Source organism: Aedes aegypti, chromosome 2 (assembly GCF_002204515.2).
Source record: "Aedes aegypti strain LVP_AGWG chromosome 2, AaegL5.0 Primary Assembly, whole genome shotgun sequence".
Taxonomy (NCBI): Eukaryota; Metazoa; Arthropoda; class Insecta; order Diptera; family Culicidae; genus Aedes; species Aedes aegypti.
This window is the reverse complement of record NC_035108.1, coordinates 317,797,812-317,941,990: the sequence shown is the minus strand read 5'-3', so window position 1 is coordinate 317,941,990 and position 144,179 is coordinate 317,797,812.

Here is a 144,179-nt window from a genome sequence, read left to right as displayed (position 1 = left end):
TGATTTCGCCGCCTCCAAGAATATGGCCATTCGTAGCACCTACTTTCAGTACAGCCTTCCATACCGATGCACCTGGAGATCACCACAGCAGACAGAATCACAAATCGACGTTCTGATTGATGGAAGCACTTCTCCGATATTATCGACGTCAGGACCTATCGAGGCGTCAAAATCGACTCTGGCCGCCCCAATATGACCTAGAGCGGCTTAAGCAATCGGATGTCGCAACTGCGTACGCGCAGCATCTCGAGGCTGCATTACCGGAAGAGGGTGAGCTGGATGAAGCCCCTCTTGAGGGCTGCTGGAGAACAGTGAAAGCAGCCTTCAACAATGCAGCTGCGAACAACGTCGGGTACGTGGGATGGAGTCGATGGAACGATTGGTTCGACGAGGAATGTAGACAGATTCTGGAGGAGAAGAATGCAGCACTGGCAGTCATGCTGCAGTAAAGGACCCGACAGAACGTGGAACGTTATAGACGGATGAGACAACAGCAAACCCGCCTCTATCGGGCGAAAAACGCCGCCTGGAGGAGACGGAGTGCGAGGAGATGGAACAGTTGTGCCAGTCTCAAGAAACACGTAAGTTCCATCAGAAGCTCAGCGCATCCCGATACGGCTTCGTGCCGCAAGCCGAAATGTGCAGTGATAATGATAGGAGCATCTTGACGGACGAGTTTGAGGTGATCGAAAAGTGGAAGCAGCACTTCGACTAACACCTGAATGCCGCTGAGAGCACAGGCAATGAAGGTCGAAGCAACGAAGGAAATGCCTTCGTCAGTAATGCTGGAATGATGGAAATTAAGCAGCATCCACTTTGAGGGAGGTGAAGGATGCTATTCACCAGCTCAAGAACAGTTTAGCTGCTGGTAAGGATGCACTGTGTTTTATTTTATCGATTACATGCACTTTTTGAAACCGTTGATTTTAGCGAAATAGTTTGTTCAGAGAAGTTTCTTGGTATAATAAAGCGCATCGTGGAATTGGCAATTGGAAACAACTTTGTCGGAGACATGAATTATTCTATCTCTTATACTTTTTGAGATACATGACGTTGTATGTAAATGGCCCCTAAAAATCATATATTTCATCATAACTTTTTTTCCAAGACTTTTGACATTTTTTGTGTTTTCTACAAAGTTGTTCGTCATAAAAAAAAAACGTGTTTTTGCTGAACATATCATAACGCTATCGTTTGAAGTAACAAAATTATTGATGAATTACTCTTAAGAAAATTAAATGAATGAAATTTCAATGTATTATGTGTGATTTTAAATGATTATGGCATTCAGATATGTACTAGAAAATTATTAATAAATGCATGAGAAACTTTGGGCGTCATTTTCTAAGTGCCCACTTTTCCATATGGGACAGTTATACTTCTATGAGCCTTGCATCACTGTGCACTACGAATATAAGACCGTGAATCCAAAGTCACATATTCGTTTGTCAAAAAATAGAATTGCACAATATACCAAACTAATCGAAATAAATGTCAAGACAACTTGTATATAATTCCCAGCTACGAAACAAAACATGTCGTTAATAGTGTTGTATTAACTGTCATGTTGTATGAGCTGATAGATCGCAGATCAAGCCAGAATTACATTAAATCAAACTTTATATCCCCTGACGATGGGTCTTGGAGAATAACAAAGCAAGTTCCATTCATATTGGCAAATAAACGTCATCATATATAACACTTGATGGTGCAGTGGTAAAATGTAAGATTTTGAATTCTTCTATCCCGAGTTCGAGGCTGGATGAAAATTTGTTTTATTTTTATTCTCAGCAAAATGTTGTGGCATCATATTTTTGATCACAGAAAGTCTGAAAAAGTCGTGCCAAGTATGTAAAAATACTAATTGAGATTACACTGCAGGGTACACTACAACTCAATTACATTGCCCACATTAACCAAATTGCTCCAATTCAAAGTAAGCAACTCGGCGCGTTTTGCCTTCTATTACAATTGAAATAATAAGCTACATCTCTTCTAACACGATCTTCTAATGAGGAGGCACGGTTGGTAACAATGGGGAGCACCAAGTAGTACAAGTGTAACTAAATTTCTTTCACGCCTGGCAGCAATACTTTTCGTGATGCCACCTCGATCGTCTGACATGCTACGGAGGGACCTATCAAAACCTTCCAAATTGAGGGCCCAAAGATCGAAATATCCCTAACATAACGAACGGGGATGACGACGGAATGCCATCGAAAAGCAGAGCATGATGATGATGAGCAGTAAATCGTAGCACCTGCTGATGTGGCTGATATGTGTGTCACGATATGTGGTTATGCGAAGAAATTAAAACAACATCAGAAAAATTTAGATCGAAAGCAAATGATTACGGTGGGCTTCGCCGCACGCACGCACAATTCGAAAACGGGAGAAATAATAACATGCCCTAGGAAAAGGGTAACTATCACTAGTTTATCTAAAAACAAAAAAATACATAAAAAGACGAAAAACCGAATTTAGAACTAAACAATTTAATTCCGCTAGAGTTTGTATCCTCTGACAGTTACGCGTATTTCGACCTCTACTGTCAGGCCGTTTTCAGTGTCGTGTACTAGACTCAACTTAAGTCAACTAAAAAGTCGAGCCTTATACACGACACTGAAGACGGCCTTACAGTTGAGGTCGAAATTCGCGTAACTGTCAATGAATACAAACTCTAGCGGAATTAAATGGTATAGTTCTAAATTCGGTTTTTCGTAAACAACTCGAAGACTTCTGATGAAGATACGGGGGACGGACCTGGTGTAGTGGTTAGAACACTCGCCTCTCACGCCGAGGACCTGGGATCGAATCCCATCCCCGACATAGTCACTTATGACGTAAAAAGTTATAGTGACGACTTCCTTCGGAAGGGAAGTAAAGCCGTTGGTCCCGAGATGAACTAGCCTAGGGCTAAAAATCTCGTTAATAAAGTCAAACCAACCAACCAATCTGATGAAGATTCCCGAATTCAAAACGAGTGGTGTGCTAATGATCAAAAAAGGGGTTTTCTGACGAAATTCAACATGGCTGGCTTTTTTGCTTCAATTGGAAGATACATCCCTCCTCTGTTTGATGGACATTAAGTTTGTACAGGGGGCCCACCAATTTGAGAAAACGAAAGGACCACTCTCTAGTTTTAGCATATAGTAGCGATCAGTAAAATAAAATTGGAGTTTTAACGATGTGTGCCGATGGCGACCTGGTTTCAATAATAATTGTTCATTGTTATAGTAGTTCTAAACTATCGCCAATTTATTATTATTTTATTGGCTACTTTTTGACAAACCACAGGGTGTTTCCCTTCTCTAAATGCTTGTAACTTTGGCTGCCATTCTTAAACACTATCGCTGAGAGAGAACCTGCTTTACGGGATATTTTCTCCTGCTTCTGCTTGGCAATGCGTGTTGTGCTGCTACTGATAGGAAGCCACAAGAGCAGACAACGATCGTCACACAGAGGCACACAAAACATGCGTCAAATCGTTTGTCCTATCGCGCGGAGATTGACATGAGCGGGCGTGTGTTCGAATGGGTTGCTTGCCAGATAAGGAAGCTGATCTTGTTGCGTGAAACCGTCGAAACGGGTGCTGTTTGACGTGTTGGGAAATGTTTTCGTAAATTTCGGTTTCTAATGGCGGGGGTATATTGTCTAATAGGCTTAGGCGGAAAAAGTTGATTCTACCATTAGAATTGCTAAATTATTGGAAATCTGGATTCTCAAATTACATTCGCTATACAACTACACATGAGATTTGCACATCAAGAAACAGGAGAACACATTTCCCAAATTCCTGAAACCATCTCCTTATCGCAACAACAATCAATAACACTAATCTCTTGAAAAAGTTACACTAAATCAGGCTATTCTAAACCAATATAGGGAAAGTGTACCAGTTATGGCCATAGTGGTTCCCTATTTGGCCATATGTAAAATTTCGATAACTTTTACATTTTTTATACTTTTGAATGTTTTAACACCTAGATACATCCTTTATCTTACTGCTAAAACACACAAAACTTTTCAAAATTTGAAGAAATTTAAGTTAACACATATGGCGAAACAGGGAACCACTATGGCCATAACTGGTACACTTACCCTACCTGTGTATAAATTTTACTACTCAGTGCCGTCAGTGCCAAAGTGGGGTCTTGGTAGCAAACATTGCCGCATGGATGCCAAATGTATGATTTGTGGAGGGTTTTCTCACGCTAAGGACGTCTGTCTTGCGAATAAAGATACCTAAATGTTAGTATGCGCAAATAGCGGAGGCAACCAAAAGGCTTACTTTTGGGATTGCCATTCACGTAAACGAATCGTTGAAGCTCGCATCAGGCTGATGAACAGCAACGTTTTTCGTAGCCGTAATTCCCCATACAGAATCTACATCAAATCTAATTTTTCAATTAACGATTGCTTGCTTTAAAATCATACCCATCTGTTAAATTATAATCATGCTCATTTACAAGCAAATTTTATTCCGTCGGGTAACCGTTCGAATCTTTTAAATTCGAATGGATATTCCCAAGGAAATTTTTATGCCAATGCTGTAGCAGGTAATTTCAGCTCGCCCCTTCAAAATTTCTTCTAACGGGTAACCGTTCAGATTTTTTAAATCATTTCGAAACACACATGCTTATGCCGCCGTAGATAACTTCTATCTCATCTCTTCATCAACGAAAAATCCCAGCAGAAAACGTACCTACCGTAATTTCGGGTAAAATTGATCATTTTTCGCGGTTCTTCTAGTCTCTTTTCTATAATGTTCACAATGCCAAACAACTAAATGCAGGAAAACAAGTACGAAGGTGAGCCTCATCGACTTATTTACCAAAATTTTCTAACAAACGTCATTTTATTGTTAACAAATACCTCTAAAATAAAAAATCAGAGGATCTCATTTCGGGGTGAAATTGATCACTTGTCAATGCCATTATTGTTAGTTTTCAAAACAACTCTATATGATAAATTTGAGCTCCCCGAATCCGAGTATGCTTGTAAAATTCTTAACAATGCAATATTTATATTTATTTATTTATTTATTTATTTATTGATCTCTTTAAACTTAAGACTGTTGTCTTTTATGTTTAAGTGCTGAGGATAAGAATAACATGATTACAAAAAAAACGCTGAGAAACACATTAAAAATTAACACAACTTCCAACTTACTAATTAAAATGCTCAAGACACGCCCTTTTGAAACCCCATGTGGAATTAATGGTTTGAATACCAGAAGGTAGTTCATTCCAGAAATGTATGCCTCTTACAAAAAATGAGCTCCCGTATTGTGATGTTCTATGACGGGGGATTTGAAACTTCCTGCCACGCTGACTTCTTAATGGTACTATTTTTGAAAATAAATATGGTGGTGTTTTGGATTGTACAATGTTTTGAAACAAAACAACACTTCTAAGTTTCGTAAACTTATCAAACCTGCAACCAATTAAAAAATGCTGTAAATGAGTCACGCTTGCATATCTGTTAAGATTGAATACAAATCTAACACAACAATTTAAAGCTACTCTAAGTCGATTTATAGTATTTGCAGAAGCTTGCGACAAAATAAAATCACAAAATAAAAAGTGTGGGTAGATTAGGGATTTGAAAAGCATCAATTTAGTCTTTGCTTCAAGACATTCACCTTTAATTCTAAGGGTTCGCAAAGTTGCATATATTTTGCCGCATTGTTTTAGAATAAATGTATCCCATTCAAAATTGCTTTGAATGGTAATTCCTAAACTAAGAACTTCGTTCGAAAACTCTATTTTATCGCCATTTAGAAAAATAATAGGTTCGTTTACAATATTTCTGTTACGTGTAATAAGCATAGCCTGAGTTTTTCGCGTATTTAGAAGGAGAGAGTTTGCCATGGCCCACCTAGAAACATCAGAAAGACATTCGTTTATTAGATTTTCGACTGCTGCTGTTTCTAAACTGGTACAATCAAATAAGATCTGTACATCATCAGCGAAAAGGTGCACCAAACAGTTTCTTAAAGTTGAAGGCAAATCGTTTATATACAGTGAGAAGAGCAGTGGACCTAACACTGATCCCTGTGGAACTCCAGAACTGATGGGCAGCAGTGAAGAAAAACTATCATTATGAAAAACAGTTTGGTAACGATTTCTTAAATATGATCTAATCAAACACACAGCTCTTGAGCAGAATCCAAATTGTCGTTCTAATTTACGACAAAGATTAGTGTGACAGATTGTATCGAACGCCTTAGAGAAGTCCAGAAGAATCATGATAACATGTCCATTTCTATCTAAGACAGTTCCTATGTCGTCAGAAATACTGAGCATGACTGTTTTTATGCTGTGTCCTCGACGATAACCAGACTGGCAAGGTGACAGCAAGTTATGTCTTTCAATGAAGCTACTTATTTGTTTTTTTACAACCCGCTCAAATGCTTTCGATAATGCACTTAGTATGCTGATTGGCCTTAGGTTTTCAAGAGAAGGATTTGTCTTTTTCTTTTCAATCGGAATTATTTTTGAAATTTTCCACATTTCAGGGTAGATACTAGTTTTAATAATTTGATTAAAAATGTATTTTAGAGGTGTGATTAACAATGGAAGAATTAATTTAATAAACTTTACAGGAATGTTATCTAACCCTACAGCATTCGATTTAATATCATGTATGGCGTTGATGATTTCGAATTCCTCTATTTCATTGAACTCAAAAGATTGAGACAAATTCTCATTTTCGCTGGAACTGCTAATCATATTATTCAAGGAAAAATTGTTTCTGAACTGTGCGTTGATTTGATCAGGAGTGTAATCCAGTGGTAAATTTGTTGTTTTCTTTTTGAGACCTATTCTATCAAACTGTTTCCACAAATCTTTAGAAGACATTTCATTCACGAACAAACTTCTAATGTGATTTTCCTTAGCCGTTGTAATTATTTTAGTTACTCTGTTACGAAGCCTCTTATAACAAACATGATCCAATTCATCTTGGCTACATTTCCATTTTTGAAAAGCGAGATCACGGTTTATGATTTCTTTTGATAATTCAGAATTGAACCATGGTTTGTATCTTTTACGCCTTTGAAAAGTTTTCAGCGGAACACACGAATCATATAAGTTAAGGACATGCATTGTGAAGAACTCAACTCAATATTTATATAAATAACGAATAGTTAAATTTCAAGAATTACGCGGAAAACGCCTAAATGTATGCAATTTCGTAAGGAATTCATGTAACAGAAATGCAATTATTTCAACCATATAAGCAAATTGGTACGAGTTTTGGTGATGAAATCTGGTTTGGGGATATATCTCATGCGTCAAACTTTCAGGTTTATACCATGTTCAAATCCTTGCTTTTAAATAGAAGTTCATAGGTGTTTGTCAATACTGCACCGTGCATGATTTTGAAATTTTACGTTATTTTCATAGTAACAAACATTCTTAAACGCAAAAAACTTCGCAACACACAATTCGACAATAGTTACGACAAGCAACGTTCATTGACTGCAACTTACATTGATATTTGTGCTCCATTACCAATAAATAAAATCGTGTGATACGATGATCAATTTCACCCTTCTGATCAATTATACCCGATTTTACGATACTTCAGCAACGTGCTTCTCTCTATTTTTTTACCTGAATAATTCAATAAAATGATAGATGCAATGTTCAAAACCACCACTATGGCTGAAGCAGTCCAAGTTGGTGTAAAATTTACTCATAAAATTGTTACTAGATTACGTTCCTCTAATGCAGTGCTTCCCAAACTTTTTCAACTTGTATTCTATACATTCTCAATTAGGAGAACTTTTTTGAAACTTTCTGGGAGTCTGATTTGGAATAAGTGAGAACTTTTATTTAAAAAATCAAAAATAAGAGAGCCCCTGGCGATGATGGATATTTTTACATCCTCATCAAGAAACTTCCAGGAAGTAGCTTATCATTTTTAGTTGATGTATTTAACAAATGTTTTCAGTTAGCATATTTTCCTGACCAATGGAAAAATGCTAAGGTTGTACCAATTTTAAAACCAGACAAAAATCCTGCAGAAGCTTCTAGCTATCGTCCAATCAGTTTGCTTCCCTCCATCAGAAAACTATATGAAAAGGTCATTTTGAACAGAATGATGGTCCACATCAATGAAAATTCAATTTTTGCCAATGAACAGTTCGGATTCCGCCATGGACATTCGACCACTCATCAACTTTTACAATATTATACAATATTTTCACATCTGACTTACCTGAGTTACCTCAGGGATGTCAAAAATCTTTGTTTGCGGATGACACAGGCCTCTCCGCCAAAGGACGAAGCCTGTGTGTCACCTGTAGTCAATTGCAAAAAAGTTCGGATATTTTTTCTTCATACTTGCAAAAATGGAAGATTTCTGTTAATGCTTCCAAAACTCAACTAATAATATTCCCACATAAACCAAAAGCTCTTCATTTGAAACCTTCAAGTAAACATTTTGTTACGATGAGAGGTGTTCCAATAAATTGGTCAGATGAAGTTAAATATCTAGGGCTCATGCCAGATAAGAATTTAACTTTCAAAAATCACATTGAGGGCATTCAAGCCAAATGTAATAAATATGTAAAATGTCTCTATCCCCTTATTAATAGAAAATCAATACTTTGTCTTAAGAACAAGCTTTTGATATTCGAACAAATTTTCAGGCCAGTCATGTTGTATGTTGTACCAATATGTACTAGCTGTTGTAATACTAGGAAGAAAGCTCTGCAAAGGATTAAAAAAAAAACACTTTTGTAAATGATTCTGGAGCTTCCTCTCTGGTATAGCAGGTAACGAAACGCTCTATAACTGAACAAAATTCAATATGTTACGCTCGCTCAAAAAAGAGTTCTGAAAAACGTGAACTGTCAAAAATACACCATGAACAACCATCATGTTTACATGAACGTTCTCAGAACTAGGCAACGCGTTCACATAAACATGATCTAGTTCACGGTGTATTTTTGCTTGTTGACGAGTTCACGACTGCTGTTCACAGATACGAGAACGGATTTTTTTTCTGTGCGATGGCTTATTATTTCAAAATTATTAGTGCAGGTTGATTTTTTGAATTTTTCCACCTTTACATCAATGTGGTTCCACCAAGAATCCATGGTTAATAAGCTCGATGACATGAAGGATGAGTTCTATGAGAGCCTGGATAAGGCCTACGGAGATTGCCCAAAACAAGACGTCAAGATAGTCATCGGCGACGCAAATGCGCAGATTGGGAAAGAAGATTTCTTCCGACCCGTCATTGGAACGGGCCTTCATTCCGTTACCAATGATAATGGCCTGTGGCTAGTAACCTTCGCTGCTGCTAGAGGGATGGCAATCAGCAGTACCTACTTCGCACGAAAGAATATCCACAAACACACCTTGCGACACCCGAGTGGCGATGCCTGCTCCCAAATAGACCGCGTGCTAGTTGATGGGCGACATTTCTCAGGACCTTCCGAGGCCCTAATATTGACTCGGATCATTATCTCGTTGTAGCTAAAATTCGGGGGCGGTTATCCAGCGTTACGAGTTCCACAACAAACAGAACGATGCGCTTCAATGTAAAACGCTGCACAGTACCGTCAGCAACTAGATGAGCAGTTGGCAAAAATCAACGTTGCTGGAGAGTACATGTTGTCACGATGAGAGGGGTTCCAATAAATTGGTCAGATGAAGTTAAGTATCTAGGGCTCATGCTAGATAAGAATTTAACTTTCAAAAATCACATTGAGGGCATTCAAGCCAAATGTAATAAATATGTAAAATGTCTCTATCCCCTTATTAATAGAAAATCAAAACTTTGTCTTAAGAACAAGCTTTTGATATTCAAACAAATATTCAGGCCAGCCATGTTGTATGCTGTACCAATATGGACTAGCTGTTGTAATACCAGGAAGAAAGCTCTGCAGAGAATTCAAAATAAAATTTTGAAAATGATTCTGAGACTTCCTCCCTGGTATAGTACCAATGAGTTACATAGAATATCCAATGTTGAAACATTGGAACAAATGTCAAATACAATCATTAATAATTTCAGGCAAAAATCGTTGCAATCTTCTGTTGCCACGATTAATGAGTTATATGTTTAGGTTAAGTTAGGTTAAATATATTAAAAACGTTTTTTTTTCTCTTATAAGCAGGTGAAATCAACTCACCTGTAAAAAAACTGAACTGCTACGGCAAATGAAATGTAATATGTTGTTAACAAAATGTTAATTAAATCTTAAATTTGTTTTACCAAATTAGGATGATAGTGTTGTCTAATAACACAGAACACCTAGATATAAGAAATGAATGTAATGTTTGGAATGATACTAATATAGAAATTGAAAAAAAAAAAAACGTTGCTGGAGACGTCGACAACCTGTGTGACCCTATCCACGATGCTGTGACAACAACGGCGCAGGAAGTGATCGGCACTGGTCAACGGCGAAGACGAAACGGCTGGTTCGATGAAGAGTGCCAGAGAGTGGCAGACATGAAGAATGTCGCCAGAAGCCGTATGCTTGTGGCCGGTACCCGACAGAACAGAGAGCGGTACAGGGCAGCGAGAGCCGAAGAAAAGCGAATCCACCGCAGAAAGAAAAGGCAGCACGAAGAAAGTGTGGTAGATGACGCTCAAGAAAGCATGAACCGGAATGATATGCGGAGATTCTATGCAACAGTCAATGGTGCGCGGCACAATACCGTACCAGTGCCTGCCATGTGCAATGATCGAGAAGGGAATTTGCTGACCGATAAAACGGCGGTGGCTGGCAGGTGGAAGGAGCACTTTCAGCAATTGTTGAACGGTGAAAATGGAAATTTAGCGAGGAACAAGATGAACATAGATGATGACGATCAAGCTGTGGACCCACCGACCATAAGAGAGGTGAAAAAGGCTATCAGCGAGCTGAATAACTGTAAGGCTGCTGGGAAGGACGATATCCCGGTCGAGCTTCTCAAGCACGGAAGCGAGCAGCTTTACCAGTCGATCCACCGAGTAATTCTGAAGGTATGGGAGGACAAAGAATTGCCCACCGGCTGGTTGGATGGCCTCATCCGCCCTATCTACAAGAAAGGGCACAGACTGGAGTGTGCCAATTACGGAGGAATTACCTTGCTGAATTCAGCAACAAATTAAGGCTCCCCCAAATCTACGCGACTTTTTACGGTGACAGCGTCAAATAATCGTCGCGATTTAATTGTTGTGTCGCTGCAAGCACTCTTCGATGGAACCATCTTGACTGACACGACACGAATCGGAGCAAAATCGCGTCGCTGTGGCTGAGACGCGCTCGTCAAACAGTGCATGCAGCGAAACATCAGCGATGTCGCTACGATTGTTTGTCGCCGTAAAAAGTCGTTTAGATCTGGGGGAGCCTTTACACAAAATTCTGTCGCGCATCCTGTTTAACAGACTGAGACCGCTCGGGGAGTCCTTCGTCGGCGAATACCATGCTGGTTTTCGTGAGGGCCGTTCGACAATGGACCAGATGTTTAGCTTGCGAATAATCCTAGACAAATTCCGGGAGGATAACTTGCAGACTCACCATCTGTTTATTGATTTCAAGGGGGCGTACGACTCAGTGAAAAGAAATGAGCTTTGGCAGATTATTTCTGAAAATGGTTTTCCGGCGAAACTAATTAGGCTGATACGAACTACCCTGGATGGTTCGAAATCAAGTGTTTGGATCGCAGACGAGGTGTCAACCTCGTTCGTAACGTAAGACGGATTGAAGCAGGGAGACGCACCTTCGAATTTAATGTTCAACATTGCACTCTAGGGTGCTATTAGGAGATCTGGCGTGCAGAGAAATGGCACTATTATCACAAGGTCGCACATGCTCATTGGCTTTGCGGACGATATAGACCTAATTGGAATCGATCGCAGGTCAGTGGAAGAGGCCTTCGTGCCGCTGAAGAGGGAGACAGCGAGGATAGGCCTGACCATTAATTCTACTAAAACGAAGTACATGATTGCAGGTAGAGACAGAGTCAGACATGGTGGTGTAGGTGCTGAGGTAGTGTTTGAAGTTGTTGAAGAATTTATTTACCTTGGGACACTTGTGACATGTGACAACTACGTTTCCCACGAAGTGAAAAGACGTGTTGCGGCTGCGAATAGGGCCTTTTACGGACTACGTAACCAGCTTAGGTCCCACAGCTTGCAAACGGAAACAAAATTCGCCCTGTATAAAGCATTGATTCTTCCGGTGGCTCTCTACGGGCACGAAGGGTGGACGTTGAAAGAGTCAGACCGGAAAGCTCTTGGTGTTTTCGAGCGTAAAGTGCTGCGGACAATACTCGGTGGGAAATTTGAAAATGGTGTGTGGCGCAGACGCTTGAATCACGAGTTGTATCAATTGTACAAAGATGCGAATGTTATCAATCGTGTAAAATACGGCAGACTTCAGTGGGTGGTCACTTAGTGCGAATGTCGGAAGAATTGTGAAAATAATATTCAGCAGGGAACCAGGTAGAGGTCAGTGGCTTCGGGGATGATCACGAATACGCTGGCTGTACGCAGTGAAAGAGGACCTAGCGATCCTAAACGTTCGGAGCAACTGAAGAAGTTTCGCCCAAGACCGACGAAGGTGGAGCTCTATAATACGCCCGGCAATTGCGTGAGGCTACGCTGTAGCCATCAAGGTATCAAGATAGGTAACTTGAAAGTTTTGTACTTTTATGATTATGGGTAATTCTAAATTTTTTGCAAATTAACACAACCAGAGGTTATTCTTTCAAACTTTGGTATATAAGGTTGATGTGTATGGATCTGAATTTCCAATGCACATTTACCGTACTTTAGGCATGCACAGGTTCAACCCATTCATATGTTCCCCGAAATGCCCAAAGCAACTTCTTATCAAACAAGATCCCCAATACAATACCAATCAATCAGCCTAACCCGACTGACTTTCTTTCCCGTGTGAAAATCTTCCACCCTCGGCAATCGCTCACAATGGTCTTCTTATCAAATCTGTCACTCCCCCTCATTGATCCCGAGCATCGAGCAACGAAGGAATTGGTAAACTGATAACGAATCGAATCGATGATGCATCGAAATTCGTTGGACTGGAGCCTCTTCTTGTAACCCTTCTCCGGCGCGCACCCATCGCTTTTTCTAACTAATCAAACAAGCTGGAACTGGTGGCCCTTCGATCACCGAATGCTTCATCACGTGGGAAAATGTTGAACGGTAAACAGTGGAGTTATGATACCCGGCTTTTATTGTTGTTTATTGCATGCCTACACACAACATATTGGAAGGAATTCGTTCATTCGTTCATAGTTGTCCAGTAGGGTGCGGCGAAAGTTATCAAAACTAAAAGTTCGTGTGTTCTACTGAGTTCTAATCATATGCAAGGAAATGTTCAAAGTTCAAACTAAATATATAAAGATGTAAAAGTAGCGCAAGCAATTAGAAGGTGAATTTCAAATTGATAAATAAAACCTTCAGTGAAGTGTTTTCCAACCAATTTCAAATATTTTGTATCATTTTCTTCAAAATCAAACTACAAAAAGTTTGTAGATCGAAAAATTCCTGTAAAACCATTTGCGTAAGTAATATATACGTAATTTTTCGTAAACAAAAGAAAATCCTAATGGTAAATATATCTTTTGTGATGATCCAAGATAGGTCTTTTTTCACTCAGGAACTCTTTGGACTATCCCGATAAGATGAAAATATCAAGTCTATCAATCGAATACCAAATTGAGGTATTATGCCTTTGTTTATGTTTGATAAGCTTTTATAAAAGCATGAATAAATATAAGGGCCTGATGAAGACCAAATTAGGCTACTATAACATAATTAGCTGTTCATTTTGATTATCTTCGATAAGATATGATCGAAAGTGATGATTCTGCGAAACTTCACAAATCTTGGTTTGATATTAAATACCATAGCAATAATATGGTTTACTATTAATTTGTTGTAAAATACATACTAAATAACATATTGATGCCTTGAGAACGTTTTACAAAGCTTTGTTGTGCATTTAGTATTGAAATATTTTAGTTAGTTATTTTGCAGATGTTATACATAGATTTTTTTTTTATTATCGGTCACCTTTCCGACGTTGGTGATTGAGGTGTATACCTAAACAGGCCAAATAAAACATGTCCCTACCAAGTTTAGAGTTCAACGATTGTTTACGATTATCAAATAACATTTTTTACTCACGAAAGTTTAAGTATGAGGTTCACATTCATTCAGCTTATAATGGTATAAATGCTGTGTTGGGGCCAACAACAAGCCATCGGGGTGCATCATGCCGCACCACACCGCACACTGGAGCAGAATTGGAAAAACGCGGAAAAAACCTGTAGTTCTTCGGAATGAAGAGATAGACGTTTGGTTTCTTCAGCGAAAATGCTCCTTTCAATGAGGCCGATATTTTGAGATATAGTCATATTTTTTAGTGTTATTCGCATATATGACTGAAATACCATTTCGGTCAAAGGGCATTTTATGTGTATGGTTTCTTCGGCAAAGTTTATCATTATTTTATGCAGAAAATAATTGCTGAAGACGTCAAATTTCCAAGGCCTATTATATTTGAAATAAGGACAATTATTTAAAAATGTGCTAAAAACCGAAATATTTGAGTTTTGCTTGCAATTTTTTAATCAAAATACCATACATAGCCTATGACTATGTCATTAATTAACATAAAGCAGGTCTAGTGAAAATTTGATGGTTAAATTAAAATTTTGTTGGATTTTTTAAGTAAAATTTTCAAAAAACAGGGATATTGCGAATAGGCCATTCTTGCGATCGGGCAAGTTTGGGCAGGTGTTTTCATCGTCATCCACTTACGAAAGGTCAAAGCATTCATGTCTATTTTTTCCAAGGATATGATATTTAATATATATTTTCTATGTGATCTGAAAGTATGCCAAGAAATAACGATCGACTTTGCCGAATCAATCATATACCTACATTTCCATTCGACCGAAATGGTTTGATATAATGAGTCTGGCGCTTGGGGCGTTTTTGCGAATAGCAAATATACAAGCAAATAGTTAAGTGCATTTGGGTATTAGTAAACGGCAAGAATGTTTATGATTATGCTGAACTTTTGTTTATATTGTAAAACTATTACATTGTCATGCAACATAATTTTGAACCTTTTTATAAGCTTGGCATACTTTCAGATCACATAGAAAATATATATTAAATATCATATCTTTGACAAAATTAGACATGAATGCTCTGACCTTTCGTAAGTGGATGACGATGAAAACACCTGCCCGAACTTGCCCGATCGCAAGAATGGCCTATACGCAATATCCCTGTTTTTTGAAAATTTAACTTAAAAAATCCAACAAAATTTTAATTTAACCATCAAATTTTCACAAGACCTGCTTTATGTTAATTAATGACATAGTCATAGGCGATGTATGGTATTTTGATTGGAAAATTGCAAGCAAAACTCAAATATTTCGGTTTTTAGCACATTTTTTAAAATAAATGTCTATATTTCTAAAATAGTAGGCCTTGGCAATTTGACGTCTTCAGCAATTATTTTCAGCATAAAATAATGATCAACTTTGCCGAAGAAACCATACACCTAAATTGCCATTTGACCGAAATGGCATTTCAGTCATTTATGCGAATAACACTAAAAAATATGACTTTATCTCAAAACATCGGCCTCATTGAAAGGATCATTTTCGCTGAAGACACCAAACGTCTATTTCTTCATTCCGAAGAACTACAGGTTGTTTCCGCGTTTTTTCAATTCTGCCCCAGTGTGCACTGGTGGACGATCATGCCTCATGTTGAGGCCACAAACACACCACAAATTCACTATACTGGCAACACTCTACTCACCTATAATACACCACAGACCATTCATAATATAGCTCACTTAAAAACAGAAAACAATTACTATCAAATCATGAAATTGAATTACGTTCAACATACCTTTCGATCATTCCAGATCGAAAACTCCAATTGTTTATTTACATTTTCAATCTCTCTATTGTCTGACAGTTCCAGAAAATTCAATCCATCAATTTTATAACAGTTTAGACGCAACAATGCACATCGAGAATATTCTATGCAAGTACAATAGGGTAGACGACTATAAGTACAACACCATGTGATATACCAAATCATTCTGAAATAAACCGTGAATTCGAACGTATTTCTCTTTGTGTAATATTCCCTACCGGATCGTACCCGCGGGAACATGCTGTTTATGATGCTTTGCTGGATCACTGATTATGCTTATAGATCTGTAGATAAGTATTCTACGGAGTTTTTGGAGGTATTAGTAATTGAACTCAAAACTTGGTAGAATTAACTTATATGAGCCAGTACGGATATTGTCCTTGTTTGCAATATTTTAGAAAGTTTTTCCTCACGCGATCTGATGACCTGTATTTCAAGTAGTACTTGGAGTCGTTGTGCTATAATTTTGGTAGAGTATAATTTTCTATCTGAATCTATATCTGAAGGCCTATACTTAAAGGAGTTCCTTTATAATTTCAAACAACTGGTGAAATCAAAACATGATAGAATTTACTTTCGTGAGCCTATGAATGTTGTTCAGAAACCTTCATAAAATCACTAATTACGCTTGTAGACCCAATAGGCAGCTTCTTGCGGAGCTCGTGGCTCATCTAAACCACCAAGATAAATCAACATACTAGTTTTGATATCAATCTACAGCTTGATACAAATAGAATTTCAAGAGCGAGAATTCTGATATCATATTTATTCGGAAATGGGCATTACCTCATAATTATTTGAGCACGCGAGCTTCAGGTTTAGCGAACCTTCGAAAAATAAGCCACACCCTATTGTCCAGGTGGGGGAGAGAACTCCGAGGGGGGCTTTTCACCTTCCACATTGTAGACACCAGTTGGTTCGGTTTCTCCTGTTCAATAATGATTTGTAGGTCGTCTAGACGATGATGATCGATCTTTTGATCGAACAAATCATCACCATATTATCGAGCGGAAAGGCTTACCAGCAAATATTTGACGTGAATTAGCCTCATAGTGCCTCGAGTGGGTGATTTCTGGCGTGATGAAAGAGTTTGGTATTTCAATTTTGTACGATCGTTCAATAATAGGCCACGATCGCTATATGCGCAAGCTCGCGGTGTCACCGAATGTCAAACCAGATTAGCTGCGGATGCTTGAGGGGAGAAGATGATGAGAGTTACAAAACGGCATGTTGTTGTCGTACGCCGAAATATTTCAGACGGCGGTGAAGACGATTGGTGATAACGGATGGCACTGGTGGATGACCTCTGCCGAGAGTATAAATTACTTCAGCTTGCAGGCCTCAATAGCTCTTGGTGTGGTCGGTGGCGGTGGTGTAGTTCAAGGCGAACTGCTAACTCATTCCCGGGAAGAACGTCAATGGCGGGTGTTCGACGATAAGAACGGAGAATGTTGATAGGGTGTAGTTGCAAACAGGCTTGTCATTTAGAGGTTTTATGTTTATAATAATAATATTGCATATGTTAACATCTATCTATCTACCTATCTATCTTTCTTCTTGTTGTTGACGCTACTTCTCTACTGTAATAGAGTATTGTTCTCAGTTTCTTGTTCTATTAGCACTTTTACAATTGGTAGCAGATAGTTTTCTGTGCCTTAATGACTACATAGCAAAACCATGCTGAAGGTGTCTGGGTTCGATTCCCGGTCGGTCCAGGATCTTTTCGTAATGAAAATTTCCTTGATTTCCCTGGGCATAGAGTATCATCGCTCTTGCAACACGATATACGAATGCGAAAATGGCAACTCTGGCAAAGAAAGCTCTCAGATAATAACTGTGGAAGTGCACTGCTCATTGAACACTAAGCTGAGAAGCAGGCTCTGTCCCATACCACAGTGAGATGGATTGGAGTTTTAGGAGGAAAGATGGGACTCACGCCTTCAATTGTGATTTTACGTAATAATTATATTCCACAAAGTTGTTCCTATTATGAAAACAGTTTTTTTGGTCGGAACGGGTGGCCTTTTGTAGAAAAAGAAAACCATCAAAACTTTTTTGTTTTAAGAAATATTGAAATAGTTTGTTGGACAAACTTGAAGATCGGAAAATTTTAGAGTTGTGTTTGATCCTTCGACCTTGACGCTTGCTCCTGCGGGGGCCGGCGATGAGGGCAGGATCAAACATGTCGCGCATCAGTCGAGTAAAGTGAAAAAGTGCCGCGTTCGATTAATTCTTTTTGATTTTTCGACGTTGACGCTTGCTCCTGGGCAGTGCGTCAAGAAAGCCCGAGCAGTCGTCAGTTGTTTTCCCTCTCTGGTCGCGCGCCTATTTTCTCTGAGTGCTTTTATATAGCCGAGCAAACGAGTGAGGGTGAAAGTGGATTGTTGCTGCTCAAGGATTACGGAGCTCGTTTCATGCTACTATTCTAATCTATAAAATATGTATGGCTGCACCTTTAATCGTTACAACGGTGAGACGTATATATGATTTTTCAACAAACTATGAAAAGTTCGTCACTGTGAGTGTCGACATAAACTCTGATTTATAAATTATTTATGTCTAATTTTTTGTTTGTTTTCAAAACGCCTTGTTCCTTTTACCTTTGTTTTTGTAATTAATAATACTTTGAATGGTTTGACACTACGAGGGTAGAGTTGCGAAAGGTTCACTTTATTCAACAAACTTTGAAAGGTTCGCACGTCAAGTGTCGGCATAATTTTTTCTCTACATAGATATTGTTCATATCAAATGAAAATATTATATTTACATATAAGCATGTTTATATCTCACCAATAATTATTTATCATGGTCTAATCGCTTATCAAAGTGAATCACAGGACGACGAACCCAACGATCCTCCCCATTAACAAACATCCCCCCCAGTAACGTTTGTGGAGATGCAGAGGCAAACACGGTCTCCAAATAGCAAAGGTTACACACTTACATTCCTTCCCCCAATCCCATCTGACTGCAAGGACGTGGCCGGCGCCGTTATTGACCCTGTATAAATAGAGGCACTGAATTATGCACACTGTATAAGATTATGGCCAATCCCAGCCGACCTTCTAGTTGATTCTTTGTGCATTTTCACTGACTTCGGTCAATCACGGAATAGCAACCATTGATATGTGTAGTCAGTCTAAGCTAAGCTAAGCAAAGTTGAAGATTGGACCGTTTCAGAGCATTTTTTGCTATTCATGTAGGGTGGCCCTTTAAAAATAGCTTTTTGTATTTTTTTTTTTTTGTAGATTTCTCAGCAAAGTTGTCTCCCCTTTATCTTTAGAGCCGATTGATACGCATATTTTGAGGCCTGTAAATTTTGCCGGTGAATTGTTATAAACATTTTACATGAAAAACACATTTAGATGTAGTTGGGGTAAATAAAAAGATGTTTTTTCATGATAATAGTTATCTTTCTACTTTAAATCTGAATAAAAAACTATTTTGTTTCATATTCTTATAAAGGTACTTCTGGATACAGTCAAAAGAGTTCAGCAATAAAAATAAGGAGAAAAGTTTTTTGAAAATATCTTCTAAATTTACCTCACGGTTGAATTTCCTGGCATGGCTCCTCTTAAACTTCCGAACACTTCTGTATTGGGATTTGCCAGGCTGTTTGGGAAAAAATCTGATTGGAAGTAACGAATGCTTAATTACCGTAAATTCATTTACAAGTAATTTGCTCATCGTAGGAGATATATCGTATCTGAAAGGGTATATTGTTAGAGTACGATATCTGATTATGACGCTGACTTTCCATCCTAGATTAAGGAGAATAACTGTATCCGCCGAAGAATAATACGTATTTTATTCACATTTTTAAGTTTTCGAACACTATCGTCATGTCAACACAATTCATTTTGTTTTCCCAACTATACAAACATATAAAAAAATGAAATTTTTGTGATTAAAAAGTCTTTAATTTTCCATCAGAAAAAAAATGTATAATAATCTTTTTTTTTTGCATTGCGTCTCCACTGGCACAGATCATACATCTCAGGTTATTGATGTTAAGAGCACTTCCACAGTTATTAAATGAGAGCTTTCTTTGCCCTATTTGTCATTTTACATTCGTATATCATAAAAAATAAAAATAAAAACCAAAAACCAATTTTTGTTGGACCACCCTACATAAATAGCAAAAAATGCTCTAAAACAATCCATTTTTGAGCTAGCAAAAAACTTTTTTTGTCGAATCAGCTCAAAATTTTTCGATCTTCAACTTTGTAGAACAAGCTATTTCAATACTTCTTAAGATAAAAAAAAGTTTTGATGATTATCTTTTTCTACAAAGGGCCACCCTAAATTTTGTTCCGACCAAAAAAGATGTTTTTATAATAGGAACAACTTTGTAGAGCATCATTTTTACGTTAAATCGCAGTTGGAGGCGTGAGTTCTATCTTTTCTCCTAAAATCCCAAATCGGCCCACTGCACAATGGAGCGAATCGACAAAGTACAATTATATTTCTACGACTTGAATAATTTTGTATTAACTAATAGTAAAATGTATCATAAGTTCTAGGTTTTTTGTTTCTTATTTCTCCATAATGATGGATACGAAATAGTTGTAGATCTATTTAAATTCTACAACTTTGCTGAAGACAGCACGCCATTAACTTTAAAATCTTGTGAGTTACAAGCGAATTTCGAGTTTTTGAAGTGAATTTTCTCAATTTACAAAAATTACGTTCTAACAGTTTTTGCAGCAAAAGTTGCCTATTGTATGGCCTTTCGAATGCCACAAAAAGAAAAATTTTATCGAACCAACTCCATGAGTTATGGACATCTAAAAATTTCATAGTTTTTCTCTTAAATTTGCTTATAACTTCAAAATTACAAAAATTACAATCTTGCAGTGTTTAGTAAAAATGAGTATCTTTACTTTCTCTGCAACTCTTCTGAAGACCACATTCACTTAAAACTGAAAATAAAAAAGTTCGACTAAAAAACTGATTGTTAAATTTACATGGCACGTAAACTTCTATGATAATCATGTTAAACGAGTTATAACTGAATGTTCAACGATAAATAATGTAAACTGTCGAATTGCAATCGAAAATGCTTGCAATCTCGAGTGAGACTGAATCATTTCATGATCTTACATGCAACAATCGATTCTATGACACTACCCCGAACGCCACTACCCCGAAAGCCATTACCCCAAATGGGTCATTACCCCGAACGCCACTACCCCGAATGGGTCACTACCCCAAACGCCATTACCCCGAATGGATAACATTTTGAGACATATTCTAGTTAGAGAGTGGGGAGATAATTGTACGATTCCTTTTGAGTATTTCACGAGTTTCACTCAAAAATGTATTTTTCAAATATTAGAAGATAAAAAAGCAGCAAATAATTTTTACACACTAAGTTTTGTCCTCTAATTTTGGGAAGATTCACACAGCCACATTGCAATGCTCTGAAGAACAGCCTATTTCGAAAAGAAGGGTGAATTTATTATGAGAAGGATAGCTATAATATGTACAAAATTTGGATGTAGTAAAGTCTCTTATTGGACGTCGGTAGCCACTTCCTTTACTTATTTTATAGGTGTTGGGCATTAAGATTAAGATCTTCTTAAAGATTTTGTTTCGTAAACGATGGTAATGGAAGTTCACCCTGAGATAGTCGCTGCAAAAGTTGTTCTATGGAACCCGACTAAAAAACAACCTAAAAGGCGACCGTTCCGCTATCGCACTTGTAAAATTGTAAATGTTAGAAAAATCGGCGGCCTCTAATTGACACTACAGTAAGAACTTTTGTTGATTTGTGGGATCATTAATTTGAATTTCTGTGAGATAACCACAACAAACAATATTTTTTTGATTCAAGATAATGAAGTGGTGGTAAATCTATAAGAGACCTGTCTGTTTTAATACAAGAAGATAAAAGAAAGGGAAAATTTCCGATTAGAATTATAGCAGGAATCACTTTAGTGAATGCCTTCAAGATATATTCCTTTATAAAAAGCTTTTCTATATGGAAATATTAGTGACTAGCTTATCCAACAAAAAACATATAAAAAAGAAGGGCAAATTTCTGGTGAAATGTTTGCAGCTATGACGTGAATGATCACTGTAACAACGTGATGATATGACACAACCTATATTCATAAGAAAGAAAAATATTTGTTCAAAAACAAAATTGAAATATGAACCCCACCAACAAGTCCAAACACCGGTGATAACGCATCTGCTAAGCAACACCATATTGAGGGTTATGGATTCGAATTCCTTTCAGTCAATAAAAGGCTTATTTTATTAAAGGCCATTCACAAATTTCGTAACGCTGAAGGGAGCAAAAAAGTTTGTGGGTGATTGTGCTCAAAATGCTACAACCCATTCACAATATGTAGAATTTCCATACAAAAAAAGTACGAGTGGGTGGGTAGGTGTTAAAAATGGCAATTGTTGGCGAAATGAAATTTGTGAATGAACCCTTGAATTGCGAAGGTGCCCACTGAGCTGATAAACAGACACTGTCTCAGAAAGAATGAGAAGAATATAGTTGCCATCAAGATATTTTGAAAGAATAAATATATGATGAACATTTTACCGACGAATTTTACGTGCCATTAATTACCAGCCTTCATTAGAGACGCATTTTTGCACGCAAAACAAGATACTGTACTGTATCTCATACTATTCGGGGTAATGGCTCATTCGGGGTAGTGGCGTTCGGGGTAATGGGATGGAGTCGCAACAATCACCAATATTGCATGCTTTCTTGCATCTTGAAAGTGAAATTGAAAACAAAATCGCTCAGTTTACATGATTCCACGCTGCATATTCTGCCAAAAATAATGCACATGGATGGATCGACGGCTTGTCATTCCATGTGCATTATTTATGATTGAATTTTCAGCAAAAAAAAATCATGTAAACTGAGCCGTTTTGCAAGCAACATTCTTCGAGAGAAGACGTTTCGCGTTCAATATTAAGGAATTTGGTAAAAATGCAACATTGCAATGTTGAATACAATAGATGTGGTTATAGGTTTTATCATTGAAGAATACATGAGAGATGGCTTTGCATGATTGAAATTAAAACAACGTTACGTGTAAATCTAAGATTTTTTTGGTGTGTTAGTAAAAACTTTCAAAACCAATTTACTTAGCTCAAATGAAGAGTTGGATCAAAAGTGTCTTCGACAAAGTTGTTCAAAATAATATTTTCTTAAAGTTTGCAGAAGAGTGTAGCCACAAATTTCGTCAAACAAAAAAGTTTGAGTCAAAAATTCAACTTAAATAAGGGCCACCCTATTCAAATTTTTTCTTAAAAGATGTAAAACTCTATTACAAATAACTTCTCTGAAGACATCGAACGTCTAAAATCGACGAGGACAGAGAAAACACTTTTTCGGCTAAATTGTCGATTCGGTCCATTGTGCACTGTGCATTGAGGACGTTATTGCAAAGAAGAAAAAGAAGAAGATTCGAATTAACACGGTATATTTTGTAACGACAAAATATATAAAACAAATTTATTCATTTTGTCGTACCTTGGAAATTAATAAAATCGATTCTGGGATTGTACTATTTAAGGGAATGGTATATAAAATATTCTAAGGAATTTCCCATTCTGGGTAACAGATTTCTGGGGAATGAAATTCTGAGAAAATTTCTTACGACCAATGCGTTTTGTTTGAGATTTATTTTTTTAACTGCCAGTGTTGACAGCCTCACACTCATATCTCAATCAATGAGCTCTCTTGCGAGAGCAAACTCATTAGAGATCTGGTTCGCAAATCTTTTGCTTGAGTTTTTCGCGTAAAATCACTTAATCACACTCAAGCCGTCAAAAATGAAACAGTAATAAATTCCGCCAAAAACTTGTGAAAACCGAATGTTGTTGTTTATGTTAGAGTGGATTACTGTAATTCTACCAGACTAACAAGAAATCATTGCTTAAAGAAATATGTGACAATGAGTCAAACAGATGAGCCAACTCATCCATGATGTTTTTGACTGCTGAGTTGCGTGATTGACAGCTCATGCATCAACAACTCAGACAACCAAATTGTCTGTAACGACAATGCAAAATTTCACTTATAAGATGTCGCGAAAAAGGCTTTCTGCATACAAAAGTGGAGGCGATATACGTGCATATATTATGTTATGAATAATATCATACAATGCGAATGTATAAATGTTCTACCGAACTTACCTGTAACCTTATGCGACTAAACTTATGATAACAAATGTTGATTTGACAGCTGCTACGAATTGATTCGACTTACTTTGTACGAGTGTACGGGACGAAACAAAATGTATAAATTAACTCAGAAAAACAGCGTTTTATGCGAGGAAACTCATCAATCTAACGATTTTATCCACCGTGTTTTGAGGGTTCGCTTTAATTTGTATGAATTAACGAGTTATTACGTGAACTTTTTTGTAACTTCTGGTTGTCTGGGAATTACAATCTTGAATGAAGATAATTTGAGTTTTTCATACCACTGTTAACTGCTTTAAAATTGTAAAAAAATAAAAGCGATAATGAAAAGCTCACGAGTAAGAAGAAGAGTGGTAGTAAATATGTATTATTCCTGTATGAATGTAGAAACTGCGAACCAATTGATTGTGTATAATTTCATTGAACTGCAACTTGAGAAGCAAACTCGATGCTAGATGAATTGGCAAAAAGAAGAAAATGTTGCGCAACTTTCAGGAATATCATATTTTTAGGTGACAACTGATAATAATCTTTACACGCACTTCACCATTAATGGTGGTGAGGATTAGTTTGACGAATCTCTATATTTCGCCACCACCGGACCCGTTTGAAATTGCCCGTTGTGCCTCCTAGAACGTATTTGATGAGGATTATTAGAGATAATTTGAGCATTCCCTCTTACTACCTGTTGATCCTCATTCATGACTTTCTTGCCTTGAGTGTGATGAGATGGTTACATACTCCGAGGCGACGACGAGATGGGTTGGAGCTGCCACAATGCCACCACCGCCTTCCTTTTTGAGGGCATACGGGCATCTTATGAATTGGACCGTAGGCAAGGGGAGCAGGAACCTACCACTGGGTGATGTTTTGTTTGGACCGCTGGCTGGCTGACTGCTGCTGCCCTGCTGATGGCGTTTGGTTTGATGTTGATGATTGTCGAACTGATGCTGAGATCTGGATAGATAGATATAGATAGACAGTTGTGGTTTCGTGCTGCCACTGTGTTGTTCCTGCGCAGGCAGCCTTCTTTCTCCATGGCCCTGGACCTGCTCGTGAAACTTTTTTCACCTATTTGTTTGATAAATGATTCCGAGAGGTGAAATGACGGGGGAAACAGCAGTCCAATTATCTGGTTTTAAGCGCCGAATTAATATAACTGTTTTGATTCATGAATAAAATATGTGCGTGTGAGCAAAGAAGGGGTGGTCAGCGAGACTCGGGACTTTCATTTCTCGGCTCCACTACTGGGATGAAGTTCTTCGAAGCAACTTCTCGCCAACCGGGTCGAATGAGAGATGCCATTCATGAGGAGATGAGTCTGGGTTATTTTTTTTGTGAACGAACGCCTGGTGGTGGATGAGCGATGATAGCATGTGCCACCAGCCTCACGTGAGTTCATTTGTGCAGTCGTTAACATATGATTTGGAATAACTGTGTCTGCCGTGGGTTGGGTTCTGCCGGCAAATTGGTCACCAATTGTTTCGTGATGGCGTGGTGCTGCTCTATTATCTTTTCGGGGAATGCAACGGTTTCCTTGCAAGAGATTTCTATCGTACGGGAACAGTTAGAAACCGATTGGAGGACGAATTGTGGAGCGATGAAAAATTTTCCGCTTTGGCGCCGTAGATGAATTACGCAATCGAAAGTTTGTTTAGAGATGCACTATGGACTTGGTCTATGAGTCGAATAAATTTGATACAAGTACAAGATTAAAAAGAAAATATGCTCTTAAAGTTTCTCATCGTAATGGACCAATGCACAAGTTCATTTTTTGACGTTTTAGCGGTGCCGTGTCATTTATGTGACCATGGTAACGAGTGAATGTGGCACAGCTCAAATGTCAAATTAAGGAACTCGTGCATCGAACCGATGGACCAAGGACCGTTGCACGAATTCACTATGAACCAATGCACGAGTTCAATATTTGACGTTTTAGCGGTGCCGTGTTTTTTTATGCCCATGGCAACGAGTGAATTCAGCACCGCTCAAACGTCAAATTAGTGAACTCGTGCATCGGTCCGTTTTGACTTTTGAACAGTGCCGTGTTATTTACGTGACCATGGAAACGAATGAATTTGGCACCACTCAAACGCCAGATTAGTGAACTGGTGCATCGATCCATGAACCGATGCACGAGTTCATTCGTTGACATTTGAGCGGTGCCGAATTTATTCGTTGCCATGGTCACGTAAATAGCACGGCACCGCTCAAACGTCAGATAGTGAACTCGTGCATCGGTCCATAGGCTGTTTTTCATTACGCCAATCTGTCATGAAATGGCCTACTTTCCTGCACTGAATTATACAATTTGGTAATAGCCACTACCTAACTGAAATCAGTTGCGTAATGAATCATTACACAGTAATTGCAAAAAGATATGATTTCCGATACCCTCATGTGGTCTTCTATGAAATTGTAAAAAATATTGTAGCAACTCGTTGCAGAACTCGATTTTTACAGTCATCAGTCATCATTCTGTCATTTATTCTTTCGCGAATCACTATTGCGAGCAATGCATTCATCGAACATTAAACTAACCAAAAGTTCACAGATCCTTATTTTATCCCACTAACCCATTATCCTTTTCGACCAACAGTCATTCACTTCCCCGATGACCGGCGCCGTTATTGAGTTTTAAATTTCGAACTTTTTATTTGTGCATATTGAGAACGGTCAGCTAACTTAAGTCTCATTCATTACATCAAAGAAAAAAGAAAAGAAACACAAAAGCAAAGAGTACTTTTCAGCGAATCCATTTTCAATATAAACCATGCAGCATCAATAACTGAACGCTTAAGAAGAGATTAATGTTCAATCTCTCTTTTGAACAAGTTGTTTGCAAATTAGAACAAAATTTAATTTGCAACACACAGTTTTATATTTAAATTTGACGAGAATAACAAATGTTTACTTAAATTTTATGATAACATAGTAAAAATCATCGAAACAATCAAGCTTGTGTCGTCTTTAAATCCGGACCTTGGTAATAATTATTGTCTATATTCCCGGACACCATTGAATCAAAATCAGGACAGCATTACTATAAAACGAAATATTTAAATAAAATCTATAAAAATGTTGTTGTTATTAAATCGTTTGTCACACCTATGAACCGTTGGTGTAGGCAATTGCTTTATTACACTTAAGAAAATGAAATATTTGCAAATTGCTGTTTCAATTTCCTCAACCGAATCGAAACATACGCGATTCGGCACTTTTTTGTACTGAAAAAAAATTTACGCATATGGTTTAATTAGCATTAAACTACCTTCTTATCACTCACCACGCTTTAGCTATTGTATTTTCCAGTATTATCTTACACATTTAGATTTTTTTTCACGTGCTCGGCTGTGCGAATCTCGGTTTCCCGATTTTAACCGAGACTCAGCTAACAGATTGTCCGGTTGCTCAGCAACGAAGCACGATTTACCGATACTTGGCTTTTATTTGCTGAGATCCCAGGAAATTTGCTTGCCGACTAATCGGCCGTTCGGATCTCGATTAATATTAGCCGAGATTCGGCATTCTGATTTAACTGTGTAAATTTTCTTCTCAAATGTTCACTTACATATGTAAAACATAGTGCTCGTCAAGATTCCATCCTTCTCGACAACGTAAACCGCAGTTCCCACACTGATGCAACGTCCAATAACCATCAAATGACCAATATCGCCCAAGAAAACGGCACATCACGAACAACCAACCAACCTGAAATGACAACGAACGAAGTTAAAGAATATCGAGCAATTCTCGCGGAACATTACTAAAGGACCTATCTAACATTGAGAGGCTCTCTTTGTTTACTTTCTCTTTCATTAATAACTGAGTCACATTAATCTCTTCTGTTGCGTTTTTTGTATGAAACGCTAGTCAAGGAAATTGATTTTCGATCTATAGTGAAAAACTTCCCAAAATCTTTAGTGTTCCACTGTTATAATCGAAAGAGAACGAGAGAGGAGCAAAACTCTCATTTGTACATAGGTCCTTTAGTAATGTTCCGCGAGAATTCCGTACGTACCAGTTCTCTCTTAACGCATCGCCAAAACACTCAGGAAAGACTATCCCAACATCACCATCACGACAAGGCAACATCGGACAATCAAACAGCTGCACACCACGGTTAGGCATCATATAAGTAGAGGAGAAATTGGCAATGTCATTTACAAAATTCCATGCAACGATTACGATAGTTGTTATGTTGGAATGACACGAAACAACCTAAACAGAAGACTAACAGGACATTTTTTACGTTTCTGTTCGGGATGAACCACTGCGACCAGTTTTCTTTTATCTTTTGTGGTATACCCGTGTCCTTTGTTTATTGCATGTCGTTCTACTCCATTACTATTGAGAAATAATGAAGTAGTCGTTTTTTATACAATTATTATTCATTACCATTTTGCATAGAGCCTCTTTAGAAAAAGATACCGCTATTTATACCTTTTGGAGAAAACAGTTTGTCACCATTAAACTCTCAAAAGCGCGCCCCTTAATCAGGTTCGGCCACTAAGCTGGTTGAATGATACTGATTTTCACCATGCATCGGTACTCTAGCGTTTCAAATTATTGCTTCTACTTATAAGGTTCAAAGTCGTTTTTTGAAACTGTGAACTGGTTTCATCCCATGAAACATTTAGATTCCTTGAAACAAAAAGCTTATTTTAAAAGTTAAGAGGTCTGCTACTCCACTGATTCGGAATTGTTTCCCTCCTAGATATCGAAAGATAAACTCTTGAACTCTGAAAGAAATTGTCTCATGAATTGAAACCAACCTCAGATGCTGATTGAGCCATGTTTTCACTTCGACCTACTCATTATCTAGGACAAATAGGTGAGTCTTAGTGCCTTGTTACTCTCTTATACTTTTCTGACCCTAACTTATAAGTATTCACAAGAACAGATACAACAAGAGTACAATATGGTAGATCTTATCCCGTAACGCACCTCGAAAAGGTGATCTACCCGCGTTACGGGCAACAGGACATAGAAGCAATATAAACAAACAAGAAAAAATGATGAATGACAACCAGACGCACACTGAAGAAGCTACTAGATCACTTATAGAAACCACGACAGCCTTGATTCAATATTGTATAGAGCACAACCACAGATTCAATCTTGACCAAACACAAATTATTGACCATAGCTATAAACCCACACTTTTACCATTCCTAGAAATGTGCCACATCACAAACATAAGCTAAATAAACAGTTAAATAAACGAACAAACGTATATCGACTCAACACTATTTGTGTTTCAAAAACGGTAAACGATGTTATAACATTTTTAAAACAATTCTAAATGATTTTACAGCATGTACCAACAACAAATTTACCAGACAGCTACAGTTAGACAAAACTTAAGACCAAAAACGACAGAATCAGTGTAAGTTGTACTGACGAGACTATTTAACGGACAACATTATTAGTAGCACATTTACACACTTCCAGTTCCCCCTGAAGAAGACACCAAACCCTTGTCGAAACGTTGGGCAAGTAATAAACATCGTTTTATTCCCGAAAAGACTGAGTAACCGTTAAATCCGAACGAGGTAAAGATCTGATTCGTTGTCGTTCAGCCATCAACGAAGCCGGCTTGATAATATCCCAAGAACTCAGTTTCTGTAGATGACAATGAAGATGATCTGGGATAATTCTTTGTAGGCCGCATTTAGAATGGTGATCGCTCGAATGATCTCACAATTTAACTTGTCGCCATTCTTGCAGATGGGGCATATCACCCCTTCTTTTTACTCCTCCGGTAGCTTATCTGTTTCCAAGATTGTGCCTATCAGTGGGTACAAACAAATGTCCAGGCTCTCCGGGTCCATCTTTATGAGTTCAGCTCCGATACCATCCTTACCAGCAGCTTTATTGTTCTTGAGCTGGTGAATGGCATCCTTAACTTCCCTCAAAATGGGAGCTGGGTGGTTTCTATCCTCCGCAGTACTGACGAAGGCATTTCTTCCGTTGTCCCGTCCTTCATTGCCTGTGCTCTCAGCGCCATTCAGGTGCTCGTCGAAGTGCTGCTTCCACCTTTCGATCACCTCACGCTAGTCCGTCAAAATGCTCCCATCCTTATCCCTGCACATCTCGGCTCGGCACGAAGCCGTTGCGGGATGCTTTGAGCTTCTGATAGAACTTACGTGTTTCTTGAGACCAGCACAGCTGTTCCATCTCCTCGCACTCCATCTCCTCCTGTGCACGTTCATTATGCTGAAGTTGGGGAACCGGCCTTTGAGCTTCAACTTGCACATTCTCTCATTGATCAGCTACCATCCGATCACGTGCCTCTGCATATCAAACATGACTATAAAAGCTGTTCCCAGCTCGTGTGTGTTGCCCCAGCTCTGGTAGATGGTATGATTATCTCTAACCGTTCGCTTCATTGATCCCTTCCAACACACTTCCTGCAAAGCTACGATGCCGAATCCGCGGTCCTTCAGCACATCGGCGAGTATACGTGTGCTCCCGATGAGGTTGAGAGATTTACAGTTCCACGTACCGAGCTTCCAATCGCTAGTCCCTTTACGTCGCTGTGGTCTTTTGTCCCGGTTTGTATTCTCTCGTTGATTATTCGTTGCTTGATTTTTTACGGCTGGCTAGCAGTGATGGAAAGTGGCGAACAGTTCTGCTAAATTAGAACAAAAACAAAAATCAGTGCGCATCGTACCTTCGTGCTGTGCGTACACGAATTTTCTCTGCTCTTGGAAGTTTTCTTAAAAACTACCTAAAGCAATAAAACAGTACTTTTCAGTGCTACAAAAACAGTACTTTTCAGTGCTAATATTAAAAACGGTACTTTTCAGTGCTACTAAAACAGTACTTTTCAGTACTATTTTTTCTACTATTGATCCCTTTACGATCCTTGTTTGGACCCGTGCCTTCGATTTTTCGTTGGACCCGTTGGCGAAAGCTAGCGGTGGTAATCCTTCTTGGACACCGTCTTGGGAAAAAACCTTTCGAAGGTCACGTCTTCTTTCGTTTATTAATTAAACATGGTATCAACAACTAACAAAAGGAAGGGTGAATCTCTGAATTCACTACTTCCTTCCAAAAAAGTGGGTTTTAAAACTGTCACTACACGTGGCAAGAATGGAAGAAAGGACGTTTCCCCGGAATGCGAACTTTCTTCCAAGGGTGAAATGAATAATTGTATCGAAATGAGCAATCAGTTCGATGCTCTAGACAAATTTTCCGAACACCAAATCGAAGCAGCCTCTAGCCCAGGCTCTTTGATTCAAGTGAGGAAGCAAAGAGTGCCGCCTATCGTGGTCAGTTGTTTCGAATTTGGGGGATTTAGGCAGGAGATCTTGAACTCCATTAGGGGAATCAAGGTTTCCTTCCAAATCGCAAAGAAAGGTGACTGTCGCGTTTTGCCGGAAACTCTTAAAGATCGTGAGCTTCTTCTCAAACATCTTGAAGAGAAGAAGCACAATTTTTTTACTTATGACGACAAAACTGAACGTTTGTTCAAAGTTGTCTTGAAAGGTCTCTCAAGTGACTATAAATCACCTGAAGAGATCAAAAATGGAATAAATGATATACTTGGATTTTTCCCTGTTCAAGTAATCATTATGAAAAAGAGAACCCAATCTGGCATTGTTCGGAAAGGGCTTTCTCAAGAATTTTATTTAGTTCACTTTAACAAAAAAGAACTAAATAATATTAAAGCTTTAGAAAAAGCAAAACTTTTGTTTGATGTCCGTGTGACATGGGAACATTTCCAGAAACCTGGAGGAAATTACCAGAACCCCACTCAGTGCCGTCGGTGCCAAAAGTGGGGTCATGGTACAAAAAATTGTCGCATGGATGCTAAATGCATGATTTGCGGAGGTTCTTCTCACGCCAAAGACGTCTGTCCAGTGAAGGAAGATACCACCAAATTCATATGTTGTAATTGCGGGGCTAACCATAAGTCCAATTTTTGGAATTGTCCTTCACGCAAAAAGGTCAGTGAGGCTCGTGCCAGGCAGATGAAAGATAATATCCGTTACGATAACGGTCGTTTCCGGAATTTGCCTGGTAGAGTATCGAACAATGCTCATTTTTCAGTTAACGATCGCTTGATCATGAATCCTACCCATCAGGAAGATCATAATCATGCTCATTCACAAACAAATTTTAATCCGTCGGGTAGCCGTTCGAATCTTTCTATTTCGAATGTATCTACCCACGGTAAATCCTTTGCCGATATCGTAGCAGGAAATTCGAACTCCTCCCCTGTTCGATCCATGGGTACCCATTCTACTTGTTTCAAATCAAATGGAAAAAACCCTACCACCACAGGTAACTCCGCTTCTTCGTCTGCCGGAAATTCCAATGGGAAATCACATGACATGTCTGCCTCTGATTTTAATTTTCTAACTGAACAATTGAATCTTATGATTGATGCAATGTTCAAAGCCACCACTATGACTGAAGCAGTCCAAGTAGGTGTAAAATTTACAAATCAAATTGTTATTGGATTACGTTTTTCTAATGGATCCAAATAATAATTTAAATATTTTAAATTGGAATGCTCGTTCTCTGAATGGTAAAGAGGACGAGCTGTTTAATTTTCTTACGGTTAATAACGTGCATATAGCAGTTATTACCGAAACGTATTTAAAACCTGGATCTAAACTCAAAAGAGATCCTAACTTTTTTGTTTATCGTAATGATCGACTTGATGGGGCATGTGGGGGAGTTGCAATCATCATTCATAGGCGTATAAAACATCAACTGTTTTCATCATTTGAAACTAAAGTTTTTGAAACTTTAGGTGTTTCTGTTGAAACACAGTTTGGTAAATATATTTTCATAGCTGCCTATTTGCCTTTTCAATGCTCTGGGCAGCAAGTTAATTTGCTCCAAACTGACTTGCGTAAATTGACTCGCAATAAGTCAAATTTTTTTGTCATTGGTGACTTTAATGCCAAACATCGGTCATGGAATAATTCTCAAAGTAATTCCAACGGCAGAATTTTATTTGATGAGTGCTCTTCAGGATATTTCTCAATTCAATACCCTGATAGCCCCACATGTTTTTCCTCTTCTAGAAATCCATCTACGATTGATTTGGTCTTAACCGACTCTAGTCATCTTTGTAGCCAAATGATTACTCATGCTGATTTTGATTCTGATCATGTCCCTGTTACATTTCAAATATCCCAAGAAGCGATTCTCAATCCTATCAGCTCCACTTTCAATTATTTACGAGCCGACTGGAATATATATAAAACGTATGTTGACTCCAATCTTGATGTTAACATTTCTTTAGAAACTAAACTTGATATTGACAATGCTCTTGAAACTTTAACAAAATCCATTGTTGAAGCCCGGAGCATTGCTATTCCAAAATGTGAAGTAAAATTTGAATCCGTGATTATAGACGATGATCTTAAACTCTTGATCCGTCTTAAAAACGTGAGGAGAAGGCAATTTCAACGCACTCGTGATCCTGCTATGAAAATTATATGGCAGGATTTGCAGAAAGAAATCAAGAAACGTTTTGCTCAATCAAGAAACAAAAATTTTGAAAATAAAATTTCTCAATTGGACCCTGGCTCTAAGCCCTTTTGGAAATTATCGAAAATCTTGGAAAATCCTCAGAAGCCAATACCGGCATTAAAAGAGGAAAACAAATTATTACTAACTAATTGCGAAAAAGCTCAAAACTTGCTATGCAGTTTGAAAGTGCGCACAATTTTAATTTAGGACTTACTAGTCCAATTGAAAATGAAGTTACTCAGGAGTTCGAAAATATTCTCAATCAAGAGAACGTTTTCGAAAATGCCTGGGAGACTGATTTGGAAGAAGTGAGAACTATTATTAAAAAATTCAAAAACATGAAAGCTCCTGGCGATGATGGAATTTTCTACATCCTCATCAAGAAACTTCCAGAAAGTAGCTTATCATTTTTAGTTGATATATTTAACAAATGTTTTCAATTAGCATATTTTCCTGACAAATGGAAAAATGCTAAGGTTGTTCCAATTTTAAAACCAGACAAAAATCCTGCAGAAGCTTCTAGCTATCGTCCAATCAGTTTGCTTTCCTCCATCAGTAAACTTTTTGAAAAGGTTATTTTGAACAGAATGATGGCCCACATCAACGAAAATTCAATTTTTGCCAATGAACAGTTCGGATTCCGCCATGGACATTCGACCACTCATCAACTTTTACGTGTAACAAATTTGATCCGTTCCAACAAATCTGAAGGCTATTCTACTGGTCTTGCTCTTCTAGACATAGAAAAAGCATTCGACAGTGTTTGGCATGAAGGTTTGATTGTAAAATTAAAAAACTTTAATTTTCCAACATACATTGTTAGAATAATTCAAAGTTATCTGTCAAATCGTACACTTCAGGTTAATTATCAAAACTCCAGATCTGAAAGACTTCCTGTAAGAGCTGGTGTTCCTCAAGGCAGCATTTTGGGACCAATATTATACAATATTTTCACATCTGACTTACCTGAGTTACCTCAAGGATGTCAAAAATCTTTATTTGCGGATGACACAGGCCTCTCCGCCAAAGGACGAAGCCTGCGTGTCATCTGTAGTCGATTGCAAAAAAGTTTGGATATTTTTTCTTCATACTTGCAAAAATGGAAGATTTCTCCTAATGCTTCCAAAACTCAACTAATAATATTCCCACATAAACCAAAAGCTCTTTATTTGAAACCTTCAAGTAGACATGTTGTCACGATGAGAGGGGTTCCAATAAATTGGTCAGATGAAGTTAAGTATCTAGGGCTCATGCTAGATAAGAATTTAACTTTCAAAAATCACATTGAGGGCATTCAAGCCAAATGTAATAAATATGTAAAATGTCTCTATCCTTTTATTAATAGAAAATCAAAACTTTGTCTTAAGAACAAGCTTTTGATATTCAAACAAATTTTCAGGCCAGCCATGTTGTATGCTGTACCAATATGGACTAGCTGTTGTAATACCAGGAAGAAAGCTCTGCAGAGAATTCAAAATAAAATTTTGAAAATGATTCTGAGACTTCCTCCCTGGTATAGTACTAATGAGTTACATAGAATATCCAATGTAGAAACATTGGAACAAATGTCAAATAAAATAATAAATAATTTCAGGCAAAAATCGTTACAATCTTCTATTGCCACGATTAATGCGTTATATGTTTAGGTTAAGTTAGGTTAAGTATATTCAAAGCGTTTTTTTTCTCTTATAAACAGGTGAAATCTACTCACCTGTAAAAAATCTGAACTGCTACGGCAAATGAAATGTAATATGTTGTTAACAAAATGTTAATTAAATCTTAAATTTGTTTTACCAAATTAGGATGATAGTGTTGTCAAATAACACAGAACACCTAGATATAAGAAATGAATGTAATGTTTGGAATGATACTAATAAAGAAATTAAAAAAAAAAAAAAAGAACAAAAACAAAACCAAACGCTCCTGAGCGTCAGAGCGCTCGCATCTGTCGTGCTCTCGAGTAACTGAACCTAAAATGATTCGTCAACGTGTTCGGAGCTGTTCAGAGCCATATTGTGCTTTTGGTTCCCCTCCGAAATTTATGGTTTCCATGGGTTTTTGACTACAAACTAGTAGTTTACTGTCCATTTGATGAATATACAATTGATTTGTCAGTCAAAACCATAATAAATCACACTTTGCTCGGTTACTCGCGAGTAAACATTCCCGAGCTTGTTGCTATTTCTTTTGACATGTTCTCCCGAGCAGACAGGTGTGGACTTACTCACACCTAGCCAGTTCGCGAGTCTGTGATGTTTGTTATGCGTTGGTATACACTTCCCCCTGATATAAAAATCTGAAATTTGACTGTATGTCTTCTTCTCATTCGGAGAACATCAATACAACCTCTCTTGGCAAGGGAGTTGCGGTACTCGTAAAATGGCTCAAATTCAAACACTACCCTTTTTTCAGATTTTTTTTGAATTTCTGGATAACACATAAAATGAATGCCTATTAGTATCCCTACAAAACATCATATTTTATTTTTTGACCTAGTTTGTTTTGCAAGAAAAAGTGGATTTGAAAATAACTAAAATTTTTATGCAAAATTTTTTTTCTCGATTTAAAGCACTTTCAAAATCCATATACTATGCTAATCTTAGAGTTTAAATGACGGAGAGTAATCATGCCAAATTTCAACCTAATCCGTGCATTTTTGCTATAGTTATATCAGATTTTGTTTTTTGCATGTTATATGACATGAAACCATTGGGGGTCATTTTGCCCCACTTTCGCCTAATATAAAAATCTTAAATTTTGCGAAACATCTTCTTTTATATGAGTGAATAACGCCTGAAAATTTCAGCCCGATCGGAGAACATCGATACAAGATGGGGTTGCAGCTCTCGTGAATTGGCTTTTAAAGAATATTCAGTTTAAAAAATAAGTAGTAACCAGAATTTGTTTATAGTTGGTTCGCCGTCTGTTTCAAACAAATTGGTAACTGGGTGACTGGTACAGTCTGGACTGTAATACTAATTTCTAAAACACAATATTTCTTCATAATTTTTAAGCTGTCAAACGAAGTGAGTACGCAAAATCGCGCGAATGCGTCACAAGCTCTTCGCTGCTCTACTCACATTAATTTAAGAATGTATTTCACCGTTTGCTTTCGTCGCACCTCCAAATTGATAGGTTTATATGCCACTTACAAATTTGCGGAAAGTAAGTGCAGGCAAAGTGCTTTTTCCGATGCATTCAACGTTGTTTGTTTCATGCCAGTTAGAAACATTTTCCAATTAAAATGCGGAATTTCAGAAATATCCTATGTAATTCACCCTGAACGCACCAAAGACCCATTTAGGGCAATTATGGGCTTGCTGGAGCACGCACCTCAATCCGTCTGTGAAAATGATCACCGCCATTGCTTTCACAACACTCCGACGGAAATCTAGAACCCAAATTCGTTACGGCGCGATAAAAACCGAAAGGAGAAAAAACAACATTGGGGAATTTCTCGGGAAGTGCCAAATGCCGAACCAGCAGACAGCGATGATGGATGGGATCAAGCGGCCGCTCGGACTCCGTTTCTTGTTGGGTTGTTGTTATACAAACTTTTCGCTCTGCTTTATCCACCCCCCCACGCTCACTCGCTGCCCCCGGATGCATCAAGTCCGAACTGATCTGGTTTGCTGATTTTCGGTGATAATCGTACAGTTACATTTCCAATTCGTAAAAATGTGTAATTTGATATCATTTGATAATTATGTATCTTTATCCCGCTGTCCGGCCTGCGCAGAAGGTGCATCTCTCGGAAATTGGGCTTCAGCGAAGATCTGCATGTGGCCGTGGGGGATCTCATATGGCGGGGTCTGCTGGCCAGAGGGGGAGACCCGAGATGGAATCACTTCATCCCACACATTTTGAAAACGCTTTGAATTTAGGCGATTTTCGGAGGTGCAATTAAGTGTATTTTTCGGATTGAAATCGTTTATGTTAATGATAGGTTCCGGCAGAGCGTTCAACAGCCACGGCGATCTAAGAAGACGTTTAGCGCTGCTAGCTGGGGGGAAAAGAAACAGAGGGCAGTGGAAAACGACAAAAAATCAGTATGCAATGTGATCGCAGCAGCGTTCGTCTGTGCGCATCGAAAATGATATCTGCACGCGGTGAAATGATAGGAAATTATCTAAAAATTTCAGACGGATTTCACCCGAAGAGATGGATGATCTCCCGCGATCAAGAAGAGTTTTGGTGGTTGAAGCGGTTCTTGCGTTGGAGAAGGTTCTGTGGAATCGAGGTAGGGAAAGATGGTTCAAAATACCAACTCAAGTTTAATCGAGTTTTACAAAATATAACAACGTTTCACAAGAATCTTGTAAGTTTCCGCCTTTCAAAATGTAATAGTAGTTTACGGAACAAGTTGCAAAATGATGATTTTTACAGCACGAGTCGTAAATTTATCGAATTTTGCAACGAGTTACGTACAACATTTTTTGCAATTTCATAGAAGACCACTTGAGGGTATCAGAAATTATATTGGAATGCATTCACCATCATTTTACAGTTTTACAACACATGTCGTTTCGTACCAAAAATTTGTTCCTAAATTTTCGGCTCTGGCAATGATATTATACTACCAACGCAATTGAGTAGTTGTAAGTATTTCCTACCTTGTAAGTACTATAAATATTTTTGATTATATACAAATGTAAACCTTTCATTCACCTCAGGAGTGCAGTTTTCGCCACTTTGCCCTACTTCGGAGTTGGGCTGCTTCGGGCAAGAATGTCAGACTAAGAGAGCACCCGTCGTCGTCGTCGTCGTCATCATAGAGGTACGAATTTCATGCTTTTATTCCGGGAAATGCTTCGGATTAGATGTGCCTCCGCCGATCGGCTGCCAGGCGGTGAGCGAGCGCCGCGAAATTTTGAAAATTGGAAAATTGCCCCCCGCTTAAGCTTGAATAGTGCACACAAATCACTCATCGCATCGCGGTTCTCCCGCTCCGAACCCACCCTATTCCGTTCCCACACGTGATGCATTAGCGCCACGCGAAGCGAACGATCTTTATTGCCTTTTTCCAAGTGGTAGGTAGGCATAGCTAAAACTGCTCAACTTAATTGTTCAGTTTAAAATGCAAAAAAATACACGATGAGCTCTATTTTCTAGTTCTCCCGTTCCTCGCGCCCCACAAGATGGAAGCGGTTATTAGATGCACCTGTGGACGTGCCGTGGCCCGTGGGAAATAATTTATAAATGGGTAGACAATGAGGCAAAGCGTGTAGCAAAGCGAGAACGGAGTCCACGTGCCAACAATGGGACTTGATTATGCGAGAATTTCTAGTGTCAACGTGGTGTTTACACCTCGCTGGGGTAATAAATGCCGTTTTGTTCCGCTTGACGGGAGCGAGGGGTTTGCTGTGTTTATAACGTCGTGTGGGAGAGTATGTTTGGAAAAACTTTCTTTTTTTGTTCAATTACAGTTTTACATACTGTAATCTGGAGAAACATTACTGTGACTCTTTTACAGCTTTTTATTATATTTAGAAATTCAGATATTCTTGCTCTTGGCATTACGTCCTCACTGGTACAGAGCCTGCTTCTTGGCTTAGTGTTCTTATGAGCACTTCCACAGTTATTAACTGAGAGCTTTCTTTTCCAAAGTTGCCATTTTCGTATTCGTATCTCGTGTGGTAAGTGATACTATATGCCCAGGTAAGTCCAGGAAATTTCCATTTTGAAAAGATCCTGCACTGACCGGCAATCGAACCCAGATACCTTCAACTTGGCTTTGCTTTGTAGCCGCGGACTCTAACCACTCGACTAAGGAAGGAATTCTGATATTGTCAGGAATAAAAAAATTAAAAAAATCTGATACCGTAAAACGGGGTAACTTTGATAGTTTTTTCGAAGAAAACTTGAATATTTCTACATGCTGTTTCAAATAATTACAATTTATATTTTTAAAACAAGTACTGACATCCTAGCTATCGATTGCACTTGATAGATTGCCAAAAGATTTATTCTGAATGGATTTATAATTTTTCATATAATCGAAAGTCGGTTTTCTGTTTTGGGGTAACTTTGATAATGGAGTATAAATCGAACAAGATTGAATGTATTACGGAACATTTATAGGGTGTTGCATACCTCTAGGCGTTTAACGCTATATGGAAATTTCTGACTTAGATTACAAAAATGGTCCCAGTTTGTAAAAATGGTTTTCGCTAAGAGATTTGAGGCCGAATTCATGTTCTACTATAACTAGGCTGTCATGGGTAAGTGACGAACTCATTATGATTTTATCAAATAGTGGTCGTTGAACAGATTGTTTGTAAGCGTTGCAAAGATGCCGAAATCTTGTAAATTTTTAATATATGCATAAAAATCGTCAAATGCACTTGATTCCAATGAAAATAGCTTTGACATGAAGTGTCATACTTATATTCTTTAGTTTTGCATTCGTTTTTCTTAACTGATTGACAGAAACTTCGTTATTTCGTTTAATATGTTGGGGGTCCCGCACTATCAAAGTTACCCGCATTATCAAAGTTACCCCGTTTTACGGTACCTGTGTAAGCATTACAACATCTGCCCTGTTCTACAATTTCTTTTTAGAGCTTAAAGAAATACATGCTACACAGCAAAAACTAAATTAATACCTGCCACCATAATCTGTGGCAATGTATCATAATCGCAATCGTAATCAAATTCAACGAAAATGCCAAGAAACCCATTTCGAGTAGTAATACAAAAATTCTAGTAAATATCTTTCTCGCTCATTTTTCGTTGGCTCTCTGCTCAGTATTTTTTAGCTCCCTCGCAATGAGGCAGAAGCAGCATGCTGCTCTAGAGTATGTCATTGAACTCTGATGATGTTGAGGAATATTATCAAGCCTGCCAATAATTCGATTAGCAGTGTCGGTTCTGCGGTTAATTCAATGAATTTAGTATAATGGCACTACCCACAACTACCCAGACAAACAAAATATTATTACTTATGTAGTTGGTGTTACATCAATTATGATATAACTTTGTGACCAAAGTTACGTCAATTTACTTGGTCCATGGCTTTGTCCCTCCAACTTCGATTTTGGCCCACGCTCTCCAGATCTTATTGCACCTGATCAAGCCACCTCGCTCGCTGTGCTCCCCGCTTTCTTGTGCCAACCGAATTCGACACGAACACCATCTTTGCAGGATTGTTGTCCGGTTGTCTTTCCACATGCTCTGCCCAGCGCACCTTTCCGGCTTTCGCAACCTTCTGGATAGCGAGCTCGTGGTTCATTCTTCGCCGCCACACACCGTTCTCCTGCAAACCGCCAAATATGGTCCTAAGCACCCTTCGTTCGAACACTCCAAGTGCTTGTAGATCCGCTTCCAGTATGGTCTATGCTTCATGTTCATAGAGGACCACCGGTCGTTTAGGCGTTTTGTACATGGTACATTTGGTGCGGCGGTGAATCTTTCTCGACCGCAGCTTATTCTGGAGCCCATAGTAGGCGCGACTTCCACTGATTATGCGTCTCCGTATTTCACGACTATCGTTGTTATCTTATCAGCCGTTAACAAGAATCCGAGGTAGACGAACTCATCAACCACCTCAAAAGTATCTCCGTCTATCGTAACACTGCGTCCTAGGCGGGCTCTATCGCGCTCAGTTCCGCCTATCTGCATGTACTTAGTTTTTGACGCATTCACCACCAGGCCGACTTTTGCCACTTCACGTTTCAGGCGGGTGTACAGGTCTATCACCGTTTAATATGCTCTGCCGACAATATCCATATCATCCGCGAAGCAAACAAATTGGCTGGATCTTGTAAAAATCGTACCTCGGTTATTGAACCCGGTTTTCTGCATGACACTTTCTAGCGCGATGTTGAACAGCAGGCACGAAAGTCCATCAACCTGTCGAGGTCCCCGTCGGGATTCAATCGAACTGGAATGTTGGCCCGAAATCTTCAGGCTATTCTGCACACCGTCCACTGTTGTACTTATTTGTCTTGTGAGCTTCCCGGGAAAGCTGTACTCGTCCATGATTTTCCATAGCTCTTCGCGGTTGTTGGTAGCATAAGCCGCTTTAAAATTGACGAACAGGTGATGCGTTGGGACTTGGTATCCACGGCATTTTTGGAGGATTTGCCGTACAGTGAAGATTTGTTCCGTCGTCGAGCGATCGTTGATGAAACCAGCTTGATAACTTTGGCCTTGTTATTCTTGAACTGGTTGATGGCATCTTTAACTTCCCTCAATGTGGGGCAGGTTGGTTCCCTTGATCCGCCGTGCTGACATAGTCACTTCCTCCGCTGTGGTGATCCTCTGCGCCTGTGTGCTTCGTGCCATTCAGGTGTTGATCGTAGTGCTGCTTTCACCTCTCAATCACCTCACGTTCGTCCGTCAAGATGCTTCCGTCCTTATCCCTACACATTTCGGCTCGGGGCATTTTCGGGATGCATTACGCTTCTCGAAGAACTTTTGCGTCTCTTGTGAACGATGTAGCTGCTCCATTTCTTCACATTCCGCTTCTTCCAGGCGGTGTTTTTTGTCCTGGAATAGGCGGGTTTGCTGCTTTCGTTTTCTTTTATATCGCTCCACGTTTTTTCGTGTTCCTTGCTACAGCATTGCAACCCGCGCTGCATTATTCTCCTCCAAAACACGCGCTGCATTCTTCGTCGAACCAATCGTTACATGTCTTCCTTTCCACGTACCCGACGATGCTCTCGGCTGCGTTGTTGATGACTGCTTTTATGTTGCTCAAGCAGTCCTCAAGAGGGGCTTCGTCAAGCTCGCCCTCTTCCGGCAACGCTACCTCGAGATGCTGCGCGTATGCGGCGGCGACGTTCGGTTGGGCCAGTCGCGCTAGGTTATACCGAGACGGGCGTCGATACCATACATTGCTGATGACTGATAGTTTTGGGCGCAGTTTCACCATCACTAGATAGTGATCGGAGTCAATGTTAGCGCCACGATAGGTTCTGACGTCGGTTATATCGGAGAAGTACCGTCCATCGATCAAAACGTGGTCGATCTGTGATTCCGGCTGCTGCGGTGATCTCTAGGAGTACCGATACGGGAGGCTGTGCTGGAAGTAGGTGTAACGAATGGCCATGCTCTTGGCCCCGGCAAAATCTATCAGTCGTAGGCCGTTCTCGTTCGTCTGCCGGTGCACAGTGGGACGAAACTGACAATCGACGGTCAAAACCTCTTAAAGGCGTTTTAGCCCATAGGTGTCGTCGGGACATTGTTTTGAATTAGCATCCCGAGCAATAATGAAAATTTATTTTTAAATTATACTGAATAGGACACCCGAGAAAAAAAATATATTTTTGAAAAATTAAATTTAGGGCGATCATTACTTCAGAAACTTTTAGATCTTTGATGAACATACATATTTTTCGACTTCGTTTTCACGGTGATATTTTTAAATTTAACGAATTTTACCATAAATATCAGTTTTTTGATCATTTCTATGCGCAATTTATGAACATGACATGCCACGATGCCCCGACAGACCGTTATTATGTAAAAAAATTGTCCATCAAATCTGAGTACAGGGCTCGATTTCTGAGGTCATTATGCATCTCTTGGCAAATTTAAAAAAAAAAATCCCTAGGAGGAATCTCGGAAATCTTGATTTGAAGTTTTTGACTAAAAATGTCGATACAAACCATATTGAAATCACGTAATAGCACTGAAAAAAACCTACAAAAACGTTCAAAAAAGTTGGCCAAACTGTTCGCATCTAGTATAAAATTGTTGCCGTTGTTAAAACTAGAAATATTTACAACTGACTTAACTTACCAGAGTGGCTTAAGTATGTTTTTACATGGCTCAAACCAGTCAGCTTAGTTGACTAGACTAAATCTAAGAAATAAATTTCAAAATGATATTGATGTTTTGTTCGATAAACGTGAATCACTCAATACTGAATATTATTTATTTACAACTTATTTTTCGACTTTCACACTAAGTGACCAGTCCACTTAAGTCTGCCGTATTTATTTTGCCTAATAAAAATTGCTTCTTTGTACATCTGGTACTACTCTTGATGTTTGCGTCTAGTTTTCCACCGAGTATTGCCATCAGAATTTTACCTACCTGTTCTACATTCTCAGCCACAACATGATTTTTACTACACGGAAAACGTGATTATTATATGTCACAAATGTTCGATGATTATCAAAGTCTTTAACAACTTCACACAAATCCCGAATAAGTATTACTTAACTATCAACATCACCAGGACTTCCATTATATATACTTGCAACCATTTACTTCGTTTTAATAGAATTCATTGTCAATCTGTTTACTGATTTGTAGGACACGTTCGATTCAGTAGCGAAAATCTAGCTGTGGCAGCTATGGCATAGACTTAAAAAAGATGGTTATATCTTAATACGAACAGAGAAAGCTGATTAAGCTGATAAATACAATTAAGTGTAAGAATTGTAGACGAGATGCCTGCCTTTTTTGTGAAATTACACGCAGGAAGGCCTCTCCGCGACATCTTATAAGTGAAATTTTGCACATACAAAGCCTCCAGGTGATTTCGTTATACGTACATTTTGGTTGTCCGGGTTGCGATCCATTATCGTACAACACTAAACAGATTTTCGAAAAGTTAATCAGTTTTCAATATTAATGCAAAGAGAGCAACGATGAATGCAAGCACAGATAACAGACGTTGAAGTCCAATTGTAAAACTGTGTAATACAATTAATGGTCATTTTGAATGGCAACACAAGTAGCAACATCGTGGTGGCGTTGTCATCGCTAAGTTTTCATGACGATGTCAGTGGTGAATATGAAATATTTCAAGATACTGATATTCACCACTTATTGACGCAATTCGCTGTATGGCGGCGCTAGTGATTGTAAGGAGTTTCAATTTGAATATTTACAAAGGTTTTCAGAAAAATTTTGTTCTAGCATATACATCTGTTATCTGTGATGCAAGCATGCCCAAATGAAACATCATTATCAATTTGCCCTGTATAAAATGCTGATTATTGGCTCTCTAACCATATTTATTTAAGAACAGGAGCGAATACTATTAAGCGAATAAAATAGGCAAACTTCAATGAGATGGTCATTAAGTGCGAATGCCGGAATAAAAAGTTACATCATTCAGGTGGGGGTCAGCGGCTCCGTAAAAGACATCAGCTTAAGTTCATTCTGATATTGACGTGACCATACCAGAGCAACCAAATCATTCCAGGTTTTGAACCAACGTTTGATACTTTCTCTAATCGACTATAACAGTAATCACATGGCTTATCTTCTGACTATTATAATGTCACATTTATTCTAAGATCCCAGTTTTATTGAAATCACAACATTAGTAATTGTAAATTTATTATTTTGTATTATTTCAATCGGTTTAACGTAGAAATAAAACAATCAATTAAACTTAAACCATTAAACTATAAAAAACATACTTAAGCCATTTTGGTAAGTTAATTCAGTTCTAAATATTTATATTCGTATTTCGGTTCGTATTCTCTCGTTGGCGTTCCTGTGCTGATATGTTTTTACGGTTGGCTTGCAGGGCCTGACACCAACCCCCTAGATTTCCGGAGGACCATTCCCCCTAAATATTCGGAGGGCCATAGTGCGCAGTTTAGCTTACAGTTCTTCTCTGAAACTCGTACGATGATCAACCACCCCGGGGGGAACAGGCGCTGTTTTGAGCCGCTCCTAACATAGAGTACAGACGCTCCCTTCCCTGTCAGCATACGACCAAAGCTCCCACCGGGGTTGGTTACCCAATCTTCCCCAAGGTTACTCGTACCCCGGCCAGTACCACGAGGTGGTAGGGATAGGAGTTGCTGGGCAAGAGGCTAAGGACCACACAATGGGGTCTATTTTATTCCTGTAGGTAACGTATTCCGGGGGCAAATTGATCATTATTTCACAACTTTTTGTTATGTTATCCTTTGGGATTCAAATATTGTCAAATTTATTTCGGTAAAATCAGTACACCGAGGGATTTTTCGGCTTTCAGTCTAGTGATAGCGATTAGAACGTAATGTTTTTTCTACGCCCGACGTTTCAATGGGCAATGCCATCTTTTTCAAGGGTTAGAAAAATACGTTCTTTGTCTAGTGGTCTATACATAACATAACATAGATAAGTATAGACCACCAGACAAAGAACGTATTTTTCTAACCCTTGAAAAAGTGGCATAGCCCATTGAAACGTCGGGCGTAGAAAAAACATTACGTTTAAATCGCTATCACTAGACTGAAAGCCGAAAAATACCCCGGTGTTAACTATAATCAGTCGAAAGCATCAACATACTAAAATCAGAACTTCATTGATCTCTATCAGTTTATGTATTGGATTTTTTATGAAATAAAATTTAACATATCATAAAATTAGTTTTAATATCAAAAATTGAGAATGACACACAGAGGCGAAATTGATCACTATATAGTAAAGCAAATTTTAGAATATAAAATTTCCCTATCTACCAAATTTGGGTCTCCTGAATCCGAAAATGATGTCAAAATTCTTACAACTCGTTATATCATCATTTTATAGCAAAGTTAAACTTTGCGAATCTGCATAATACGCCTAAATGTATGCAATTTCTCTTGAAATAAGCACGTTATTCAACAATAAACGGTTTAATGAGCAAAAAAACTATTCTTGTAATGCTATACGATTTCAAAAATGAGTTCAGCAGTTCACACTGAAGCTTACACAACACTTTTAACACTCAAAGTTTGCATGCAGGCTTAGCACCAGCAGATTATTTAGTACCGACGTTTTCAACAGTATTGCTAGCACCTTCAAAAAGTGTGAATATTTCTATGCAAAACTGACCATAATAAAAATAAAATAGTTTAAAATCATAATTAGACATCTATAAACTAGAAAACATCGAATGTCTGTGATGCCAACGAAGTATTAAGCTTCGTTAAAAGGAAATGCTATTTGGTACCGACTTGATCAAATTCACCCCAGTGATCAATTTGCCCCCGGTTTACGGTACGCGAGATACCAATGGTACGCCATGCCTAGCCATTTACCGTGACTATGTGACAGAAAAAAATCTAAGTTTTTATTGAACACCCCTTAATTCGATAATTTGTATTTGTATTTGTAATAAATTGTAATTCTGCTATTTCATTTATCCAACTGTAGGGAGACCACATAGAAAGTTCGTTTATTGATCAAACATGATTCAAATTAGCTGACTTACAACTTTGCCAAAGACACCATATTTAAAAATCGACATATAAAAAAAAAAATTGCGGCACCACCTGTGACAGGATTTATGATGAAATGTTCCGGTCATCCGATGAGCCTACCTTGCCTTTCTTGGTTGGTGAAGAGTCTTTGATAGGCCACCTAACCAGGGTTGCGCTACCTACAGTGAGTCACAGCGAAAATCGTCCACCTCGAACATTACCAGAAAAGTCAAGTCGTACTATTCAAGTATTAAACAAGAATTCAAATTCAATGGCTCATTACGTTAGCTCGACAAGGGTTTTGATAATTATATGCAATTCAAGTCATTGAATATTGAAAAAATAAATAAAGCTCTCAATTTGTAAAAATAATCAATAACAAGGTCACAGTGAAAATCGTCCACCCTGCCGTTATGCATGATTTTTGGTGTAATATTATACAGTTTTCATTCATTTTATTACTTTAACTCGCGCACACACATACATTGAAGCACGATCTGCTATGCAAGAATGAGAAAGGTTTAGTTTCTTTAGAGTATTTCCATTAAAATGGCACAAAATAAACAGAAATCGTCTTATATAAGAAAACTTGTGATAAAACTACACAAAAATGGCACAAAATCAACTGAAAATCACCAAATTTGTTGGGAAAGGGCGTATTACAGTGTAGAGTATAATAAATCACTGCTACACAATTGACCACTGGAGTAAATTGACGGGATCATGGCTCAATACGTCTATCTTGATTCACTGAAGAAGAATCTGAATCCTAGCGTAAAAATGGCTTTTAATTTACCTATCTACCTTATCAACCAAAAATGGGCATTACATCTACCAGGATAAAAATCTGAAACAAACAGCGGCAAAACCGAAAGCTTGATTAAAAAAATGCCCATCAATCATCAGTCTGCCGAGGCAATCTCCAAATCTCGACGATATCGAGACCTTGTGGCATCTGTTGGACGTTTAAACCAGGAAACATCAAATAACGAGCAGACATACTTCGAAATGTGCGCTTACTATTGAATGGAATAAGATAGCTAAAACTTAAACTGAGAAACTTGTGCGATCCATGCCAAATCTCCTCAGGGAAGTTTTGAACAACAAAGGCTTACCTTCTCGATACTAGTTTATGGGTTGACACGTGAAAAATTGATGATTCTTTTAGATCAACAATAAATTGATATCGGTGGACGATTTTCACTGTGACTTACATTTGAGATTTAAATTTACTTTATTATTTTTCAATTCCGTTTTGTTTTTAATATTTATGAAAACAGTGCCACAATGAAGTAATGGAAATATGCAAATAATTGTATGAATTAAATAACCACAGCTTTTTTATTTATAGCAATAACAGAACTTTGAAAGAAAAATATGAGGGTGGACGATTTTCACTGTGACTCACTGTATGGAAGGCAGTGAACTCGCCGACGTATGTAGTCCGTTTGTCAATGCGACGGTGACACAGCTGATATTGGACTGAGCTGAGATTGGACAACTTGTTGATAAGATTGTTAAAAGTGAATTTATAACTTCTTGGATTGTATATGAATTGTTTTAAAAGCTAGAACTAAAATCAAGTTGGGCCGAGATTTGAAGGAATGAATCATGTCTTGAATATACATCATATGAACTAGATTTCTCTTTGCCCTAGAATATTACTAGTTTAGTGTGCCTGGGTGAAACTGAAGTCATCCTGACTGATTAGTGTTCAACAGCGGGTATACTTAACCTAAATTCATTCAATCGATTGCCTAATATTTAGTATTGCCTTTTGTAAGATAGAACTTCTTCAAACCGTTAGGAGAAGACTATCATAAGTGGATGTAACCTATAATTCAATAATTTGCCAAATAAACTATACATTATAGCTTTAAGCTTCGCCGGAAAAAAAAAACTGTAAAGGTTCTTCTGGCGTCCGAACAACCATTTTAAAAACATAGTTTTATGTAGAAAAACAATGTCAAACTACCGTTTTGATTCATATTCTGAACCCTTAAGGCCAACAGTAACTTCAAATGCATCTGATAGTCATAAATTTTCCGATATTTTCTAAACTTTTATTGATTTAAATTCCAAACAGCATGAATAAATCGTCTTCAAATGAATTATTTCGCAAATAAATTCATCTGGAATAGCTTTACTGACCTTGAACTAGAGAATAATTACGATTCCCAAAGAAAAATAAAGATCAAAAGACATCTTAATTGAACTGCAATTAAAACACAGCCTCAGTAACATACATAAGGTACATAAGATTTCAAGACATTAAATGAGTTATATATTTCTTGCTTTCAGATGTACTTTTGTCCTATGAAATCAAACCACAAAAAGGTTCGATTTTCCCTCCACCTACGCATTGAAATCTCTTTTCGCTACCATCCCGATAGCACGATCTCAACGTGGGTGTAGGCGTGTTTCCGTCGTTTCGCGATGAAAATCAAGCACCCGTACGTATCTTTCTTTCGTTGCGCGACAAATCGTAAGTACTTTTCCGCCCGTCACACAGTCTCGTTGGCCGCCACCGACGCGCCCTGAAATTGAAAGTCACACTCTGTCAGCGCCTCGGAGTATTATCGGATTTAAATTTAATCACAACATTTTGCATCCCCGCAAAACAGTGTGTGCTTTCTTTATCACCATCCAGCTGCGCAAGAGGGTAAAACCTCCTCGAAAAACCGCGCGTCAGAGGTCCAATTAATCCCGGGTCGTGTCTCCAAAAAATCACGCGAGAAGGGGTGCGGCTCTCGAGTGCCCTGACCGCAAACGTGCTGGTTCTATAACAAAAAAGCCGAAAACCATTTATCCGAACGACATTTACCCGAAAACCATTAATCCGAATGCGACTTTTACCCGAATGTTATAAATAGTACTGTTCATCATTCACGATCTTTAGAAATATATGTAGAAGCTACTTTACAATTTTCTATTCATTTCTAAATATATGCAGTTCTTTTGTATTATGTTCTACAACAATCGTAAATCAATAGAAAACAAATGTGCTTCTCTGTGACTTCTGTTTATGAAACTTTCCTGAGTCAAAATTTTGCATTTGGGTAAGTGTTACATTCGGGTAATTGATTTCGGAAAGAAATAAAGGTTTAGTTTCTTTAGAGTATTTCCATTAAAATGGCACAAAATAAACAGAAATCGTCTTATATAAGAAAACTTGTGATAAAACTACACAAAAATGGCACAAAATCAACTGAAAATCACCAAATTTGTTGGGAAAGGGCGTATTACAGTGTAGAGTATAATAAATCACTGCTACACAATTGACCACTGGAGTAAATTGACGGGATCATGGCTCAATACGTCTATCTTGATTCACTGAAGAAGAATCTGAATCCTAGCGTAAAAATGGCTTTTAATTTACCTATCTACCTTATCAACCAAAAATGGGCATTACATCTACCAGGATAAAAATCTGAAACAAACAGCGGCAAAACCGAAAGCTTGATTAAAAAAATGCCCATCAATCATCAGTCTGCCGAGGCAATCTCCAAATCTCGACGATATCGAGACCTTGTGGCATCTGTTGGACGTTTAAACCAGGAAACATCAAATAACGAGCAGACATACTTCGAAATGTGCGCTTACTATTGAATGGAATAAGATAGCTAAAACTTAAACTGAGAAACTTGTGCGATCCATGCCAAATCTCCTCAGGGAAGTTTTGAACAACAAAGGCTTACCTTCTCGATACTAGTTTATGGGTTGACACGTGAAAAATTGATGATTCTTTTAGATCAACAATAAATTGATATCGGTGGACGATTTTCACTGTGACTTACATTTGAGATTTAAATTTACTTTATTATTTTTCAATTCCGTTTTGTTTTTAATATTTATGAAAACAGTGCCACAATGAAGTAATGGAAATATGCAAATAATTGTATGAATTAAATAACCACAGCTTTTTTATTTATAGCAATAACAGAACTTTGAAAGAAAAATATGAGGGTGGACGATTTTCACTGTGACTCACTGTATGGAAGGCAGTGAACTCGCCGACGTATGTAGTCCGTTTGTCAATGCGACGGTGACACAGCTGATATTGGACTGAGCTGAGATTGGACAACTTGTTGATAAGATTGTTAAAAGTGAATTTATAACTTCTTGGATTGTATATGAATTGTTTTAAAAGCTAGAACTAAAATCAAGTTGGGCCGAGATTTGAAGGAATGAATCATGTCTTGAATATACATCATATGAACTAGATTTCTCTTTGCCCTAGAATATTACTAGTTTAGTGTGCCTGGGTGAAACTGAAGTCATCCTGACTGATTAGTGTTCAACAGCGGGTATACTTAACCTAAATTCATTCAATCGATTGCCTAATATTTAGTATTGCCTTTTGTAAGATAGAACTTCTTCAAACCGTTAGGAGAAGACTATCATAAGTGGATGTAACCTATAATTCAATAATTTGCCAAATAAACTATACATTATAGCTTTAAGCTTCGCCGGAAAAAAAAAACTGTAAAGGTTCTTCTGGCGTCCGAACAACCATTTTAAAAACATAGTTTTATGTAGAAAAACAATGTCAAACTACCGTTTTGATTCATATTCTGAACCCTTAAGGCCAACAGTAACTTCAAATGCATCTGATAGTCATAAATTTTCCGATATTTTCTAAACTTTTATTGATTTAAATTCCAAACAGCATGAATAAATCGTCTTCAAATGAATTATTTCGCAAATAAATTCATCTGGAATAGCTTTACTGACCTTGAACTAGAGAATAATTACGATTCCCAAAGAAAAATAAAGATCAAAAGACATCTTAATTGAACTGCAATTAAAACACAGCCTCAGTAACATACATAAGGTACATAAGATTTCAAGACATTAAATGAGTTATATATTTCTTGCTTTCAGATGTACTTTTGTCCTATGAAATCAAACCACAAAAAGGTTCGATTTTCCCTCCACCTACGCATTGAAATCTCTTTTCGCTACCATCCCGATAGCACGATCTCAACGTGGGTGTAGGCGTGTTTCCGTCGTTTCGCGATGAAAATCAAGCACCCGTACGTATCTTTCTTTCGTTGCGCGACAAATCGTAAGTACTTTTCCGCCCGTCACACAGTCTCGTTGGCCGCCACCGACGCGCCCTGAAATTGAAAGTCACACTCTGTCAGCGCCTCGGAGTATTATCGGATTTAAATTTAATCACAACATTTTGCATCCCCGCAAAACAGTGTGTGCTTTCTTTATCACCATCCAGCTGCGCAAGAGGGTAAAACCTCCTCGAAAAACCGCGCGTCAGAGGTCCAATTAATCCCGGGTCGTGTCTCCAAAAAATCACGCGAGAAGGGGTGCGGCTCTCGAGTGCCCTGACCGCAAACGTGCTGGTTCTATAACAAAAAAGCCGAAAACCATTTATCCGAACGACATTTACCCGAAAACCATTAATCCGAATGCGACTTTTACCCGAATGTTATAAATAGTACTGTTCATCATTCACGATCTTTAGAAATATATGTAGAAGCTACTTTACAATTTTCTATTCATTTCTAAATATATGCAGTTCTTTTGTATTATGTTCTACAACAATCGTAAATCAATAGAAAACAAATGTGCTTCTCTGTGACTTCTGTTTATGAAACTTTCCTGAGTCAAAATTTTGCATTTGGGTAAGTGTTACATTCGGGTAATTGATTTCGGGTATTTGTTATAAAATCTATACGTTTCACTCAGTTTACAGCAGCTTCTGCTTTCGTTGGGTAATCTGGTAGTACAGGAGTCCATACAGAATACGTTGAACCGAATCGATATGCGAAGGCGATGGCGGCGGCGGTGGCGCTATCCACTGTTGTTCGACTTGGTTGAAGTGAAAAATAAACTTGGGATTAAGGGCTTATGTGCCGCATCGAAATCCGTCGGGAGCGATTTGGGCGACTGATCTAAAGCCGCTCCCCAAGACAACAACGGTTTGGGTCTAGTGGCGTTTTTGATATGCAAACATGTGGAGTCTTTTCTGTTAGGCGCCGCTTACCTAGAGCTATTCCTAGAGCACAGTGTAATCGGAAGCTAAGCTGAAGCGCCACCTTCGCAATGGCTTCAGGGTAAAGTGCGTTGTTTTCGGCTGGGGAAAGTCTACAGGGGAGCTGTCGGCTGTCACCCGCATATGATGAGTGCGATACGCACCAACAAACGGTGATTCAGCGTAGCTATGAGGTGAAACGGTGATAAGCTTCAACGATAATGGGCAGTAGATAAGAAGACTTGACTCTTTTTGACACTATGGCTATGGCTTAGGGTCAACGCCGTTAAACGCAGTATGAACGCTTACTGAGGATTTCAGGTCTTTTTCAATCCGTTTCAAAACTCAAATCAATTTATCTCTTCATTGAAATATCCCAGATATTTGAATATTTCCTGACATTTTTCGTTTGTGGAAAACTTTATTATTGCGGGAATAAGAATAATATATGATTCTTAGGAGAGCTTCTATTAAAAAGTTACAAGTAAGGACTTTGATTGGTTTTTGATCCGAAAGTTCATTATTGCAGTATGATGACGGATTTCAGTTCAGCTGGCACCTACTCCGTGAAGACCATTGTATTTTTTAATAGTGGGGTACAAAAAAGCTTCAAAAGTCTGGCCTGTTGTGTGTTGGCACGGTGTTTCGCAATTTTAAGATTTTTAAGTATATTTCAATTTAAGATTTAAGTATATTTCACAAGTTTAGGACACAGCTTTGGAAGATATAAAGCAGAAATGCCATTACTCTGATTATTTTTTCTCAAAAACTTAAGTTTTGAAAACTTTTAGACACAATTATGCATTATTAACTTTCTTTCAGTAGAATTTGTTCAAATTAATAATTGTTGACATGCCAAATAGGGCTGTAATAGGATTGCAAAGGTTTTTTGATCTTAAAAAAAATATCTTTAAATTTTTGCATAACACAGATTTTTACCAAGATTTTTGGAGGTTGGCCCGAGATAAAAAAGATTTTTTCGGTTGAAAACACAGATGAGATTCGGAAAATATGTGGCAACACTGATCGGCGATTCCGGTTGGACATGACTTCCGGTCTACTGGCGCCCCGACGACCCAAAACTGGTGGTTTGTAATGATCAATGCCACTCGGCTTAGTCCCCGAAGGTGGAGCTAGCCTATTCCGGCGCAGAATTCCCCGACATAGGAGTATCTCCCGAACCGATGTTTGCGATACGCGTTTCTTCATGCTCCGATACTGCCGGTGGAGTTCTGAAGTCGGTCCAACAATTCCAGTTGGAGGATGGTTACCGGTTCACTGGAGCTCCGACGACTCAAGCCGGTGATACGTTACGTACCTCTCGAAGTAGTCCCTGGCGGTGGATCTATCCTACTCCTACGAAGATTTACTCGGCGGCGGAAGATCTACCGAACCGATGTTATCCGGACAGATGCCGAGGGTTCACAGGCACCACGACGACCATTTGCCGGTGCGGTTTCGTGAATTACGCAGCTAGACCCCGGCAATTCGGTTCGGCAATTCCGGTTTAAGGATGTCTTCCGGTTTGCAGGCACCGGCTCTGATCGGTCTAAAGACTGGAAGCGAATTTCTCCCAGTTTTTCTTCAAAGCTTCATCGGTTTTGCATGTTTTCCCCCTTTCAACAACTTCTTCGTCATTAACGCCCAAAAATTTTCGATCGAACGAAGTTCTGGTGTATTTGGCGGGTTTAACGCCCTTAGCTTCGTACCAATCTATTACAGGCCTGACGTAATGGCACGAAGCGAGATCCGGCCAGAACAGCGTGGGACCATGGTGAGAGCGGAGGAAGGGCAGCAAGCGCTTTTGTAAGTATTTCTCTCGATAAATCTGCCCGTTTATGGTGCCGGTTGTAACGAACGGCTTGCTGTACCGTCCGCACTCGCAACCACGTCTCGGGTGGAAAGGTTCGGGTTATTCTTAAAGTACTGCCTTATCTTCCGAGCCTTCTCTGGGTATTCCGTTTTAGGTTTTCGGCCGCTTCCAGCGCGCCGCTCGATGGTCTTCGTCTCCTGGAACTTCTACACAACGCAGGACACGGTGGAATGGTGGATTCCAAGGCTTTTACCGATCTATCTTCGAGACTGACTAGGATTATCGATCACCGCACCCAAGATTTGCTGGCGTAGCTCTTCTTGATTCGAATGCATCTTAAAAACTACTTGACAGATCGCGATAAAATTTTGCTCACATCAACATAACACGCTAAAATAGTATTACCCAAATTTCATTATTTTTTACCCGCACGACAAAAAGATACACCCAAAACAAAGTATCGCATTTTTTCAGAGTGCAATTTTTAGTCCCCAACGGAAGCCTACTTCGATCGTGGCCCGGACCTCTCAGGTCTTCTTTGCAGCGACGGCATAATCTACGTTATCCTTCTGTTCACCGCATTCCATTTGCTTTCATGCTGGCACATGTTCTGCACGATGTTGTCCGGATTTAGAACGCTTGCGGTTTCTAACATCATCTCGCTTCGTATATCTGAGAATCGAGGGCAGTCGAATATAACATGTTCCGGTGTTTCTTCGATATCTGGACAGGCAGGACAATGTGGAGACTCTGCGTGTCCGAATATGTGTAGATAGATTCTATACCATTACCCGGAATGCAATATACCGGAATAACACTTACCGGAATGTACCATTACCCGGAAAAACCATTTACCGGAATGTATCATTTACCGGAATGCACCATTAACCGGAAAGCCAAATCTTCTGAAACGTCGTCAAGTTTGCCAACCAGAAATAATTTACAAACCTCAGCTTGATCTTTCTGAATAGCTTCACTTTGCCGCAACGAACATAACGATACAAATATTTAATTGCACATGTCATTTATTTGCGATTTAATTAGAAAAGAATCGACTGATATGGTGCAGAGCTACTTGGGCATTCCGCAAAGGCTTCGTGCCGCGAGTTGAAATCAGTAGGGATAAGGATGCCGTGACTAGTATCCACGGCATTCCTGAAGGAATTGCCGCACGGAATCCCTACGCACTTCCTGTCTCCAGAAGAAACTGCGGTCAAAACAGATTCACACCGCACCACATGTACGATGTACAAAACGCTTATACGACCAGTAGTCCTCTACGAGCATGAAACATGGACGATGCTCGAGGAGAACTTGCAAGCTCTTAGGGTTTTCGAAAGCCGAGTGCGTAGAACTATGTATGGCGTAGTGCAGGAGAACGGTGTGTGGCGGCGAAAAATGAACCAAGGGCTCGCCCAACTCTACGACGAACCAAGTATCGTGAAGGTGGCTTAAGTTGGAAGGATACGCTGGGCAGGTCATGTTGCAAGAATGCCGGACAACAGCCCAGTTCGCTTGAAATACGTTCGGAGCAAGAAGGTGTGGAGGTAGCGAGCTAGGCGTATTGACCCGGTGCAACCGAACCTGGAGAGCGTGGTGGGTCGCAGTCGAGGATAAAGAAAAGCGGTGAGAAACCGAGTGAACTGGCGAAACATCGTTAGCGAGGTTTTATCAAGTTAATTGATGTAGAACCAAATAAATAAATCTATATAAATAAAAATGGAGTGATGTTTGTATGTCACAAAATGGCTGCCGAACGGGTCAACGGATTTGAATGTTTTTTTTTTTTTTTTCATTTTGTTCCGACGTGTTTGCGTGTATAAAAATCCCAGGATAATCACCGGGAAAGTCGGAAGAACGAGTGTAAACGGAACTGTCATTTTGTATGGGACGATTCATAGCGTTTTTGATGGAAAGACGAAGTGGAAAGGGACCACTAGTAATAAATTATATCGTTTGGTTTTTCGATCATACTCAAATTCCATTACGAAAAAGTCATGAACCTAGCGGAAATCGAACCCATACACCTTTAGCATGGCTTGGCTTTGTAGTCGGGGATAAAAAAGTGCCCACTATTGACATATCGAATTTGCAATATTACTGGCCATGAGCATAACGCCTTCCCAAAAAGTCAAATTTCTACAAGATTCATTGAAAAGGTTAACCTTCCGAGACAGTCAATGAACAACACACGTCGGCCAAACACAATTAAAAACCATTTGACGTAAGCGGCAAATTGCACATCTTCATTACGCACACCAGTTTCCACTTTCTCGGTAGGTCGGCAGTTATGCTACCATGGGCGCCACCATGTGTATAAGCTAAGTAGAAGGAACGCTCGCTTTTTGGGAAGCGCTGATTGAGTGATAGAGCAGAGAGCCAACCCATCCATGGGAAGTCTCCCTAACGGTTTTAATCAGCATTCACATTACGGAAAACCTCTGACCTCGAAAGCAAAAAAAATCGTAAAAAATGATGTTTTCATCTGCGAAGCAGGTTCACTCGGAGAGGCGTAATCACTGGTTAGGAGTTAATTTCGCATATACACTTCCGTGCAAAAGTTTGGGGTTTCCCTTAAGAAACATACATTTTTTTCATTTCTCTATGAACACACATTTAATTGTAACTCTTCATGGCTTATTCGGAAGGCAGTGAGTTAATTTTACTTCGTGTGTGTTTTAATATTAATAAAACAGTTGTGACATTTTTATTAAATTATGCTTAAACAACATAAGTTATTTTTCTCAAAATTGGATCGAAAAAAATGGTAAGTAGAACCACAATTTCTTGAAAAACAAGCCTTGGCGGAAAAGTCAGAAAACTATTCAAAAATAGTAATTGAACTTATCGTGCAAAAAATTGGGTTCACCTTTGGTATGACGTTTGTATCGTTCAACAGTTTGTGGTCACCTGAGCCGCACGCAAATCAGTTTTGTCCAAAATTTATAATTATGCTATTTTTCAACCGATTTTACCAGCTAATAGTTTATTTTTACGTAAACAAAAGGGTGTGTATTAGGGCGGTGCATAATTTCAAAAATGTTTAACATCCAATCTCCATATCTTCCTTACCATCTTTACTACAAACATAGTGTTCTGGTAAATTTTCAGCTTTTTGGTGGATATTTAAAGGCGGCCCTAGCACAATGTAGGTTTGTATGGGAATTACCAAATAGAAATTTTGAACAATGTTTCTACCACGGTAGTACTGGAATGTAAGTACAAACTTGTCATCTCATAGTGAAAACCCATAAACACTTTTGTATGGTTTCCAGACGGTGACCACAATTTTTTGCACGGGAGTGTTCGTATTTACCGACATTTAAACAATGCACACATGGTCCAGCTCAAGTGGCTTGCCCTAACTGTGGCTTCCCGAAAAAAAAATCAAGATGCTTCAATTGAAATAATTGTAGGGGAGGTATTTTCTCTTTCCAGGTCCGGGTCCTCATCGAAGGGGAAAAATCGGTCCGATAATTACAACAGCAGCAGTCAGCAGTCAGCGCAACCAACGAATACAATTCACCCGTTTTTTACTAATTACATATTTGCAGCATTGATTGTGATGATTATTTTTTGCGTACGTACCATATTGAACGGTTATGGTTTTTGTACGAGCCACTTCCTCTCTTGGCTGGGAATTTAAGCGCCGCCAGCCACAAATAAGCGTCCGAATAATTGCAGTCAACAATTAATCATGTTTTGAGTGCTTGTGGTTATCCCACAATTAAGACTAGCTCGATTAGCGGTAGGTTTAGTTGGTCCGCAAAGAAAGAGTGATTATGATTTAAAGTAAGACTTTCGGGGTCCATTGGCCGCACATGCGGATTGTTTCGTGTCTTTGAACTGTGCTTTTACAACAGCTGATATCAAACTAGGAATTAACGTTGACTCTAATTTTATCCACTGTCTTTTCTTATGGATATCGTGAAAGTTTTCGTTTAGTTTATCTGAATTCCAAACATTTTTTGTTGCTTATCCGTTCTTTCCTTTCTGGGTTGTGCTACATTTCCACGATTGTCAGTTCTCCGAATGTCAGTTTCCTTGCTACCCCGTTTCTTCGAATAGCACATTTCCCCGAAAAGTGTTTGGCACTCGTAATTGCCATAAATCCATACATCTCAGGATAGTGAATATGTTATCTGATATACACTCTTCTCTTCTTGGCATTACGTCCTCACTGATTCTCAGCTTAGTGTTCTTATGAGCACTTCCACAGTTATGAACTGAGAGCTTTCTTTGCCATAGTTGCCATTTTTGCATTTTTATATCGTGTGGCAGGTACTATGATACTCTATGCCCAGGGAAGTCAAGGAAATTTCCATTACGAAAAGATCCTGAACTGACCTGGAATCGAACCCAAACACCTTCAGCATGGCTTTGCTTTGAAGACGCGGACTCTAACCACTTGGCTATGGAAGACCCCATAGCATAGCAAGTCCTTTGTGCAATTGTTGTTTTGACCCAAATTGATCTCTTAGTTACCCGAACCAAGCATGTGCTAAGTGCATATTAGAAAAAATCCACCGCCCCAACAATTATGCTCAACAAAGTGTTTAATGTAAAACAAATTCACACGAGTCTTCTTCCATTGACCAAACATAAGCCCCAAAGCGTTTCAGTGTTACCAAACATGAAGCTTGGTCTGAACTAAAACTATCATTTTTTCTTTAATTTATAGCACGCAACCGAATCAACGCTAGTGCAAAGTGCCCATGGATAAAAGATGGTGCAGCCGTAAAACGCTTTGATCAACCATCATCATCATCATCATCATTACCATCAGTCGGTTGCAAACTGCTCGTATATTTGATTTTGCGGTACCGTAATTCGGGGTTACATTAAACATCTTTTCAAACATTACTTATGCAAAAAGTACTGGAAAGCATCGCAGGGGCTATATAATATTCATGTTTCGAAAAACATTATAAGAAATTTTTTTATCTAGCTTATTTAGGGTATTGATGACCCGGTTCTATACCATTTATCGGAAAGACGTTTCCCGGAAATCATTTCCCGGATACCCCATTTCCCAGAAAGACATTTCCCGGAATGACCCATTTCCCGGAAAGCTTCTCGATGATTAATAGATTCTATGACATTTTCCGGAAAACGATTTCCCGGAATGCCGTTTCCCGGAAATCATTTACCGGAATGACCCACTTCCCGGAAACCCATTTCCCGGAAAGCCACTTCTCGGAATGCACCAAAAATAAACTTTTGCGGATTTTGTTTTTTTTTTATGGTGTGAATGCCAGAACTGATGGTTCACAAGAGCACTAATATTCGTAGCGATTAACGTGAAACTGTTCAGCAAGACCTCAGCTAAGTATCGCAGGTTTTAATTCCGCCGATAAAGATTTTTTTTCGGATTGGAACATTCTACCTTCGAGGGCATGGAGTTGCTTTGTCAATTGGCGAAGAATATTCTCAGTTAATCAATGTGGGAACGCTAATATGAATATTGAGCCGAGAAGTAGGCTTTGTCGCAGTTGAAACGTCATTTCAGAAAAAAAAGAAGAAGATGATAACTAACTGAAACACTATCACAGTATAACATTCAGATTAGTGTCTTATTCCAAAGAAGGAGTGGAAGGAGTTGAAGGGAGCGTCAGAAGCCTAATATTAAGTTTCTGTCGGTATAATTCGGAAGAACGGCAAATTTTCAAAAGAAGCGTGATTCTCTCTGAAAATGACAGAAGCTTTGATTGGAATTCATGTTGATGGATTTGTTTATCAGTTTGAACATTATTATTTGGTTTAATAGCATAGCTCGAAAGAACAGCCTATGTATGAAAGAAGGGAAATAATTCAATAAAATAAAGAAACTGTGGACAATAATAACTATTACAGAATAACACGAAATGGACTAGACAAAAAGTTTCTCACAGACTGCACATAGATGAAATAGAGGAATGGAATGTCTTAAGATTATTTAGTCTTAAAGAAAGTCTACAGTTGGAAATCTTTTAAAGGGATATGAGAACTAGAAAATTTGGTGATATATAAATAGACTAAATTAGGCTTGCAATCAGATTGATTGGAAAACAAAAATCCCACCCGTTCAAAATTTCGATCTAATAAAACATATAGCCCAACTCTTAACCTCGCTCACTAACTGAAAATATGGTGGATTAAATCATTAATATATTACGTTTCTTTTGAAAGTTTTCCGTTCTTAGGTATCCACCAAGTACTACCGCAGTTGTCAAAGTTCTACCGCAGGCTTGAAAATAATTGTATCATTGAACGAAACCAGCCAATCAAAGTATGCTAGAAGTGTACAAAGCTTTGAAAACATCCGAAAACAACAGCCGATCGATGATGCTTTGTGAAATTCAGTAATGTGACAGCTGCGGAACGTAGAATGGAATGTTATCTTTACAGTTGTAATATATTTCAAAATTACTTTCCCAAACGTATTTTTTAGGGGATTCGCTGGAATATGTCTTATTAATGTTCTACTAAATTAGTCGCTAAAAGTGCTTTTAAAATCAGAATATCACATATAAGGACAAACGATAAAATCACGTTGCCTGTTGCTAAATTATAAAATTTTTCGATGAAGTATTGCAACCGTGCGGGGTGACATTGGGCCTATGTGGTAATTTTGACAATTCTTCTCGATCCATCTCGTGGCTGGCATGAACGTCGAGCAACAAATTTATGACAATAAGTGGCTATTTACAAAGTATTCATGGAACTCACCTCATTGTTTTAATGATTCTGATATTATTTTGCTTTGAAAAATGGTATAACCAAAAATTACTTATTTTATGTAGTAATGAATAGTTTTCCGGAAAGTGGGTTTTTCCGGGAAATGGTTTTCCGGGAAATGGTTTTCCGGGAAATGGGTCATTCCGGGAAATGTCTTTCCGGAAAATGGGGTATCCGGGAAATGATTTCCGGGAAATGGTATAGAACCGATTAATAAAATAAGTAATTTCCGGATATATACCATTTTTTAAAGTGAAGTAATATCAGAATCATGAAAACAAAGTGGCAAGCTCCAAGGATACTTTGTAAAAAGCCACTAGATTGTTATAGATTAGATTTTCAGCGTTCATACCAGCCACGAAATGCATTGAAAAGAATGATATAAGTCACCCCTATGCCCAATGTCACACCGCATGGCGGTAATATTTCAATGCTTAATTGCATCCTCCTTTTTCAAGTGATTTTAGCTTTTGTTCTTATAATTGATATTCTGATTTAAAAAGTAGTTTTACCGGCTAATTTAGTAGCATATTAATTGAAATAATATATAATCATGATGCTATCCACCATATTTTCAGTTTTTTTTAATAGATCGGCTTTTTATCGGAATTTTTAACAGTTAGGATTTTTTTTAACAATCTGATTGCATCTGATAGTTAAGTCTATTTATATATCAAGTAGAACAGATTTTCTTGATTTTGTTTCCCTTCGAAAGGTTTCCAGCTGTAGACTTACTTTAAGACTAAATAATCTCAAGACATTTTAAACCTCTATATCATTTTTGTGCCGCCTGTGAGAAAGTTGTTGCTTGGTCCATTTTCGTGTTATTCTGTTATAATTGTGATTGTCCTCAATTTCTACATTTTCATTTTATAAATCCACACATAGGCTGTTCTTTCGAGTTATGCTATTTGAACAAATAATAAAGTTCAAACAGATAAATAAATCCTTCACCATAAATTTCAGTTATAGCTACTGTCATTTGCCGTTCTTTCAAATTATACCGACAGAAACATTTTTGGCGAGAAGGTCGCTAATATTAAACATCAGAAATTTTCCCTGCTTTCAAACTAAGGTTATTCTATTGAGTAATTGAACTTTATCAGGGTTGGAAATGGTAATAGTAGTAGGCTTGAATGTCGCGAAACTCACGTGCAGTGCTGGGAATAGTAATAGTAGTAGGCTTGAATTTTCGCGAAAATCACGTGGCTCTCCCAGTACAGTAGTTCAATAACGTGAATCTCATCAAGTAGCCTCTGTTGGGTGCACGAATTTTCTAAATCATGAGTGTCATTGAATGCTCTAAATGCGGGAAATGCAGCGGGAAATAGAACATTTTTCTACAGTAATTTTGGATTGCCCTTAGCAACGGGTGTTTTGCTATTTTCAAGGCATTTTGCCTACAGCAGCGATGGGCGTGAGTTTCACTGGCTTCGCTGACTGTGATTGGCTTTGCTTGGCTACTGTAGAGTGAATTTCAGATTTTTTCCCAACCCTGTTCACGTGGCACTTCTCAGTACAGTAGTTTGAAAGCGTGATACTCATCAAGTAGCCTATTTTGGGTGCATGAGTTTTCTTAATCATTACACACCAAAGTTTTATTGCTGGAAGCCAGCAAAATTTTGCTGTTTTTTTGTGCTGTAAATCCAGCAATCCAGTTTGTAATCACAACATTGCTGGAACTTACAGCAATATAATTTGACAAATGGTTTACTGGATATCATCTATTTTTTTATCACGCAAAGCTTGGCTATTGCTGATCAATCAGCAAATGTGGAAGCTCCATTTTTCTGTTCCAATTGGACTATTTTTCGAATAATATCTTGAAATAAAACCACGGTTGACCTATTTCACAACTGTATGCGATACATTCTATTTACATTATACTCATTTTCTGAATAAATAAAAATTTATTTGCTCATAACATGTTGGCTCCTAGTTGCACACAATAACGCAGGAATTCTACTGGATTCAGCTATGCAATCTGTCAAGATCGTGTCGATATGTTCAACTAAATATGTTTTAAAACTCACCTGACATTGAGAAATTTTAAATATGGGATTAAAAAAATATTTTAAAAGAGAACTTTATGTTTACGGATGCCACTAGAGATAAATATAAATCGAGAGACAATATACACACTTAAATTATTTCACCGACCTCAGTAAAATTTTTCGCCGAGAACCCAACAGCTGAGAGCTCGGTAAATTTTAACGCCGAATCTCGGTACTTATTTTACCGAGATTTCGGCAATCCGAATTTTTTTGCCGAGATCTCGGCGAACGTTACCGAGATTCGGTAAACGTTTACCGAGATCTCGGTAAAAGTTTTACCGAGAATCGTCAAATTATTACCGAGATATCAGCTGTTGGGTTCTCGGCGAAACCGTTTAAGTGTGTAAGTGTTTGACATTTGCTCTGCTGATTGTTTCAGCAATTCTACCACTTACTGGACAATCCAGCAAACAAAATCGATGTTACTGGATTTACAATAAAATATTATTTGCTGAAGCCGTATCAGCAATTCGTTTTGCTGAAAGGAGAAATGAAAATTTGGTTTGCGGGAAATGCTCCGAAAAATATAACATTTTCCTACAGTAGTTTCGGGTTGCCTTTAGCAACGGATGTTTTACTACGTTTTAAGCATATTGCCTACAGCACCGATAGGCTGAATTTCACTGTCTTCGCTGACTGCGATTTGCTCTGCCTGGCTACTGTAGCGTGAATTGCATGACTTTTTGCAACCCTGGATTATACACAAATCATGTCACGCACAATTTTGACATATTGGACCAACTCTCTTCTTGTCAATTTTATAAGGCTTGTGACGCTTCCTTCAATTCCTTCCGCACCTTTGAAATGAGACACTAGCTGAACTTTATGATGTGATAGTGTTTCAATTGGTATCATCTCCTTCTTTTTCTTTCTGGCATAACTTTCCAACTGCTTTTCGGCTCTATGTTCATATTAGCACTCCCACAGTTATTAACTGAGAATATTCTACGCCAATTGACAAAGAAACTCTTTGCCCTCAAAAGAAGAAGAATTTTCCAATCCTAAAAACCCTTGACCGGCAAGAGTGGAACATGTGATACTTTGCTGGCGTCTTGCTGAATAGCTGCTCGTAAATCGCGACGAATTTTCAGGTTCCGCGATAGTTTATTTTTAGTACATTCCGGGAAGTGGCATTCCGGGAAATGGGTTTCCGGGAAATGGGTCATTCCGGGAAATGATTTCCGGGAAACGGCGTTCCGGGAAATGATTTCCGGGAAATGGTTTTCCGGGAAATGTCATAGAATCGATGACCCATGTTCCCGATAACCTTTGAAAATTTCGTTACTAACTAAATTCGTAAATCTTGGAAACGAATTTGAAGACAAAATTCAAACTTTCACTTTTAACTTTCATTTATAGTACTTCGTTAATGTTATTAAATTGAAAATACTTACGAACATTCATGACAACGGACACGATTTCGGCGAACCATCTCTAGTAAAAACAGCGTTTGGTTTGCTAGTACCATTTGCACAATCAATTCCATAGTCCTGCAAATCAATGTTTTGATTAATAAAAAAAAATATGCATAAGCTAATTCGTTTAATGCAAAAACATAATTTTCATAAAATCTTGAATATTAAAAAAAAAGAAAAGCTATCATGCATTGAAAGTTTTTCAGCGAAACATGTTGTTAGGAACTTTCAGAAGGTCATTCTGATCAATGTTACTCGGCTCACCAATGATACTCCGTTTTACGGTACCCTTGTGCGCATCCCACAACTTTTACACCTAGCCGGCGGCTTTCTTCGTGGTTTTGCTGTTTGTCTGTTGGGGGCGATCGTTCGGCGGCAGTCAACAGAGAAAAGCGCAAATTATCCATTCAGATTGCTCATCAGAGCGTGAAAACGATTTGGCGCACGGTACAAACACGGTCTACATGACTACTGCGGTGCTAATAGTGGGAGATGTTAACTATGTAAAAGGTAACGAAGTTGAAGTGTTTTCAAGGTAGGAGGGCGTGTTTTTAATCTTTGGAAGATCGATTGAAAACTAAATGTAACTATGCGTATTAATAAATCAGCCGAAACGCTTAGTACTGAATAAAACCATTTCAAATGTTGTAAAATCGAATTTCGGTACGGTCAACGATCATTGAAATTTGGAAACATTCTCGAATTCCTTGGATATGGAATATTTTTTTTGTAGCCAAACGGAGAAAAATAAAAATAAATACACTGAGCTGAAAAGTAAGCTCTGTTTCATTAAGCACGTAACCTATTCAAAATTTTGGTTGGTATAACTTTCGTTATACATCATGTATCAATCCACTCGTGTAGAATGCATGGTAAGGCTTCACAGATAAAAATCTGATTCCCACATCATGGTTTAAAAGTCATGGAATTTATGGTCGTGATACCAGGACGACAAGGGACCCTGATAGCCGTAGCGGTAAACGCGCAGCTATTCAGCATGACCATGCTGAGGGTCGTGGGTTCGAATCCCGCCGGTCGAGGATCTTTTCGTAAAGGAAATTTTCTCGAATCCAAGGGCATAGAGTATCTTCGTACCTGCCACACGATATACACATGCAAAAATGGTCAATCGGCAAAGAAAGCTCTCAGTTAATAACTGGTGGAAGTGCTCATAAGAACACTAATCTGAGAAGCAGGCTTTGTCCCAGTTAGGACGTAAAGCCAGAAAGAAGAAGACCAGGACGACAAATCATGGTTCCTGGAGCCATAATCATGATTACAGTGTGATGAGACAGAGAGCTCTCGCTGAACGGACTCTGCCCAGTAAACACAAACTCGTATACGATAGCGTATAAGAGTGTAAAAGTGGAGGCGATATATCGCTCCTATATCGCCACTTCATTTGTACTCTTACATATTACAGTCAGGTCTCCTATTAAACGCATTCCTATAACGTGCACTCCTATTACGCTCACTCCTATTAGACACACCAGAACGTTATAGGAGACCCAGGGCTTATGGGATTTCATCACTTTGGGGGTGTTGTTGAATATCTCGTATGCCAAAAGAGATAGCACAGTACTGTCTTCGGCGAAGTTTCAGTGCTAAGTACGATCTACCTTTAGGAGTTGAGGATCATCCTTTTAGTTGAGAACTTGGCCGGTAGGGGCGCCTTTTCTGATTTGCATTATATGAACCATGAGGGATAAGAATGCACAATTTTGTAACATATGATATCTCTAAATCCTGATGTTTTGGAAGGTTGGTGTCTTCGGAAGAGTTGTTCAGTAGCTCAAGGCCTGACATGCGGTGGTCATTCTGATACGGAATTACGCCACCAGGCGGCGCTAGCATGGATTTTTTGTTTTGCACATAGCTCAGTAGCCTGACCACTTAGAAAGATGGCGTCTTAGGCAAAGTTGCTCAGTATCACAAGGGCTAACATTATTTGAGCCGAAAGTTTCGAAATTTTGCCACTAGGCGGCGCTAGTGAGCAAAGAATTTTTGTTTCGTGGATAGCTCAGTTGCCTGACCACTTAGAAAGATGGCGTCTTCGGCAAAGTTGCTCAGTATCACAAGGGCTAACATTATTTGAGCCGAAAGTTTCGAAATTTTGCCTCTAGGCGGCGCTAGTGAGCAAAGAATTTTTGTTTTGCGTATAGCTTAGTTGCCTGACCACTTAGAAAGATGGCGTCTTCGGCAAAGTTGCTCAGTATCACAAGGGCTAACATTATTTGAGCCGAAAGTTTCGAAATTTTGCCACTAGACGGCGCTAGTGAGCAAAGAATTTTTGTTTTGCACATAGCTCAGTTGCCTGACCACTTAGAAAGATGGCGTCTTCGGCAAAGTTGCTCAGTATCACAAGGGCTAACATTATTTGAGCCGAAAGTTTCGAAATTTTGCCACTAGGCGGCGCTAGTGAGCAAAGAATTTTTGTTTTGCGTATAGCTTAGTTGCCTGACCACTTAGAAAGATGGCGTCTTCGGCAAAGTTGCTCAGTATCACAAGGGCTAACATTATTTGAGCCGAAAGTTTCGAAATTTTGCCACTAGACGGCGCTAGTGAGCAAAGAATTTTTGTTTTGCACATAGCTCAGTTGCCTGACCACTTAGAAAGATGGCGTCTTCGGCAAAGTTGCTCAGTATCACAAGGGATAACATTATTTGAGCCGAAAGTTTCGAAGTTTTGCCACTAGGCGGTGCTAGTGAGCACAGAATTTTTGTTTCGCCGATAGCTTAGTTGCCTGACAACTTAGAAAGATGGCGTCTTCGGCAAAGTTGCTCAGTATCACAAGGGCTTACATTATTTGAGCCGAAAGTTTCAAAATTTTGCCACTAGACGGCGCTATTGAGCAAAGAATTTTTGTTTCGCGGATAGCTCAGTTGCCTGACCACTTAGAAAGATGGCGTCTTCGGCAAAGTTGCACAGTATCACAAGGGCTAACATTATTTGAGCCGAAAGTTTCGAAATTTTGCCACTAGGCGGCGCTAGTGAGCAAAGAACTTTTGTTTCGCGTATAGCTTAGTTGCCTGACCACTTAGAAAGATGGCGTCTTCGGCAAAGTTGCTCAGTATCACAAGGGCTTACATTATTTGAGCCGAAAGTTTCAAAATTTTGCCACTAGACGGCGCTAGTGAGCAAAGAATTTTTGTTTCGCGGATAGCTCAGTTGCCTGACCACTTAGAAAGATGGCGTCTTCGGCAAAGTTGCACAGTATCACAAGGGCTAACATTATTTGAGCCGAAAGTTTCGAAATTTTGCCACTAGGCGGCGCTAGTGAGCAAAGAACTTTTGTTTCGCGTATAGCTTAGTTGCCTGACCACTTAGAAAGATGGCGTCTTCGGCAAAGTTGCTCAGTATCACAAGGGCTAACATTATTTGTGCCGAAAGTTTCGAAATATTGCCACTAGGCGGCGCTAGTGAGCAAAGAATTTTTGTTTTGCGTATAGCTTAGTTGCCTGACAACTTAGAAAGATGGCGTCTTCGGCAAAGTTGCTCAGTATCACAAGGGCTTACATTATTTGAGCCGAAAGTTTCAAAATTTTGCCACTAGACGGCGCTAGTGAGCAAAGAATTTTTGTTTCGCGGATAGCTCAGTTGCCTGACCACTTAGAAAGATGGCGTCTTCGGCAAAGTTGCACAGTATCACAAGGGCTAACATTATTTGAGCCGAAAGTTTCGAAATTTTGCCACTAGGCGGCGCTAGTGAGCAAAGAACTTTTGTTTCGCGTATAGCTTAGTTGCCTGACCACTTAGAAAGATGGCGTCTTTGGCAAAGTTGCTCAGTATCACAAGGGCTAACATTATTTGTGCCGAAAGTTTCGAAATATTGCCACTAGGCGGCGCTAGTGAGCAAAGAATTTTTGTTTCGCGGATAGCTCAGTTGCCTGACCACTTAGAAAGATGGCGTCTTCGGCAAAGTTGCACAGTATCACAAGGGCTAACATTATTTGAGCCGAAAGTTTCGAAATTTTGCCACTAGGCGGCGCTAGTGAGCAAAGAACTTTTGTTTCGCGTATAGCTTAGTTGCCTGACCACTTAGAAAGATGGCGTCTTCGGCAAAGTTGCTCAGTATCACAAGGGCTAACATTATTTGTGCCGAAAGTTTCGAAATATTGCCACTAGGCGGCGCTAGTGAGCAAAGAATTTTGTTTTGCGTATAGCTTAGTTGCCTGACCACTTAGAAAGATGGCGTCTTCGGCAAAGTTGCTCAGTATCACAAGGGCTAACATTATTTGAGCCGAAAGTTTCGAAATATTGCCACTAGGCGGCGCTAGTGAGCAAAGAATTTTTGTTTTGCGTATAGCTTAGTTGCCTGACAACTTAGAAAGATGGCGTCTTCGGCAAAGTTGCTCAGTATCACAAGGGCTTACATTATTTGAGCCGAAAGTTTCAAAATTTTGCCACTAGACGGCGCTAGTGAGCAAAGAATTTTTGTTTCGCGGATAGCTCAGTTGCCTGACCACTTAGAAAGATGGCGTCTTCGGCAAAGTTGCACAGTATCACAAGGGCTAACATTATTTGAGCCGAAAGTTTCGAAATTTTGCCACTAGGCGGCGCTAGTGAGCAAAGAACTTTTGTTTCGCGTATAGCTTAGTTGCCTGACCACTTAGAAAGATGGCGTCTTCGGCAAAGTTGCTCAGTATCACAAGGGCTAACATTATTTGTGCCGAAAGTTTCGAAATATTGCCACTAGGCGGCGCTAGTGAGCAAAGAATTTTTGTTTTGCGTATAGCTTAGTTGCCTGACCACTTAGAAAGATGGCGTCTTCGGCAAAGTTGCTCAGTATCACAAGGGCTAACATTATTTGTGCCGAAAGTTTCGAAATATTGCCACTAGGCGGCGCTAGTGAGCAAAGAATTTTTGTTTTGCGTATAGCTTAGTTGCCTGACCACTTAGAAAGATGGCGTCTTCGGCAAAGTTGCTCAGTATCACAAGGGCTAACATTATTTGAGCCGAAAGTTTCGAAATATTGCCACTAGGCGGCGCTAGTGAGCAAAGAATTTTTGTTTTGCGTATAGCTTAGTTGCCTGACAACTTAGAAAGATGGCGTCTTCGGCAAAGTTGCTCAGTATCACAAGGGCTTACATTATTTGAGCCGAAAGTTTCAAAATTTTGCCACTAGACGGCGCTAGTGAGCAAAGAATTTTTGTTTCGCGGATAGCTCAGTTGCCTGACCACTTAGAAAGATGGCGTCTTCGGCAAAGTTGCACAGTATCACAAGGGCTAACATTATTTGAGCCGAAAGTTTCGAAATTTTGCCACTAGGCGGCGCTAGTGAGCAAAGAACTTTTGTTTCGCGTATAGCTTAGTTGCCTGACCACTTAGAAAGATGGCGTCTTCGGCAAAGTTGCTCAGTATCACAAGGGCTAACATTATTTGTGCCGAAAGTTTCGAAATATTGCCACTAGGCGGCGCTAGTGAGCAAAGAATTTTTGTTTTGCGTATAGCTTAGTTGCCTGACCACTTAGAAAGATGGCGTCTTCGGCAAAGTTGCTCAGTATCACAAGGGCTAACATTATTTGAGCCGAAAGTTTCGAAATTTTGCCACTAGGCGGCGCTAGTGAGCAAAGAATTTTTGTTTTGCACATAGCTCAGTTGCCTGACCACTTAGAAAGATGGCGTCTTCGGCAAAGTTGCTCAGTAACACAAGGTCTAACATTATTTGAGCCGAAAGTTTCGAAATTTTGCCACTAGGCGGCGCTAGTGAGCAAAGAATTTTTGTTTCGTGGATAGCTCAGTTGCCTGAACACTTAGGAAAGATGGCGTCTTCGGCAAAGTTGCTCAGTATCACAAGGGCTAACATTATTTGAGCCGAAAGTTTCGAAATTTTGCCACTAGGCGGCGCTAGTGAGCAAAGAATTTTTGTTTTGCGCATAGCTGGCCTTATATCTTTAGTTATACGACACTCTTATTTGAGTATTTTTAAAATAGAATCCTTCTTTTTCATAAAAATAATTCAGTCCTATGAAAAAAAAATTTCTCCAGATTTCTACGTACATATATAAAGTTAAGAAACTCCCGGCTCAAATAATGTTAGCCCTTGTGATACTGAGCAACTTTGCCGAAGACGCCATCTTTCTAAGTGGTCAGGCAACTGAGCTATCCACGAAACAAAAATTCTTTGCTCACTAGCGCCGCCTAGTGGCAATATTTCGAAACTTTCGGCTCAAATAATGTTAGCCCTTGTGATACTGTGCAACTTTGCCGAAGACGCCATCTTTCTAAGTGGTCAGGCAACTGAGCTATCCGCGAAACAAAAATTCTTTGCTCACTAGCGCCGTCTAGTGGCAATATTTCGAAACTTTCGGCACAAATAATGTTAGCCCTTGTGATACTGAGCAACTTTGCCGAAGACGCCATCTTTCTAAGTGGTCAGGCAACTGAGCTATGTGCAAAACAAAAATTATTTGCTCACTAGCGCCGCCTAGTGGCAATATTTCGAAACTTTCGGCTCAAATAATGTTAGCCCTTATGATACTGAGCAACTTTGCCGAAGACGCCATCTTCTAAGTGGTCAGGCAACTGAGCTATCCACGAAACAAAAATTCTTTGCTCACTAGCGCCGCCTAGTGGCAATATTTCGAAACTTTCGGCTCAAATAATGTTAGCCCTTGTGATACTGTGCAACTTTGCCGAAGACGCCATCTTTCTAAGTGGTCAGGCAACTGAGCTATCCGCGAAACAAAAATTCTTTGCTCACTAGCGCCGTCTAGTGGCAAAATTTTGAAACTTTCGGCTCAAATAATGTTACCCCTTGTGATACTGAGCAACTTTGCCGAAGACGCCATCTTTCTAAGTGGTCAGGCAACTGAGCTATGCGCAAAACAAAAATTCTTTGCTCACTAGCGCCGCCTAGTGGCAATATTTCGAAACTTTCGGCTCAAATAATGTTACCCCTTGTGATACTGAGCAACTTTGCCGAAGACGCCATCTTTCTAAGTGATCAGGCTACTGAGCTATCCACGAAACAAAAATTCTTTGCTCACTAGCGCCGCCTAGTGGCAATATTTCGAAACTTTCGGCTCAAATAATGTTAGCCCTTGTGATACTGAGCAACTTTGCCGAAGACGCCATCTTTCTAAGTGGTCAGGCAACTGAGCTATCCGCGAAACAAAAATTCTTTGCTCACTAGCGCCGCCTAGTGGCAATATTTCGAAACTTTCGGCTCAAATGATGTTAGCCCTTGTGATACTGAGCAACTTTGCCGAAGACGCCATCTTTCTAAGTGGTCAGGCAACTGAGCTATCCACGAAACAAAAATTCTTTGCTCACTAGCGCTCCTAGTGGCAATATTTCGAAACTTTCGGCTCAAATGATGTTACCCCTTGTGATACTGAGCAACTTTGCCGAAGACGCCATCTTTCTAAGTGATCAGGCTACTGAGCTATCCACGAAACAAAAATTCTTTGCTCACTAGCGCCGCCTAGTGGCAATATTTCGAAACTTTCGGCTCAAATAATGTTAGCCCTTGTGATACTGAGCAACTTTGCCGAAGACGCCATCTTTCTAAGTGGTCAGGCAACTGAGCTATCCGCGAAACAAAAATTCTTTGCTCACTAGCGCCGCCTAGTGGCAATATTTCGAAACTTTCGGCTCAAATAATGTTAGCCCTTATGATACTGAGCAACTTTGCCGAAGACGCCATCTCTCTAAGTGATCAGGCTACTGAGCTATCCGCAAAACAAAAATTCTTTGCTCACTAGCGCCGCCTAGTGGCAATATTTCGAAACTTTCGGCTCAAATAATGTTAGCCCTTATGATACTGAGCAACTTTGCCGAAGACGCCATCTCTCTAAGTGATCAGGCTACTGAGCTATGCGCAAAACAAAAATTCTTTGCTCACTAGCGCCGCCTAGTGGCAATATTTCGAAACTTTCGGCTCAAATAATGTTACCCCTTGTGATACTGAGCAACTTTGCCGAAGACGCCATCTTTCTAAGTGATCAGGCTACTGAGCTATCCACGAAACAAAAATTCTTTGCTCACTAGCGCCGCCTAGTGGCAATATTTCGAAACTTTCGGCTCAAATAATGTTAGCCCTTGTGATACTGAGCAAGTTTGCCGAAGACGCCATCTTTCTAAGTGATCAGGCTACTGAGCTATCCACGAAACAAAAATTCTTTGCTCACTAGCGCCGCCTAGTGGCAATATTTCGAAACTTTCGGCTCAAATAATGTTACCCCTTGTGATACTGAGCAACTTTGCCGAAGACGCCATCTTTCTAAGTGGTCAGGCAACTGAGCTATCCGCGAAACAAAAATTCTTTGCTCACTAGCGCCGTCTAGTGGCAAAATTTTGAAACTTTCGGCTCAAATAATGTTACCCCTTGTGATACTGAGCAACTTTGCCGAAGACGCCATCTTTCTAAGTGGTCAGGCAACTGAGCTATGTGCAAAACAAAAATTATTTGCTCACTAGCGCCGCCTAGTGGCAATATTTCGAAACTTTCGGCTCAAATAATGTTAGCCCTTATGATACTGAGCAACTTTGCCGAAGACGCCATCTCTCTAAGTGATCAGGCTACTGAGCTATGCGCAAAACAAAAATTCTTTGCTCACTAGCGCCGCCTAGTGGCAATATTTCGAAACTTTCGGCTCAAATAATGTTACCCCTTGTGATACTGAGCAACTTTGCCGAAGACGCCATCTTTCTAAGTGATCAGGCTACTGAGCTATCCACGAAACAAAAATTCTTTGCTCACTAGCGCCGCCTAGTGGCAATATTTCGAAACTTTCGGCTCAAATAATGTTAGCCCTTGTGATACTGAGCAACTTTGCCGAAGACGCCATCTTTCTAAGTGGTCAGGCAACTGAGCTATCCGCGAAACAAAAATTCTTTGCTCACTAGCGCCGCCTAGTGGCAATATTTCGAAACTTTCGGCTCAAATGATGTTAGCCCTTGTGATACTGAGCAACTTTGCCGAAGACGCCATCTTTCTAAGTGATCAGGCTACTGAGCTATCCACGAAACAAAAATTCTTTGCTCACTAGCGCCGCCTAGTGGCAATATTTCGAAACTTTCGGCTCAAATAATGTTAGCCCTTGTGATACTGAGCAACTTTGCCGAAGACGCCATCTTTCTAAGTGGTCAGGCAACTGAGCTATCCGCGAAACAAAAATTCTTTGCTCACTAGCGCCGCCTAGTGGCAATATTTCGAAACTTTCGGCTCAAATGATGTTAGCCCTTGTGATACTGAGCAACTTTGCCGAAGACGCCATCTTTCTAAGTGGTCAGGCAACTGAGCTATCCACGAAACAAAAATTCTTTGCTCACTAGCGCTCCTAGTGGCAATATTTCGAAACTTTCGGCTCAAATGATGTTAGCCCTTGTGATACTGAGCAACTTTGCCGAAGACGCCATCTTTCTAAGTGGTCAGGCAACTGAGCTATCCGCGAAACAAAAATTCTTTGCTCACTAGCGCCGCCTAGTGGCAATATTTCGAAACTTTCGGCTCAAATAATGTTAGCCCTTATGATACTGAGCAACTTTGCCGAAGACGCCATCTCTCTAAGTGATCAGGCTACTGAGCTATGCGCAAAACAAAAATTCTTTGCTCACTAGCGCCGCCTAGTGGCAATATTTCGAAACTTTCGGCTCAAATAATGTTAGCCCTTATGATACTGAGCAACTTTGCCGAAGACGCCATCTCTCTAAGTGATCAGGCTACTGAGCTATGCGCAAAACAAAAATTCTTTGCTCACTAGCGCCGCCTAGTGGCAATATTTCGAAACTTTCGGCTCAAATAATGTTACCCTTTGTGATACTGAGCAACTTTGCCGAAGACGCCATCTTTCTAAGTGATCAGGCTACTGAGCTATCCACGAAACAAAAATTCTTTGCTCACTAGCGCCGCCTAGTGGCAATATTTCGAAACTTTCGGCTCAAATAATGTTAGCCCTTGTGATACTGAGCAACTTTGCCGAAGACGCCATCTTTCTAAGTGGTCAGGCAACTGAGCTATCCGCGAAACAAAAATTCTTTGCTCACTAGCGCCGCCTAGTGGCAAAATTTTGAAACTTTCGGCTCAAATAATGTTACCCCTTGTGATACTGAGCAACTTTGCCGAAGACGCCATCTTTCTAAGTGGTCAGGCAACTGAGCTATGTGCAAAACAAAAATTATTTGCTCACTAGCGCCGCCTAGTGGCAATATTTCGAAACTTTCGGCTCAAATAATGTTAGCCCTTATGATACTGAGCAACTTTGCCGAAGACGCCATCTCTCTAAGTGATCAGGCTACTGAGCTATGCGCAAAACAAAAATTCTTTGCTCACTAGCGCCGCCTAGTGGCAATATTTCGAAACTTTCGGCTCAAATAATGTTAGCCCTTGTGATACTGAGCAACTTTGCCGAAGACGCCATCTTTCTAAGTGGTCAGGCAACTGAGCTATCCACGAAACAAAAATTCTTTGCTCACTAGCGCCGCCTAGTGGCAATATTTCGAAACTTTCGGCTCAAATGATGTTAGCCCTTGTGATACTGAGCAACTTTGCCGAAGACGCCATCTTTCTAAGTGGTCAGGCAACTGAGCTATCCACGAAACAAAAATTCTTTGCTCACTAGCGCCGCCTAGTGGCAATATTTCGAAACTTTCGGCTCAAATAATGTTAGCCCTTGTGATACTGAGCAACTTTGCCGAAGACGCCATCTTTCTAAGTGATCAGGCTACTGAGCTATGCGCAAAAACAAAAATTCTTTGCTCACTAGCGCCGCCTAGTGGCAATACTTCGAAACTTTCGGCTCAAATAATGTTACCCCTTGTGATACTGAGCAACTTTGCCGAAGACGCCATCTTTCTAAGTGGTCAGGCAACTGAGCTATCAACGAAACAAAAATTCTTTGCTCACTAGCGCCGCCTAGTGGCAATATTTCGAATCTTTCGGCTCAAATAATGTTAGCCCTTGTGATACTGAGCAACTTTGCCGAAGACGCCATCTTTCTAAGTGGTCAGGCAACTGAGCTATCCACGAAACAAAAATTCTTTGCTCACTAGCGCCGCCTAGTGGCAATATTTCGAAACTTTCGGCTCAAATAATGTTACCCCTTGTGATACTGAGCAACTTTGCCGAAGACGCCATCTTTCTAAGTGATCAGGCTACTGAGCTATGTGCAAAACAAAAATTCCATGCTCACTAGCGCCACCTGGTGGCGTAATTCCGTATCAGAATGACCACCGCATGTCAGGCCTTGAGCTACTGAACAACTCTTCCCAAGACACCAACCTTCCAAAACATCAGGATCTAGAGATATCATATGTTACAAAATTGTGCATTCTTATCCCTCATGGTTCATATAGTGCAAATCAGAAAATGCGCCCCTACCGGACAAGTTCTCAACTAAAAGGATGATCCTCAACTCCTAAAGGTAGATCAGATCGTACTTAGCACTGAAACTTCGCCGAAGACAGTACTGTGCTATCTCTTTTGGCATACGAGATATTCAACAACACCACATGGTTAGGGGGCGTAATAGGAATCTACGTTATAGGAGACCCAGGGCTTATGGGATTTCATCACTTTGGGGGTGTCGTTGAATATCTCGTATGCCAAAAGAGATAGTACAGCACTGTCTTCGGCGAAGTTTCAGTACTAAGTACGATCTACCTTTAGGAGTTGAGGATCATCCTTTTAGTTGAGAACTTGGCCGGTAGGGGCGCTTTTTCTGATTTGCACTATATGAACCATGAGGGATAAGAATGCAAAATTTTGTAACATATGATATCTCTGAATCCTGATGTTTTGGAAGGTTGGTGTCTTCGGAAGAGTTGTTCAGTAGCTCAAGGGCTGACATGTGGTGGCCATTCTAATACGGAATTACGCCACCAGGCGGCGCTAGGGCATGGAATTTTTGTTTTGCGCATAGCTCAGTTGCCTGACCACTTAGAAAGATGGCGTCTTCGGCAAAGTTGCTCAGTATCACAAGGTCTAACATTATTTGAGCCGAAAGTTTCGAAATTTTGCCACTAGGCGGCGCTAGTGAGCAATGAATTTTTGTTTTGCGCATAGCTCAGTTGCCTGACCACTTAGAAAGATGGCGTCTTCGGCAAAGTTGCTCAGTATCACAAGGGCTAACATTATTTGAGCCGAAAGTTTCGAAATTTTGCCACTAGGCGCCGCTAGTGAGCAAAGAATTTTTGTTTCGTGGATAGCTCAGTAGCCTGACCACTTAGAAAGATGGCGTCTTCGGCAAAGTTGCTCAGTATCACAAGGGCTAACATTATTTGAGCCGAAAGTTTCGAAATTTTGCCACTAGGCGGCGCTAGTGAGCCAAAAATTTTTGTTTTGCGCATAGCTCAGTTGCCTGACCACTTAGAAAGATGGCGTCTTCGGCAAAGTTGCTCAGTATCACAAGGGCTAACATTATTTGAGCCGAAAGTTTCGAAATTTTGCCACTAGGCGCCGCTAGTGAGCAAAGAATTTTTGTTTCGTGGATAGCTCAGTAGCCTGACCACTTAGAAAGATGGCGTCTTCGATAAAGTTGATAAGTATCACAAGGGCTAACATTATTTGAGCTGAAAGTTTCAAAATTTCGCCACTAGGCGGCGCTAGTGAGCAAATAATTTTTTTTGCGCATAGCTCAGTAGCCTGACCACTTACAAAGATGGCGTCTTCAGCAAAGTTGCTCGGTATCACAAGGGCTAATATTATTTGAGCCAAAAATTTCGAAATTTTGCCATTAGGCGGCGCTAGTGAGCAAGGAATTTTTGTTTTGCGCATTGCTCAGTTGCCTGACCACTTAGAAAGATGGCGTCTTCGGCAAAGTTGCTCAGTATTACAAGGGCTAACATTATTTGAGCCGAAAGTTTCGAAATTTTGCCACTAGGCGGCGCTAGTGAGCAAGGAATTTTTATTTCGTGGACAGCCCAGTAGTCTGACCACTTAGAAAGTTGGCGTCTTCGGCAAAGTTGCTCAGTATCACAAGGGCTAACATTATTTGAGCCGAAAGTTTCGAAATTTTGCCACTAGGCGGCGCTAGTGAGCCAAGAATTTTTGTTTTGCGGATAGCTCAGTAGCCTGACCAAAGTTGTTCAATATGACACTACCCGAGCAGAAGAAAATAACTACTGAATACCAAATTGAGGTATTCCATACCAGATAATTTCCAATACTTACAACCTGAATGAGGTATGAATGAGCCCTGCATAAGAGGTAAAATACCTCAAATAATACCTTCTGCATATTCTACAAATACCAAGCTGATACTTAGATCAGGTATTGTAATACCTAAATAATACTTGATGGATTTTCATATAAAAGTGAAATTTTTCAATACTAGTTCGATACCTCCAGCAGTCCTCAATAGCTGTCGAATACCAAAATGAAGTATTTTTAATTGTTGTAAACATTTTTTTCAAATACCATTATAATACCGAAATGAGGTATTGATAACTAAACAATACCTAATTCTGGTATGATACCAAAATATGGTATGCATAAGTTATTGGCGAGTTATCCTTTCCTCCTCGGGTAGGCTATCGATTTTCTTCGCATTGTCACGTTTAAGTATAAGTGCCTGGAGAAAAATATATGCATTATTTTTACAATCGGATAAGAGTATGGCTAGTACCCTAGTATTTTCGACGGATTGGGAGGATCCGTTTACTACTCAAATATGTGATCGTAAGCTTTTCATATGAACCAGAGAAAAAAATATGTATGTTTATTTTTATCTCGTCATTGCATGAACTTCATTTCTTGAACATTTTCCAAGGTATGGATTGGATAGAAATGAAGTTAGGTTGGAATGTCAGTCATTACTAATAAATTGGGAAATCCATTCGCTAATAATGTTAATGAGATAACAATGACTGGCCTTATCTTTTAGTTACACGACACTCTTGTTTGAATATTTTTAAAATATAAACCTTCTTTTTCATAACGATAATTCAATCTTATAAAAACAAAAACTTTTTCTCCCGATTTCTACGTATATATATATAAAATCTCGAAACTTTCGGCTCAAATAATGTTAGCCCTTGTGATACTGAGCAACTTTGCCGAAGACGCCATCTTTCTAAGTGGTCAGACCACTGAGCTATCCGCAAAACAAAAATTCCATGCTCACTAGCGCCGCCTAGTGGCAAAATTTCGAAACTTTCGGCCCAAATAATGTTAGCCCTTGTGATACTGAGCAACTTTGCCGAAGACGCCATCTTTGTAAGTGGTCAGGCTACTGAGCTATGCGCAAAAAAAAAATTCTTGGCTCACTAGCGCCGCCTAGTGGCAAAATTTCGAAACTTTCGGCTCAAATAATGTTAGCCCTTGTGATACTGAGCAACTTTGCCAAAGACGCCATCTTTCTAAGTGGTCAGGCTACTGAGCTATGCGCAAAACAAAAATTACTTGCTCACTAGCGCCGCCTAGTGGCAAAATTTTGAAACTTTCGGCTCAAATAATGTTAGCCCTTGTGATACTGAGCAACTTTGCCAAAGACGCCATCTTTCTAAGTGGTCAGGCTACTGAGCTATGCGCAAAACAATAATTACTTGCTCACTAGCGCCGCCTAGTGGCAAAATTTTGAAACTTTCGGCTCAAATAATGTTAGCCCTTGTGATACTGATCAACTTTGTCGAAGACGCCATCTTTCTAAGTGGTCAGGCTACTGAGCTATGCGCGAAACAAAAATTCTTGGCTCACTAGCGCCGACTAGTGGCAAAATTTCGAAACTTTCGGCTCAAATAATGTTAGACCTTGTGATACTGAGCAACTTTGCCGAAGACGCCATCTTTCTAAGTGGTCAGGCAACTGAGCTATGCGCAAAACAAAAATTCTTTGCTCACTAGCGCCGCCTAGTGGCAAAATTTCGAAACTTTCGGCTCAAATAATGTTAGCCCTTGTGATACTGAGCAACTTTGCCAAAGACGCCATCTTTTTAAGTGGTCAGGCTACTGAGCTATGCGCAAAACAAAAAATACTTGCTCACTAGCGCCGCCTAGTGGCAAAATTTTGAAACTTTCGGCTCAAATAATGTTAGCCCTTGTGATACTGATCAACTTTGTCGAAGACGCCATCTTTCTAAGTGGTCAGGCTACTGAGCTATCCACGAAACAAAAATTCTTTGCTCACTAGCGCCGCCTAGTGGCAAAATTTCGAAACTTTTGGCTCAAATAATGTTAGCCCTTGTGATACTGAGCAACTTTGCCGAAGACGCCATCGTTCGAAGTGGTCAGGCTACTGAGCTATGCGCAAAACAAAAATTTTTGGCTCACTAGCGCCGCCTAGTGGCAAAATGTCGAAACTTTCGGCTCAAATAATGTTAGACCTTGTGATACAGAGCAACTTTGCCGAAGACACCATCGTTCTAAGTGGTCAGGCTACTGAGCTATGCGCAAAACAAAAATTACTTGCTCACTAGCGCCGCCTAATGGCAAAATGTCGAAATTTTCGGCTCAAATAGTGTTAGACCTTGTGATACAGAGCAACTTTGCCGAAGACGCCATCGTTCTAAGTGGTCAGGCTACTGAGCTATGCGCAAAAAAAAATTTTTTGGCTCACTAGCGCCGCCTAGTGGCAAAATTTCGAAACTTTCGGCTCAAATAATGTTAGCCCTTGTGATACTGAGCAACTTTGCCAAAGACGCCATCTTTTTAAGTGGTCAGGCTACTGAGCTATACGCAAAACAAAAAATACTTGCTCACTAGCGCCGCCTAGTGGCAAAATTTTGAAACTTTCGGCTCAAATAATGTTAGCCCTTGTGATACTGATCAACTTTGTCGAAGACGCCATCTTTCTAAGTGGTCAGGCTACTGAGCTATCCACGAAACAAAAATTCTTTGCTCACTAGCGCCGCCTAGTGGCAAAATTTCGAAACTTTCGGCTCAAATAATGTTAGCCCTTGTGATACTGAGCAACTTTGCCAAAGACGCCATCTTTTTAAGTGGTCAGGCTACTGAGCTATGCGCAAAACAAAAAATACTTGCTCACTAGCGCCGCCTAGTGGCAAAATTTTGAAACTTTCGGCTCAAATAATGTTAGCCCTTGTGATACTGATCAACTTTGTCGAAGACGCCATCTTTCTAAGTGGTCAGGCTACTGAGCTATCCACGAAACAAAAATTCTTTGCTCACTAGCGCCGCCTAGTGGCAAAATTTCGAAACTTTTGGCTCAAATAATGTTAGCCCTTGTGATACTGAGCAACTTTGCCGAAGACGCCATCGTTCGAAGTGGTCAGGCTACTGAGCTATGCGCAAAACAAAAATTTTTGGCTCACTAGCGCCGCCTAGTGGCAAAATGTCGAAACTTTCGGCTCAAATAATGTTAGACCTTGTGATACAGAGCAACTTTGCCGAAGACACCATCGTTCTAAGTGGTCAGGCTACTGAGCTATGCGCAAAACAAAAATTACTTGCTCACTAGCGCCGCCTAATGGCAAAATGTCGAAATTTTCGGCTCAAATAGTGTTAGACCTTGTGATACAGAGCAACTTTGCCGAAGACGCCATCGTTCTAAGTGGTCAGGCTACTGAGCTATGCGCAAAAAAAAATTTTTTGGCTCACTAGCGCCGCCTAGTGGCAAAATTTCGAAACTTTCGGCTCAAATAATGTTAGCCCTTGTGATACTGAGCAACTTTGCCAAAGACGCCATCTTTTTAAGTGGTCAGGCTACTGAGCTATACGCAAAACAAAAAATACTTGCTCACTAGCGCCGCCTAGTGGCAAAATTTTGAAACTTTCGGCTCAAATAATGTTAGCCCTTGTGATACTGATCAACTTTGTCGAAGACGCCATCTTTCTAAGTGGTCAGGCTACTGAGCTATCCACGAAACAAAAATTCTTTGCTCACTAGCGCCGCCTAGTGGCAAAATTTCGAAACTTTCGGCTCAAATAATGTTAGCCCTTGTGATACTGAGCAACTTTGCCGAAGACGCCATCGTTCGAAGTGGTCAGGCTACTGAGCTATGCGCAAAACAAAAATTCTTGGCTCGCTAGCGCCGCCTAGTGGCAAAATTTCGAAACTTTCGGCTCAAATAATGTTAGCCCTTGTGATACTGAGCAACTTTGCCAAAGACGCCATCTTTTTAAGTGGTCAGGCTACTGAGCTATGCGCAAAACAAAAAATACTTGCTCACTAGCGCCGCCTAGTGGCAAAATTTTAAAACTTTCGGCTCAAATAATGTTAGCCCTTGTGATACTGATCAACTTTGTCGAAGACGCCATCTTTCTAAGTGGTCAGGCTACTGAGCTATCCACGAAACAAAAATTCTTTGCTCACTAGCGCCGCCTAGTGGCAAAATTTCGAAACTTTTGGCTCAAATAATGTTAGCCCTTGTGATACTGAGCAACTTTGCCGAAGACGCCATCGTTCGAAGTGGTCAGGCTACTGAGCTATGCGCAAAACAAAAATTTTTGGCTCACTAGCGCCGCCTAGTGGCAAAATGTCGAAACTTTCGGCTCAAATAATGTTAGACCTTGTGATACAGAGCAACTTTGCCGAAGACACCATCGTTCTAAGTGGTCAGGCTACTGAGCTATGCGCAAAACAAAAATTACTTGCTCACTAGCGCCGCCTAATGGCAAAATGTCGAAATTTTCGGCTCAAATAGTGTTAGACCTTGTGATACAGAGCAACTTTGCCGAAGACGCCATCGTTCTAAGTGGTCAGGCTACTGAGCTATGCGCAAAAAAAAATTTTTTGGCTCACTAGCGCCGCCTAGTGGCAAAATTTCGAAACTTTCGGCTCAAATAATGTTAGCCCTTGTGATACTGAGCAACTTTGCCAAAGACGCCATCTTTTTAAGTGGTCAGGCTACTGAGCTATCCACGAAACAAAAATTCTTTGCTCACTAGCGCCGCCTAGTGGCAAAATTTCGAAACTTTTGGCTCAAATAATGTTAGCCCTTGTGATACTGAGCAACTTTGCCGAAGACGCCATCGTTCGAAGTGGTCAGGCTACTGAGCTATGCGCAAAACAAAAATTCTTGGCTCGCTAGCGCCGCCTAGTGGCAAAATTTCGAAACTTTCGGCTCAAATAATGTTAGACCTTGTGATACAGAGCAACTTTGCCGAAGACGCCATCTTTCTAGGTGGTCAGGCTACTGAGCTATGCGCAAAACAAAAAATCTTTGCTCACTAGCGCCGCCTAGTGGCAAAATTTCGAAACTTTCGGCTCAAATAATGTTAGACCTTGTGATACTGAGCAACTTTGCCGAAGACGCCATCTTTCTAAGTGGTCAGGCAACTGAGCTATGCGCAAAACAAAAATTCCATGCCCTAGCGCCGCCTGGTGGCGTAATTCCGTATTAGAATGGCCACCACATGTCAGCCCTTGAGCTACTGAACAACTCTTCCGAAGACACCAACCTTCCAAAACATCAGGATTCAGAGATATCATATGTTACAAAATTTTGCATTCTTATCCCTCATGGTTCATATAGTGCAAATCAGAAAAAGCGCCCCTACCGGCCAAGTTCTCAACTAAAAGGATGATCCTCAACTCCTAAAGGTAGATCGTACTTAGTACTGAAACTTCGCCGAAGACAGTGCTGTACTATCTCTTTTGGCATACGAGATATTCAACGACACCCCCAAAGTGATGAAATCCCATAAGCCCTGGGTCTCCTATAACGTCCTGGTGTGTCTAATAGGAGTGAGCGTAATAGGAGTGCACGTTATAGGAATGCGTTTAATAGGAGACCCGACTGTACGATCGTGTGTTTACTGGGTGACAGCTGTCGAACTCGCTGCTGGACGGATGAGAGTGCTTGGACTCCTGCTCATTATGGTCTTCGAACTCCGTCGTTGGAATCCGTTTCAAGATCTCCTGATGAAGGTTGGTGTATTTTCGATAGTACATATCCAGCTTCTACTAGGAATTCTACTTGAAACTCCTCCGAGATAATCTACAGTAACAGCGATTTCTCCGGAGATTTCACTCTCTAGGGATTTCACCAGTGATTCCTCCGGGTTGAACTTTTGATCAATATGAATTTTGAGACCAGCTCCGATACGGCTTCAGGAATACCTTCAGCAATTACTCCAGGAATTCTCCTTGGATTTCTCCAAGGATAATTGCAAGGATACCCGCAAAAAAAATATCTAGAAATTTTGAACTGAGTTTCCGCAGGAATGCCTTTAGTGAATCGTACATAGATTCCTAAAATTGATTTTTTATTGGGATTCCTCTAGGAATTCTTCGAGCGTTTTATCCTGATATTCTTTCAGAGATTCCTCCAAAAGTTTTTTCAAGGGTTTATCCAGGAAAAACTCTGCAGGGATCCCAGTAGAGATGCCTCCAAGCATTTATCCAGGGATTACACTAGAACAATCTCTTTAAGGATTACTCCAGATATTTCATCAGAAATGCCTCCAAGGTACATGCAGAGATATTCCCAGATTGTCCCCTACAGGGCTCCAAAACCCTCTAAGGATTCCATCAGGAAATTCTACAAGAAATTACTTCACGAATTTTTTGAGGCATTACTCCAGGAATTTCTTAAATAATACCTCCTGGAAAATGGCTAGGTTAAATACTCTTAGAAAATTTTCCAGGTAATCTCTAAGTGATTTCCTCAGAATTTTTTTCAGAAAATCCTTCTGGCCTTCTAAAACTCCCTCCTGAGATTTCTTAAAGAATTCCCCCAAAGATAAACCATGGAATCACTCTTTTGGAATTGTACCAAAAAACACTATGATTACATTAGGGGATTATATTAGGAAAATCTCTCCCTTGATTTCTCTAGCAAAATTTCTTCATTGAGTCCTCCAAGGACTATCCAGGGATTACTCCAGAAATTCCTTCCGCATAACCTTCACAGTGTTCCTTCCAGGGATTACTCCTAAGATTACTCCAAGAATCTCTACAGGGATTCCTTCAGCAGTTTGAAAAGACACCGACACGTTAATGCTTTCAGTGGACGATTTACCCTTTGAAGAAAGCACCTCACTAGACAACGGACTAGCATGCAACTCCCAGTGGCACAGTCAGAAAACTTTCCTGACGAAAAATTTTCCGGACTGAAGCGGGAATCGAACCCACACTCCTTGACTCGATGCGGCTAAATGCTTGATAACACTAACCGCACTGCCACGAAGCCCACAGTATTCTCAGATCCTTCAAAGATCCCTTCATCAATTAACCCAGGTAACCTAATATTGATTCATTAACCAATTTACCCAATCATTCACATATTCCTACATAAATTTTACCACAATTTTTTTTTATTAGGACTCTTCCATGGATTCTTCAAGGAAAATCTTTACAAGGATTCTTCCAGAGATTTACCCATCAATTTCTTCGAGAATTTTTCCAAGAATCATTCCAGCAAAATCTGAACATAGGTTCCTCTAAATATTGTTCCAGAGATTTTTTTAAGAATTTTTCAGAGATTCAGATACCCAGAGACTCCTGCAAGAATTTATTCTAAGGATTCTCCAAGGAATCTTGCAGGAGGCACTGCTTCCTTAAGAGATTCCTCTAGAGATTTCTCTATTTCAGAGAGATTCCTTCATGTATGCTACAACAATTTCTCCATATATTTTCTAGAGGAGATCATCTAGGGATCTCCAGGGGATTTCTTCATGAATTTTTTCTAGAGGTTGGAGAAATTCATGAGGGAATTCCAGAGGAATTAGTACAAGAGTTCTCGGAGGCCAATATCAAATCTCAGGAACAAAATCTCTGGGAATTATCGGAGAGGATTACTTGCAAAAAACTTTGGAGTGATTTATATAGCGATTTTCTTAGAGATGTCCCTGTGAGAGTTCTTGAAGGAAAATATTGAAGTAGTTTCTTGTGAAATCTCTGCAGGAATTCCTGGTGGAATCTCTGAAAAAATAAACTCTTGGTGGAATCATAGATTCATCATAGAAGATCATGGACGAGAACAGCTTTCCCGGGAAGCACACAAGATTGATTAGAGCAACGATGGACGGTGCACAAAACTGCGTGAAGATCTCGGGCGAACACGCCAGTTCGTTCGAGTCTCGACGGGGACCACGACAGGGCGACGGACTTTCGTGCCTGTTGTTCAATATTGCGCTATAAGGTGTTATGCGGAGAGCCAGATTTAATAGTCGAGGCAGGATATTATTGGGAGAAAATTTGAAACGGTGGCAGATTTGTTCACCCGCCTCAAACGCGAAGCAACAAGAGTCGGGCTAATGGTGTTGCGTCGAAATAAAGTACATGCTGGTAGGTGAAACTGAGCGCGACAGGGTCCGCCTAGGAAGCAGTGTCACGATAGACGGGGGTACCTTCGAGGTGGTGGACGAGTTCATCTACCGTAAAATCGGGTGTAATTGATCAGAAGGGTGAAATTGATCATCGTATCCCACGATTTTATTTATTCCTAATGGAGCACAAATATCAATGTAACCTGCAGTAAATGAACGTTGTTTGTCGTAACTATTGTCGAATTGTGTGTTGTGAAGTTTTTTGCGTTAAAGAATGTTTATTACTATGAAAATAATGTAAAATTTCACAATCATGGCCGGTGCAGTATTGACAAACATCCATGAACTTGTAGTTCTAAACAAGGATTTGAACAAGGTAAAAACCTGAAAGTTTGTGAGAATGCTTGAGATATATCCCCAAACCAGGTTTAATCACCAAAACTCGTACCAATTAGCTCATATGGTTGAAATAATCGAATTTCTGTTAGGTATCATTGAATTCCTTAGGAAATTGCATACATTTAGGCGTTTTCCGCGTAATTCTTGAAATTTAAATATTAATTATTTATATAAATATTGCATTGTTAAGAATTTGACAAGTATATTCGGATTCAGGGAGCTCAAATTTATCATGTAGAGTTGTTTTGAAAACTAACAATAATGACATTGACAAGTGATCAATTTCACCCCGATATGAGATCCCCTGATTTTTTATTATAGACATATTTGTTAACACTAAAATTACATTTGTTACAAAATTTCAGTACATGAGTCGATGAGGCTCCCCTTCGTACTTGTTTTCCTGCATTCAGTTGTTTGGCATTGTCAACATTATAGAAAACAGACAAGAAAAACCGTAAAAAATGATCAATTTCACCCGAAATTACGGTACCTCGGATCCTTGTTGTCGGCTGACAACAATGTTAGTCGGGAAATACTGAGGCGCATCTTCAGTGGAAGTCGTGCCTACTATGGGCTCCAGAATAAACTGCGGTCAAGAACGATTCACCCCTGTGCGCTGTACATTGTGAGACCTGTTTTGGTGCGCCTCATTTTTCATGAGATGTGTCTCACTACGGTGTCATGCGCTCCGTCACATGTGCTGTTTAAAATTCAGCGCAATAATTGAAGTGATTACAAAAGTTTTCAATGAGGATTGAAATTGTAACTCTAACCATATCATGTAGACCATCTAGACACCTGCTTGATGAGGCGAAAATAGTTGTAGAGGCTCTTCGTAACTAAGCAGTTGTTTCTCAACTAGGATACTGATGGCAAGCCGTAGCGCCGAGCAGCGCATGAGACGAGTCTCACCGAGAACGCATCGCCCAGCGCGCGCTTTTAGAATTTTCGTGAGCCTCCGTCTAGCGCAGCACACTAGGATTCCGATGAGCTGAGAGACGGCTTGGTTAGAGGCTCGTCAGTACATTTATGTGCGCCTGTGAAATATGTAACTCTACTTGCAGGAGAAACTGGAACAATACGCTGGGCAGGGTCTGTTGCAAGAATGCAGGACAACAGCCCTGTAAAGATAGTGTTCGCTTCGAATTTGGTCTGAACAAGAAGGCATGGGGCGCAGCATGCTAGGTGGATTGACCAGGCGCACCAGGACCTGGAAGCGTGGGTCGCAGTCGAGGATGGAGAGAAGCGGCCATGAACCGAGTGAATTGGCGAAAAATTGTTGGCGAGGTTTTATTTTTATTTTTTGTATGGTATTCAGTTGGAGCTGCCTGACAGCTTAACTTGTCAAGGCGGAACCGTCGGTCTGGCTTTTGCCAAGTTTCCCCTCTACCAGGACCAATACTCAGACGGACTAGGCTATGGTGCATACATGAACACTGTTTTTTATTCGTATTGTGACGTGGTAGTTTTTGAAAAATACCCATATTCCCTTGCTTCTGAGAAAAGGAAGCATTGTGAAAATCAGCAGCTCCATCAGAATTTGTTCGAAATAGTAGTGTAGTAGTGTCATTACTAATACTATCAAGTCGAAATGGTTTTGAATAATTTGTCATTTAAGTGCTATTCTGATTACTCTTGTCTTTTACGTAAGAGTCTTAAATGTCAATTGTCATCAAGTCTTAACAAAATTGGCTGTTTAATATCTAGTTAATTTCATTTTTTTTTGTTAAAAGTATTTATTGGTCATTACGGTCATTAAAGAAAAAGGTCACTTTCCTTGTCTGTTCAACAATTTCTCGAAACTAGCATGTGTTTCCTAATGATCGATCTCAGTGTCTTACTTTCCATAGTCATTTTAATAGAGAATATTTAAGAGTAAAGTTACCTTAGGCTTTTATTACAGTCTCCTACAAGATTCACTTTTCGGTGGCAAATGCAATGCTCCACAACGCCTATTTTCTACTTGTAAATTTTGCGAAAATGAAGCTGGAATTAGATTATCTATGCCGTTGTTACAAAAGAGGTATTTCTTTTTATGGCAATGTAAAAACCATATTAAAATAAGATTGTCGCCACTTATTTCTACTCAGTGAATCTACTAGTCATTTTCCTCAGTGTTCCTAAGTATTCCCTACGTCGTATATTATAACGATGTATCTAGCTAGCTAATAGTAAGAGTGGCTACGGATCATTCTGGTTAGCAAAAGGCAAACTGAACGTCACCAATAGTATTAATGTCCACTTCGAATAGATTAATTATTTGAAATGGGCATCAATTCTATCAATAACGCAGAATGCCCGTTGGATCACATCCGATATATTATTGCGTCTATGCCATATGAATTATGACGCGGCTTTAAGCAAAAAGTGCCAAAATGTGATACCACTACTACAGGTTACGCCTTTGGTTTCCATAATATAGGCTAATGGATTATGCCCTCCCATCGTGGCAAGGTCGCATAACCAAGGGGAGGGAAATATTGTTGGCGAGGTTTTATACCAACGAACTGGGTGTAAAATGCGCCGTTGGGGTAAAACGCGCCACCCTTGTTTTGACGACCAACGTGCTTTGGGACGCTGTTTTTCACCCGAGACAATGTAAAATGTATTCAAATGCTTCTCTACATATATGTTTAAGTGTTTTCCTAGCAAAAATCGTGAAAAACTCGAAAACACGTTTTTCGCTGTTTTCGTTGTAATGATAAACAACAAATCTTTTGAAACTATCACCGAGGATCGACTTGTGCACTCCCATAGTTCGTATTCCATGCGAAAAAAGTGTTGAATTTATCCTTAAAAAGCGTATTGAAGGACTTAAACTTTAATTAACTCGTGGGGCAAAACGGCCACTCCTATTTCATAACACCAAAACAGCCGTTTGAATTCAAATTCCAGCAAAGGTAGCTAATGCCAAGCTGTAGTTACGTGCCAATTTGAACCTTACAAATGCACATTTTTCGAATCAGCATGTATACTATAATCGAACATTAGGGCTTATTCACAAATTTCATAACGCTCATACAAAATTTGTAAAATATTCATACAAAAAGCGTTATGAGGGGGTGGGTGGGTGTCAAAAATGGTCATTTTTAGCGTTATGAAATATGTGAATGAACCCTTAACATCTGATCAAACGCCCTTATGTATGCAACGTATTTGCAAGCATGATTGCGCCGCATGCGTGCGCGCGAACGACTAACGCCGAGATCAGGTGGCGCATTTTACCCCGCAAAAAAAAATGCAGATCAGTGTTGGAAAAGTTCGCGTCACGAAGCAGCTCACGAGTGTATACCAACGCATAACGAACATCACAGACTCGGGATCTGGCTAGGTGTAAGTAAGCCCGCACCCGTCTGCTCGGGAGAACATGTCAAAAGAAGTAGCAACAAGCTCGCGAGCGTTTACCCAGAGTAGGCCAGCGCTCTGACGCTCGGGAGCGTTTGGTTTTGTTTTTGTTCCAGTTCAGATGAAGCGTTCGCCACTTTCCATCACTGATGCAGATAAGCAAGCATTTTATAAAAATGGATTTAATAACTCCAGAAAAAGAAAATGGATGGCTGTTTCTACTATTTGATAGAAAACATGTTTGGCGCGGTAAATGGCTGGGAATGGCGTACCATTGGTACCTCGCGTACCTGCAGGAATAAAATAGACCCCTTTGTGCGGTCCTTAGCCTCTTGCCCAGCAACTCCTATCCCTACCTCCTCGTGGTACTGGCCGGGGTACGAGTAACCTTGGGGAAGATCGGGTAACCAACCCCCGGTGGGAACTTTGGTCGTATGCTGACAGGGAAGGGGGGGTTTGCTTTTGCAAAGCTGGAGCGTCTGTACTCCACGTTAGGAGCGGCTCACAACAGCGTCTGTTCCCCATGTCAGGGGCGGCTGATCATCGTCCGAGTGCCAGAGAAGGACTCTAAGCTAAACTGCGCACTATGGCCCTCCGAACATTTAGGGGGAATGGTCCTCCGGAAATCTAGTCAGGCCCTGTCAGGCCCTGCAAGCGAACCGTAAAAACACATCAGCACAGGAACGTCAACGAGAGAATACGGACCGGAACAATCGGCAAAGACCACAGCGACGAAAATGGACTAGCGATTGGAAACTCGGTACGTGGAACTGCAAATCTCTCAACTTCATTGGAAGTACTCGCATACTCTCCGATGTACTGAAGACCCGCGGTTTCGACATCATAGCGCTGCAGGAGGTGTGCTGGACAGGAGCATTGGTGAGAACGTTTAGAGGTAATCATACCATCTACCAGAGCTGCGGAAACACACGCGAGCTGGGAACAGCTTTCATAGTGATGGGTGATATGCAAAGGCGCGTGATCGGGTGGTGGCCGATCAATGAACGAATGTGCAAGTTAAGAATCAAAGGCCGATTCTTTAACTTCAGCATAATCAACGTGCATAGCCCACACTCCGGAAGCACTGATGATGACAAGGACGCATTTTACGCGCAGCTCGAACGCGAGTACGACCGCTGCCCAAGCCACGACGTCAAGATCATCATAGGAGATTTGAACGCTCAGGTTGGCCAGGAGGAGGAGTTCAGACCGACGATTGGAAAGTTCAGCGCCCACCGGCTGACGAACGAGAACGGCCTACGACTGATAGATTTTGCCGCCTCCAAGAACATGGCCATTCGTAGCACCTATTTCCAGCACAGCCTCCCGTATCGGTACACCTGGAGATCACCTCAGCAGACAGAATCGCAAATCGACCACGTTTTGATCGATGGACGGCACTTCTCCGACATAGCCGACGTCAGAACCTATCGTGGCGCCAACATTGACTCCGACCACTACCTGGTGATGGTGAAACTGCGCCCAAAACTATCCGTCATCAACAATGTACGGTACCGGCGCCCGCCCCGGTACAATCTCGAGCGGCTGAAACAACCGGATGTCGCCAATGCGTACGCGCAGCATCTTGAGGCAGCGTTGCCGGATGAGGGAAAGCTCGATAGGGCCCCTCTTGAGGACTGCTGGAGGACAGTCAAAGCAGCCATTAACGACGCTGCCGAAAGCGTTGTCGGATATGTGGAACAGAGCTCAAGAAACGATTGGTTCGACGAGGAGTGCCAGGATGTTTTAGAGGAGAAGAATGCAGCGCGAGCTGCAATGCTGCAGCATGGTACGCGGCAAAACGTGGAACGATACAGACTGAAGCGGAAACAGCAAACCCGCCTATTCCGGGACAAAAAGCGCCGCCTGGAAGAGGTGGAATGCCAAGAGATGGAGTTGCTGTACCGTTCTCAAGAAACGCGGAAGTTCTATCAGAAGCTCAACACATCCCGCAAAGGCTTCGTGCCGCGAGCTGAGATGTGCCGGGATAAGGATGGGAGCATCTTGACGGACGGACGCGAGGTGATCGAAAGGTGGAAGCAGCACTACGATGAACACCTGAATGGCGCAGAGAACACAGGCACAGAAGGTCAGGACAGCGAAGGCGATGGCTACGTCAGCACAGCGGACAGCGGAAATCAACCAGCTCCCACGATGGGGGAAGTTAAGGATGCCATTCAACAGCTCAAGAACAACAAAGCCGCTGGCAAGGATGGTATCGGAGCCGAACTCATCAAGATGGTCCCGGACAGGTTGGCCGCTTGTCTGCATCGGCTGATAGTCAGAATCTGGGAAACGGAACAGCTACCGGAGGAGTGGAAGCAAGGCGTTATATGCCCTATCTACAAAAAGGGCGACAAACTGGAGTGTGGAAATTATCGTGCAATCACCATCCTAAACGCCGCCTATAAAGTGCTATCCCAGATTCTCTCCCGTCGTCTATCACCTATAGCAAACGAGTTCGTGGGAAGTTATCAAGCAGGTTTCATCGACGGCCGCTCGACAACGGACCAGATCTTTTCCGTGCGGCAAATCCTCCAGAAATGCCGTGAGTACCAGGTCCCTACGCAACATTTGTTCATCGATTTCAAGGCGGCATACGATAGTATCGACCGCATAGAGCTATGGAAAATCATGGACGAGAACAGCTTTCCCGGGAAGCTCACAAGATTGATCAGAGCAACGATGGACGGTGTGCAAAACTGCGTGAAGATCTCGGGCGAACACTCCAGTTCGTTCGAGTCTCGGCGGGGACTACGACAGGGCGACGGACTTTCGTGCCTGTTGTTCAATATTGCGCTTGAAGGTGTCATGCGGAGAGCCGGACTTAACAGTCGAGGCACGATTTTCACGAGATCCGGACAATTTGTTTGCTTCGCGGACGACATGGATATTATTGGGAGAAAATTTGAAACGGTGGCAGATTTGTTCACCCGCCTGAAACGCGAAGCAACAAGAGTCGGGCTAATGGTGAATGCGTCGAAAACAAAGTACATGCTGGTTGGCGGAACTGAGCGCGACAGGGCCCGCCTAGGAAGCAGTGTTACGATAGACGGGGATACCTTCGAGGTGGTGGACGAGTTCGTCTACCTCGGATCCTTGTTGACGGCTGACAACAATGTTAGTCGGGAAATACGAAGGCGCATCATCAGCGGAAGTCGTGCCTACTATGGGCTCCAGAAGAAACTGCGGTCAAGAAAGATTCACCCCCGCACCAAATGCACGATGTACAAAACGCTCATAAGACCGGTAGTCCTCTATGGGCATGAGGCGTGGACTATGCTCGAGGAGGACTTGCAAGCTCTTGGGGTTTTCGAACGCCGAGTGCTAAGGACGATCTTCGGCGGCGTGCAGGAGAACGGCGTGTGGCGGCGAAGGATGAACCACGAGCTCGCTCAACTCTACGGCGAACCCAGTATCGTGAAGGTAGCTAAAGCTGGAAGGATACGCTGGGCAGGGCATGTTGCAAGAATGCCGGACAACAACCCTGTAAAGATGGTGTTCGCCACGAATCCGGTCGGAACAAGAAGGCGTGGGGCGCAGCGAGCTAGGTGGATTGACCAGGTACACCAGGACCTGGAGAGCGTGGGTCACAGTCGAGGATGGAGAGAAGCGGCCATGAACCGAGTGAATTGGCGAAATATTGTTGGCGAGGCTTTATCAAGATAATTGATGTAAAGCCAAATAAGTAGTAAGTATGTTTGTCTATGAGATAATGAAAAAAAAGCTTATAATAATGTTCTTCATAGCTAAAAACACTTCCTTCCTTAGAGGGTGCGTTTTACCCCCAGTTACCCTATTATACTGGATGACGATGTCTTTTTTAATTTCGACGAATCTGACAATTACCTGCCCTGAAAGAAACCTTCAGAGACTTTAACGATTTCAACAGGCTCTTGTGGGCTTCGTGGACGTGCGGTTAGTGTCGTCAGGCAGTGATCGCATCGTGTCACGGGGTGTGGGTTCACGTCAGCCATAGAAACTTTTCGTAAGGAATGTTTTTCGGGTGTGCCACTGGAGCATGCTTGTCCGTTGTCTAGTGTTAAATTACAGTCTGTGCAGCTAAATGGCTAAAGACGGTATCCGTGTCTTTTTTTTTATCTGCATGAAATTCGTCTCGGATTTCCCGTGAAAATTTTTAAGAATTATCATAGTGAGTTTACTCAGAATGCTTTCAGGGTCTCCTACAAGAATTCCCCAGAAATTATTCTAGAGATCGCTCAAGCAGCTCTCCTAGAAATTCTTCTTGCAATTTTTCAAAAAATGCATAGATGAATTACTATCCCAGGATCCGACTGATTTGTTTTCGTTTATATTAGTAAAGTACCGTAAAACGGGGTAACTTTGATAGTTTTTTCCAAGAAAACTTGAATATTTATGCATGCTGTTTCAAAGAATTATAATTTATATTTTTAAAACAAGTACTGGCATCCTACCTATCGATTGCTGTTGATAGATTGCCAAAAGATTCAATTTGAATGGATATATAATTTTTCATATAATCGAAAGTCGGTTTTCTGTTTTGGGGTAACTTTGATAATGGAGTATGCATCGAACAAAATTGAATGAATTACGAACATTTGTAGGGCATTGCATACCTATAGGCGTTTAACGTTATATGGAAATTTCTGACTTACATTACCAAAATGGTCCCAGTTTGTGAAAATGCTTTTCGCTAAGAGATTTGAGACCGTATTCAAGTTCTATGATAACTAGGCTGCCAAATATAAGTGGCCAACTATTCAAAAGTACATCAAATAGTGATTGTAGAACAGATTGTTTGTAAGCGTTTCAAAAATGCTAAAAATTGTGTCAATTTTTAATATTCGTGTTAAAAGCCTAAAATGGTCTCGATTCAAATGAAAACAGTTCTTATATGGAGTGTCATACTAATATTCTTCAGTTTTGCATTCGTTTTGCTTAACCGATTTACAGAAATTATGATATTTCGTTTAGTATGTGGTGGGTTACGCACTATCAAAGTTACCCGCATTATCAAAGATACCCGTTTTACGGTATATACGAAATCACATAAAACATCCTCAAGAGTCCAAAAGTGTTTTCAGAGATCCTTGTTTCATAAAAAAAAACTTTCGAGACTAACTTGAGGAAATCTAAGAGAATTATTGGAAGAAATGCTTCTCTCCTGGAAGAAATCATAAAATAAATTTGTGGAGCAAACGCCGAAGGTATCTTTAGAGAAATCTCTAGTTGAAATATTATATAAACCCTGAAAACAATTCTCGAGGAGTTCAGAAATTTGCTGAAAAAATCTTTGGGAAAATTTCATTACTGTGGTTCTTCTTGGAAAAATCCAGGGTGAGGTATTCTAAACAAAATTCTTGGAGAAATTCATTAGGATATTATCACTCCTTTATAAATTTCCGGAGTAATATCTGAAAATTTGAGCGAGAACCTGAATGAATTTCTAATGACTATAGAAAATCGTAAACAAATACACACAGTTATACTCGGTGTAATGTCACGAGATATTGAAGAATTAAACTCTTATTTCTTGGCCTCTGTTAGGTTTCTTATTATATTCTTTATTCCTGTTTAGTGTCCTTTCGGCCTCTTATTTGGCGCCTTTAAACCTGTTTTTGGTCTCTTATTTTTAGGTAAGAGGTCTCTAGTTTCCTAATTTAAGGCACTCAGTTACTAACACCCATGTAAATACGATAAGCTTTCTTAGTCTTATGTCTCTGACATGAAACTGAGGGGATTAGAAACAAAGGAATGTCAGTGACAAAAACCAAATTTTGGGAAAATCTACGTTGAGGTGCTTTCAGCAATTTTTCATTATGTACAAATAAGTAAAAACATGTCAGCCTTCTCAATATTATTTTATTTTTTCTTTTGAGTGGAATAATCGACTGAAAATACTATTTGAACGATTGGGAAGAGCAGTGTTGTGAAAAACTCAATTCCTCATAACTCACGCTTGAGTTTTTTCATGTCAATTTCATGTTGTCAATCACGCAACTCAGCAGTCAAAAAATCATGGATGAGTTGGCTCACCTGTTTGACTCATTGTCTCGTATTTCCACAGTTTACTCACACACGGCAATAATTTCTTGTTAGTCTGGTAATATAATAGTAATCCTTTCTAACGTAAACAACAACATTCGGGTTTCACGAGATTTTTACGGGTTTTGAGACTGAATCATTTTTTTACGGTTTGAGTTGATTGAGTGATTTTGCATCAAAATCTCAAGTATGAGATTTGCGAAGCAGATCTCAAATGAGTTTTCTCTCACGGGAGAGCGTATTGATTGAGATTTAAGTGTGAGTCTATAAACACTGGGGAAGAGTATATTTTCCTCAAAACAACTCAACTCAAAACCGTCCAAAATGTCACTTACACCCCTTTTCACCTAAGCCTCTTATATAGTAGCTTTCAATTTCTATTCTAGGATTCCATAAGGGAATTTTTTTTTCTTGGTAACTATCATTTTCAAGGTTATTCATGCTCATGCTTAATATCCATTGCTTAGAGCTTACCGCAATTCAAAACAAATCGACGAGCTAGCTAACGAAATTCCAATATACTAATCTAGAACAAAAGTTCGAGTATGCAAAAGTTTATTCAAAAATTTTCTTGCTCAATTCAAAAATTATATTGAATGATTTTAAGTCTTAACCTTTAAAAACTATAGAAACCGATGAAGAATCGGAAAACAAGTCTATTTATTATTTGAATTTAAACATGAAAATTGTAATTCTTGCACCAATTTTTTTCTCGAAACTTTGCCCCACTGGTTGGACAAAATTTCATTACAGACGATCAGTTTTGAAAGGTTGTAACTAAAAAAGGATAAATTTTTTGACATAAGTTTGTACAGCAAAACTTTAGCCAATACATTAAAGGACCTTTATTTGGTATTTATTTCCTTTAAACGGTTATAGTTTTCTTGGAAATATTGCTTATTCCACTAAGGTCGAACTTTTACCTCACCTTACTCTTTTTGTTATTTCTGTACCGCTGGGTTCAGAAACTTTAGGTGAAATTCATATACGTACGCAGATCAAACCGATTATGTAGATACCTCTGCGTCACAGTCAGTCGTTTTTCCCTACATTATTGCTACCCAGCAGACACCCGCTTATTGCATACGGTCTCCACAAAGGCCTCCCTCCGCTAATTGCGTGGAAATATCTCTTTCGTTTAATCACTCCCTTTTGCAAACGATCATTTGAACACCACCACCTCCTCAATCGGGCACTAAACAAAGACCCCAACAAAATCGAGGAAGAAATCATTACGCATTTACTCGCGGCGGCTTGGGCGAGAGGCTCAGCCCGAAATGAGTGCGCAGCCACGAACCGCGGCCCCATGCAACGATGATGAACCCCAAAATTCAAAATTGCGAAACACTTATCTCCACCGCTAATTAGCAACCTGATCCTACTTTAAGTACCTTAACCCTCGAGTAGCGTTTATAAGCCAGGTTTTTTCTTCAGTCTGATTGTTTGCATCCCTCCCTCGCTCGCTCTGGACTCGCACTTGGCTTGTTTGTTCCACCTTCTCAGTCTCTTGAGCACGTATCGTTTTCCCCGTTTTTTTTTTTTGAGTCGACCTCGTCTCGCAGGCTTATTTTTGGATCTGCTTCTGCTGCTTTGCCGCTTGCCAGCTTCGTTTTGGTAACAATTATTCTAATTTCCTTATAAATGTTTTCAGATTGGAACCGTTTAATTTTTTATAACGTGCCTGCATTTGGAGGGGCCGCCTTCATTCCGACTGATGAGATTGTTTGCGAGTTGAACGGTTTGAAGAGGAGCGGATCACTTTTCACCCGCAGCTTCAAACACGTCGATGACGGAGACCTTGTTGAGCGGTTCGGTGATATCGACGACAGAGATCTACGTTCAACAGGTTGGAACACATTTTCCGATTTTCCTTTCTCCGACGGCGTGAAATTTGGTGACGTTAGAGGCCTATTTTGATAATTTTCGGAGCAGCGTACCGAGAGACGTTTGGATTACGACGCAAATTGGTCCAGATTTTCAAATAGCTGGCAAAAACCCCATTTCCAAACATAGTTTTTAGTTGAAACACAAAGTCAAACATTCATCTTCTATATCAGATAGTTGAAAATACGTACGAGAAGTTATATATATAAACATGTTTTTCTACATGTTCAGACGTTAAATAGCTGCACATGTTCAAAAACCTAAATTTTTGACAACTACCGAAAAGCTAAACATTACATATAATTTGCAATTGGATTAGATGGACAAATTGATGTGAAGATTTGCGAAAAAGTTACACGTCTTCTCAGTGAGAATCGAACTCACGACTCCCCGATCTCTAGTTGGAGCGCGTTACCACTACGCCATGAGAGGAATCATGAACGCAGAAGTTAACCTGAATTCGATTTCAGCTCAATAATCACGTGGTCCTTTTTCGCAAAGTGCACCTCTTTCGGAAGAATTAGATGCCCATCCAAACACAACGCTTTCTATATAAATATATCCAATGCCTAGCCCGAGAGCGCATTGTTTTTTTAGGTATAGGAATAGCACACTACACTAGCCAGCAACTGCGCTGGCTGAGGTTTCTATTGTGTGGGCTTCCAATGGGTCGCGACGTTCTCAAACGACCGGTTACGGAACATGAGTCCGTTGCTCGATAAATACTTGTTTTTTAATTATGAATCGTGGTTTACGGCTAACCAGCCGAGTGGAAGTTTAACAACTAAATTTTTGCTTCAAAACTCAACTAATCAATTTTCACCAAAATACGTGCAGCATATTTTATTCAGCATTTTTTTTTCTGGTTGATATTTCATTCTCAAATAGATTCAACATCTTCGGATGCAAATTTATATTCAAGTTTCATTTTCAAATTAATAGTTATTGTCAAAGGTTGAAGTTGTTAGAGAAGAGTTTCTTTATACCGTACAAATCGCTCCCCGCCATTTCCCGCGGATATATCTTGCTCAAACGCGTGTTCAAGACGTAGGAATCGATTGAAGAAGACTCTTCTTGCCTAAGCTTGCCTAAACAATAGTTGTTTGAAAAAGTTGAGAGCCATAATACGTATGAAAAACAACATTTTTGTTATAATTTTGCCCTATGACAACCCAAAAAATTGTGACTATGTCCAAAATAGAGTCTTCCACCTTAAACCATGTTCCACTTGTAATGGCTAAAAATAGTGAAATATTGAGGATGCACAATTTTTGCCTTGATTTTTCAAAACTGGACCAATTTGCGGTGGTATCAGTGATGCCAGATCCACAAAGTTGGGTGCTTTCTGTGGGTCCACGAGTTTCGTGGTTAAATTCTACGTTAAATTCTCTTTTGTTGTTATAAAAAAGACGATGTCGAAAGAAAGTTAATTTTTTTTAGGAAAAAATAATCCAATCTCAGGTAAAATTTAAAATATCGGAATTTCAGAAAAATTGAGGTTTTTGAACTGCAGAAGATTTTAATAAATTAAATAAAAAAAATCAGACTTTTAGATGATTCAGTTTTAGAGTTAGCAAGATAAGTGATTTGATAATAGTTCTAAGCTAGCATGAGACCATGCGCATGATAGACCGCCCGTAGTTGCTACTCCGTAATTTCAAAACAGATGTTTTTACTCAGGAAATCAAATGGCGCTACTCGGGATCAGAAGTATTCTCAATGTGTAACTACTCTTATCATGAGAAACAATAACGGCACAGGCTACGTCCGAATGCAGGCCAATTTGGGAATGGGAGAGAATGTTGATGTGTTTCGACTAAGCTATAGGGAAGCCGTTCAGTCCTCTGCACTTCAACACTGGGTGTTTGGACATGGGAAAGGTTTTTTTAAGAGATTCGTTTTGGTAAACGAAAAAAATAAATTGAAATGAATCCGTAAGCATAGACGATAGTTTTTCACAACTGCACAATGCAAAACGGACACGATTGGTCTTGATTTCGCCCCACAGGAGCATGCTGTAGATTGAACGGATCAAACACTACTCTGATTTGATAATAATCCTTAACTACGAGACAATTCCTTCAGTATTCTAGATTCCTATGCAAGTTGATTCAGATATAGCAAAATAAATTTCTGCTATATAATAACTCCATAGATTCCTGCTGATTTCAGGGTGTGTTCCTAGAAATCTAAAAATCTTGTAGAAATTCTATCCTCATTCCAAATGTAATTACACAGAGCCATTTCGTGATTAATCGTATTCCGAACTGCCAGCAATTTATCAGATTTCAATGAAATTATATGGATTTATAGACCTTAACAAAATATGCCACTTTGAATACTTAGTTATTTTCTTAGCCAAAGACCACGGTTCATACAATTTCTTTTATAAGGGGGAAATCTGCAAACAGACGCTTGAGAAGGTAACTCAGGGAGTGTGGGGATGCCGCACCACAGACGACCGACTAAAACCATCTCATGCACTGTACTTGAGTAATTCTTGTTAAATTGCTCGAGTGGTGTACATACAGAGTGCACCGACATTACCCTTGGCCTCAGACCCATATCTCCTCGGAACCAACATAACGGTATTTCTTTGGGAAGGGGCCAGTGCATATAGCACACCACATGTTGCAGTAGTAGCCTAGGCAAACTGCTTCTCCTCAGGCTTTGGAAATTTCAACGATCATTGACACACGAGCCATAAATTCGTTCAATTTATCCGCCTGCATTCATATAACACGCGTGACATTTATCGTTCGTAGAAGATAACGATCCATGAACGAAAACAAGACAGACACACACCACCAACTGTTTGGCGCCGAACACTGTGTGTCAACACTTGTAACATTCGCTGACCCACACTCATTCTGATCAAGAAACAGAGCCTTTTTTTGTGTGCTATGTTTGCAACCAAAGGGTGTTCAATGGTCCAATAGATTATAATTAGGTTGTTAAAGGCTGCATTACCAGAAAATATGAAAGCAATTGCCAATTCTATGCAATACATAAATCACCCGAATGGCTCGATACTGTTTCAGTCTGTGAGAGTAGCTGCTTTTGAACGCTCTCGTGCCGCGTACACGCTAAGACAGCTTCACACAGCGCATGTGTTAAAACTACACAGAATGAGGTAACCAGTGCAGGATTGGCTGACTGAGTGAAACTTCTGTGTAGGTCGCACTCATTCTGTGAGTAGCCGACGTGTTGGCCTTTGGCTGTGCGGGGATCGATGGAAACGGAACTGTCAATCATCTCCCGCGCGGCAGCAAACAGTTGGCCGTTGGTAAGATGTGGTGTTCTCGGGGTTTTTACTAGCGAAAAGCCGGAAGATGGTCGCAAATGAGAAAGTTATTTCCCCATTTGCTTCTGCTTCGGCTATTCGAATGAAAAAATCTCTGAAAAACTTTGAAATCGGAATGTTTTTTTTTTTACTGTTTTCAGAAGCAAAACAAAAATGGGAGCGAATTCCGTATTCCAAAAGTTCCTCCTCTGTGCGCATTTCACTCATTCGGTTTGTTTACCACCGTTTGCACAAAACTGTGTATAGCCCCCTTTGCATAGAATCTGTGCTGCATGAAGAGAGGCCGATTTTGTGTACTCGGCACTCATTTTTGAGCGGATGAAGTTTAGCGTGTACCAAACGAGAGAGTGAATGTTTACATTCATAGGGCTCTCCGAATGCGATGTGCCACGAACTGTTATGCTTCGAACACTCTCCGAATATGGTTCGATCGGCTTATTCGGATCAAAATCCAAACACTGCTTCTCCTAGCCGACCTAAACAACGTAAGGGGCTGCTGGGGTAATATGCATAACATAAGGAAAATGTGCCGAAATGAACACTTAACAACATGTATGAAGTGTTTTAATATACGAATTTAGTTGTGTTGGGTTCACCCTACATGGTGATTAGTGAATTTTCATCATAATTACATTAGATCGTTGGAATTTTTTTCATACACTACTTTTGCGTGAATTAAGATTGATGCGGGGCACGATGCATTGCTTTTTGGGGCAGAATGTACCACAACATTGAGGCAAGATGCACCATCGTGTTTCAAACGTAATTTTATTTATGGTAAAAACCTGGGAGGGAGGCACCGATACTACACACCAAATTGGATACAATTGTTTTTCAAATTGCAAGATAACTCCAGTTTGCCAACGACAATCAAGGTAGGCTTAGTGAAAATCGCTAGTTTTCAATTGATGTGTACCTTCGATCTTTCTGGACAAACATTGAAAAAGGGCCACAGTTTTTTATGCGTTTAATTTTCAGTTTTAATGAAAATAGTCAAAAGAACCTCATTCCAATACGTTACATTCAATTAGAATAAACGGTGCTCTCGTGACGTTACTTTTGAATGTGCATGAATTGATTCTTATTCGATTTTTGCTACTTTTGATGAAATGCAAAAATATGCTTAGGCTAATTACACGCTTTTATCATGTTTGTCCATTGTTTAAGATCCGAGCTCACAGTGACAGTTCGTGACAGCAAAATCTCGGCTCACTGTGACGTAGAGAAATTTTGTATTGGTTTCTCCCTCCCAGGTAAAAACACGAGTTTTAGATGGTTTTCGTCTACAATTGGGCATAAATACGTTAGAAAATACTTCAAATGACCTAACTTTAATGATTACCTAAATTACCGAAATACTTGACGCAAACTTTAGGAGGTTGTTATATGCTGTACTATGGCAAACCGAACAGCGTACCTTGAGTTTACCCAAGTTCTTGTTTTTGCTGGCCTCTGCAACCAGCAGCCTCATCGCCGCCACCTGAATGCCTTTCTAAATGGGATGTCCTTATTGGCTACGTCGATTATTATTATTATTATTATCTTTATCAACGAGATTTGCAGCCCGAGGCTGGCTCATCTCGGGGCTACGTCGATGTCACACTGCTTTTTGCGCTCCGTTGCATCTGTGGTTTCATCCAGATTTTTACACTGGAGAGTCGCTTCTGCAGTCGAGGATCTCATATCAACTGTCGCCAAGTGTGCTAGTTGCTTATAAGGTGCACCCTTTTACTTGGCGCTTTTCTTTAAAACTAGGACCAATTCACCAATCCTTGTCCCCCTTATGCTCCGCACATCTGCGCCTAATGACGATAATTTCTCCGTGCTTCCCGTCACCTTCAGAACCTCGGGGTATTTCGCTTCATTCGTTCTGATAACGAGGAGGTCCTCGCCTAGGTTCCTAAATTTCACTTTCCTCGGTTTTGGATTTTGCTTGGTCTCCGTTTTCGGGTTTCGCTGTTGTTTCTGGGTTTTCAACTCATATCCACGGGTTGCTGTTGCTTTGCCGCCGTGATTCCTGTGGTTGTACTGCCTGGTTCAGGCTATCCCGTGGCTCTTTTTTCTTGCCTTTCTTGGCCTTAGACTTGGTGTTGGCCTCTCAGTCCTCGTGATCACCAAGCTTGGCTCGTGCCATCTTCTCCGCTCTGGAGGACGGCCGCGTAGGTCACTTTTTGCTTAGAAATCATATGTCTTTTCGCCACGTATTCATCCTCGCAGGACCCCTCTTTCGATTCGCATATCGAATAATATCATCTGATATATTCGCGTTGCATGTAAAGGAAAACACTTCAGTCTGGCACGACTTGGTGTCTTTTTTGCTTTCTACCTTGCCATGTTGTGCTTTGGCTTTCTCGTAGTCCTGTTTTGCAGTTAGGACGGATTGTCGCAATTTCAGCAGACTTGTTGTCAAGTTTTTACTGATATTGCTTACTTACTTACTTATTTGGCTTTACATCAATTATCTTGATAAGGCATCGCCAACAATAATTCGCCAATTCACTCGGTTCATGGCCGCTTCTCTCCATCCTCGACTGTGACCCACGCTCTCCAGGTCCTGGGGCACCTGGTCAATCCACCTAGCTCGCTGCGCTCCACGCCTTCTTGTTCCGACCGGATTCGTAGCGAACACCATCTTTACAGGGTTGTTGTCCGGCATTCTTGCAACATGCCCTGCCCAGCGTATCCTTCCAGCTTTAGCTACCTTCACGATACTGGGTTCGCCGTAGAGTTGAGCGAGCTCGTGGTTCATCCTTCGCCGCCACACGCCGTTCTCCTGTACGCCGCCGAAGATCGTCCTTAGCACTCGGCGTTCGAAAACCCCAAGAGCTTGCAAGTCCTCCTCGAGCATAGTCCACGCCTCATGCCCATAAAGGACTACCGGTCTTATGAGCGTTTTGTACATCGTACATTTGGTGCGGGGGTGAATCGTTCTTGACCGCAGTTTCTTCTGGAGCCCATTGTAGGCACGACTTCCGCTGATGATGCGCCTTCGTATTTCCCGACTGACATTGTTGTCAGCCGTCAACAAGGATCTGAGGTAGACGAACTCGTCCACCACCTCGTCTATCGTAACACTGCTTCCTAGGCGGGTCCTGTCGCGCTCTGTTCCGCCAACCAGCATGTACTTTGTTTTCGACGTATTCACCATTAGCCCGACTCTTGTTGCTTCGCGTTTTAGGCGGGTGAACAAATCTGCCACCGTTTCAAATTTTCTCCCAATAATATCCATGTCGTCCGCGAAGCAAACAAATTGTCCGGATCTCGTGAAAATCGTGCCTCGACTGTTAAGTCCGGCTCTCCGCATAACACCTTCAAGCGCAATATTGAACAACAGGCACGAAAGTTCATCGCCCTGTCGTAGTCCCCGCCGAGACTCGAACGAACTGGAGTGTTCGCCCGAGATCTTCACGCAGTTTTGCACACCGTCCATCGTTGCTCTGATCAATCTTGTGAGCTTCCCGGGAAAGCTGTTCTCGTCCATGATTTTCCATAGCTCTACGCAGTCGATACTATCGTATGCCGCCTTGAAATCGATGAACAAATGGTGCGTAGGAACCTGGTACACGCGGCATTTCTAGAGGATTTGCCGCACGGAAAAGATCTGGTCCGTTGTCGAGCGTCCGTCGATGAAACCTGCTTGAAAACTTCCCACGAACTCGTTTGCTATAGGTGATAGACGACGGAAGAGAATCTGGGATAGCACTTTGTAGGCGGCGTTTAGGATGGTGAATGCACGATAATTTTCACACTCCAGTTTGTCGCCCTTTTTGTAGATAGGGCATATAACGCCTTGCTTCCACTCCTCCGGTAGTTGTTCCGTTTCCCAGATTCTGACTATCAGCCGATGCAGACAAGCGGCCAACCTGTCCGGGCCCATCTTGATGAGTTCGGCTCCGATACCATCCTTGCCAGCGGCCTTGTTGTTCTTGAGCTGTTGAATGGCATCCTTAACTTCCCCCATCGTGGGAGCTGGTTGGTTTCCGCTGTCCGCTGTGCTGACGTAGCCATCGCCTTCGTTGTCCTGACCTTCTGTGCCTGTGTTCTCAGTACCATTCAGGTGTTCATCGTAGTGCTGCTTCCACCTTTCGATCACTTCGCGTCCGTCCGTCAAGATGCTCCCATCCTTATCCCGGCACATCTCGGCTCGCGGCACGAAGCCTTTGCGGGATGTGTTGAGCTTCTGATATAACTTCCGCGTTTCTTGAGAACATTACAGCAACTCCATCTCTTGGCATTCCACCTCTTCCAGGCGGCGCTTTTTGTCCCGGAATAGGCGGGTTTGATGTTTCTGCTTCAGTCTGTATCGTTCCACATTTTGCCGCGTACCATGCTGCAGCATTGCAGCCCGCGCTGCATTTTTCTTTCTTCTTCCTTTCTGGCGTTACGTCCCTACTGGGACAGAGCCTGCTTCTCAGCTTAGTGTTCTTTTGAGCACTTCCACAATTATTAACTGAGAGCTTACAATGCCAATGACCATTTTTGCATGCGTATATCGTGTGGCAGGTACGAAGATACTCTATGCCCTGGGATATCGAGAAAATTTCCAACCCGAAAAGATCCTCGACCGGTGGGATTCGAACCCACGACCCTCAGCTTGGTCTTGCTGAATAGCTGCGCGTTTACCGCTACGGCTATCTGGGGCCCCCGCGCTGCATTCTTCTCCTCTAAAACCTCCTGGCACTCCTCGTCGAACCAATCGTTTCTTGAGCTCCGTTCCACATATCCGACAATGCTTTCGGCAGCGTCGTTAATGGCTGCTTAGACTGTCCTCCAGCAGTCCTCAAGAGGGGCCCTATCGAGCTCGCCCTAATCCGGCAACGCTGTATCAAGATGCTGCGCGTACGCATTTGCGACAGCCGGTTGTTTCAGTCGCTCGAGATTGTACCGGGGCGGGCGTCGGTACCGTACATCATTGATGACGGATAGTTTTGGGCGCAGTTTCACCATCACCAAGTAGTGGTCGGAGTCAATGTTAGCGCCACGATAGGTTCTGACGTCGGTTATGTCGGAGAAGTGCCGTCCATCGATCAAAACGCGGTCGATTTGCGATTCTGTCTGCTGAGGTGATCTCCAGGTGTACCGATACGGGAGGCTGTGCCAGAAATAGGTGCTACGAATGGCCATATTCTTGGAGGTGGCAAAATCTATCAGTCGTAGGCCGTTCAGGTTCGTCAGCTGGTGGGCGCTGAACTTTCAAATCGTCGGTCTGAACCCCTCCTCCTGGCCAACCTGAGCGTTCAAATCTCCTATGATGATCTTGACGTCGTGGCTTGGGCAGCGGTCGTACTCGCGTTCGAGCTGCGCGTAAAATGCGTCCTTGTCATCATCAGTGCTTCCGGAGTATGGGCTATGCACGTTGATTATGCTGAAGTTAAAGAATCGGCCTTTGAATCTTAACTTGCACATTCTTCCGTTGATCGGCCACCACCCGATCACGCGCCTTTGCATATCACCTATCACTATGAAAGCTGTTCCCAGCTCGCGTGTGTTGCCACAGCTTTGGTAGATGGTATGATTACCTCTAAACGTTCGCACCAATGCTCCTGTCTAGCACACCTCCTGCAGCGCTACGATGTCGAAACCACGGGTCTTCAGTACATCGGAGAGTATGCGAGTACTTCCAATGAAGTTGAGAGATTTGCAGTTCCACGTACCAAGTTTCCAATCGCTAGTCCTTTTTCGTCACTGTGGTCTTTGCCGATTGTTCCAGTCCGTATACTCTCGTTGACGTTCCTGTGCTGATGTGTTTTTACGGTTGGCTTGCAGGGCCTGACACCAATCCCCTAGATTTCCGGAGGACCATTCCCCCTAAATGTTCGGAGGGCCATAGTGCGCAGTTTAGCTTAGAGTCCTTCTCTGGCACTCGGACGATGATCAGCCGCCCCTGACATGGGGAATAGACGCTGTTGTGAGCCGCTCCTAACATGGAGTACAGACGCTCCAGGTTTGCAAAAGCAAACCCCCCCTTCCCTGTCAGCATACGACCAAAGTTCCCACCGGGGGTTGGTACCCGATCTTCCCCAAGGTTACTCGTACCCCGGCCAGTACCACGAGGAGGTAGGGATAGGAGTTGCTGGGCAAGAGGCTAAGGACCGCACAAAGGGGTCTATTTTATTCCTGCAGGTACGCGAGGTACCAATGGCCCAGTGAACACAAACTCGTATACGATAGCGTACAAGAGTACAAAAGTGGAGGCGATATACGTACATGCGTCATAAGGCTGCATGCAAGATGTACGTATATCGCCACCAGCTTTGTACTCTTGTATACCATCATATACGATGGTGTGTTTACTGGGGGTACGCCATGCCCAGCCATTTACCGCGCCACTGATATTGCTATTGCTCTTAACAAACTCGATGATGACATCGAGCCACCTGCATTTTCGGGAGGTGCTCCCTATTGCGGTCCATGGTCTCGATTAGTCCCTGGCAATCAATCACCTCACATGTTGCACAGGAGCGATCGTCACAGTATCTAGGCTTTTGCCCACACTGTTCTCACTTAAGTTGATGTTGGCTGCCTCTGTTCTTGGCGGAAACCTTAGCCGTTTACTGATGGGTTCAGAAACTTCTCCTTCATATTCCGCTAGGAGTTTGTTTTGATAAATCATCTCTTATGGGTCCCCCTAAGAACCGCTATCCATCTTCTCTGGAATAGCCGCCTTTATGATCCCATGGTGATCTATTAGAGGTGGTCGGGTTCGGGTTTGAACATTTTTTTTTCGGGTTCGGGTCGAGTTTGAAGGCTAAAAAGTTATCGGGTACGGGTCGGGTTCGAGCTTTAAAAAACTCTGGTTCAGTCGGGTTTGGTTAGAAATGTTCACATAGTAACAACCTGAAAGTTTATATATGCATCAAAAACGATTAATTTGTCATCTTTTCAAACTCGGGTTCTATACGGGATTTTCTAAGAAAACTTTTTCGGGTTTCGGTTCGGGTTCGGGTTTGAACAGCGAAAAATTTTCGGAATCGGGTCGGTTTGAAGGAATAAAATTAGTCGGGTACGGGTCGGGTTCGGGTTTGAAAAATGTGAAACTCGTTCATCTCTATTATCTATGCAAGCAGGGGGGCCATGCTAGGGTTTAAATAGTCCTTCATGTGGTACTATGTTCAGAGCCGGATAAGCCATGTAATGTCATCTGAGTCTACTCTCGCCCAGTTGGAACGACCAGGCGACGGATTTGGAACGTACTCTAAGGCCTGTCACGGTTTTACGGGACGGGGCAGCCTGCTCCAATAGCCAATTCGCCGTTTTAGGCCAGTGTCACCCGACCCTAAGAGAGTAGAATGACACCGCTGTCAGCCATAACCCATATTATCTAATACCGGGTACCCCCGTTGGTTTGACCACATTTAATCTGAACACTTTTTTTTTGTACCCCGTTAATTTGCACATCGTTCAGATTAAAAATGGTTCAAACGTCATTTAGCTAATGGAACGGAGTAAAGTGAAATAGAACGCTGTGGAACGTAACGAAGAATCAAAACAAAACATTGAAAGGGGTAACCAGAAACACGTTTCTAGGGTGACTAGATGTCAAATTAAAAATGAACCCCGATGGTTTGCATGAGGTACATGAGGTGCATACATAATTGTCACATATCATCTCATCTCATCTCATCTCATCACATGGAACGGAATTCACCATGCAATATTCTTTCCATACTTTTCAAAAGGACATATCTAAATATCCTGTCCAAGGATTATTCATACACAATTGAATGCTTTGGACAATTTCCTAGAATCACTATCAGATGTTAGATTGGTAGACATCATTTTTCGTGTATTGGCTGATTAGTAATAACTAAACATAACATTGGCCCTTTTCAAATGTCGGTCTAGATAAATTTTAGAAAAAAATAGTTTCCAATATCTAAACCAAATAAGAAAATTTAAACTACAAAATTTTATCATAATTTGTATCTTAAACAAGTTATAGTGGCATATATCATGTGATTTCTATCATATAAACTTCAAAAGGGCGTAACTCAAAATTCTGACTTGGGATTTTTTAAATTCGGCCCAGAGGTGCAGAAAAACGTCAGGAATGAACTACCGACTGCCGTTTGGGTGGTATATTTTATTTGATAATAACGGTTATTGGAGCACCGTGTATACATCATTGCCGTTAGTCCCAATGTGTTCGAAGCAGTCCTACTCATAGTTCCATGTGTATAGTCTGTTTGTGTCGCTCCCAGAATGCCATAATCAGGATCTTACTGGCATCAATCCTGATGTGTCGTTTGGAACTCCTATTAGTTGGGCTAGGATCCTTTGGTACTTAGTATCCTTAGTAAGGATCTTGGGAGTTTTTCGACCCATTTCAAAATTGAAAAAAATGTAACTTTTGATTTAATTAAGCTAGCAATTTTAAATTTTCTGATATTTTTTTTTTTTTTGTGGAAAATTTTATGTTTCCGGAAACAACAGTTTTGAATGACGCCTAGGAGAGCCATAAAAAAAAGTTATAAATTGTGATTTAGGGTCGTTTTTGACCCAAAAATTCAAACAGCTCGCAAAAATCAGTCTGTTGACCGAATTTAGTTCTGTTAGACTTAAATGAAAGCCACACACATCTAGATTCAGAAAACCTCCCGGAGATCTGGATTTTGTCACTATGGCTACCGGGAACCTGCTACATCTGAAAAAAGTCCCTTTAGAGACCCTTATTTTGACAACCTGTAGTTTCGTTACTAAACAAGTAATCTGAATCGTCCTCATATTGTTGAATACGTATTCACGTGAACTGTGAATAGAGATTCTCAATTTTTTTAGTTATTCGTATTTGGTTTCGGAAACCCGGAACATCCGAAAAGTAAGTTTCCATCGCAGTTTTGAATATGTAATTCACATCGATACTATTCGGTTGATGGATATTTTGGCATTGAATGTCTCTGTAAAAAGGAACCAAGACAAGACAAAACACACCAAGCCGTTCCCATAGGGGACGTTAGCCACAAAGAAGGACGGTTCAAATAATACTGTTTCATATGGTATGCTCTCTTCAACATCTAATCCAATTTCTCTCGCCGTTCCCTTATGGTACCTATCCATCTAGTATTCATTGCTTTCTTCTTCATGCTCCCTCTTACTTCGAGAAAAATAGACGCATATCGGTCTATAAACAAATTCAAAATATAATTATAATACCTTCGTATGTAAAATATTGGATCTCTGTTTTGCCGTTTTCTCCATGTCCCCGTTTGGTAAGATGAGGCATTGTTAAAAATCACGCTGGATTTTATCAAAACAAAATCTCCTGTCAATTGAAGCCGTTTCGACGATCATTTGTTCCTAAACGTCTCGTAAAATGGCTTATTCTCGTTTTGCGTTTGAACACGCCTCTCAGCTCTGTTTGAGACCAAAGTAGTTTAATACACAGGTACTGGATTCCTGAAAATTTGCTCATCAACTATTGCTATTCTTTACATGTCAAAATTGATAATCTTGCGTATGAAACTGGTTTTAATCAAAAACCACCTCACGTGAAATTGATTCCAATTTATTTTTATCCAGTTTTATGGTGTGGAAAACGAAAAGAATAATGTAATTATACTATAACTATGTTAAACTAATTGTTTAAATTTCCAATTGCTTGAAAATTTATTGAAGGAGTGATACTCTCATACAATAGCAAACATCATTTCTATGTTTGCGTTTTTCTTTTCTCAGTGCAACAGAAAAATGGGCGGGAATCCGGTCTACCTGTGTATTAAAGTAATTTGGTTTGGGTGGGACTATAACGCGGTAGACGCAAGGCTCGTTTGGAGCGATCCTCTTCAGCTTTACTGCATTACAATGAAGAATATATAAGGCAATCTGACGTTTAATCACCCTTCTCATTTCCGCAACCGAGCGTAAATGTATTGTTTTCACACGGAAACCGTTTCCGTATGAAAACAACAAATAAAAAACAAGTATATGAAAACACCGAATTTAGTACTATACCATTTAATTCCACTAGAGTTTGTATCCTTTGACAGATACGCGTATTTCGACCTCAACTGTAAGGCCGTCTTCAGTGTTGCACCATTTGATCTTTTTGCTGAAAAGAGAAGGCTGAGAGAGCCTAATTGCGTTTATTATTGTTCATTCTAGTTTAACCATATTAGTAAAATCTATGGAATTAATATGCAATTTGACGTCGCTGACAGTACTTTGATTCAGGACACAACACTACTGGAGGATCTGAAATGTTGCATATTTCTTATTGGGTCACATTTACGTGCAGCTTAGGCCTAATACAACAGCTGACGAATGTTCCGACAATCGAAACAGTCATTGCCTTAATTGCATCGATAAATTAGTACGGAAATTCCAGTCCCGTGATTAAGTCACAGCATGCAAACAAAAGAAAGAGATATTTCATCAGAAAGACAACCGACGCAATCCTTCGTATTTTTTTCTTTGTAGACATCCCGACTCGACATCAGCTGAACCTCAGACAAACAGACGTAGCTTTTATAACAAATTCCATTGAATTCAATCGCTTGTGAGGTTTTAAACGATCGTTAAACTGCCCATACTCGCAATACAGTCCCATTAGGAAAATCATCATGTCGAGAAAAACGCTTCTAAACATAATACATAACATTTCGTTTCCGACAGTAGTAAATTGTGGTCGCATTACTCAACACATTATCATTGCAGTATTATAAAACCGCCAAGAAATAAAATATAGGTCAAGTGGTTCTTTTCCATATCTTAATCTAAGATTCAATCCGATGGGACTCGTTATCCGAGTATTTTTCTTGCCAAACACAAATATACTCGCATACCAGTCCCATTACGGGGGACTGGCTTACTATGTTTTTACGCACCTTGACACAATCGTTTTCAAGTTTACAGTAGATCTCGCACTAGATCCCAAGGAATTTTCCAACTGCAACTGTTAATACTAATATATTAGGATTAAAAATGTCTTTCAAAGTTATTGTTCTATTCGGTGGTAACAGTGATCATGTTGAAGACTCTCCTGGATTTTATTTAACTGCAGAACATGTTCCGGTCAGCCAATCTAGAAAGTTAATGGAATCCACCACGGGGATGTTGGTTTCAAGCAATGCAACAAAGCAATTTTTGGCCAGCATGAAGACGGCAAAGCTGTTGAAGATTCCTTAGATATATGTGAATTGTCCTGTTGTATGCCTCGAACCACCTTACTACTTGGTTTTAGAAGTCGCATGTACCTACTTAGGGGTGACTATGGAAACTCTGGCTGGCCAAAAAAATCAACCCAATTTCAAGCCATAAGAAGTTAAGCCTACCGGAGAGTTCGGTGATCATTGGCCGGAGTACAATAGTAGTGAGAGCAGCAGCATTCACTTAAAAGGAAGATTTTTTTTGACTATTTTTGGTTTAGAGGCTCGTAAGCACACATTTTGAGTTCGCAACAGAAGTCATTCTGGGAAAACGTTAATACCACGTAAACATAAATACTTTACATGAATAAACATGGTTTGAGTAATTGAAATTTGTATTATTTCTCCTTTTAATAAAAAAACAATACGATGCAAGATTACAAAACTGATAACAGGGCCAGGTTTGCTTCAACTTCTTTGTAATTCACTAATGGGACTAATATGCGGGTACTTTCAATATGGGACGCACATGATTTGGTATTTTTTTCGCATTTTGTCCATACAAAACTTCAATTTTAGGCATGATTTCATAAAGTACACTAAAAATAAACACCATTCATGAAGTTAACTAAAAAATGGTTAAAATCCATATGGGACTGTTATGCGAGTATGGGCAGTAAATGTCTGTTTGTCTGTTCCTGAACCATCATCGGCGAAGAGTCTTCGCGTCTCTGACTTCGTGCTTTCGAACATCGATCGCACGCTGGTTCTCGATTTCAAATGCCATTTCCCACCCACGAATGATAATTTTACACCTGATCAAGTCGCTTTTCGTTCCCGACCTCTAACGGCCAGAGCAGTATAATCGCCATCAGCATCGCCACTTCCCCAAAGCCATCAACATTGGTCGCCGGTGACGGGGACATGATCTTTTGCGTTATTTGTGGTCTTCTTATTATTTGATGGTCGAGCAGAGGAACACGCTTTAGCTTTGGAACGATCGCTGAAGCAATCCCAGACCGAGTGGCACTAGGTCTCGAAATGGCCGCTCATATTTCATTGGCGATGGTGTGAATTATTGAACAATACAGTCAGGAAAGAAACGACAAATCGCTACATAGCTCAGGAGACTTCGGCTATTGGAGCGCGAACAAGCGTGCTGTGTTGTGCGATGAGATGACAAATTTTCATCCGTATCCGGATGATGAGTGGGTGTATTCGGATCATTTGTATGCAGTACATTATTTTGAAAATAGTGGTACATAAATTCATGTTTGCTAGGTTCTCAAAAGATGTCAGTGGTGTTGTAAAAACAAACGTTCTGGAACTATTACAGTTGGTATAAGAGATAGAGTTTTTACGTATACCGTAAAACGGGGTAACTTTGATAATACGGGTAACTTTGATAGTGCGTAACCCACCACATACTAAACGAAATATCATAATTTCTGTTAATCAGTTAAGCAAAACGAATGCAAAACTAAGGAATATTAGTATGACACTTCATGTAAGAGCGGTTTTCATTTGAATCAAGAACATTCTAGGCTTTCTATACGAATTTAAAAAAATACCACAATTTTAGCATTTTCGAAACGCTTACAAACAATCTGTTCTACGATCACTATTTGATGTAGTTTTGAATAGTTGGCCACTTTTCTTTGACAGCCTAATTATCATAGAACTTGAAATCGGTCTCAAATCTCTTAGCGAAAAGCATTTTCACAAACTGGGACCATTTTTGTAAACTAAGTCAGAAATTTCCATATAACGTTAAACGCCTATAGGTATGCAATGCCCTACAAATGTTCGTTATTCACTCAATTTTGTTCGAATCATACTCCATTATCAAAGTTACCCCAAAACAGAAAACCAACTTTCGATTATATGAAAAAATATATATCCATTCATAATAAATCTTTTGCCAATCTATCGACTGTAATCGATAGCTAGGATGCCAGTACTTGTTTTAAAAATATAAATTATAAATCTTTGAAACAGCATGCATAAATATTCAAGTTTTCTTCGAAAAAACTATCAAAGTTACCCCGTTTTACGGTACTACAAAATTGATTGAAATGATGTTGAGAACAATGTTTTTTTAGATAGATTTCATTTTTCTACAATTGAAAGTTAATCTATTTTTCTCTGTATACCACCTGATGATTATTTTAAGAGTCTTGATGAAACACTCATTCTTTAGTCAAGCGATAAGAGTCCACGGCTACAAAGCCATGCTGAACGTATCTGGGTTCAATTTCCAGTCGTCTTTTCGTAATGGAATTTTTCTTGACTTCCATGGGCATAGATTATCATTCTACCTGCCACACGAATACGAATGCGAAAGTTGCTACTTTGACAAAAAAGGCTCTCAGTTAATAACTGTGAATGTTCTCATTGAACACTAATCCAAAAAGCAGACTCTGTCACAGTGACGATGTAATGCCAAGAAGAAGAAAAAGTAGAATGAAGGGCTAACAAATAATGAAACATTGTAGAACATGTCAAACGTTAAACCCAGTAGTTTAGGCACAAACACGTTTTCACATATAAACGGTTTAGATTATAAAAATGAGTTCCTTAGGAAAAAAATATGAAGTAAAATTTACAATGAATTCTCAGACCTAATACTTGTTTATGTGTGGTTGTTATAAAAAAAAATAAATAAAAAGTATGATGATTAAGTTTGATAAATTTACATACAATTATTTCTTGACTTGAGAAAAGGGAGAAATTTTGATACTAAGGATTATAAGCAGTGATGCATTTTGAACTAAACGCGAGCCAAAAGTGAACTGAACGCGTTCTAATTTTGCACGAGGACCTAGTAAGCATTGCACTCTCGTGCAAGATGCTGCACCTGCTCAAGAACGGCCCGTTCACTTCAAAATGCATAATGAAGCTGAAAAGACGAAAAACACTACATCATAACATATTGAATTCCAATCGTTACAAATATATGGCACCTTAAATGTTTCCTAACATCTTTGCAAAACTTTGCAACATTGAAATAAGTCGTGTGTCTGCCATGAAGACAATTTTCATTCCGCGTTCAATTTTCAGCTCGCATGGGTTCAAATTTTTGAACATTGAGCAGTTCAAGCCTACTTGATCCCCCGTTCAAAAGTTTGAACTGGAACGCAAACTGAACGCGTTCAAATGCAACACTGATTATAAGACGATGTGTGTGTGTGTATTTTAAAGTAATGTTAGTTTTAAGCTGCATGATTAATTGCTTTCATCCTTTAGTGAGCCAAAACATCCATTAAAATTCTTAAAAAATACAAGTTCCAATCCCCTTATTTTGACAATCGTTAGTTGATCCACGACGGCCATACAGAGGATGTAATTTTATTTATGACTTGAAATAAAGTGTCACCCTGCCATAAAACGGCATTATCATCGAGTGGCTTCCTCTTAATCGCAGTGATTTCCGAAGTGGATTTAGTGTGGTTGATTGCGTTGCGCACTCAGGTTAGATATCGATTATCGCACGCACACTCATACAAATTTACGCACTTTTTGATCCTCCAACCCATTTGCTGATATCGTTGTTGTCGGAATTATTCCGGCAAAGACAAAGGCTTGAAAGCGGCGGTGACACTTTTAATCGCAGCTGTATTTTGAGGATAATGAGCCGCCACCGCTCAAAGCCCTGATAAGAGAAATAACCGGTAAAAGCCTTGTTTTGTTTTCGATTGATCGATGCGCAGTGATTCACGATATTTTGTCGATGCCGAAAAGATGTAGGACGGAAATTTGTAAAGTATGTGACCTCTATATGAAATACCAGTAGTGCTTCATTTATAATATGTAACTTTTGAAATATATAAGAATCATAACTCTGGGGACCCAGATAGCCGTAGCGGTAAACGCGCAGCTATTCAGCATGACCAAGCTGAGGGTCGTGGGTTCGAATCCCACCGGTCGAGGATCTTTTCGGGTTGGAAATTTTCTCGACTTCCCAGGGCATAGAGTATCTTCGTACCTGCCACACGATATACACATGCAAAAATGGTCATCGGCATAGTAAGCTCTCAGTTAATAACTGTGGAAGTGCTCATTAGAACACTAATCTGAGAAGCAGGCTCTGTTCCAGTGGGGACGTAAACGCCAGAAAGAAGAAGAAGAAGAAGAATCATAACTAAAGATTGCGTTAAAACTAATGATTATCTTCTAGAAGAGACAAAATAAAAACATCTCAAATCACGTAATAGTTTTACGCATTTGAAATCATTACTCAAATGGAATATGTGTTACTTATGATTCTCGCTTTAGAATTTAGTTTGCATGAAATTTTGTTGATTGATATTTCGGCTGATCCAGCCAATGATCTCTATAAGTTAGCAATTCTATCCACTTCCTAGAGAAAGTAAATCACAATGCTTTCAACACAATGTGCGAATCAATGTGATGAAAAGCAGCCTTGAATAATGTTTGTGAAAATTTGCATGAGAACACTAAGGCAGGTCAAATACCAACGGGGACTTCATTAAACGAAAAACATAAATAAAGAATAATTCAGAAAAAGAAACCATTAATCTTTACAATAGGTAACAAATGGGTATCTGGGACCCTTCATCCAAACTTTTGAATTGTAAATGACGCTAATGGTCCCTGCCTTTATTATCATATCCCCGCATGCGAGTTAGCCATTTTGTAGCGCAAGAAACTAAACACAGTGGTTATCAGTCTCACAATTCGCGAGGGTAAAGGTATGTACATTTTGCCAACATACGGTTGTTCTTTTCCGGATCGCACTTCCCCGCTACTGTCCCGCGTGGGAATAACTGAAACGGTCTAGCATGGGTTCACCCAATCATGGAACGATAACCGACAGAAGACGAAATCCACTAACCGGGAGTCGGTTACTTATAACATCATCATCATAATCTTTATGCCCGTCGAAACGTAATTGAATGTTGTTAGTACATAAAATTACACCGAGATATTGCATGTTTATCGGCCTGCCCAGCTGTGTCAGTGTATGAAAAAGCATGGTTCTCGTTCACGGCAATAGGCGAGAGCCCTGATATCAGCTCATAAATCATCGGCAGGGTGGATAGGTGTGCACAATGAAAATGCTGTCTAGAGATTTGTATAGGGGCGTGTGCAGTTTGGCTCTTTAATTTGCTATGATAGATCAATGATAGTATATGGATTACACTTGCCATGTGTATTTCTATTTCGAACCTGGCATACTTATCTATTTGGTTTTACATCTTCTTTTTTCTTGGTATTAGGTTCTCACTGAGACAGAGCCTGCTTCTTAGCTTAGTGTTCAATGAGCACTTCACAGTTATTAACTGAGATCTTTCTTTGCCGAAGTTGATATTTTTGCATGCATATATCGTGCAGCAAGTACAATGATACATTATGCCCAGAAAAGTCAAGGAAATTTACATTACGAAAAGATTCTGTACCAATTGGGAATTGAACACTTGAAGCATGGTTTTGCTTTGTAGCCGCGGACTCTAACCACTCAGTTTAGGAAGGCCCCAGGGTTTTACATCAATCAAGTCATAAACCATAAGTCGAGTCTAATAAACGACACCGAAGTCGGCCATACAGTTGAGGTCGAAATACACGTATCTGTCAAAGGATACAAACTCTAGTGGTATAGTACCAAATTCGGGTTTTCGTTTATTTATTTATAGAGCATCGCCAACAATATTTCGCTAATTCACTACGTTCATGGTCGCCTCTCTCCATACTCGAATGGAACCAACGCTCCTATGGTCCTGGTACACCTAGTCAAACCTTGTAGCTTGGTGCGCCCCACGACTTCCTGTTCCTACCGGATTCGAAGCGAACACCATCCTTACAGGCCTGTAATCCGGCATTGTTACAACATACCCTGCCCAGCGTATCCTTCCAGCTTTAGCCACTTTCAGGATTTTTTTTTCCTTTGTGGGGACATGATACCACTGCGACCATTGATTTGATCTATTGTGGTGTTATCCTCTTTGTTTTTGCCGTACTGTGGAAATATATTACTACATGAAGTGACTATCTCCACAGCTATTGGCGTGCATCCCAATCAGGTACTACATTTCGGATAAAATTTAGTACCTGTTTTGGATGGTAGATTCGAATTTCATTAGGCTCTAGCAGGCCTTTATCTAAATGTTTGCAACGCTTATGGTATAGTGCAATACACTTGCACAACAAATGTTCAGTGCTCTCGCTTTCTAATTTACAGAAACGACACATATCTTCTTGCAATTTACCTATAATTTTGAGGTAACGTTTGCTGGGACAGTGGCCTGTTAATAAGCCACTTTCAGGATACTGGAATCGCCATAAATTTGGGCGAGCTCTTGATTCATTCTTCACAGCCACACAACGTCCTACACGCCGCCGAAGATCGTACTTAGCATCCGGCGTTCGAAAAAAAAAACAAAAGTTTGCAAATCCTCCTCGTGCGTAGTCCACTTTTTATGCCCCTAGAGGACTACCGGTTTCATGTGCGTTTTGCACATCGTGAATTTGGTGCGGGGGTGAATCTTTCTCGAACGCAGTTTCTACTAGAGCCCATAGCAGGCACGATTTCCATGCTGTGCCTTCTTATTTTCCGAAGAATGTTGTTGTTAGCTGTCGGCAAAAATCCGAGATAGACTAACTCATCTACCACCTTTAAAATATCCTCATCTATCGTGACATTTGCTGCCTCATATATCTATAACAGTCATTATCCACCCAATTATTTACAAAAAATTAGCTATGAACGGCAAAAGAACGGCTGCGAGCGCAGACTCTGCTCATCCAGCAATCACGCTCTTTTTACATTTGTTTTGTTCTGGTTCTCCGAGCCAAGGATCTGTGAGCAAATCAGTCGCTGTTGGCTCATGAGCGTGTGAGCGTGGATCTTGCTTAATATTGGTTCATTATGCGTATACAGTAATCTCAGTAAACACACGATCAAAGTGATAGCAAACAGAGGCGCGCACTACATGATATTAAATATTAAGAGGGCAAAGTTTGCTAGTCAAGTTCGAGAAGATAGTTTCTTTTTCTATTCTATTTCTATTTTATGTGCTTGCACAGCCAATGATGAAAAGCATCCTGGAAATACCAGAATATCTTCTGGTACTTTCTTGTCAGTATTAATATTTGTAGCGTATCTGAAATATGTTACAGATATTAAAATGGCCAGGCCCACTGTGCAGACTTCGTTTTTAAGATAGTTAAAAAATTTACGGCAATCAGATTATTCACGTATAAATAATATGATTGACGAAAATTTTCAAATGTTTGAGGAAGAAATGGAGATAACCGTACCAACCGTTTCAATTCAGGGATAAAGACAAAATCGTTGGGAGTGACTTTGCTAATAATGTTGATTCGCACTCCGTTTCTGGTCCTTTTCCGTTTCCTGGGATGGGATACAGATATTTCTTCCTCATGTTCTAGCTATAAAGCCTAGGCTAAAGCGCCATTACTCGCTCTCTGAAACGAGAAGAAAACTCATTCTGACCTCTCTCCCGCAGTAGTCAGGTATATTAATAAAAATACATTGTTTGTGATAATATTTCGCAAATCGATTCCAACAGCAGAATTTTATTTGATAAGTACTCTTCAGGATATTTTTCAATTCAATAACCTGATAGCTCTACTTGTTTTCCGCTTGTAAAAACTCTTCTACGATTGATTTGATCTTGATTACTTACGCTGATTTCTATCATGTCCCTGCTACATTTCAAATATCCCATGAAACGATTTCCATTCCCATCAGCTCCACTTTCAAGTATTTTCGACTGGAATACATATGAAATATACATCGATAGTAATCTTGACATAAACATTTCTTTGCAAACAAATCAAGTCTTGTTGACAATGCTCTCGAAACTTTAACAAATTCCATTGTTGAAGCAAGAGGCATTGAAATGTGTTAAGTTCGAATCAGTTATTATAAAATATTGATCCGTTTGAAAAACGTGAGGAGAAGGCAATTCAAATATATGAAAGCCCCTAGCTATGATGGAATTTTTTCATCCTAATCAAAAAACTTTCAGAGAGTAGCTTATCATTCTGGGTTGATATATTGAACAAACGTTTTCCTGACAAATGTAAGAATGCCGAGGTTGTACCAATTTTAAAACCAGACAACAATCCTGCAAAAGCTTCCAGCTATCCTCCACCATCAGTAAACTTATTGAAAAGGTAATTTTGAACAGAACGAAGGTCCACATCAATTTTTGCCAATGAACAGTTCGGATTCCGACATGGTCATTTGAACACTTACCAACTTTTACGCGTGACAAATTAGATTCGTTCCAACAAATCTGATGGCTTTTCTACTGGTTTTGCTCTTCTAGACGTAGAAAAAGCATTCGGCAGTGTTTGGGATGAAGGCTTGATCTTGAAATTAGAAAGTTTTAATTTTTTAATTTATATTATTAGAGTTATTATGTGAATAATCAGAACTTCAGATCTGAAAGACTGTCTGTAAGAGCAAGTATTTCTCAAGGCAGCATTCTGGAACCGAAAATTTAGAATATTTTCACGTCTCACTTCTCTGAGTTACCTCAAGGATGTCAACAATCTTTGTTTGTAGATGACACAGGCCTCTCCGCCAAACGACGAAGTCTGCGTTTTATCTGTAGTAGATTGCAAAAAAAAAACATAGTTACTTCATTCTTTTTAAGTAGACACGTGGTTTTAGAATCAGATGAATGAATATCTCAAGTCAAAAATATCTGTAAATAGAGCAGAATATGAAATATAATTGATGTTGCAATTCAACCTCTTTACGCTACTGATGCTCACTTGCAAACAGCAGTAAAACTCTCCGAATAACTACAATCGTTCCTGGGATACGGTCCTTAACAACAACCATTATCGTATCGCTTGTGTAGCTACTATCTTCGAACGCAAGGAAAGCCCTCTGCACAGAAATAAAATTCAAGCAACCGATACGTAGGTACATAGGAACCAACCAGGTAATGGCAATCCAGCAGCAGAATCTTTTCGCAGTACTCCGAGTGCAAGTTCGAGTGAGTGAGCAGGCGCGAAAAAAGGCCACACCCACGACACAATAAATAAACTCCTCACTATTTATCTTATCTTTTTTATAATTTGCACAATTTGCTATAAAAGGTTTCACAACTTTACACCGTTCCTCCATGCTACTCTTTACCCCTTGCGTTGGACATTTCCAACCACACACTATGGGCGATTAGATGACCCAAAATTAAAAATATGACTTGTTCTAATTCGATTTCCGTGTTTATCATCCCATAGTAAGTACTTATATTATTCATGAAATAGTATAGAAAGATCTTCTGTAGTTAGAAACTTTACACATTTTATACTTTCTTCCCAAGTTGTCCCGCGCTTAAATCTATTTTCAATATAGTTTTATGTATAAATCAAGGTATTCTGAACAATTAAGTTGCACATATTTGCACTTTTTTCATATTATTTAAACACTTTTCCTTAGTAAGTGCTCGTTATTGCTCCAGGAGATTTTATTCATCATCATAACTATGAAATTTCTAATGGCTTTCGCAACGTTATTCGCTCAAGTAGCCTGTATGCAACAAATTTCCATTTCTTCGCTATAAGCCCGATTCAAAAAGTTTTTTAGATTTTCTTTTTCACGCAAAAACTTTAAATTTGTGTTACAAAGCTCATAAATATGGCATACGAGTGCAACAATATTTTTGGCCCCCTTATTATTTTGAAACTGTCCATAGTGCCATAGTGCAGCACGGAACGCAATTCTACGACGACGACAGGAACAGCAGTCAGCTAGCATCGTGATTATTATTTATTGATTCGTTACCATAATCCAACAGATATTGACTTTTCACGCGTCGACCGACGAAAGGCGCGACGACAAGTCCTCTTTCCGAGTAACTGGGGATCTGAAGTTCGAAGAAGATGGTGACGACACCGGCCAGGTGCTGTCGAATTGTGCAGCGCAAAACTGCTCAAACCGAGCATGAAAGATAAAAATGATGAGTTTTGCACCACCCCACCACCTTTGCGTTCTATGCACTCCGGGGTATGCGAACATACCTACACTTGGATGGACACAGTTGCATTCGCGAATCGTATGAAAATAATTTGTTTCGTTTTGAATCGAACTTTTAATTGGTCTTGCCTTATCGGACGATCTACATGCCGTAAAATATCACCAAGCGGAGTTGCTGGGCGAGTTCAGGATTCCTTGGAAGTTGTTCAAACGTTGCAAGGAGTGGATAAGTGATGGTTATTTGAGTTGTGTTTTCGTTGTACCGAACCAAGCATTTTGAGTGTTTCGTAGCTTTTGATTGAAAATAGAATATTCGACTATGGTGTTCATATTAGTATTTCAACCTACAGGTCAGAGTGAAATATGGTTTACCGAAGTACTCTTCAAACCTTCAACCCTATTATTGTTGGTATTACGTCCTCCCTGGGACAGATCCTGCTTCTCAGCCTAGTGTTCTTATGAAAACTTCCACAGTTATTAACTGAGAGCTTTCTTTGCCAAAGGTGCCATTTTCGCATTTCTATATCGTGTGGCAGGTACGATGATACTCTATACCCAGGGAAGGCAAGGAAATTTCCATTACGAAAAGATCATGGACCGGGATTTGAGCCCTTAAGCATGGCTTTTGCTTTGTAGCCGTGGACCTCAACCACTCGGCTAAGGAAGGCCCCAAAACCTTCAAACCTCTTTTATTTAAATTATTGTGTCAAATCTACACCATTGTCCTGCCGTTTCCCAATTATGTGTTTAACAGCAGTATACACTATAGACGAAATACTGTATACTAGTTTCGTCAAAGAGTTTAATATTCACGTCTTTAGGGGACTACCAATCTTAGCGTTTTGACATGATACCTTCGGGTTTTGGCAGATTCAGAAGCCATAGTAGAATCGACATCCACAAATCATGTGCATACTTCTTCCATGACTTACGTTATTTCCAGCCGTCAGCTAGACGAACGTATCCACCACCTCGAAGATTTTTCGCCTATCGTTGCACTGCTTTCTAGGTTAGCATATTTTTCTCCAGGGAAGATACTAGAATGTCTCGGAATTCATTCATTCCGTTGACTCCGTTCAAAGTACCCAAAAATGTTCTCGCCAGCGATGTTGATGGCTGCTTCCAATGTACTCCAACAGTCCTCGAGAGGGATATCGGTACGGAAGGTTATGTTGGAAATAAGTGCTATGAACAGCCATATTCTGATAGGCGGCTAAATCTATCAGTTCTAAATGTCGTTCGTCAGCCGGTGGGCGCTGAACTTTTCAATCATAAGCCTGAGCTCCTCTTCCTGGCCATCCTGAACGTTAAAAAGCATCTTTACCAGTATTTCCGCAGTCTGGGCTGTGCAAATTAGCCTTGGCCTCAGACCCTTTTCTTCCCGGAACCACCTTTTGGTATGACCCCTCCGCATGTAGTGAGCAATCGATTTCTCATAAGAATAAAACGTTTTTTCATAGCAATAAAACCTTTCCCTTCCGACTAGCACAATTGGGGCACGCAGGAAATTCTGAGTGCCAGAACCTATACAGGTATGCCTATAGCAACCATGTCTGGACAACAACTGCGTCGGATGGAAGTTCATTTTCCTTCAATATCAATCTGACACATTTGGTATTAGCCAACGGTTCTTCTACCATTAGTAAAGTTATTTCTGCTGCCAACCTCTACGTGTTGCCTCTTTACACGCGTTGCGGGCTCCTCTGGTACCTCTTAGGTTTAAGCATTGAACATCTTCCATCATTGAACATCTGGGCGTCATCCCGGCTATGATGCACACGGCCTCTTTAGAAACCGTTTAGTATGCATTTGCTACTCTTAACCACATGATCCTATACGTGCTTTCCAACCGCAGAGCGCCGCTATAGCCGTAGATGCCTTTTTTCTAATAGGGCTAGCGAAGCTGAGCTTATCATCGATCAATCTCCCAAGATTCCTAAGGGATCGCTTGGACTCTATGGAGGAATCACCTACCGAGATAAGCGTAGTCCGCAGATGGAAAGTACTGTGCCAAAAGATAGGACAAGAAACGGTCAAGAAATGATTCCGCTATCGAAATTACTCGCAGTCCGCAGCTGATAAATGGAGCCAATTTCGTAACGCCGTTCAAATCAAAGGAGCTGTTACTTTTCCATGCACTTTTCAACTGCGGACTACGATATAGGCGGTTGTTGACCACCACCACCTCAGTATTTTGATAGGAGATAAAGTATAAGTGTAAAGTGGCACGGTAAATGGCTGGGCATGGCGTACCATTGGTACCTCGCGTACCTGCAGGAATAAAATATACCCCTTTGTGCGGTCCTTAGCCTCTTGCCCAGCAACTCCTATCCCTACCTACTCGTGGTACTGGCCGGGGTACGAGTAACCTTGGGGAAGATCGGGTAACCAACCCCCGGTGGGAACTTTGGTCGTATGCTAACAGGGAAGAGGGGTTTGCTGCAAACCTAAAGCGTCTGCACTCTATGTTAGGAGCGGCTCACAACAGCGTCTGTTCCCCATGTCAGGGGCGGCTGATAATCGTCCGAGTGCCAGAGAAGGACTCTAAGCTAAACTGTGCACTATGGTTCCCCGAACATTTAGGGGGAATGGTCCTCCGGAAATCTAGGGGGTTGGTGTCAGGCCCTGCAAGCCAACCGTAAAAACACATCAGCACAGGAACGTCAACGAGAGAATACGGACCGAAACAATCGGCAAAGACCACAGCGATGAAAATGGACTAGCGATTGGAAACTCGCTTTGTGGAACTGCAAATCTCTCAACTTCATTGGAAGTACTCGCATACTCTCCCATGTACTGAAGGCCCGCGGTTTCGGCATCGTAGCGCTGCAGGAGGTGTGCTGGACAGAAGCAATGGTGCGAACGTTTAGAGGTAATCATACCATTTACCAGAGCTGCGGCAACAGCTTTCATAGTGATGGGTGATATGCAAAGGCGCGTGATCGGGTGGTGGCCGATTAACGAAAGAATGTGCAAGTTCAGAATCAAAGGCCGATTCTTTAACTTCAAAATAATCAACGTGCATAGCCCACACTCCGGAAGCACTGATGATGACAAGGACGCATTTTACGCGAAGCTCGAACGCAAGTACCACCGCTGCACAAACCACGACGTCAAGATCATCATAGGAGATTTGAACGCTCAGGTTGGCCAGGAGGAGGAGTTCAGACCGACGACTGGAAAGTTCAGCGAGCACCGGCTGACGATAGAGAATGGCCTACGACTGATAGATTTTGCCGCATCCAAGAATATGACCATTCGTAGCACCTATTTCCAGCACAGCCTCCCGTATCGATACACCTGGAGATCACCTCAGCAGACAGACTCGCAAATCGACCACGTTTTGATCGATGGACGGCACTTCTCCGACATAACCGACGTCAGAACCTGTAGTGGCGCTAACATTGATTCCAACCACTCCCTGGTGATGGTGAATCTGCGCCCAAAACTATCCGTCATCAACGATATACGGTACCGACGCCCGCCTTGGTATAATCTAGCGCGACTGAAACAACCGGATGTCGCCAATGCGTACGCGCAGCATCTTGAGGCCATTAACGAAGCTGCCGAAAGCATTGTCGGATATGTGGAACGAAGCTCAAGAAACGATTGGTTCGACGAAGAGTGTCAGGAGGTTTTGGAGGAGAAAAATGCAGCGCGGGCTGCAATGCTGCAGCATGGTACGCGACAAAACGTGGAACGATACAGACTGAAGCGGAAACAGCAAACCTGCCTATTCCGGGACAAAAAGCGCCACCTGGAAGAGGTGTAATGTCAAGAGATGGGGTTGCTGTACCGTTCTCAAGAAACGCGGAAATTCTATCAGAAGCTCATTGCATCCCGCAAAGGCTTCATCTCGCGAGATAAAATGTGCCGGGATAAGGATGGGAGCATTTTGACGGACGGACGCGAGGTGATCGAAAGGTGAAAGCAGCACAAAGATGAACACCTGAATAGCGCAGAGGACACAGGCACAGAACATCAGGACAGCGAAGGTGATGGCTACGTCAGCACAGCGGACAGCTCAAGAACAACAAGACCACTGGCAAGGATGGTATCGGAGCCGAACTCATCAAGATGAGCCCGCATGTCTGCATCGACTGATAGTCAGAATCTGGGAAACGGAACACCTACCAGAGGAGTGGAAGCAAGGCGTTATATGCCCTATCTACAAAAAGGGCGACAAACTGGAGTGTGAAAATTATCGTGCAATCACTATCTTAAACGCCGCCTACGAAGTGTTATCGCAGTTTCTCTTCCGTCATCTATCACCTATAGCAAACGAGTTCGTGGGAAGTTATCATACAGGTTTCATCGACGGCCGCTCGACAACGGACCAGATCTTTTCCGTGCAGCAAACCCTCCAGAAATGCCGTGAGTACCAGCTCCCTACGCACCATTTCTTCATCGATTTCAAGGCGGCATACGATAGTATCGACCACATAGAGCTATGGAAAATCATGGACGAAAACAGCTTTCTCGGGAAGCTCACAAGATTGATCAGAGCAACAATGGACGGTGTGCAAAACTGCGTGAAGATCTCAGGCGAACACTCCAGTTCGTTCGAGTCTCGGCGGGGATTACGACAGGGCGACGGACTTTCGTGCCTGTTGTCCAATATTGCGCTTGAAGGATTCATGCGAAGAGCCGGACTTAACAGTCGATGCACGATTTTCACGAGATCCGGACAATTTGTTTGCTTCGCGGACGACATGGATATTATTGGGAGAAAATTTGAAACGGTGGCAGATTTGTTCATCCGCCTTAAACGCTAAACAACTAGAGTCGGGCTAATGGTGAATGCGTCGAAAACAAAGTACATGTTGGGTGGCGGAACTGAGCGCGACAGGACCCGCCTAGGAAGCAGTGTTACGATAGACGGGGATACCTTCGAGGTGGTGGACGAGTTCGTCTACCTCGGATCCATGTTGACGGCTGACAACAATGTTAGTCGGGAAATACGAAGAAGCATCATCAGTGGAAGTCGTGCCTACTACGGTCTCCAGAAACAACTGCGGCCAAGAAAGATTCACCCCCGCACCAAATGCACGATGTACAAAATGCTCATAAGACCGGTAGTTCTCTACGGGCATGAGGCGTTGACTATGCTCGAGGAGGACTTGCAAGCTCTTGTGGTTTTCGAACGCTGAGTGCTAAGACCGATCTTCGGCGGCGTGTGGCGGCGAAGGATGAACCACGAGCTCGCCCAACTCTACGGCGAACCCAATATCGTGAAGGAAGCTAAAGCTGGAAGGATACGCTGGGCAGGGCATGTTGCAAGAATGCCGGACAGCAACCCTGCAAAGATGGTGTTCACTTCGAGACCCAAGAAGACGTGGAACACAGCCAGCTAGGTGGGCGGATCAAGTGCGCATCGATTTGGCAAGCGTGGGGCAGAGCCGAAGATGGAGAGAAGCGGCCATCAACCGAGTATTGTGGTGTGAAATTTTTAATTCAGTGTTATCTGTTTAGATGTTAACTACATGAATGAATCGTATGAATATTTCGACTTAAACCAGTGTTTCCCAAACTTTTTTGACTTCCGCCCCCTTGAGGTCAGTATATTTTGGAATCGCCCCCCTGATATTGAATTTACATTTTACAATCTTATGAGAATTTGTTAATGTTTTATTTCAGATAACCTGTTTGTTCTGAAATTGTTGATATAAATTTCAGGATTATTCATAAATGTTTGACTGTTCTGAAGATTCTTTTTCATCTTTTCCAAAACTTGAAAGAAATTTATAAAAATCCAGAATCCACTTCTATTTCGCTGCAACATTTGTTTTTGTTTCGCATATCTTTAAGCAAACTCTCAGTTGCTATTAATGTTGTAAAATTCACATAAGACACAAAAAATAAATATTACATAAATATTTTGTTCTTGACAATTGTCAAGTTTTGCTTAACACGATTTAAAAAATACTTGGTCAGAGGTACAACAAAAAGAGATGTAGTATCAATAATTCTTCAAATGTATAAGCGTATAAACACCGTTAAAATGAGTGTCTTCTACAAATAGTGAGTCGTTGCTTTCAATTTTCACCCCCTTTCTGGATTTTACACCCCCCAAATTCAGTTTTACGCCCACAGGGGGTGAATTCGCCAACTTTTAGAATCACTGAATAAAACATTGTTTTAATATATCATAATCATCTCTTTATTTGATCACACCGTTCAAATGTATCCCATTTGGAGGAATCCGCTACCAGTAACATCAATCACAGTTTATTATGAATGAGCTAGAATGACGCCACCGCACAAATAAAGCAACAACAACGAGAGTCAGTTTGATTCGCTTCAATCACCGCTAGTAGTTGATAAGCAAATCCAGCTTATAGTGTATGCACGACAAAAGAAGAAAACACACCCACATCAATGCCTCTGTCATTAAGATTGCACCCGAGTGCACCGAGAAAACAGATAAGCCCTCCCCGGTTAATAAAGTAGCAAACAACAGCAGTTTCCCATCGCGGCGCGCCACCCAAAGTGTCCCTTCCTTCGACGACCGACCGGGGAGAGTGTTGTTCGCCGTCCAAGCTGGTTATAATAGCTACAAAATAATAACATTACAATCACACCACACGCTAAGCAGTTTACTGTGCGAACCGCGCACTGCTACCGATCGCACGGTACTCCCCAAATCGTTTTCATCAGAAAAAGAAGAACGTTCTCAAACTTGTGCTCACCAGCAGTTTTCTATGGCTAATCTGCATGTCCAAGCAAAATTAAAATAAAATCGTAGGGCCCGTTTTGAAGAAGTTATGCCTTATTAAAATTACAAGCAGGCATTGCAGAATTGGGTCTAAATTCATAGCATATAATTTATTATATTTTGACTCAGGATCGATTTACCATTCTCAAAGCCTTATTCGCGACAAGAGTTGGAATTGTTTGAAAAACAATTCGAAAAGTATATAAACAAATGCAAAAAAAAATTAGGATTTTTGTAACCGTAAAATGGGGTGTTAAGGACTCGTGGGGTTTTAAGGGATTGAACTTCTCAATCAAGTTTGACAAATCACAGAAACCTCGAAAATCGATATATAAGTCATCAGAAATGCTCGATTTGTTCAGAGGATTGTGAACTACATTTTGTAATAGGAGCTGTCTATTAATATGAAGTATTGTGGTTTCTAGAATTCGAAAACCATTCAAAACATTTTTGTTAAAATTTTATGGGCTAAATACATTTATGTACAAAACCATGAAATATATTTGAGAAAAATTCGCGAGTAAGGTAGAAGATAAGGAAATTTAATTGAGATCATAGTACAGACAAAAACTTCATAAAATTATGTCTGGGTTTCAATTTTCAGAAACTTTTATTAAAGAAGTCTCGTTTTGAAAATAAGTGGGGTGTTAAGGAATTACCGTTTTGATTCAAATTCCGGACAGCTTCTAATTCCGGACACTCTACTTTGTATGGGAAAGGTTTCAATTGAAATGCTTCAAAATTTCCTTTTTGAAAGCTCCCAACTTTCAGGCGCGTTTTAATATGAATTTCAAATAGCAATCCATGAAAATTTATAATGCGCAACTTGTTTTGACGTTGCTTTTACGAATGCGGGAGTTTATTTATAATTTAACTATTAAAGTTCTTCTTTTCGTGAGTTGTCCGAAATTTGAAACAAGGTGTCCGTAAAATGAAGCAAAAGTAAGGTTGCGTCCGGAATAAGAATCATGGAAAGATCATTAATTTCTATTTATTTTAGGTAATTCAAGCTTTGGAATCCGAATCTTCGCCCACCATTCGGAAGTTGAATGTTTCAAAAGTCTGATAACGCACAGGTATCATACAATATCATTCAATTTATATGCTCTTCAATCGGTTATACTTCACAGGGGCCTTAAGTGTCCGTAATATGAATCAAAACGGTATCTATTCTAACTTTTCTAAGTAACTAAACTCATTAAATTTATGCCGTAATATATTTCAATATAGTTTTGAGTTGTTCCTTGAAGTTAAACTACAATGTAAAGTTAAGGGATCTATTTGGTAAGTCACTAAATATCACCAAAAATGACTTATTTCAAAATTTGGTAAAATTGGTAGGAAAATCTAAATAAAAACTGATTTATGTGGATATGGATTTTTTATGATAATATTTTCATAAGTTGTTCCATATAATCGAAGAAAAGTTTGCATATAGGAATGATTATCTTATTTGAAATGGTTTTGGAGCTATTAATTCTTTGTTAAGTTTTGAGATTTATTGGCGTGATTTCGGTCCACGGGTTACATTAATAAACAATCGTTTTGATTAAAGCCGACGTTTCGAGCATTTATTTGCTCATCTTCAGGGCAAACTACAATTTACAAAAAAATACACTATTTGTCTGGTCAAGTCCGAAACATTAATTAATACTACTTACATCACTGATTTGTTTTTAAGTCAAGTGGGTTTGGACAAACATTGATTGAACGGATAACAATATTAAGGGGTCTATTTTGTAATTCGAGCGAATTCACGTGATTCGTCTGTAGTCATTGTCGATCAAAGCAAGCATGCATATTTCAGATGTCACCCGTCGACTCGCATAGTAATCCAGTCACATAGAGTGACAACTGTCGATAAACTCGAGTGACAGAGCCAAGACGAGCGAAATTTTTGGTCGACAGTGACTCCAGTCGAGTCGTTTTTGATCGACTCGACTTATAAAATAGGGCCCTAAACTTCAATTACAAATCAATTTCGGACATAATAACTTTACTCACATAATTTTAATTTGAACGGAGCACAAACTTACACAGCTTTCACCCGAGCACATCTAAACAGGTTTGACCTAAATCACGCTAATAAATCTCAAAATCAGTCTAGACAGTCGATATTCCATCAAATTCTTTCAAGTATTACCTAGGTCCTAAATAAACAATTATAGTATAAGGTTATTCCCGAGCTTTTTTGGAAAATATGTAGTGTGCGGTATAGTGTGAGCGATTTCCGCTCTGTATTGGAAACTTTTCGTTAGAATTTTTCCCGATCATGCCACCGGGTGTTACATGCAAATCCGTTATTTGGTGTGGTGCTTTATTTTAAAGGCAAATTGGACACTTACCCTATTCACACTTAAAGCTTGTTGAAAAGTCATGACAAGATTGCTCTGCACTGTTCTAGAATACAAATACTGCATATAAGTATAAAAATCTTTTCAAGACAATTGTGCGATGCACTGCTTGCTTAAAAATAGAATCAATAGGTATGAGAGATTTAGCAGTTAAAATAAAATGATTAGCGTTTTCAAGAGTTCCAACTTGAATTATAATGAAGTAATATCATCTTTAGATTTAACAAGACCTTCAGAGTTGAAGGTACACATCAACGATGTTGACCAAAATAATATTTTTTTGCTGTTGGCAAAATATAGTTTTATATACAAAGCTCAAATTCCTTAACACCCCATTTTGCATTTTCGTCGAAAATCTCACATTTCTATGATTATCTCAGAAATCTGCCTTAGGATCGTCTTCATTGTATAGATTTTATCATGCACTGTTATCCCCCTGATATTATTAGAGCTGTAACAGTAGACGATGAACATACTCTCATGATGTGCAGCGGATCATGATTGTTCCAGAATGCAATTAGTGAGAGATACTCTCAACTTTCCTAGAATTCGGGTCCTAGGATTTTATTTATAATTTGGCCTACACATGCAGCTTCTTCTTCTTCTTGGCATTAACGTCCTCACTGGGACAGAGCCTGCTTCTCAGCTCAGTGTTCTTATGAGCACTTCCACAGTTATTAACTGAGAGCTTTCTTTGCCAAAGTTGCCATTTTTACATTCGTATATCGTGTGGCAGGTACGATTATACTCTATGCCCAGGGAAGTCCGGGAAATTTTCATTACGAAAAGATCCTGGACCGGCCGGGAATCGAACTCAGACACCTTCAGCATGGTTTTGCTTTGTAGCCACTGTCTCTAACTACTCGGCTAAGGAAGACATGCAGCTTATACATAGACAATAACTGGTGAGCACAGATTTGATAAGGATTATTTCTGGTTATAACGGTCTCGAGAGCACCGTGCCCAGGCACACAAGGAGGGAAGCACAATTGACGTCATTACGTTGACCCCGGGGACCTCTCGGGACCGGCCAACTGGGCCGGCCAGTAATCAGCGCCAGCACCAGCAGCGTTGGATGTGTAATACATTTGACCGAGCGAGCCTCGCCTCATTTGCGACTGCAAAATGACGACGCGAGGCATTTTTGCGCGGTTCTGCGCTTCGTTCAATCGACGACGAACGTCCACCTCCAACCTCCAGTGTGGGTAATTAATCGAAGCATCTTGAGCAAAATATAGTCAACTCTGTAAAATGGGTTTACATGAGAAAGAGTTCTGGATTGTACTGGCTCTCTCACTTATGATATAGGGACAGAGCACTAAAGTGATACTAATGTCAAAGGAAATTTTGTCGAATAGATATACTCACAGTCAAAAATTTACAGTCACCCCCGAATAACATGGCAATTTTCTATACTCATTCCTCATTTGATTTCCTTAATTTGCCAAAGCGGTAAACGCGTAGCTATCCAGCATGAGCAAGCTGAGGATCGTGAATTTTCTCGACTTCCCAAAGTATAGAAAAGCTTCGTAACTGTCACAATAGTCTTCTTCTTGGTATACGTCCTCACTGGGACAGAGCCTGCTACTCAGCTTAGTGTTCTTATGAGCACTTCCACAGTTTTTAACTGAGTTAATTAATTAATTATTATTAACGTATATCGTATAACAGGTACGATGATACTCTATGCCCATGGAAGTCAAGGAAATTTCCATTACGGAAAGATCCTGGACCGACCGGAAATCAAACCCAGACACCTTCAGCATGGCTTTGCTTTGTAGCCGTGGAATCTAACCACTCGGATAAGGAAGGCCCCAAGAGCATATGATTGTTGAATAAAGTGAAATTTAGTATCAATTTGTAGTAATAAATGAGTAGGTAATAATCACAGTAGGCAACGACTTAGGACAGACATGAAATAAATTGTAATGACTGACATTCAATAAATCATCATCAAACTGATTGGATGTGTTTCCTTCAATTCAGAAGTGGGATACAGCTAAAACTCTAAGATGATTTCAAACAGCCAGAGCCCTTCGGATATGCAAGATTCGGAAAATTTCGGAACTGGTTTTCCTTTTGCGAATCAACAGACCTCAACCGAAGTTATCAATCATTCTGGAGCGCAAACATCATTGGGAGGAATTTACAACAGGGCGAATGCATGTCGAACGGTAGCCAACGGTGGTTCAAGCGAATTCCATCAAGAAAAATTCTTTTCTGGAGAAGAACTTTCTCAGTCAATCAAACTGGATGAGTTATTTTTTCTGCTGCCAAACTACTCTGGGACCAGCAGCGAAAATTTTGAATATTTTGAGAATGTAGTGAAGCAATTAAAAAAGGTTTTCAAGATCGACGATGAAATACTGAAGTTGCCCATTTTGAAACGCTTAACGGGAAACGCACAGCTTTGGTCCACGGCTCATCCAAATTTGATGCAAATGGATCTTCAAGATTTTCTCAGCAACATGAAGGAAGTATTTTCGGTTCCAAAAAGTTCATTACAACTATACAAGCATTTGGAGTCAAGAAAATGGAGGTTCGGTGAGCCTTTTGGACAGTATTGTATTGAAAAACAGATACTTGCGATGCCATTATATCTTTCGGAGTCTGAACTGATCGAGTACCTTGTCGAAGGGATCCCGGATCTACAATTGAAGACTCAGGCAAGAATACAAAAGTTTTCAAAAGTTGCAGATCTCAAAAAAGCCTTTTCGTTGATCAACCTTCGTCAGCAAGTCATGCCAGCTTCCGTTGTTCATCATAAGCAGCAACAAGATCGTCGTCAACAAGAACATCACATTGACCACCAATTATCTAGGAGAAATCAAACTTACTGTGGATCAAATCCGATTGGAGAAATTAACACCACAAAAGACAATCTGACTAAGCTGGACGTATTGAATGGACTGGTAGATTTAAAAGTTATTGATATTAACCAACCGTTAAAAGCTCTTTTTGATACAGGTAGTCCTGTTTCTCTGATACATCTTAAATTTACGAAACCTGAAACAATTACTAAACATGATAAACGAAAAATTTATAAGGGTATCGGAGGAACACGATTGACCATTTTAGGTAGTTTCAGTACTAATGTTTATGTTCAAAATGTTTCATTCAAGGTTAACTTTTTGGTTGTTCCTGATTCAACCCTGTCGTCATACGATGCAATTATTGGCCGGGATATTATTATGAAACCTGGAGTTCGAACAATTATTGAGAGAAACCACATAAAAATTTCCAGAACACCTGTAATTGAAAAAATGAATGCTGGACATCTTGATGAAATGATACCCGTTAATTCTGTTCTTGATGATTCGAAAATTTCGGTGAATGTTGGACACGTAAGTGATGATCAATTTGTAAAATTTATGGATGTTTTAAAAAGGCATTATTTATTTTCTGACAAACCTTTGCAACCTAAAACAAAATTTGAAATGAAAATTGATTTAAAATCAGGTACTCAGTTTCATTTTAAGCCAAGACGGTTATCATTTGCTGAAAAATCCAAAGTAGATGAGAAAATTAAAGAACTTTTACGCGATAACATTATAGAAGAAAGTGATTCTCCTTTCGCTAGTCCGATTGTTTTGATACCAAAAAAGGATGGTGCTATTAGAATGTGTGTAGATTATCGTAAATTAAATAAGGATACTCATAGAGATAATTATCCTCTGCCGTTGATCGAAGATATTTTAGACAAATTAAGGAACAAACATTTTTTTTCAGTTTTAGATTTAAAATCTGGATTTCATCAAATTAAAATTGCCTCTGAATGCACCAAGTTTACGTCTTTTGTTACTCCATCAGGCCAGTACGAATATTTACGTGTTCCATTTGGACTGTGTAATGCTCCTGCAGTTTTTCAAAGATTTATCAATAAGATTTTCAAAAAATTGATTGAAGACGGAAAGATTTGTGTTTATATTGATGATATAATTATATTTTCTGAAACTTTTGAAGAACATTTAGAAATCCTGCAATCCGTTTTCAAAATTTTAAGTGACAATCTTTTGGAGTTAAACTTAGACAAATGTAAATATTTATTTGAAGAAATTGATTACCTAGGATATACAATAAATAAACATGGAAGACGACCAAATAAATCGCACATAGAAGCTGTTTTGAATTTTCCTATTCCAAAAAATGCTAAGGATGTTCAAAGATTCATAGGTTTAACAAGTTATTTTAGAAAATTTATTAAAAATTTTGCAACAATTGCAAGGCCTTTATATAGTTTAATGAAAAAAGATTCAGTATTTATTTTTGGCATTGAACAACAAACTTCTTTCAAAAAACTCAAAGAAATGTTAGTATCAGCACCAATATTGTGTATTTTTAATCCTAATGCGGAAACTCAGCTTCATTGCGATGCGAGTTCATATGGATTTGGAGCAATGTTATTACAAAAACAAGAAGATAACAAATTTCGTCCAGTTAGTTATTTCAGTAAAAATACAGATAAATTTGAATCTAAATTACATAGTTTTGAGTTAGAAACTCTTGCAGTAGTGTACGCGATTAAACGATTTCATGTATATTTATCTGGAATGACTTTTAAAATATTTACTGATTGTAATGCTTTAGCGCAAACCTTGGTTAAAAAGGAAATTAATCCTAAAATTAGCAGATGGGCTATGTTTTTGGAGAATTATGATTACAAATTAGAATATAGGGATGAATCAAGAATGAGGCATGTAGACGCTTTGAGTAGGCAAAATATGTCTAAGATTCACGTTTCATCTCAAAACTTTGAAGTTGAAGAAATTAATTTATTACAACCAGAGAATATCGAAAGAAATGTAATATTGGCTCAAGAACAGGATGAAAAGCTAAAAAACATAAAACAGCATCTAGAGAACTATACATTTCCAAATTTTGAATTGAAAAATGGCATCCTTTTTAGAAAAAGTAGTGATAAATTATTATTAGTTATTCCGAAGCTTATGATAGATAGTATAATACGAATATGTCATGACGAAAATGGACATATCGGTGCAGATAAAACAATGATTGAAATAAAAAAGCATTACTGGTTTTCCAATATGAAGAAAATTGTTAGAAAATATATATCAAATTGTCTAAGCTGCATATTTTATAGCCCAAAAGATGGCAAAAAAGAAGGATTTTTAAAAAACATAGATAAAGGTAATGAACCTTTCAACACAATTCATATAGACCATTATGGTCCTATTCAATTACCGTCGAGTGGAGGATTTAAACATATTTTAGTTGTAGTTGATGCGTTTACTAAATTTGTAAAATTTTACCCAACAAAGACAACTAATTCAGATGAAGTTATAAAACATTTATCAAACTACATTAATTATTACAGTAAACCAGTAAGAATTGTGTCTGATAGAGGATCTTGTTTTTCATCAGTTAAATTTAGAAATTTCACAAAAAATAATTGTATAGATCATGTTAAAACTGCAGCATATACACCAGAGGCAAATGGACAAGCAGAAAGGGTTAACCGAACATTAACGCCAATGCTTTCTAAATTAATTAATGATACTGGTTTGAAATGGAATCTTCTTTTGAACAGAATGGAGTACATATTTAATAACACGTATAACAGATCAATTAAAAATTATCCTAGTATTTTACTGTTTGGGTTACGACAGCGGAACTTAAATGTTACAGATCATAACTTAGAGGCATTTGTAGATAATTTTCAAAATAATAATAATCGAATTGATTTGCAAACTGAAAGAGATAGAACAAAAGAGGTAATTCAAAGCAGTCAAGCCTATAATAAAATGGTAACTGATAAAAAACGTAAAAAGGTTACTGAGTATAAAGTTGGAGATTTTGTTGTGCTCAAATCGATTTCGCCATCAAAGCTTTCGGAAAAATTTAAAGGGCCTTACATCATCCATAAAATTTTACCAAATGATCGTTATATAGTAACTGATATAGAGGGTTTTCAGGCATCTAGCATTCCTTTTCACTCAGTATATTCACCTGGAAATATGAAGCTGTGGTTATCTCCTAATAATTTATTAGAACAAGATTTAAATGACGATGAGGACATCGGTTGATCAGGATGGCCGAAATGTAGTAATAAATGAGTAGGTAATAATCACAGTAGGCAACGACTTAGGACAGACATGAAATAAATTGTAATGACTGACATTCAATAAATCATCATCAAACTGATTGGATGTGTTTCCTTCACAATTGAATCCATAACAAGCCTGTTATCATCAGAAAGATTCGATAGAAACGTAAAAACGAATGTCATCTTAAGGAATCACTGGTTTCAGACTCATTGTGCCAAACAACTTTATACCAAATGCTCATTATGTCAAACGACTTTATGCCAAATGACCTACCACATCGAAAATTACAAATTGTAATAATTTCTTACTTTTATGCATTGGTACCACTATGATAATCAATCAAGCTTTGCGAAAATTCTAGTTTGATTTCTGTAAACAACATATTTCAATGCTTTTAACACCAAATGGTAAAGTTGTATATGCCAACAATTCATGCACACAGTCCTCACTGAAATAGCTGATAATGTTGAATCGGCCTATTATTTTCAATTCTTTTACAATTAAATGTTCAACAGCCCATATGTTTATCGAGAACACTGCCTTGGACAATGTAAAGGAAAGGAAATGCAGCGTAGGACCGGAACTAGTTCCGAGAGCTCAGGAATTCAATATTAGCAAGAGAATGATGACTTGATTCAAAATTGTACCAGGAGACATATTCAAATACAATCTTGCTATAGATTAATATCATCTTAGTTTTATGCTAGAAATTTGAATTTTTCGTCTTTGGTTGGTCTGTATTTCAAGGATTCTTAAGCGATTGCTTATTGTAAGTCCAGAGGATTGAACATTTTTGAGTCGCAATAATCACTTGACCAATTGAAATGCTCAGATACAGGAGACCGGAAGTCTTAGCGATCCAGGAAAACCAATCCAATTCAAATGTTGATTTCCGTACTGTGACAAATGCAATCATATTTTTTCGACAAAATAATACTGTTTCAGCAAATGAAAACTTTTAGAGGTAAAGTTGGATCATTTTCAGTTATTGTTCAGTAGCCCTGGTATTAGGTTTTGGAGTTGAGAATTATATTTTTAACAATATATGAATTGGAAAATTGATGAAGACTTGAAGAAAATTCTCATCACAAGAAATATAAAATCCCACTATTTTGTAAAAGTAGAAGTAAGCTAAATTTAAGTATTTCGGATTGATTCGATCATTGTGCTGAAACTCAGGTTCAGTAACGAAGTTCCATAGATTCATTTTGAAATTTTGATTCCATTCTTAGGGATCTCTCAGAATCCTTGCAAAATCATCATCAGAATCCTCTCAAATTTCTCATAGGATTCCTCGCATGATACACATTAGATTCTTCGTGGATTTTTTATCAGGATAATAAATAAATATGATTTCAATCCGAAATCATCAATATCATCGTTGGGTTCATATTAGCTTCCTCGAAGGATTCTCATCAAAATTATTTTCGAATTCCTTTCATCCTCGTGTAAATCAGAAATCAATAGCATTGCCAGGGGGTGCAGTCCGCACCGGACCCCTAGTTTTTGGGTCGAGAAAATTAGGGGTGCCTTATTCAATAAGCAAACCCAATATCCCTACCGGTAATAAAATTTTCTCTACGTGTGTAATCAATTATTCGATAAAATACAATAATCATATCATGTAGAGCACCATCGACCATTTCTGCATCGAATAGTACCACCGCATTACACATTCCATCAAATCCACGCCAAAGCTATGTATCAATTTTGCTAACTTCTGCTAGTCAAAACCCCCACCGAGACAACAACGGATGTGTTGAAGCCGCGTTGAACACCTGGATGCGAGATACGACTGCAAAAGCAAAACAGCAACAGGAGAAAAGCCAACGCGCTTTCCCACATCTGCCCACTTTCCCAGGCTTCTTCCGAGGCGCTTGTCAACCCACGGCTGTTATGATCCTCCCCTTCGCCCGAAGACGACTACGACGACGACGACGCTTGTACATCCATCAACGGCCACCTTCCTGGCTTCCACCCTAAATCTGACGACGACGACACTGAAGAAGACGATTTCGTTTCGGCCTAGCCGAAATACCGAGGAACTATGGGCCAGAAATTAAAATTTCTTGGCAGAAGCCCAAAAAACTTTTATTATAAAATGAATTAATGAATTTCTAATGATCCAGAACGTGTGTGATTGTGTACCGATGATTTTATTTAATTTATTACAAAATTCAATGAAGGTGAACGTGATTTAAACGGTAACAATTTTCTATACCAAAATAAAAAAGTGGTAAAAATAGATAGATGATTTCCAGAGTATTTCCATGACATTCTCTCAGGATTTCTACAGGACATTCACAAAATAAAAATTTTGGCCCGTAGTGCGAGGTAGACACTTCTTGCGCAAAGTCAGAGCACAGTGAGTGTGGGTATGCCCGGTTGCGACCCTTCCGATCGGTTAAACATTCAATCTCGACGCATGCAGCGTCGTCGTCGTCATCGTTGTCGTCGGTGCGCAGCAGAAAATCCCCCTCCTTGGCGAGCGAACCGTTTGAAGTGATTTTCCCACAAGGTGCGCTTGACTGCTACTAGGGGGAAGACGACGCCGGCACCGTTACTGACGAGGGACCACAATAGGACACACACAGTATGGGCACTTTTTTCTTCGATTTATTGTGATTACCGTGCGCAAGAAGCTTATAACAAGGACCTCGCTGATGATGTAAGGACTAAGAACCCGAATTGCTGCGCAGCTAAGAGGAAACAACGCCGACGGAGGTGCATCAACGAAATGGTTTGTAATTAATATTTATGCGTTGACTTCTAATGCACGACGGGGACGACGATGCCGAAGACGGAAGGGGGAGTTGATTCATTCGAATGATGCGAAAACCGGAGGTGGGCTTTGCATTCCTTTGAGTGCAGGAACCAGCGCAGACGTAATTACGGTGCATTCTTTACGATTGTTGCTCATGCTTGCATTAATTATGCTCGAACTGTTGAATCTGGAATAAGAAAAGCATAAGGATTCTGTTTAGTTAAAGGACGCCGATTTGATTATGGAAAAGAGATAGCACCAATATGTAAATATGTCCAATATCAATATGTCTGGATATGCTTCTCACTCGAAATTCCTATGAAATAGAACAAATAAAAAGTTAAGTGTATCATACTAATTGTGGTCTATTGAATACTCTCACTATTCTACTAAAAATATGAATCGAACGATTATTCTACGAACTTTATACAATGATTGACATTTGTTTAATTGAACCTAATTTTAAAATAAGACAATTTACGCAATAAAAAATAAATATCTTTTTCAACGAGGACATCAATTTTGCCTGGCAATTATTTGATTCATTAGTATCTTTCCAAACATTACATTGATTTCTTTTATCTGTGTTAAGCAACATTTGGTTAAACTAAAAAAAGCTTTTTTTCTATCTTTATTAACGAGAATTTTGGCACAGGGCTAGTTCATCTCGGGACCAACGGCTTAAATTCTCTGCGAAGAAAATCGTCACAATAAGTTTTAACATCATAGGTCACAGATCCCCGACGTGAGAGGCGTGTGTTCTAACCACTACACCAGGTCCATCCTCAAAAAAACTATTGTCAACATTTCGTTAACAACATAGAATATTTCATCTGCGTTATCAGTTCAGAATTTTGACAGGTGAATTGAATTCACCTGCTTATAAATGAAAAAAACAACATTTAATTAAACCAACTCTCAAGATTGAGTTATGAATATATATTAGACAGTTTCACAAAAATCAAAATTTCTGGGATTCAACCAGTCACCCCTTAGTCCTAGTTGCAATACTAAAACAAACTACCAGACAAATTTTCATCCAATTTGGAGAAGATTAGGACGTGCCTTAAGTCGAATTTGTGTTTTTTGGCTATTTTTTACATTCAAAAAATTCTAACGAGAATTTGGAAAAACGAAAATCAAAATAAAAACCACTAGTTGAACGTACTATTAGTACTTTATAACTTCTGAGAACACTGTATGCCGATTAGAGATGATTTTGATTTCATAAAATTGATTTCTGTTCATTAAAGTACCTGTAAAACATACATTTCTCTACAATTTTTGTTCTACAAGATTCTTAACCTCATGCCTAATCATGAAAGTTCTACCATAGTATCATTCCTTTGTTATTTCTGAACATTATTGTAGTACTTCATTTTTGTATCCGAATTACAGATAAATTATGAAAATTCGTCGGAAATACGACATTCTTCATTCCCCTGCATTTAGAGCTGCTGCCAAATGGCGCAATTGCTGACATGTTACAAAATTGAACATAGTACCTTTGCTTTCTCAATGATGAATGATGATTGAAGAAATAGCTATCAAATGTCATCAACGCAGTCGTGTTTCAAACCACATTCGCATTTGATGCCAAGCAATTACATATGTGATATAGCCCCGAGGTTAAGCTTCTAGACTACCAATCTTGAGGATCGGAGTTCAATTATGATTCGTTTTTTCGAGTGAAACCAATTATTTTTACAGAGACGAAGCAAAGTCTCTTAAAAAGAAAAAAAAGTGAAACCAATGTTTATTATATGCAGCAAAGAAAAAGGAGGCGCAAATCACTACTTGAGCATTTCTCTTCATTCACTTAGAAGTTGGAGATTTTTGTGATTAAGACTCAGACAAAAGATGCATTTGGTCCATGGCAAAAACAACACTCTAAATGAACTCCCGTAATCAAACTCTGATCCTCAAGATCAGTAGTCGAGAAGCTTGACCTCGGGGCTATATCACATATGTAATTGCTTGGCATCAAATGCGAATGTTGTTTGAAACACGACTGCGTTGATGACATTTGATAGCTGTTTTCTTCAATCATCATCCTTCATTGAAAAAGCAAAGCTACTATGTTCAATTTTGTAACATGTCAGCAATTGCGCCATTTGGCAGCTGCTCTAAATGCAGGGGAATGAGGAATGTCGTATTTCCGACGAATTTTCACAATTTATCTGTAATTCGGATACAAAAATGAAGTACTACAATAATGTTCGGAAATAACAAAGGAATGATACTACGGTTGAACTTTTATGATTAGGCATGAGGTTAAAAATCTTGTAGAACAAAAACTGTAGAGAAATGTATGTTTTACAGGTACTTTAATGAACAGAAATCATTTTTATGAGGTCAAAACCATCTCTAATCGGCATACAGTGTTCTCAGAAGTTGTAAAGTACTAATAATACGTTTAACTAGTGGTATTTATTTTGATTTTCGTTTTTCCAAATTCTCGTTAGAATTTTTTGAATGTAAAAAATAGCCAAAAAACACAAATTCGACTTGAGGCACCTCCTAATCTTCTCCAAATTGGATGAAAATTTGTCTGGTAGTTTGTTTTAGTATTGCAACTAGGACTAGGGGGTGACTGGTTAAATCCCAGACATTTTGTTTTTTTGTGAAACTGTCTAATATATATGAATCACTTATCGTGCCAATAGAAAAGATAATTATTCCATTTTTGTAGGATTCATGAAAAAAAATCTGCAATTTGCTACAGATGACACGCGAGTATCGTCTTTTGGCGGAGAGGCCTGTGTCATCTGTAAACGAACATTTTTGACATCTCTCAAGTACATCAGCTATGGTAATAGTGTACAATATTACTGCCTTGAGGAATACCAGCTCTATTACAGTGATGACTTCCTCCAGAAGGAAAGTACAGCCGTTCATCCCGAGATAGCTCAGCTCAGGGCTAAAATTTTTGTTAAAAAAGTCAAATAAAAATAATAATTTAAATTTTTCATTCAAATTTCCATGCAAGACACTATCAAAAGCTTTTTCCCAGTTAAATTAATATAAAAATTTAAGATTGGTCGAATTTCCATGTCAGAATCCAAACTGTTTGCTGTCAAACTGAATGAACTCGACCATCATTCTGTTACAACCGTCATTTCAAAAAATTTACTGATAGAGGAAAGCAAGCTGATTGTATGATAGCTTGAAGCTTCGGCACGATTTACGTTCGGATTTCAATTGATACAACTTTAGCATTTTTCATTTGTTAAATATATCAACCAAGAATAGTTACTTTCTGCTACTATTTAATGAGGATTTAAAAAATTACTGCATCTCCAGGGGACTTCATTTTTTTTGGTAATATTTCTCACGTCTTTCAAATGAGTCCCTCATGAATTGTCGAAAACTTTTCTTGATTGAGGACACAGCATATTTTCAGCATTTTATAGGCTTTTTCTAAACTTAAGTCTGTTTTGAAATATTGTATAGTGGAACCGATTGTGGGCCTTTCTTAGCCTAATGCTAACGTCTTCAGCTGAAAAACAAATGCTTGCTGTATGTTTTTTTTTATTATTATTAGACACTCCGTGCTCGTGGCCACTACTGTGCCGGACTCAGTTGATCTGTAGCTTCTTTATCGATACAGATCTATTTTCAACTTATCTATATTTACATCTAGTTTCACTCTCTCCTACTCTTTTACTCTCACACCGAGCAGGTAGGAGAGAGCTCTGCTATTAGTGAGGCTAGCTGCCTGCGAAGAGGGTCAGTTTGTCTCAGTCACCATCTGATACTGACGGAGGATGGATTATGCTCCGTGAGGCGTCTTCTGGTGGCTGGACGGGTTTTTTTTTGTGGAGGGGCTGGGAATCGAACCCATGACCTTCCGCTTATGAAGCGGAAGCGTAACCTCAAGGCTACAGACCCCCCCTACATGCTGTATGTGTCTGGTTTTGATTCCCGGTTGGTCAAGGATATCAAGGATATAATTTCAAATCGATTTTTCCGTTAGTAACACGGGAAATAAAACATGTTTCAGAGAAAAAAAAATAAAATTTTATATTTACAAAAGTTTATAAATATTTTTGAAAATCAGTACCTAGAAGAGGCTTCAAGGGAAAATGGAAAAGGATAGGAATGCTTCAAAATAAAAATTAGAAAAATCAAAACTCCATAATTCATAAATTTGCGAATAAAAATAAATAATTGCCCAAAACATGTTTAAATCGATATTAGATAGCAAAAAATTTCACTTAGATCGCAAATAAAAATTTTGGTACTAGAGGGTTGAATAAAAATGTAGCTTATTATGTTTCAAATCAACCAAATATACAACTCATTTTATTATTTTACGTACCGTAATCCGGGGGCAAACTGATCAGTGGGGCGAATTTGATCAGGTCGATACCAAAACACATTTCCTCCAAAGGATGCTGAAAGCT